Below are 144,179 nucleotides of genomic sequence, written 5' to 3'. Positions count from 1 at the left end.
CTTTGTCACTTTGTGATTTCCCTGCTGCACCATAATCATTCAGGTGATGGCTGCTTTTCTTTTTTGGTGACCAGGACCACGAAGGACCACTTCATTTTCGTTCGATTGCCATTCACTTGGCTTTTCCAAACCTTTTAAAATGCACGTTTTTACACTGGCTTTTCAGATTTAATGCTCTCGTTTAGGTTTTTGAATTTTGCAGTTACATCTAAACAGCGCAAGGATGTCCTAATATGAAAACATATCCTCCACTCTAATAAGGTTTCAGAGGAAGCACGCATACACGGACTAATACACAAATGAGGACATCAGCAAGACAAGTCAGTCAAGTGTTGCCACCATAAACACATGGGTTATACACAAATAAATGAGCATTACATTTCCATGCTTTCACCCATGGACTGAATTAGTTATTAGGACAAAGAAAAACGCACAAATTAAGAAGCCAAAACCAGGTAATTGACAGCAGCACCCAAAGTTTCCAGGTTTGCAGTATTTTACAAGTGTTAAGAGACACTGTCACTGAAAACGTGATTAACTCAGATTGAGTAGGTATGCCAAACAACTGAACCTCCAATTAATTGTAGCAGCCAAAGCAAACAGGAGTGAACTCTTTGCTATGCCTGAAGGAGGGGGATGTCCAAAAATAAACCAGTTAATATCAAGAGTTTCTCTTGCAATTCTTTGGATTAATCTTACCCAAACAGAGAACAAGCATTGACTACTAAGGGTCAGTGCTAACGATTCCACCACACTTTGGTGGGGTTTAATTAAATTGCAGAGAAAAAAAAAATATATTGGTATTAGGGAGATGCAAAGTTTAGAAAGATATCTCCCAAAGCCACTACGTCCCCAAAGGCATAAACATATTTCATTCTGGTGCAATGGTCAATTTCTGTTGCGAATATCTGGTGTAGGTACGAGTGGGTGGAGAAGGGAATCTGCTGGGGTGGAGACGTATGGAACTCTAGACAGGTTAAGACATCTGAGTCTTCACAGAAGGAGTATGGACTTCATCCAGGATGATGTTTATTTTAAATATTTGCAGACAGTTTTCCAAGGCCTGGGAGGCCAAAGGAGATCAAATAAATTATTTATTTCCCATGCAATTAAGATTATATCTGAGATAAAACCTTTTCATAATAGTTTGAATCTAGATAAGTCTAAAGCATGTTTAAATGAAAAAAAAAACATCTAGAATACTGTTGGATTTGGTCAAAAGTTCTGCAGTGCTGAGTAGGTTCTTAACAGATTTCTATCTAAATTTGTATGCAATTTTATTTTTTCAAATGTGTTATTTGTATTGATTTAAATGCAGAAGTTCAGTTAATTTTTCTGCACATTGTTCTCAAAAGATTCATATGTTTAGTTTTACAAGTGCTTCGTCGCTGCCCACTTAATCCTACCTATGAATACCCAAGTGGACCATATGGACACCTCTGTAAGGCCAAGTGGATCTCTGGGAATAACCTCCAAGCCTTGAGCCACTTATCTCCCCGGGCACCCGTTCCACACAGCCTTGGCTGGGGCGTGGCTCCAGAGACTCTCCTTCTAGGTGGTTGATGGGTCTTGCTCTATCTGGTTGGGAGGTGCAGTCTTGTGCAAACACAGGACCTTCCAGTTTGCACAAATACCCCAACTCTACCTTGACTTCTCTGGATCCTTCCCTCAAGATCTCTTCCCACCCTCAATCAGTGACTCTGGACACTCTCCTGAAGGTGATCACTGACTCCAGAGTTGCACTGGAAGCCAAAGTAGATGCTCTAACCATAGACTTTACTTCCAGAGAACATGAGACGTTCAAGGAGAAGGTAGCTTTGACCACTATGGCCAGAGACACACTTAACCCTCGTACCCAAGACCAAGCACAACTGACTCAACATGTGCTGGAACACCTCAAAACTTTGAAAGACAGACATAAGGATACACGAGGGTGACCCAGGACAACCATATTCGTCTTTTTGGACTCCCAGAGGGGACGGAGAGATGACGCACCTTGCTTTATGGAAGATTGTCTGACCAAACTGGTGGCCCCAGCATCCTTCTACTCCTGTTTTGTAGTATTTGTAAGACCTTTCTTTTTCGATTTCATCAAACACAATACAGCAGTTATTGAGTATGCAGTACATTGCACAGTAGGTCAAACATGAGACGGTGCACCTCCAACCATCCATCACCCAGTTGTGTCATCTGAGTCCATCCAAGGCACAACACATTCCACGTTCGTAACATGTTCTCTTCGCTGGTGTTGTGTAAGGTCCCCTCCCCCGTCGAATCAGTGTCATCAACTTCATTGTTATCAGAGTTATCACTATCTATTGTCTTTGTATCAGCATCCAGGTCTAGAAGGTTTTCAAACAGATTTTGACAGGCTGCGAGGTCCTCTTTTACTTTTTCATCCTGTCTACTGAACTTCCTATGGGCCTCCTCTGCTAGTACCCACTCCTGAATGTCCCTATGCCAGTGCTTTATTTCAGGAGCCATCTGACCCATCCAAGTGATGATGGCGATTCTACGTCCCACCAGTTGCAAAAATGTATATGCCATTTTGCAACCTTTCTGCCTTTTAATGTTACCCAGTAGGCAGCTCTGAGGCATGTATTCTATTCTAAGGTGCGTAGTCTGCTTTAAATCCACCATCCCTTGGCGCTGAAGGTCTCTGGGAGTTAAATAGGTCCTATGCAGGAAATTATAGTGCACCAGGTTAAAGCAGGCATTGCAAGCGACTATATGGGTAAATACAGACATGGGCCCAGTCTCCATCTTTCAGCAGAGTTTCTAGGTCAGCACCCCATACGTGCCAACAGCAGTTGACCCGCTGAATCAGCTTGCATAGCTTTATGTATCAGGGCAGTAGTATCCCCAGGGTGTGGGTGGGCTTGAGCATGGCTATCTTAGCCCAGCCAGCTTGATGTAAGAGGTGCCCTGGTCCAAGGGTAAATTCTTTGCAAGTCTCCTCAAACGTGATAAAAGTCTCTCCAGGGTACAGGTCTCCAAGTAGGCACACCCACCCTTCCTCCATGCTTGGAAGGACATACTGTCCACCATTTGGCCAAACTGCATCAGCATGCAAACTTGGATTTCTCTGGGAGATGGGGCCTGTTTCATCACCGCCTCAAAAAAGTGTTGTCATATTCTCGCAGTCTGTCAAACTATGTATGGGATGTCTTTCGCAATCTCTGCACCCTCCATTAATAATTCTGCCAGTCTGTCTGCTTCCACCATCCCAGCCAGCAAATGCTTTTCCCAATTGTCTCTTGCGTCAAGACATCAGGCCACATGTTATAGGTGTGAGTCATAATAATACAAGTCCAGTAGTGGCACCTCCAGCCCACTCTCTTCATATAGTCTGGCCAGTGGGGCCAGGACCCCATGCTACGCCAGCCTTCCCACATCGGGGAGATGAGGATTGAGTCCAGTTGTCTGAACACCCTCGCCAGAAGGGGGTATAGTGAATTCTGATGGAGATACAGACATCGCAGTAGTAGCACCATCTTAGAGATGTCCAGTCTGTCCATTAAAGAGAGGGGGAGTGTATTCCAGAAAGTCACTGAAGTCTTTAGCATGTCCAGCACCCTATGTTAAGGCGTAGTTGTTGTGTTCTGGTGTGAACAGCCTTGATTCCAAAGTATCTAAATGGTGCCAGCTCCCAGAGCAAGCGAATGTCCGAGAGATGCTCCACCGGCGTATCAACCAGGAACGAGAGTGGGAACAATAGCGAAATTGTGCGGTTAACCCAGAGACCAGAGAGGTCTCCAACCCCACCTATTAGTTGCAGCACATTAGTCAACGTGACAAAGGGGGAGAAGAGATAAAATAGGGCATCGTCCACGTATAGCAATATGTTGTGATGAACACATCTCAGGCGTATGCTCCAGTTCTGCAGCTCAAAGGGTGCCCACATAGCCAGGGCCTCCCTCCCAAGCGCGAACCGGAGCGGAGAAAGTGGGCAGCCCCATCACAACATACGACCCACTTATCTGAGGGACTTTGTCCCATGCGCACTCTGCCACTGGGCTCCGTATACAGCAGCCGGACCCACTCACGAAACTGGGATCCAAAGCCAATGGCCCTTAGTACCTCCAGTAAGTAACTCCAGACCACTGCGTTCAAGTTAACGGCTTTTTCTTGGTCAATAGAGACCAACGCTATATCCTCATTGCGACGCTCAACTTTGTGGAGAACATGGGCTAAATGCCTGCGATTCGTTCCAGTGTTCCGGCCCAGGATGAACCTGCACTGGTCTTTGTGTACCAGTACTGTCACGTGGGCTGTCAGTCGGTTAGCAAATTTTGAGGAACATGCACCTCTCTCCCTCCCCCCACATCTTTCCTTCACCTGCCCTCCCTGTCAACAGCAGTATCCCATCATCACACACCTTGAGAAAGACCCCCAGGAAACTCTGTGATCGGCACTGAGAACACCTGATAGAATCCAGATGGGGAGCCATCTCCACCCAGCACCTTATCCTATGGGAGCGTGCTCAATGCGGTCCTTAGGACCCCAAGTTCTATGGTGGCAACCAGGGCCTCGGCAACTGCTGGCCCAAGCCTAAGGATGTTCAGGCTCTTCAAGAATGGTGTGTATCGCTTGAGGTCCACGTCTGGGTCCACTCGCTATAGGTGCTTCTGGAACGCCCCACTATGTCTTCCTGGAGGTGACCCTAGTGCCCTCTGGCATCATCAGGTGTGTCGCAAGAGGTGGTGGTAGTGTTCCCTATGGAGAATCCAGCCTAAAGGCCTACCCGCTTTGTCACCCTCTTTATGTAGCCTTGGTCTATATTGTTTCAGCTGGAACTTGCTTAGACGATCCCAGATATCTGCTATGACCCTGCCCACTCCATTCTCTCTTGCTTGTCTCTGGGTGGGTCGGCCCCCTGCCTGTATCGAGGCCTGTGCCATTTCCTCCCTGTTTAACTCTGCCTGCAGCTGTTGATTCACCCTTCAAGATTGCCCTAGGCAGGTTCCCCCTCAGCACTGCTTTGAGGGCCTCCCATTCCGGATCCCTACGAGCCATGGAGCCCCAATAGCCTCCATGTAGTCTATTAGTATCTGTGATAGCACCTCCCGCCCAGCTGAGTCCACTAGGATATCCACCGACATCCGCCATGACCTCTCATCTCGTGCTGGGCCTCCTGACTGGAGAGTGATCTGATAGAAGTGCACTAGGTGTGTTACCTTGATGTCCTCTAGTCGCAGGAACCCTACTACAAATACCCTATTTAACCTGATGAAGGTATTGTGCATCGTAGAATGGCCTGTGTATACCCTTAGGGTGGGGTGGCTCATCCACCAGAGATCCTCTAAGCCCGGGTTTTACATTACCCCGTCGAGTGCTGCAGTCACAAGCGGTTTAGTACCTGCTCTGGCGGGTGTTTGTCTAAACTGGGGTCAAGGATGCTGTTGAAGTCACCTAGCCATATCAGGGGCAACCAAACATCCTGCATTATCAGGTCCTGCATGGCCTGGAAGAAGGGAGGGTTGTCGGTATTTGGTCCACAAGTGTTCAGTACAGTTAATTTCTTTCCATCCAAGGTCTCCTGTAACAAGACATAGTGCCCTCCCACATCAGCCTCCATGTAGGCACTCCTGGGGCCACCCGGATTAATGTTCCCCTGGCATATGTAGAATAGGAGGAGTGAAAGACCTATCCTTGCCACTTTGCTGCTAGTCTTGTGGCACCTACATCATCCAAGTGAGTTTCTTGCAAGCATCCTATACTACATATATGCAGTTTCAAGAAGGTGAGTACCCTGTACCTCCTAAAGTATGTCCCTAATCCCCTGACATTCCAGGTTGGAATTCTGAAGTCATCCTCATCATCCTGATTTCTGGTGTGAACCTTCCCTCCCACGCCGTGCCATCACTGCTCTCAACTGCTGTTTAACTAACACAAATAAACAATTCAAACCAAACACCTCCCACCCACACAGACAAACAGTAAAACTGTGTGACTATCTATGCCCACCCAGTGCTTGTGCCAGGACTTGCCAGCATCCCAGCCTGTCCAATGGGGATCGGCTAACACACTCTGTCACTCACACTGGCATACAATATACCTGCTTCATCCCAGTTGCAATTGTTATGTCTTGCCGAGTCTGTGTGCTCTATCTGATGATCCATAAGGCACACCATCATGTCCTATCAGTTCAGCATTATCCAGTGGTCCAGTGTAACACCAAGTACCACTGAAGTTAAGCAAGAATCATTAACTGCCAGCAGCATTTGGACTCTCCCAAGCATGATTCGTACAAACCACTAGGTTACTATTTCACTGATTCAAACAGCAGACTTCTCCAGTCAGAAATCTCCAATCACCACCTCTGGGGCAACCATGGTATCTGGTACAAAGTCCAATGTAGGGCTTGGGGCCTCAGTCTCGACTCCCTCAACAAGCTGTTGTGTGCCATTGTCCAGTTCCACGTCTTGTGTTTCCAGGGTGCATAGCTGTATGGTCCCATTCTCATTGATTGTCACCCCTCCGAAAACCCAGAGTGTTTGGGGGGGGGGGGGGGGGTTGGGGGGGTGGTCAGGTCTTCCCACACCAAGCCACAGGGGGAGGGGGGCAGGGGGATGGAACCCCCGGCTCCATTTCTGGCTGCTCCCCAGTTGGGGTCTGGCTGCCTTGTCCGAGTACCAGCCATTCCCACACCTTCTGTGGGTGGTCAAAGAAATTTGCCTTTCCGTCAGCCCGGTACTCCATTGCACTTCACTTGCTCCTGTGCATCTTGGATGTTGGGTTCCCCCAGGTGATAGGGTGCCTCTAATACTGCTGTAGCTGGGACCCATTTATTTGTTTGTTGACTGGGACTGGTTGGGGACGAAGCAAGCGCCAGCCAATGCTATGTAGCCCTCGCATTCAGTCTAGGGCGACAACTTACTTATAAGTTGCATATTAATGGAGATCTGATAGTAGACCAGGTTCTGGCCCAGTTGGAGTCCTCAACACCACTCCCACGACATGTCATTTCCTGCCACTGGGTAGTCAGGATTTTACTGTGGTTCAGGCCTTCACCACCTCCAACGGTGACTCCTTGCAGTCAGACCCAGGGAGATCACCGATAGGCCCTGGGCAAGTGGGGGCCCAGCCAAGACCCCCCCACAGGCAGGGCCAACTTCCAAGCAGGCAGCACAAGTCCAGTTTATGCACTGGGGGTGGGGGGGCACCAAAGGTTCACAGAGTGCCGCGGGGTATACCATGCTTTTCTATCAAGCTGGCTGAGGTCATCGCAGCTGCCTGCACCCCCCCCCCCCCAGGCTACCACACTGCATGGCCCTGGCCCTGATAAGGCCCCAAGCACGACCTCCACTGCTCGTCTTACTCAGGCATGCAGGACTCAGATTGCAGCAGGCATTGTGCATACCAGAGGGTTTTCACATGTGAATGGCCATTTAATGAGGCAATGAGCTGGGTATAAAAGCAGGATTAATCAGGATCTTTAGGCTGGCTGGCCCACCAGGAGCCCACGTCCTGTTAGCCATGTTGCTAGGCCGCACACCCCTCCTCTTTCGTAACAGAGCACACATAATCCTGACTTGACATCTGCCATATTGACTACCCCTGAGGCATATGATAGCACTGCTGCTCGATTTCAAAGACTGATCTGATATTGATTGAAGCATAAAAAAGAGAAAAAAAAAAAGACCAAATCCGAGTTGACAATGGCAAAGTTATGGTCTTCCCTGACTATGCTCCTTCTATGTAAAGTAAGCATTTCTCTTTTATGTAGGTCAAATTAAGGCTGCACACCTTGGGATGCTCCGTCTTACTCCTTCCCGCCCACCTAACAATCCCGCCCGATGAGCATACTAATTTCTTCACAGATCTGAAATCACCTTGTGACTGGTTGGAATCTTAAGAGGGACCAGTACCGCCCTCTTCGCCAACTCCACCACCTCCAGACCCCTCATGACTAGTGCCTCAGTGACAGCATTTCAGGAGCCAACTTTGCAGGGGCCTGTACCCCTCCCAGTCCTGCTCGGAACAACAAGTGGTTGAAGCCCTGAAGTCACTACAAGACCTATCTGCCACCGCTGATTGTGTGTATGTGGCTCCAGTACCTCTGGTGATGATGCTTCCTCAGGAGTGCTTGACTTGGACACGATGAACACATCAGTGGTCACAGTACAAAGGACAACATACTCTAGTTTCCCCTGATGTGGCCCATTAGATCCCACTTTCCTCAGTTTTATTACTAGATTTATGAGTTCCTGCCCCCCTCCCCCTTGAGGCTGCAAACTGTATGCTGCTATCCCCTGAATGCTGTCTCATGGGACCTTAACGTACTTCACTCTTCCATGTCTGCCTGCTTGGATCTTACCCTGCAAACACAACCAATGAAAAGATGAAGCCCCCTCTGCTTCCTCACCTGCCTGTGATGCGGGCCCGTTGCTCTCTGTAATGTCTTCCGCTTATTTCAGCCAAAGAACTAGGTTCTATGGGATTATGTGATGGGCCTTGGCTATTGGTTTTGTTGTTGGGTATTTTACACAAATAGTTTACATTTCTAGGGCACCAGACTTTATCTAGAGCAACCTCCCTGCCTTGACAGACTCCACTTCCATTTGCTTGACACCCATCAAGTTGCCTCCTAGCCCCCTCACACATGCCACTAGCTTGTCAGCATAAACTGCAGATGCCGAACGTCAGTGGGATGAATTCCCCTCACAAATGTCACAAAGTCCATTCCACTTTGACCCGTTGGAAAGTACGTATCGCCACACTAAAAGAAACTCATTTGCTAGTCCCTGGGGTCTCCAAAATCTGTAATACAAGGCAAGGTAAAATATGGGGACCAGTTTCTCTGCCTATGCTAAGGGAGTGATATCGAGATCAGAGCCGGGGTCCCCTTCGAAGGTGAAGTCACCAAAATCGATGTGGATGGTCATTATGTTTTAGTGGGGGGCTGTAGGAAGTTGGCTCTGTATGTGCTATTTCAAAGTAAGGAATAGCATGCACAGAGTCCAAGGGTTCCCCTTAGAGGTAAAATAGTGGTAAAAATAGATAATACTAATGCTCTATTTTGTGGTAGTGTGGTCGAGCAGTAGGCTTATCCAAGGAGTAGTGTTAAGCATTTGTTGTACATACACATAGACAATAAATGAGGTACACACACTCAGAGACAAATCCAGCCAATAGGTTTTGTATAGAAAAATATCTTTTCTTAGTTTATTTTAAGAACCACAGGTTCAAATTCTACATGTAATATCTTATTCGAAAGGTATTGCAGGTAAGTACTTTAGGAACTTCAAATCATAAAAATTGCATGTATACTTTTCAAGTTATTCACAAATAGCTGTTTTAAAAGTGGACACTTAGTGCAATTTTCACAGTTCCTAGGGGAGGTAAGTATTTGTTAGTTTTACCAGGTAAGTAAGACACTTACAGGGTTCAGTTCTTGGTCCAAGGTAGCCCACCGTTGGGGGTTCAGAGCAACCCCAAAGTCACCACACCAGCAGCTCAGGGCCGGTCAGGTGCAGAGTTCAAAGTGGTGCCCAAAACACATAGGCTAGAATGGAGGGAAGGGGGTGCCCCGGTTCCGGTCTGCTTGCAGGTAAGTACCCGCGTCTTCGGAGGGCAGACCAGGGGGGTTTTGTAGGGCACCGGGGGGGACACAAGTCCACACAGAAATTTCACCCTCAGCGGCGCGGGGGCGGCCGGGTGCAGTGTAGAAACAAGCGTCGGGTTTTCAATGTTAGTCTATGAGAGATCTCGGGATCTCTTCAGCGCTGCAGGCAGGCAAGGGGGGGATTCCTCGGGGAAACCTCCACTTGGGCAAGGGAGAGGGACTCCTGGGGGTCACTTCTCCAGTGAAAGTCCGGTCCTTCAGGTCCTGGGGGCTGCGGGTGCAGGGTCTCTCCCAGGCGTCGGGACTTGGGATTCCAAGAGTCGCGGTCAGGGGAAGCCTCGGGATTCCCTCTGCAGGCGGCGCTGTGGGGGCTCAGGGGGGACAGGTTTTGGTACTCACAGTATCAGAGTAGTCCTGGGGTCCCTCCTGAGGTGTTGGCTCGCCACCAGCCGAGTCGGGGTCGCCGGGTGCAGGGTTGCAAGTCTCACGCTTCTTGCGGGGAGCTTGCAGGGTTCTTTAAAGCTGCTGGAAACAAAGTTGCAGCTTTTCTTGGAGCAGGTCCGCTGTCCTCGGGAGTTTCTTGTCTTTTCGAAGCAGGGGCAGTCCTCAGAGGATGTCGAGGTCGCTGGTCCCTTCGGAAGGCGTCGCTGGAGCAGGGTCTTTGGAAGGCAGGAGACAGGCCGGTGAGTTTCTGGAGCCAAGGCAGTTGTCGTCTTCTGGTCTTCCGCTGCAGGGGTTTTCAGCTGGGCAGTCCTTCTTCTTGTTGCAGGAATCTAATTTTCTAGGGTTCAGGGTAGCCCTTAAATACTAAATTTAAGGGCGTGTTTAGGTCTGGGGGGTTAGTAGCCAATGGCTACTAGCCCTGAGGGTGGGTACACCCTCTTTGTGCCTCCTCCCAAGGGGAGGGGGTCACAATCCTAACCCTATTGGGGGAATCCTCCATCTGCAAGATGGAGGATTTCTAAAAGTTAGAGTCACCTCAGCTCAGGACACCTTAGGGGCTGTCCTGACTGGCCAGTGACTCCTCCTTGTTATTCTCATTATTTTCTCCGGCCTTGCCGCCAAAAGTGGGGCCTGGCCGGAGGGGGCGGGCAACTCCACTAGCTGGAGTGTCCTGCTGGGTTGGCACAAAGGAGGTGAGCCTTTGAGGCTCACCGCCAGGTGTGACAATTCCTGCCTGGGAGAGGTGTTAGCATCTCCACCCAGTGCAGGCTTTGTTACTGGCCTCAGAGTGACAAAGGCACTCTCCCCATGGGGCCAGCAACATGTCTCGGTTTGTGGCAGGCTGCTAAAACTAGTCAGCCTACACAGATAGTCGGTTAAGTTTCAGGGGGCACCTCTAAGGTGCCCTCTGTGGTGTATTTTACAATAAAATGTACACTGGCATCAGTGTGCATTTATTGTGCTGAGAAGTTTGATACCAAACTTCCCAGTTTTCAGTGTAGCCATTATGGTGCTGTGGAGTTCGTGTAAAACAGACTCCCAGACCATATACTCTTATGGCTACCCTGCACTTACACTGTCTAAGGTTTTGTTTAGACACTGTAGGGGCACAGTGCTCATGCACTGGTACCCTCACCTATGGTATAGTGCACCCTGCCTTAGGGCTGTAAGGCCTGCTAGAGGGGTGTCTTACCTATACTGCCTAGGCAGTGAGAGGCTGGCATGGCACCCTGAGGGGAGTGCCATGTCGACTTACTCATTTTGTTCTCACTAGCACACACAGGCTTGTAAGCAGTGTGTCTGTGCTGAGTGAGGGGTCTCTAGGGTGGCATAAGACATGCTGCAGCCCTTAGAGACCTTTCTTGGCATCAGGGCCCTTGGTACTAGAAGTACCAGTTACAAGGGACTTATCTGAATGCCAGGGTGTGCCAATTGTGGATACAATGGTACATTTTAGGTGAAGGAACACTGGTGCTGGGGCCTGGTTAGCAGGGTCCCAGCACACTTCTCAGTCAAGTCAGCATCAGTATCAGGCAAAAAGTGGGGGGTAACTGCAACAGGGAGCCATTTCTTTACACAAGCCCCCCCCAGCCCACAGGCCAGGAGACTCAGCCAACGCTGGAAGAGTCTTCCTAGTCTGTCAGGCGAGGAAGAGTAGAGGAAATGGCTGGTTTGTTGCAGGGCCTACTCTGCCTTACATCCTCCTGTTCAGGTCATTCCCTCTGGGGAACCGACCCACTTCCACAGTGATAGGACCTAGTCTGAACTGCCTCTTGTCTGTGCTTTTTATGTCTTCACCCATTCTCTCTATTTTGAGGTCAGAGGTATCCACCTCTGCCAATCTTATCTTAGCCAGGGTCACCCCTAGCTTACCCAAAGAGGTTACCCAGAGCTGGAGTAACCCCACCATGACCAACAGGGTCAGGGGGCCTAACTTGTTATTTGGCAGGGGGTCAGACCACCATGCCAAGGATAGTGCAGCCATAAAGGCTAACACCCAGCAGAGGCCACTGACAGCTGTCAGTGCCCAGAACCACACCCTTAGCTCTTCACCTACAAGGGAAGGGGCTAAGTTACAGGCTTCTTTGGGTTCAGGGTGCCTGTCTGCTGTATTAGAGTGGGGGGTTACCACATCTTGTAGTAAACACCCTTCTTCCACTCTTTCTTCTGTTAGCTGAGGAGCCACCCACTCAGGCTTAACAGTTGCCTGACTAGCCAGGACTTCTTGTGGGTCAGGTTGGACTTTATCAGAGCCATTTTTGGAGTTCTCCCCTACTGGAGCAGAATCTCCTTGGCTTGCTGTAACCTTGGCTAAAGGTTGTCCACCCTTCCTACTCTGTTTTCTTTTTTTCTTCTTCTGGGGCCTGCTTGCATTTACTGCAGAGGCAGGACTTCCAGAATCCTTGGGAGAGGACTGGCACTGGACCAGTTCCTCTCTTGGGCTCTGACTAACCTCTGGGTAGTCATTTCCAAGGAGACAATCAAGGGGGAGGTCTGTACTGACTACTACCCTTCTCCAGCTAAGAGTGCCACCCACTTCTATGGGTACTAAAGCCACAGGCCTCTTAGTGACCCTGTCTAGGCTAACTCTTACCCTGGCAGTCTCACCTGGGATGTACTGGTTTGAGAGCACCAGCCTGTCGTGCACAATAGTGTGACTGGCACAAGTGTCTCTCAGGGCAGTGGTTGGGATTCCATTCACCAGTAGGTGGTGGAAGTGTCTACTTCCCTCTGGAATCTCCAACTCACCTGTTGGGCCCTGTTTCCAGTTGAAGGCTATGAAGACCTCCTCATCTGAGGAGTCATCTCCCATGGCTACACTGGTTACCCCTGGAATTTTGTTCTGGGGTTTGTTTTTGGGACAAGAAGTGTCCTTGGTGTGGTGCCCAGACTGTTTACAGTTGTGGCACCATGCCTTAGTGGCATCCCAGTTCTTACCCTGGTACCCACCTTTGTTTTGGGTTGTGTCTTGGGGCCCACCCACCTGTTCTGGTTTTTGGGGGCCTACAGAGGACTCTTTTTCTTTGTTTCTAGTGTCACCCACTTTCTCCTGGGGAGTTTTTGTAACCCCTTTCTTTTGGTCACCCCCAGTGGAAGTTTTGGTTACCCTAGTCTTGACCCAGTGGTCTGCCTTCTTTCCCAATTCTTGGGGAGAAATTGGACCTAGGTCTACCAGATACTGATGCAACTTTTCATTGAAGCAGTTACTTAAAATGTGTTCTTTCATAAACAAATTATAAAGCCCAACATAGTCACACACTTCATTTCCAGTTAACCAACCATCTAGTGTTTTTACTGAGTAGTCTACAAAATCAACCCAGGTCTGGCTCGAGGATTTTTGAGCCCCCCTGAACCTAATTCTATACTCCTCAGTGGAGAATCCAAAGCCCTCAATCAGGGTACCCTTCATGAGGTCATAAGATTCTGCATCTTTTCCAGAGAGTGTGAGGAGTCTATCCCTACACTTTCCAGTGAACATTTCCCAAAGGAGAGCACCCCAGTGAGATCTGTTTACTTTTCTGGTTACACAAGCCCTCTCAAAAGCTGTGAACCATTTGGTGATGTCATCACCATCTTCATATTTTGTTACAATCCCTTTGGGGATTTTTAGGATGTCAGGAGAATCTCTGACCCTATTTAAGTTGCTGCCACCATTGATGGGACCTAGGCCCATCTCTTTTCTTTCCCTTTCTATGGCTAGGAGCTGCTTTTCCAAAGCCAATCTTTTGGCCATCCTGGCTAACTGGATGTCCTCTTCACTGGGGTTATCCTCAGTGATTTCAGAGGTGTTGGTCTCTCCTGTGAGGGAACCAGCATCTCTGACTATTATTTTTGGAGTCAGGGTTTGAGGGACCCTGTTCTCCCTAGATAGGACTGGTAGGGGGGAATTGTCCTCCAAGTCACTATCCTCTTCCTCTGAGTTGCCACCCTCAGAGGGGTTGGCCTTTTCAAACTCTGCCAAAAGCTCCTGGAGCTGTATTTTGGTAGGTTTGGGGCCCATTGTTATTTTCTTTATTTTACAGAGTGACCTTAGCTCCCTCATCTTAAGATGGAGGTAAGGTGTGGTGTCGAGTTCCACCACAGTCACATCTGTGCTAGACATTTTGCTTCTAAAAGTTGGAATACTTTTTAAGAATCTACAACTGGTTCTAGAATCTAATTCAAACTTTTAACAAACTTTTAAACTCTAAAAGAAATGCTAAACAGGATCTAACACAAGGCCCTAGCAGGTCTTTTAAGAATTTAGAAAACTTTTCAAATTGCAAAAATCAATTTCTAATGACAATTTTGGAATTTGTCGTGTGATCAGGTATTGGCTGAGTAGTCCAGCAAATGCAAAGTCTTGTACCCCACCGCTGATCCACCAATGTAGGAAGTTGGCTCTGTATGTGCTATTTCAAAGTAAGGAATAGCATGCACAGAGTCCAAGGGTTCCCCTTAGAGGTAAAATAGTGGTAAAAATAGATAATACTAATGCTCTATTTTGTGGTAGTGTGGTCGAGCAGTAGGCTTATCCAAGGAGTAGTGTTAAGCATTTGTTGTACATACACATAGACAATAAATGAGGTACACACACTCAGAGACAAATCCAGCCAATAGGTTTTGTATAGAAAAATATCTTTTCTTAGTTTATTTTAAGAACCACAGGTTCAAATTCTACATGTAATATCTTATTCGAAAGGTATTGCAGGTAAGTACTTTAGGAACTTCAAATCATAAAAATTGCATGTATACTTTTCAAGTTATTCACAAATAGCTGTTTTAAAAGTGGACACTTAGTGCAATTTTCACAGTTCCTAGGGGAGGTAAGTATTTGTTAGTTTTACCAGGTAAGTAAGACACTTACAGGGTTCAGTTCTTGGTCCAAGGTAGCCCACCGTTGGGGGTTCAGAGCAACCCCAAAGTCACCACACCAGCAGCTCAGGGCCGGTCAGGTGCAGAGTTCAAAGTGGTGCCCAAAACACATAGGCTAGAATGGAGGGAAGGGGGTGCCCCGGTTCCGGTCTGCTTGCAGGTAAGTACCCGCGTCTTCGGAGGGCAGACCAGGGGGGTTTTGTAGGGCACCGGGGGGGACACAAGTCCACACAGAAATTTCACCCTCAGCGGCGCGGGGGCGGCCGGGTGCAGTGTAGAAACAAGCGTCGGGTTTTCAATGTTAGTCTATGAGAGATCTCGGGATCTCTTCAGCGCTGCAGGCAGGCAAGGGGGGGATTCCTCGGGGAAACCTCCACTTGGGCAAGGGAGAGGGACTCCTGGGGGTCACTTCTCCAGTGAAAGTCCGGTCCTTCAGGTCCTGGGGGCTGCGGGTGCAGGGTCTCTCCCAGGCGTCGGGACTTGGGATTCCAAGAGTCGCGGTCAGGGGAAGCCTCGGGATTCCCTCTGCAGGCGGCGCTGTGGGGGCTCAGGGGGGACAGGTTTTGGTACTCACAGTATCAGAGTAGTCCTGGGGTCCCTCCTGAGGTGTTGGCTCGCCACCAGCCGAGTCGGGGTCGCCGGGTGCAGGGTTGCAAGTCTCACGCTTCTTGCGGGGAGCTTGCAGGGTTCTTTAAAGCTGCTGGAAACAAAGTTGCAGCTTTTCTTGGAGCAGGTCCGCTGTCCTCGGGAGTTTCTTGTCTTTTCGAAGCAGGGGCAGTCCTCAGAGGATGTCGAGGTCGCTGGTCCCTTCGGAAGGCGTCGCTGGAGCAGGGTCTTTGGAAGGCAGGAGACAGGCCGGTGAGTTTCTGGAGCCAAGGCAGTTGTCGTCTTCTGGTCTTCCGCTGCAGGGGTTTTCAGCTGGGCAGTCCTTCTTCTTGTTGCAGGAATCTAATTTTCTAGGGTTCAGGGTAGCCCTTAAATACTAAATTTAAGGGCGTGTTTAGGTCTGGGGGGTTAGTAGCCAATGGCTACTAGCCCTGAGGGTGGGTACACCCTCTTTGTGCCTCCTCCCAAGGGGAGGGGGTCACAATCCTAACCCTATTGGGGGAATCCTCCATCTGCAAGATGGAGGATTTCTAAAAGTTAGAGTCACCTCAGCTCAGGACACCTTAGGGGCTGTCCTGACTGGCCAGTGACTCCTCCTTGTTATTCTCATTATTTTCTCCGGCCTTGCCGCCAAAAGTGGGGCCTGGCCGGAGGGGGCGGGCAACTCCACTAGCTGGAGTGTCCTGCTGGGTTGGCACAAAGGAGGTGAGCCTTTGAGGCTCACCGCCAGGTGTGACAATTCCTGCCTGGGAGAGGTGTTAGCATCTCCACCCAGTGCAGGCTTTGTTACTGGCCTCAGAGTGACAAAGGCACTCTCCCCATGGGGCCAGCAACATGTCTCGGTTTGTGGCAGGCTGCTAAAACTAGTCAGCCTACACAGATAGTCGGTTAAGTTTCAGGGGGCACCTCTAAGGTGCCCTCTGTGGTGTATTTTACAATAAAATGTACACTGGCATCAGTGTGCATTTATTGTGCTGAGAAGTTTGATACCAAACTTCCCAGTTTTCAGTGTAGCCATTATGGTGCTGTGGAGTTCGTGTAAAACAGACTCCCAGACCATATACTCTTATGGCTACCCTGCACTTACACTGTCTAAGGTTTTGTTTAGACACTGTAGGGGCACAGTGCTCATGCACTGGTACCCTCACCTATGGTATAGTGCACCCTGCCTTAGGGCTGTAAGGCCTGCTAGAGGGGTGTCTTACCTATACTGCCTAGGCAGTGAGAGGCTGGCATGGCACCCTGAGGGGAGTGCCATGTCGACTTACTCATTTTGTTCTCACTAGCACACACAGGCTTGTAAGCAGTGTGTCTGTGCTGAGTGAGGGGTCTCTAGGGTGGCATAAGACATGCTGCAGCCCTTAGAGACCTTTCTTGGCATCAGGGCCCTTGGTACTAGAAGTACCAGTTACAAGGGACTTATCTGAATGCCAGGGTGTGCCAATTGTGGATACAATGGTACATTTTAGGTGAAGGAACACTGGTGCTGGGGCCTGGTTAGCAGGGTCCCAGCACACTTCTCAGTCAAGTCAGCATCAGTATCAGGCAAAAAGTGGGGGGTAACTGCAACAGGGAGCCATTTCTTTACAGGGGCCAACTGGATGGCTTCCCCCTTGGCAGCTGGTATTTACACCTCACATGTAGGACAGGCTAGCTTTTGTGCAGCCCTGTCAGATTGTCTAATTGATTGGGCTGGGATCCCTTGGGTGCTGGGAGAAGACTAACAGTGTGATGGACACTCTCTTGACTGCGCTATGCCCCCAGTCCCACAATCTATGGCAATCCCAGCATCGCAAGCCCCCTGAACATGGCTTGAGGGATGGCAGCTAACAGGTATTTGGCACTTAAAATTTGCTTTTAGTAATTCACTCCCGAATAATGACTCCCTCTTACGATGCCAAGACGCTGTCAGACCATAACCCTCTATATAGCAATCTAACTTTGGGACAGTGCCCGACTCCAATCTCAACCTGGCGTTTACAGACATCTTCACTAGACAATGGATCAGGGCACTACTTCACCTCAGTTAACAGAAGGGGAATACTTTAAGGTGGTTACTCAAGGGTTTTGTATTGCATGGGTAGAGTGTGGAGAGTTTTAGCAGCAGAGCTCACCCACCTAGACACCACCACTAGGAACTCACAAGCAACTGTTACTGACCAACCCAGGCAGAGGCGGAGCTGTACCCCATTAAAAACGGTCCCTCTTGGATACCCTAAAAGGTTATGCTGTTTTGATTATAATACCAACTGAAACAGGTTACACAATGAAAGCAACAGAGCTGGTCGGCTTTTGGCATGTTTAGCCAACCCGAAACTACCAAATCCTGCCCCCCTCAGATTGACCCTCCCTTAGGTGTGACACTGACTTCCCAACAGACCATCATCAATGCATTTTGCGCCTATTATGAGACTATTTACCACCGAATGTATCTGCCTCCTCAGCGCTAATTGTATTCTTTAACTTGCATCCCCTACCTCCACTGTCTGATGTCCTAGATTTAGAGAGGGCCTTCACTCTCTGCTGGGACTAAATGCTGGAGGGTCTGAAGGGGATAAGAGATTGCCCTAATTAGAGCAAATGGATCCACTACATATATGAGATTTCCCCCCATGGGCAGGTCATTGCATCTCATGCTCCTTTTCCATAGGCAAAGACACCTGCCAAAGATGTCCTCCCGCCACTACTTTTGGAAACAGCAATGGAGTCACTGGAGAACTGATTGAGACATTAGGGTGTGCACAGGGGTATGCCTCTTAGAATCACCTTCCATGCAACAGAATTACATGCAGACAACATACTTCTTTAATTCTGGAATGCCCAACCTAGACCTTACCCCAACAGCCCATCTCCTAAATGATTTCAAAGAAATTGTTTGACTCAGAGTCAACTGGCCCAACTCCTGCATCTACCTACACAGCGTTGGTTATGCACTTCCAGCTTCTCTCCAATTAGATTCTCGACTTCATCGAGAAAAGGTCACATGTAAATACCTCAGGATCAATGTGTACCATATTCAGAAAGACTTACGGGGTGGTAAAGTAAGCAGAGCAATATGGTAATTGAAGTCACAATTCACTTTTTGTACAATCCTGCTTCATCAGTCATCTGTCTGATAACCTTGATAAAGGTGAGTGGCACTGGCCACCCTTAAACTCCCAACTGAAATGGAAGGCATGGGAATACCAGGTTTTGAGTAATACTATCTCACAGCTCAACTTCAATGGCCACCTCGTTGGTTAGCGGGGCACTCCCTCGTGGAGACTGGCCTCCCTACTGAAGAATGTAGTCCAGCTCTGATACAGACACCATAACTGTCTTGAAAGCCTCCTAAGAGGCCCCCTCTGCTTCCTGGCATTGCACTGTCTCAGGCACTCATGAACATTACACAGACCTAGATCCCACAGTGCCCCTCAATTTCTCTCTTGGACTTGTGTAATGTTTTGAATATTGACCACTGATTTCGTGTCACACTGCTTTGTACCTGGTTTAGCTACCTATTGGCTTTAACGTGGCATTAGACATTACATTTCGTATTCAGGTTAGCTGACTATTGGCTTTATCGTGGCATTAGACATTGCAGTTGAGACATTGCAGATGAGCTGTTTTTCCACATGGTAAACCAAACTGTGTTTGTTTCTGTATTTTGTTCTCAAAGAACCCTAGCATAAGGGAGTGCATATTTTGTGTTTTTCTCTAGTCAGCCTTGGGAAAAGAACAGGCCTTGGAGACTTGGCCAACCTTCGACGCTTGTTTTTTTTTTTCCAACTCTGACCTACAGGAGCCAGCATTTTTTTATTTTTTATTATTCTCCTCTAAGGGGGAGGGCTTTCTAGAAAGTTCTCTATTCAAAGATATAAAAAAAAGATGACTGTTCAGTAGCGTGGAATTCCGAGACTTCAGTCAGGAGCGGGCGCCAGCTGCCTGATGTGTCCCATGGGGATGGAAAATCTCTTTCTCGCAGTTGAACAGGAGTTGTTCTTCTTGCTGGCATGAGAAGGATCAAGCATTTGGTGGGCCCTACTACGGTGATGACTTTTTATTAATTATTTGCTTTGCATTGCATATGAATATATATATCAATATATCAATATATAAGTGTTTGTATCCTTGCAAGTATATATTTGCTGTTTTTAGATTGGAGACTTTTTATACATAGTCTCACGTTGTGGCTACACATTTTGGAAGTACACTTTTTACTAATCAAACCTTCCTTCACGAACCTTGCAAAAAGCTATAATAAATGTCTTCTTCAGATTAAGAAGTGCATTCCAGAGAATCTTTTTGACTCCTTTCAGTGTACATATCTTGGCTCAGTCAAAAGTAAAGCAAAACAGCTTGATAGCCTTTAATACCACCATACCCCAATCACACAAAGAGACATGGGCCGAACAGGAAATAGCCACTATATCCGATTTATATGTTCAGAACACAGCATATCTTACCCCTTGTCATATTGCCAAGATTTACTAGGAGAACCTGTCACTCTACCCTTGTCGCCGTTCCACAGAGGCAGCCCTTACCCAAACCTTAGTCATGTGGGGCATTGCACAGTTATTGGACTGGAATTATTGCTATACTCCACCAAGTCACTGGGTGTTAGGTGTTAATGGCAATTCAAGCTAACTCTTCTATGCCCTATACTATTCTTGTATATGAACCTCCTACTAATGTAAACTGTATTCGTGAGATAATTGTCAATAAATATACATTTGAAAAAGGAAATAAACTCAAGACAGTCTTTGGTTTAATTTATTTTCTTGGTGTGCTCTTACTTTCCTAGCTATATACGGCCAGTGACAAACGTGGAGGCTCCTGCCTTCCTTCTAAGCAGGCAACTGAGTATCCAGAACAGATTACAGACTCAGCCTGCACCATCAAACACAGAATCACATCACAAGGGCACGTTAGACAGTTAATTGTTCATTTGTGGCCATAAACATCAATTCAAGACCCCTTATTTTGCACACCAAGTAACCCATGATGTAGATTCCAACTTCATGACATACAAATTTCAAATTTATTCAAGGAGGCACAACAGGTCACAGGTTGCCCTTTTAATGACTATTCCCAAGAAATGAAAGTTTTGCTTGGACAGTGCAGTCTTCTTGGCACACAGCACCAAACAAGGGAACATCACACCAACATGATTAAGAAAGACCTCAACTTATCTAGAATTCTGAAAAGCAAAACATGGCTGTTCCGCATTCGTCATTGAAGCACACGTACAATCAATCAAGAACTTGTACTTATCAACAGTCTCTAAAGTGAGCCTCAGACAGAGAGAACCAATATTAAACTGATAACTGGCCAGCCTGATAGAGGTACATTTAATAAAGCACAACACTGTTAACCGTATACTCTCCTGCAATTCAGAAAAGTCTATGGACACCAATTATGCAGGTGAATAGCAAGACTGTGCATTTGCAACAACACTGGTTGTAACTCTGGTATTCCACCCCTGCACGGAAGTGGCCTAAATTGTTGCCACGGAAATGTTTTTTTTTTTTTGGTCACGTTAAGTATTTCCTTTGTTTCTTAAAGTAGCATCTAGGCTGCATTTCAAGAATTTTAATGTATTTTCGAAAAAGAAAATTAAGCTGGACTATTTTCAGGACTAACTGTTGATGCAAGGTGCATGACACTGATTTCATTTCCATGGTGCTGCCTACAAATGCCACCTTGTCTATCTACCAACGAGCAAATAGATGTAACCATATTTTATACTTGTCTGTCTAAATGATCTCTGGACTCCAATCTTTGTGTTTTTACCACCACCCAACAAAAAATGCTGCTCACAAACACTTTGAAACATTCTTTAACTCGTTATTATTGCAATTTCCTCTATTAAACGCAACATTTCGAAATCCACTTATTCCAGCTATTCTGGGTTCAAAACTAGCTGCTGTGGATCTACATTTGTCCTCAGGATACCAACAATTTCCAAACTACTCAACTTCTGCTGCGCCACAGAGATTCAAATTAATATATGGGTTTGTGCGTTGACAGTATCTTCGCTTGCCTCTTTACCTGCCATGTTCACGAACTCCAGACTTATTTTCATAAGAATTGCCTTTCTTCTTTTTGAAATTAGGCTAGCATTAGCATTGCCTAAGGATCAAAACTGCTCCATTACTCCAACCTCTAAACAAGCTTATGCCTACTGGTATATTTCTTACATGTGCCTTCTCTGCCATATCTAGAATTTGTGCAGTTGCCCAAGAACATTCCATAATTTATCTTGGAACTGCTTTAGTGACCTTTCTAGGCCCTCTTCCCAATTTAAACAAAAAAGATCTTAACTCAGGATCTAAATTTGATGTGTAGCAATCTTTGTCCTCTGTTCCAGATCTTCAGCACTCTACCTCTAATACGGCTCATACATCCTTGTCCAAAGGCTTCCTAATCCGCTCTTTAATGAACTTCCCTACTTGTTTCTAAGGCCATCAATCCGCATTAACTAGACGTCTCAAATTATAAGGTGAAAACATTTCTTCACCTAAAGGACTTTTTAATTACACTTTTAGATGTGGAAGGTGCCTACAAGCCATCATCTAACTTTGCTAACATTTCTTCTTCATTCTGAAGATCAAGAACATACTCTTCAACAAATTGATCTTTCTCATTCACATAAATCCATTAGAATTTCTTTTCCACTTTTCCATCTTTGACATCTCCTTGCGTACCACCAAGGACACCTCTCACATGTGCCCTACTAAAGGAACCCTCTCCTGAGAGACCTTAATAACCACTGTCTCCGAGTTAGCATTGAGACTATCCTTCTGTTTTTTTACTTAAAGGTATGTTATCTAAATGTTTTAACTATCTGAGGCCTTTCCCACTCCTGCCAGCCTCTTCATCCAATACTATTCAGTATTCATGCCCTGATAAACCATCCTTATTTTTCTGGACCATGATAGATTTAATTGTATCCATCATAGCAGTCCTCATTTCATTCTGAATAAATTTCCTCAATATCTGCTGACTAAATCTGCCCTCTAGCAGCTCCACTGAATTCGGTCACGCCTTGCTGGACATGTTGACAATTCACACTTCAACTTTCAACACTATTTTTCTCAATCAAACTAATAAATTCTCCAAAATATTAGAAAATACACCTAGCCCTACCTCTTTGTTCGATGTGCCATTAGAAATTCAATAGATAACGCGTCCCAACTGCGTCCCAAATCATCCCATCAGTTATTGGTGTGTAAGAACCAGCCTTGTGCTATCATGCCTTCCTTTTGCCATTTACTATTAACAAACAGCTCAAAGAGGACTGCCAAGACACATTACACATGAAAAGCAGTGACCCATGAAAATGAGCCAGGCTGCTAAATGAGGGTCTCAGTAAACAAGTGCGATTCACTCCACCATGGAACGTACAAACCAAAACAGGGTGCATTTCTGACTCTAAATTGAGCACGACTCGGAGGACCATTATTGTAAGTTAATTAGCTACTAATCAATACTTGAAATTTTTTTTTAATATACCAACTCAACCCACAAATACTCAAAATAACTACCTGTAAAACATCTACTTCTAAAAATAAGCATCTCCGATTCACTCACCAAAATAATTCATACCGAAATTATCTTTGCAGGAGCAGCATTTAGAAGAGGCAGATGATTCTAGGATATGGACTTCTATTGCTTGTTTAGTTCTAATTTTGGAATGGCTGTTTTGGAAATGTTTACTCTTTACAGGAGCTGCTGCAGGAGTAGCACTTAAGATCGTAATACATAATGTTAGCCTGTGAACCTAATGAAAGAGGTAAATGCCTTATTTGTATCTTTTGCTACTGCTGACTGTAATATTCTATTGTATAATCTCACAACAATATCCAAATTTGAAGGAAGAACTAACAAGATAAGGGTAAAGGCTTAATGCGCCATACCCACACTTCAACAGCATTTTATTTCAGCTATTTACAAATCGCAATGGCTCAAGCTGCTCTTGAATTTCTTTTTTTAAGTCTGAACAATCTGAACACTTAACTGTGCAAGTTGTTAATGGTGTGTTGATGTAGAAAGCAAGTATCAAAAAGCACATTTGATCGTAAAGATCATTATACCTAGAAAAAAAAGGCATTCAAAAAATAAGAATTTAACTATCTAGCACCCAAATAGGAGGATCAAAATGGGTGTATTTAAAAGGGGTAGTAAAATCTCCTGATGTAGAAATCATTTTAGGAAAAGTCTGAGTAGCTTTTCTGTTGACCAGAATCAAGCTGCAGGCAGGACGGTATTAGCAGTGGATTCCCTGAATTGAGAAACCATCACACTCTGAAACGTTTCTAGAGCTTAGTTCACACAAACGGGAACAGGTTACAGGATGTGTCTAATGACAGATGAAGGCTCGAGGTGACTGAAAAGCTTGTGGCCAGAGCAGTGGTTGCTGAGGGTCAAACTAGGATGAGAATACCTTGGATGGATTAATTTGCCTCTCAAGCTGTTTGCTTAAAGATAGCTCTTCAAATCAAAATGATCTTACACAGAAGCCAATGGCAGAAGGAATTAAATAAAAACGTTGTCTCTGAAGCAAATTGATGGATTCACTTATTATCTAAGCTTGCCAAAAATGCTGAAGAATACTTTTCCTATTTCTGCTTTTGGAGAACTTCATGAAGCATTCCAATTAGACTGAGCTATAGAGAGAGTGTAAAGATGCATCTAAGTCTAAGAAACAAAAACTCGCCAGGCCTTGTTAAATCACTCAATGTAGTTTTACACTGACATTTTAGGTAACACTACCTGGTAGTATAGATTTCATCACAGAGTTGCTAGAAACTATTCCTAATCAAAAATGGAGGAAAGTTGCTGTCCTTTACCAGGGAAAAGGACACACAGATCTGGGCTGCAGTTTACAGGCAGGCTAGGTGAAAACAAAATTGTATTAACAATGTGTGATCGGGAGCAGAGGGAAATGTGAACCCACTATAAAGCTACCTAATGACACTTCACATTGGTCAGCTTCCCTTCCGCACAACCACTGATAAGTCAATCTAAAACTAGTTATTTACAGGCTCATCCACTGTCCTTTTCAGATCTCGCAATGCCCCCTACCCCCACACTCGTTCTCGCCTAGTATCGTGTACTTAAATCCCCCCCCCCCACTTCAATATAGTAGTCTTGCTGAATACGACTTTATAACTACAAAGGCAACTTTCAAATCCAGTTACCAAATTGCCAATTCCTCGGGCACCGTGCACAGCCTTTCTAGTTGTCAGAAAAATATTCGAGAAGATATGGATCAAAGCTTTCTAAAACTCTGTGCCAGATAAGCCTTAAAAGAATACAAAAACAATAAACCAATCTCCCTCCTGCAGAGACATCAACAAAACAATAACCTCTAGCCACTCCCATAATAAAGAAATTGGAATTATATTTCAGGCCAAAACAAAAACAAGCGTTGATAATGCCAAAAGAACTGGTGCTTGCCACCAGCCTTTCGGTCTCTGCAACTTGTGGTTTATCCAAAACTTGTTGAGTTGCCTGGTGGGCCCTCAATCTAAAAAGAAAACCGGTTGAAGGGAAAAATATTTTTTTATGCTGAAAAAAAGCACACATTACTGTAGTAATCCCTGGCACCGAAGATAACTACTTTGTGCGTGCACACACATTGGGAAGGGACAGCATGCCTTAACTCACAGTGAAGTCAGACAATGACTGAAGGAGACCGACTCATGCCCCATGATGCATGCTTGAGAGCGTGGAAAAAAAGTGTTAATGACAGAGTAATTGATGAAGTCTGGCAGAAAAACCCTAAAACGGACTATGTCACACACAATATTTTACAAAAATAAAAAGGTCTTTGATAACAGGAGACCCTAAAAAGGGTGATTTGCCGTTCCAGCCTCTTTGCTAACCCTTTTTTGTAATGTTTTGATGAATCCTTATTACAAATAGATGAGCAGTACTGAAACGATGGGTAAAAGAGGCTGCAAAGCCAGATAGAAGGTTGTAGAGATAGATAGCTAGACAGACAAATAGAACTGACAGACATGTAGACAGGCAGAAAGACTGACTGGTAGATAGGCAAATAGATAAACAAATAGGGTTGCATAGATAAATGGACAGATAAATAGGATTGCATGGATACTGAAAAGGCAAACAACTAGGGTTGGATACATAAATAGACTAATACGGTTGCATAGATAAACAGACGGACACATAGGGTTGCATAGACAGACAAATGGGGTTGCATGGATAGCCAGTTAGGTAATTAGATAGACAGCCATGTATTTAGATAGTCAGGTATTTAGATAGTCAGGTATTTAGATAGACAGCAACACTGACAGATAGGTAGACAGATAGGTATACAGACATGTAATTAGGCAGACAGACATGTAATTAAATAGACAGGTAATTAAGTAGAAAGGGTTGCAAAGATAGACAAGTAAGGTTGGTTAGACAGACAACAAGAAAATGGAATAAACGGCAGGGATAAAATTAGTAATATAAAAGTTGAATGTCTATATAAAGCACGACATAAAAGAGTAATGAAAGCAATCTAGAAAGTCATACAAACACGAGATACTGACTAAATTGGTTTACAAATATAACACTCGTCCTCAATTAAAATATATACTAGTATGCCATAGGAGTGCATTTATAAATGTGCTTCATTGCGCCGATACAATGAAACAAATGACAAACTAATCATCAAGTGGCGCAGTACAAGACGCAGTAGTGTGAGGACTGAGCTCCTGTAATGTGATTTATTCAGGGGTATCAAAGAAAAACTGTATTCAGCCGCCGGAAGGTTATCAACCAAAAGACCTCCAAATTCCAGAATCATTTAACCAGATGTCATAGCATCAAGGGCCCCTGGCTTTGTAACTGGCTCAAGGGCATCGCTGGTTCATATAACTGAGGAGGAGGCTCACAAGACAGAACTCTTTAGGCTGCTATTCCAAGTTTCTTTCTGCAGCGGTCTATAGTGAGCACAAAGTGACATGGAAATTCTTTATAAAATACCATAATTCAAAATTAATAAGAAAAACACCACTTAGAAATTGCAATAAATAATAAATCATCCAGACTTGGGACTCTGGGAGCAACAATGTACAACAAAAAAAAAAAAATATATATATATATATATATATATATATGGAAAATGTCACTTACCCAGTGTACATCTGTTTGTGGCATGATACGCTGCAGATTCACACGCTTTGCACATCCCACCATCTAGTGTTGGGTTCGGAGTGTTACAAGTTGTTTTTCTTTGAAGAAGTCTTTTCGAGTCACGAGATCGAGGGACTCCTCCCCTTTTGGCTCCATTGCGCATGGGCGTCGACTCCATCTTAGATTGTTTTCCCCGCAGAGGGTGAGGTAGGAGTTGTGTATTATAGTAATAGTGCCCATGCAATGGAGTAAAAATGTATGTACATAATGTGGTTTAAAGCGATATATTTACAAATTTACAAATGTTCAAGATCAACTTCAAACGGCTACAGGCTCCCGGGGAGGTGGGTGGGCGCATGTGAATCTTCAGCGTATCATGCCACGAACAGATGTACACTGGGTAAGTGACATTTTCCGTTTGATGGCATGTGTAGCTGCAGATACACATGCTTTGCATAGACTAGTAAGCAGTTATCTCCCCAAAAGCGGTGGCTCAGCCTGTAGGAGTTGGAGTTGTTTGAAATAAAGTTCATAGCACTGATTGTCCTACTGTGGCTTGTTGTGTTGTTAACACATCCACACAGTAATGCTTGGTGAACGTATGAGGCGCAGACCATGTGGCAGCCTTACATATTTCAGTCATTGGAATATTTCCTAGAAAGGCCATGGTAGTACCTTTCTTCCTAGTGGAGTGTGCCTTTGGTGTGATAGGCAGTTCTCTTTTTGCTTTGAGATAACAGGTTTGAATGTATTTAACTATCCATCTGGCAATGCCTTGTTTGGATATTGGATTCCCTGTATGAGGTTTTTGGAAAGCAACGAATAGTTGTTTTGTTTTTCGAATATGTTTTGTTCTGTCAAAGTAGTACATTAATGCTCTTTTGATTCTAATGTATGTAGTGCTCTTTCAGCTACAGAATCTTGTTCAGGAAAGAACACTAGTAGTTCTACTGTTTGATTTAAGTGGAACGGTGATATGACTTTTGGTAAGAACTTTGGATTTGTTCGTAAGACTACTTTAGTCTGGTGTATCTGAATAAAGGGTTCTTGTATGGTAAATGCCTGTATTTCACTTACTCTTCTTAGAGATGCGATGGCAATTAGAAATGCTACTTTCCATGTTAAATATTGGATCTCACATGAGTGCATGGGTTCAAACGGTGGACCCATGAGCCGTGTTAAGACAATGTTGAGGTTCCACGAAGGAACTGGTGGTGTTCTTGGTGGGATAATTCTTTTCAGTCCCTCCATAAAAGCCTTTATGACTGGTATCCTAAATAGTGAAGTTGAATGCGTAATTTGCAGATAAGCTGAAATTGCTTTGAGATGTATTTTAATGGATGAGAAAGCTAGATTTGACTTTTGTAAGTGCAGTAGGTAGCTGACTATTTCTTTAGCAGATGCATGTAAGGGTTGAATTTGTGTGTTATGGCAGTAATAAACAAATCTTTTCCACTTATTTGCATAGCAATGTCTTGTGGTTGGTTTTCTAGCTTGTTTTATGACCTCCATACATTCCTGTGTAAGGTCTAGATGTCCGAATTCTAAGACTTCAGGAGCCAAATTGCTAGATTCAGCGATGCTGGATTTGGGTGTCTGATCTGTTTGTGTTGAGTTAACAGATCTGGTTTGTTTGGTAGTTTGACATGAGGCACTACTGAAAGGTCTAGTAGTGTTGTGTACCAAGGTTGTCTCGTCCAAGTTGGTGCTATTAGTATGAGTTTGTTTTGACTCAATTTGTTTACTAGATATGGAAGGAGTGGGAGAGGGGGAAAAGCGTATGCAAATATCCCTGACCAACTCATCCATAACGCATTGCCCGGAGACGGATCCTGTGGGTACCTGGATGCGAAGTTTTGGCATTTTGCGTTTTCTTTTGTTGCAAATAGATCTATTTGTGGTGTTCCCCATCTTTGGAAGTTAGTGTTTAGTATTTGGGGTTGAATCTCCCATTCGTGGATCTTTTTGGTGATCCCGAGAGAGATTGTCTGTTAACTGGTTCTGAATTCCTGGAATGAACTGCACTATTAGGCGAATGTGGTTGTGAATCGCCCAATGCCAAATTGTTTGTGCCAGGAGACACAACTGTGTTGAGTGTGTTCATCCCTGTTTGTTCAGATAATACATCGTTGTCATGTTGTCTGTTTTGACAAGAATGTGTTTGTGGATTATTATAGGTTGAAAAGCTTTTAACGCTAGAAATACTGCCAGTAATTCTAAGTGATTTATGTGAAACTGTCTCTGTTGAGTGTCCCATTGTCCTTGGATGCTGTGTTGGTTGAGGTGCGCTCCCCACCCTATCATGGAGGCATCTGTTGTTATTACGTATTGAGGCACTGGGTCTTGGAAAGGCCGCCCTTTGTTTAAATTTATAGTGTTCCACCATTGAAGCGAGGTGTATGTTTGGCGGTCTATCAACGCTAGATCTTGAAGTTGACCCTGTGCCTGTGACCATTGTGATGCTAGGCACTGTAAGGGCCGCATGTGCAATCTTGCGTTTGGGACAAATGCTATGCATGAGGACATCATGCCTAGTAGTTTCATCACTATTTTAACTTGTATCTTTTGTTTTGGGTGCATGGCCTGTATTACATTGTGAAATGCCTGTACCCTTTGTGGACTTGGAGTGGCAATTCCTTTTGTTGTGTTGATTGTGGCTCCTAAGTATTGTTGTATTTGACACGGTTGAAGGTGTGACTTGTTGTAGTGGAGTGAGAAGCCTAGTTTGTGAAGGGTTTCTATGACATACTTTGTGTGTTGTGAGCACCGTTCCTGCGTGTTTTTTTTTTTTAACCAATCGTTTAGGTACGGGATCACATGTATTTGCTGTCTTCTGATATGAGCAGCCACTACTGCCAGGCATTTTGTAAAAACTCTTGGCGCAGTTGTTATCCCGAATGGCAACACTTTGAATTGGTAATGTACCCCTTGGAATACAAACCTTAAGTACTTTCTGTGTGAAGGATGTATCGGTATATGGAAGTACGCATCCTTTAGGTCTAGTGTTGTCATGTAGTCTTGTTGTTTGAGCAATGGGATTACGTCCTGCAGTGTCACCATGTGAAAGTGATCCGATTTGATGTAGATATTTAATGTTCTGAGATCTAATATAGGTCTTAGAGAGTTTTGTCTTTTTTGGGTATGAGAAAGTACAGTGAGTAAACTCCTCTTCCTCTTTGATGAATTGGTACCAACTCTATTGCATCTTTTTGCAACAATGCTTGAACTTCTAGTTGTAGAAGATCTATGTGTTGTTTTGACATGTTGTGTGTTTTCGGTGGGACATTTGGAGGGAATTCTAGAAATTCTATGCAATAACCATGCTGGATAATGGCTAGGACCCACGTGTCTGTTGTTATTTCCTCCCAGTTTCTGTCGAACTGGTTTAGTCTCCCCCCCACTGGTGTTATGTGTTGGGGATTTGTGACATGGAAGTCACTGTTTATTTTGTTGAGTTTTGGGACTTTGGAACTTCCCTCTACTCTTTGGGAACTGTCCCCCTCTATATTGTCCCCGAAAAGGTCCCCGCTGGTATTGGCTCTGATAAGTGGGCCTTGTTTGTGAGGTTGTGGGTTCGGTGCTTTGTCCTCGAAACTGTGATTTTCGAAATGTGCCTCTGCTCTGTGGGGAGTAGAGTGCGCCCATGGCTTTGGCCGTATCAGTGTCTTTTTTAAGTTTTTCAATAGCAGTGTCCACCTCCGGCCCAAACAACTGCTGTCCGTTAAATGGCATATTCAGCACGGCTTGTTGTATTTCCGGCTTGAATCCAGATGTACACAGCCATGCATGTCTCCGTATAGTTACTGCTGTATTGACAGTCTTAGCAGCTGTGTCTGCTGCATCCATTGCTGACCGTATCTGATTGTTCGAGATACTCTGTCCTTCCTCCACCACTTGCTGCGCTCGTTTTTGGAACTCTTTGGGCAAATGTTCTATAAAATGTTGCATTTCCTCCCAATGAGCCCTGTCATATCTTGCCAACAATGCTTGTGAGTTGGCAATGCGCCATTGGTTGGCTGCTTGTGCCGCCACTCTTTTCCCGGCCGCGTCGAACTTACGACTCTCTTTGTCTGGAGGTGGTGCATCTCCAGAGGTGTGTGAGTTCGCCCTCTTGCGTGCTGCACCTACCACCACTGAGTCTGGTGTTAACTGTTGTGTGATGTACACAGGGTCTGTTGGTGGCGGTTTATATTTTTTCTCCACCCTTGGAGTTATGGCCCTTCCTTTGACAGGCTCTTCAAACACTTGTTTGGAGTGTTTTAGCATTCCAGGTAGCATGTGGAGGCTCTGGTACTGGCTATGTGTGGACGACAGTGTGTTAAATAGAAAGTCGTCTTCAATTGGCTCTGCATGCAGGTTGACATTATGAAACGCCGCTGCTCTTGACACCACCTGTGTGTAGGCGGTAGAGTCCTCAGGTGGTGACGGTCTAGCTGGATAACAGTCGGGACTGTTATCCGACACTGGTGCATCATAAAGATCCCACGCGTCTGGATCATCCTGACTCATCCCTGTATGAGTTGGGGACTGCATCATTGGTGGAGTGGCTACCGGTGATGGTTGTGGTGAGCGTTGTGGAGATAGTGGTGGGGTTACTTCTCTTGCCACTTTTGCCTGTGGCTGCTTGTCTTTTTCTTGGAAGGCAAGTTTCCGTTTCATTCTTATTGGAGGAAGAGTACTGATCTTCCCTGTCTCCTTTTGAATGTGGAGCCTTCTTTGTGTGTAATCTGGCTCCACTGTCTCTAGCTCCTGTCCAAATCTATGTGTTTGCATTTGGGAGGACAGGCCTTGTTCCTCTGTGTAGGAACTTGTTTTCGGTTCAGAGGCCGGATGTTTCGGTACCGAAACCTTTTCGGCTGCCTTTTTCGGTTCCGACGACACTTTTTTTGCTCTTCGGCGTAGTGATCTCTCGGTGCCGACTTGTTTCGGTGCCGCTCTCTCGGTGCCGAGATTGCTCTGCTCTGACCCGGTGTCTCGGGGTCGAGTCTGCTCTGTGCCGGTATCTCGACCGGAGTCGGATGACTTCGACACATGCATGCCCTTTTTCGGTGCCGATGCTCGGTCACCTATTTTTCGGGTTAAGCCATGGCCTGTCGGCGGTGGCGTCCCCTGGGCTTTTGTGGTCTTTGCATGAGTTTTGTGTATCAACGTCTTATTCACGGTTTCAGGATCGACCTCTTCAGAGTCAGATTCCTCGATGGAGAAGGCTTCCTCCTCTTCCTCCATGTGTTTTTGTCCTGTCGGCACCGACGCCATCTGTAGTCTTCTTGCTCTTCTGTCCCTTAAGGTCTTTCTGGACCGAAACACTCGACAGGCCTCACAAGTATCCTCCTTGTGTTCTGGAGACAAACACAAATTACAGACCAGATGCTGATCTGTATAAGGATACTTGTTGTGACATTCGGGGCAGAAGCGGAATGGGGTCCGTTCCATTAGCCTTGAAGACGCACGTGCTCGGGCCGACCAGGCCCCGCCGGGGAAATCGAAAACCCCAAAGGGCCGCCAGAGCTCTTCAAAATTCGGTCTCGATGTGTTGTAACTAACCCGATACCGAACGTAAACAATACCGTCGAAGTTTCCGAGATTTTCACTAACTTTCCAAACCGAAACGCGGAGCGAAAAGGAACACGTCCGAACCCGATGGCGGAAAGAAAAACAATCTAAGATGGAGTCGACGCCCATGCGCAATGGAGCCGAAAGGGGAGGAGCCCCTTGATCTCGTGACTCAAAAAGACTTCTTCGAAGAAAAACAACTAGTAACACTCAGAGCCCAACACTAGATGGCGGGATGTGCAAAGCATGTGTATTTGCAGCTACACATGCCATCGAACATATATATACACATACATACACACACGTTTCACATTTAAATAAAAATAAAAAATAAATATATATATATATATAAAAATAAATATGTTTCATTAAAAAAAATGGGTAAAAGTACTAAAACGTGCCTCAGTTCAAAGACACACTGCAGCTGTAGATACAATTAAATCTATAGAATTACTGCATACTTCATCCCAAAACAAAAATAATGTCAAAGCAGTGGATATTTGCTCCCTAAGCTTGGGAAACATTTTTAGAAAACAGCAATTAAATACAATTTTCTCACATTTCCTCTGCTTGCACTATTAACCTTATGGTTTATTTGCATTTATCTGTATCCACTCAATTGCACGTTTGAACTAGATGCAAAGAATGAAGAGACACTTCGATTTTAGCAAATATGCTTTATGTTTTTTTTGTAAAAGAAATGTAAAAAAGTATTTAACAGTTAAAAAAAACATGTAAAGTTAAAGCTTATCACTACAGAGTTATCATATAATAGTTTATGACAGCAGCTTTGAAAAGTGACAAAAAATTGACAGGACAAGTACATCCATTTAATCCGGGTCAAGACGTGGTAATACTGGCAAAATGAGATTTCCAAAGGAGGAGTCTTGTGTGATGAAATAGCCTGACGAATGTGCATGGGCATGCTGAAAAAACAGAAAAGCATCCAGTTAAATATGTCCAAGGCACCAATAAAGTGATTATTATACGATTTAAAATATAAAAATTGTTCTTTGAGAGTTAACTGCAAGCAAATAAAAAAATACATTTAACGACGGATGTAAATATGGCAAGAAAACAAATAGATTAAAAGCTGCTCAAGTGCGAGAAAAATATGTACATAAAAGCAAAATAATTAGGGGCCTGATTACAAGTTTGGCAGTCAAACTTGCGGGGATGAGACCGCCGTCAACCAGGCGGCCTCATTCCCCCAGTCAAATTACGATGATCTTACCAGTCAGCCAGAACAGTGCCAGGGTATTGGTCACAATACCATAGCACAACAGCACTCTCCGAATGTGCACTTTGCAGACAATGTGCATTTCGAGGGTGCTGGGCAGGGGGCCCCAGTACTTCCCACGACATGGTTGTGGGCAGTGTAGAGCCCCTCCCCCCCGCTGCCACCAGCACTTCCTTTCTGCCAGCCTTTTATCCTGGCAATTACACCACCCTGAAAAGGCTGGGGGAAAGGAGACTTGTAATCAGTACGGTGTTGCTGAACTCAGAACCGCTGCGGCTGACCACAAGTTTGACTGCCCCGTCAGGGATGGTGTTCCTGGCGGGGACAGCAGTCCAACCGCCAGGGTTGTAATGCAGCAGTCGGACTGCCAGGAGTGCAGGAGTTCACCTGCCACCACAAGGCTGGTGGTCTCAAGACCGCCAGCCTTGTAATGAGGCCCCAAGTCTGAAATCAATCCAGCCAAACTTTCTGCCTTATAAAGTCTAATCCAAGTTCTAAATAAAATAAGTAAATACATTTTGGGAAGATGAACTCTTGTCAAGACTATGGGAACAAGAGGATTCCTACTCAAAACACATGGTTTACCCGTTTCATTTACTAATTTAAAAGCCATAACACAACACAGAGTTAAAAAAAAAATCTGCTTTTTTCAGGACTGTGTGGACGCAGGCTACTGGTTTTTGTACAGGCGACTGTTCGTGTTTAGCCTCTTTGGGAACAGAAGATAGTTATTGAGTGTGAAAGAGAAAACCTGAAAGCAGAGATAGCACAATTACATAACAATATGAATTGCAACAGCTGTTTTATTCAAGCCCCAAATGCATAGTTCCGAGGGTACAACATAAATACTCACAAAGCTTTCTCAACTCAAATAAAAATAGTAGGATATTTTTTAAAGAGGCAATTGATTGCCACACAGAATAATCAACTACCAATAATACAAATTAGATATTACATTTTTTTACGCACGCTTTTTCGAATTCTACAAATGAACTTCACAAGTAAACTAATTAGGAGTTTGCCTGAAACCTTGTAAAACATTTCACAAAAATTCAGAGGCATTTAATTTTCGGAATTCCCCAGAGAATCAATACAAGAGTGTAAGTCCAGCTTAGGTAACATTTTCACAAAACAGGGGTGCGGATGAGTCCAATTTTAGTGTAGAGCTGAGCGGTACCACAGAACTACAGTCATAGGGGCAGACATGCTGGATGGTGGTAACATTTTTTAGAGATGGTTCATTAAAAAGACAGCCCTCCCTGGGCATCTCAAAGACTACTGGACTTTTATGCAAAGCTGTATCCTCACGATAGTAGAGGCTGGTCACGAGGCAGTGGAAAAGGTCTTTGTGGGCGTTTGGGGGCTAGAGAATCTTACCGATTGCTGCTTCGGAGCAGCCAAGAGTTGGAGGCAAATGATGGGGGGTAACAAGGAGGATTAGAGTGAGTGTCTGGCTGGTGCAGGGGGAACAAATAAGCCGCAAAAACCGAACGTCAGGCTAAAGATGCAAGTAGAACTTATATCTTACTCCCCATCATACCAAGGTGAATCCAGCAGCTTCCCAGGAAGTCCTGTACTCCACCTACATGACCACAACTGCAGCATCACAGCTCATGCAAGTCGGCGCCCACATAAAATCTGACATTAAGTTTGCACCGTTACAGACAGACTTGCATTTATTTTTATTTAGGAACTTATTTGATTCCAAGAGGCTGGTGAGACAGCTAAAGCTATTTCTAGGACATACCTAAATAAACCTTAGGCAACGATTTTAGTGGCATACTGCGAGCATCTGAAAACTTCTTGCAGTCCGAACGAGACAGACAGAGCAGGAGAGAAAGAGAAAAAGGGAAAGGCGCAAGAAAAAAAACCTCACAAAGTTAAAGACTAAGAGAGGAGGAAAAATGGTAAAGGGCAAGAGAGAAAGCTAATAAAAATGGGACAATTAGTGCGATATAGTATGCTATTTAAAGGCGCTTCTGAATACTGGTATCATGACTCATGAAAGGTACCAATTTGAGTGGGGCATCAGGCCCCATCCTCTCTTAATAATGGCAACAAATAGACTATAACTCTCGGTGTAGCTGCATATATCCTATATACCGCAATCGTTTTCATATACAAATGTATTAACAAACGTCATGTAAACACAACCATTGTAGTCTGGTTATAGTCCAAACAGAGAGATAAGACCTAATTAGGAAGGTCTTGCGAGTATGGGAATCAGTATTCTGCTGTAAGGTGAGTAACGGGGAATTCTGAAGTTGTTCTGCATACCAAGATAATACCGAGGAAATTGACTCTTGCCCTGTAGATATACATGTGTTTTTGTAGTTTTATTACATTTGTTGCAAATAACATTTTTTATTGACCACATTATTTTCACTGGCATGACAAACAGTAAATATGCAGATGTGTTGACTAGAATATGCCCCTGGCCACAAGATAACGAATCTGAAGTGAAGCGCCGAATCAGGATGCAGAAACCCGATTAGACGGTCTCTTCTGGCGTTTGCTTAATGCAAAGGGAAAGACTAGTAGAAAGATGCTGAACGCGATTGCCTTGTTCCATAATTCTGCTGTTAACCAGCAGAAATGCGGACACCGAGTGCCATCTTCTTTTTCGACACTGAAAAGGTGCAATCTACTACCAGCAGATCCACTTCCTCACAGACCATATTGAATGGCTGCTCGTTTTATTTTAACCAGATAGTGCCTGCCCGTTTCATATTATTGACATAGGATAACTGAGGCCACAAAACTTTTTATTTTACAGATCTTTGGTATGACGATAAGATGTAGGATTAGCTTACACCAGGGTACTCGCAGCTTCTAGATGAAATTTACAGGCAAGTCGAAGGACTCATCACAATTTGGGAAATATCGCACCTGTCAGAAAATGCCATCCCAAGCTGAAATTGCATATTAGACAGACAACGGTGAACTTGCCCCGGACAAGACTTTATTTAGCCCCTCTGGTGGCTGATCTTTACAAGTTGAAATCATGCTTTTATAGCAAAGCCATGTAACTATGGTCCCCCGAGGACTGCGAGATGGTGGAGCACCTTACGGATAACATATGACAAAGTGGACAATTGTGTGGTATGCTCTCCATGGTCCTTAAGAGAAAACAGGGCGCAGCAAAGCCTGTGCTTTAATACTCGGTCTTACGAGGTAGGTATAATTAATGGGAACTGCCATGTCCCAGATGTCTTGCAATTTGATTGCCCAAGATTTCAGGGCACCGTCATTTTTTACACCAATTTCCTGATGAGTTGTGGTGAGGTTACCAGGGAAAAAGAGTGGCAAGGGCCATCATGAAGTTTTGCCAAAGTCGGTTTGCATCTCAGACCATGAAAACTTCCTAAGTACAGGCAATAAATAGCAATTTTAATCTAACATGCAGTAAACTGCAATGTCTTTACTGCTGTTATGTACCGAATTAGAAAGTTAGAATTAACAGTGTTGAGGAAAATAAGTCTCGATTTGCAACTCCAATATAAATACTGTTAATATTATACAATCCGGCAAGGTAGTGACCACCTTGAGCATCAGGGCCCACTAGGTTTCATGAGCAGCAATTTTCCTTGTGATCATGGTCTAACTTTTTATGGGAATGACAGAAGAACTAGAAAAATACAAATGTAAAGTTAATTGTGGCAATTCCAATTTCCGAAGCATTATCAGAAGGAAAAGAACAGAAATATACATATGGTAGCCAAAACATTCGTTTCACAAATGTTGTATTGATTTTATTTTTTGTTTTTAGATGCAATGGCTTACCTGCAGAGCAGCTTTCTGTTGTGCTGCTATATGCTGCTGTTCCGCATGGTCCCGGAAATCTTTATTCAGACTGGACCGAGAGAGGGCAATGCTGAAACAGAAAATAAGAGTTTAGACTTAGCCACCTAAAATGGTTGGAAAGGATCACCACCTACAGAAGGGTGTTAACTTGTGGATGCGAAAGTAGGCAGTGAGATACACATGACAGACATTTAATCTAGGACTAATATGCCGAGAGGCAATCTGCCCTAGAACACCAACACCTGCTTAACGAATGTCAACTGACCTTTTGCCCAGATTATTGTAGAAAGCAGTTATTTGCCAAAGCAGAAAGGTCTTTTAAATAAAATTAAAAAAACAGACAAGCTTTGGATTTGCAACTGTGCATTTCGATATCTTTCTATGTCCTCCATGACTGTCTGCTGCTGATCCTTCTGAACAGCCATAAGTATCTGAGCTCAAACTCTTAACGCTTACTACATCTTAAAGGAAAATGGAGACTCCTCATCTGACTCCCAGCACCGCATTTGTTATCCAGCAACTCTCCATGCCCCAAAACCTAGAAGTGTTTCCTCCAACCTGCCATATTACAATCAATAACACATTCAAAGGAAATTATGAGCAGCTTTCGTCGGGTGGCCACTAACTGGCTCCCACTTGACCACCTCCGTCTCTTCTGCAGTTTTTTGATTGATTGATTGTTCGGCGGAAGATGGCCTAGTACTAAGGTGCACTGAGGGTAGGGAACTATGGCAGGGTTAGGCTACATAAACGCCGAATGCAAGAATAAGTGTAGTATTCACGCTCTTTTTTAAGCTTGAGTTTGAAGTATGGGGAATCTAAAAAAATCCCTGATCCAGAGTAATTTGGTGACTCGTTGGTAACAGTCCTATTTAACAGATTTACTACTGAGAAAGCAATGGCGACTTGGCCTGGTTTTGGAGACGTCTACAACAGGTTGAGAGGACAGACATACATGAGAGAAAAAACAGCAACAAGAACTACTATAGAACGAACGTTAGCTTAGCTTCAAACATAGATTTTCAAAAACATTTTGTGAGTGGCAAGAGAAAAATCCTTATAGGCTCTGGATGACTATGGAAGAGGCCCAGGAGCATCCTTACATAAAATATGCGACTCCAATGTACACCGGTAGGGTCACGCTCTAAGCTTTTCTGAACTTCACAATTATGTCCAGTAGGAGCTCCGAAAACCAGAGGCTGTGCATATACAGCTCTGAATAGTCTGGCATCCTGCAGATCCAACTGTCAAGATGAAAACTCCAGAATCTTAGCAAATAAATTAGAAGTGTCTGACTGAAAGGTCAATTTTGCAAAATATGTCATGCCAAAGGCATCTTCGAATGGAAACTCTTTCCTATGCTCAGCTCTTTTTAAACCAGATGTCTGGAGTTGACCAAGGGCTCCTACAAAAAATAGCTGTGGTCCCGGAACCTTACTGCAATTTTGAGATGTAGGTGGTGCAATTACAGAAATTACCTGCAAAAGTTGTTTGAAGTCAGGATGTAGAAGCCCGGACCAATCACCTCAACTTACTTTACACCATGTGCTGGTTGGCATGACATGGCCCAACAATATCAGTAAGATTTAACTGGTAAGATTTCAAATTCAAAAGTTTTCTCATGTCCTACAGGCTTTTGTTTGCATGTCACCCCCATCAATTCAAATCGGGTGAGTTTTCCACGTCTTCTAACTTATCAAATTATATGTGTATTTGTTAATTTCTGAGTTCCAAATTATTTATTTCTTTAACCATCTTTTTATTTAAATTGTTTCTTATAAGAAACAGCAGTCAAAATCACTACGTATTGTTATCAAACACCACCACGACTTCAACAATGCTATCACACTCGATCAGCTGAATGTTGGAGATTGCGTAGGGAACATGGTATACTGCTCCATATTACATGGGAATGCCCTGGGATCTCTCAGTTCTGGAGTCAGGTCCTACAGGACACAGACATTCACCTCAACAACCAGCTACCTAAGTTCCTGGTGTATACTATATTTGGCCTCTCCAACCCACTTACAATTTCCACTCAAATCACATGTGGGAGTGGGAGGGGGGAGGGGTTCGCCAGATAGGCCTGGGGGTGCTCACCAAACAATACTTGCACCCTGGGGTACCTCTATGCTACCCACCCATCGCAAATGGCTTCATAGGCTCTGGTATATCTTGGGAATGGAGAAACTCTCCCTGACATTGCCGTCCCAATGAGAATTCTAGATCGACCTCTGGAGCACATTTATTAAGATACTATCCAACGAATTCAGAGAACTGACATGCCGTAGATACCTAAAGTTGCTGAGACTTTTGGAATGCTCATAGCGTGTCCAACCTTATAGAATGTAACACTCACTGACAACTCCCCCTCCTTCAGTATTTTGCTTGAGCTCCCATTAGAAGAGTGGGCTTGGGTCGGGGAGTGGGTCTAGGGAATAAAAAAAACTCATCCTGACACCGGTGTCCTAAGGAGTACTCTATGACAAGTCCTCGAAATCTACAATTGTTGCAACATTTAGAACGCCCATAGACAGACTTGCCTCTTAGAATTTAACACACTTACCATCGGCTCATCCTACTTCTGTGATTACGCCTGAACGCCCACCAAGGGGGTGGGATTTTATAGTGCTTTGAATGTTTAAGGATGTTACATTTCTATGTTTATGTCCATCAATGCTTATGTTATGTGGCTGATGTTCTTTCATACCACGAAATAATAATAAACAGATATAAACCATAAATTGTTTCTTATAAAGAAACACGTGCCTAATGTTTTATGGTTCAGGTAAAGCAACCAAAGAAGAGTTAAAATCAACTCCTGCAAAAAGTAGTCTACTTTCTGGGTATTTCCATCTATCCACTGTGGTCTCTCAGTTAAATCAAGACCATAACTTACTACTCTCTATGTGCCACACACCCCTATTTCGATTAGACCACCACTCAGACCCAATTTACAACTTTGTTATATGACTGCGGCTCTGCTCATTGACACGGGGGTGGGAGGTTGGGCTAAACCACACCTCCCAGGAGACCAGAGGGAGGAGGCCTCCCACAACGCTCCGACACGCCCAAGGCGCCTTAATTGAGACTCAAGCTTCTGCTGCATTGGACGCGCCCGGGCACGTGCCCGGGCCAAGAGAGGGAAAAAGAGCAGGCCAACGGAGGCTGGTCTGGGCCAGGCCTACCCTCTTGTTTTTTTGTACTTTTTCTCCTTCTATGCATTATACTCCTTTGGCTTTCTGAAAACTTCCCATTAATATAGCTGGAAATGTGGCGAGTATAAGCCTACAACTTGGGGAGATCTGGCCTCATAGACCCAGGCTATTGGGCAATTCTCCCCCCGCCCCCACCCCCGATTGAAGTGCCTACTTAAGAAGGTGGTAACTCTAAAATCCTAATTATGGCCAAGAGGAAGGTGGGGGGACAGAAGGTAAATATGCAACCATGCCGTACCACGATCAATTCCTTTTTAGTTAGAGCGGTAGGGGTCATTTCAAAGGAAATTGACCTCGCCGAAAGGCGTTTATCCCTGCGGGCAGCAGGATTGGGAGAAGGATTAGAGGGAACCCCCATACCCCCTGAATATGTACCAGATATTCATCCCACAACTGATACAGTGGTCATGTGGAATGGGGACGCCCAGATAGAGCCTAGAACTCCACCCAGCATAAACCTTACACTAGTAAGCCAGTCACCCATCACAACAAGGAAAAAACAATGCAGAAGGGGGGCTAATGGTAACCTTCACCCTTCCCCCCCCCCCCCATGTTTGAAAATATGGTATCTACAGATTGGAATGATTTCACATCCATTCTTGATAACTCGCTTAAACCTATTAATGCAAAATTGGTCAAATTGGAGGGGGGAGGTGAAAAAAAATATTAGAAATTTGCCAAAACCCTCTGCCAGTGACGTATCCCAAACACCAGAACCCTGTGCACAAAATACTACTCCTAGTGAGTCAGGTCATACACATATCACAGGGTACACACACTGCCAGGAACTGCACTGAATCTAGGGCCCTTACACAAGAGCAAGAAAGAGGCCCAAAATATAGACCATCCCAGGAAAGTAAGGGAGGCCCAAAATATAGATCAACCTACTGGGTGGCATATAGCCTGAAAGAAGAGACCACCTGGTCTCGTTTCAGATGGCTTACGACCTATACAAAATCCTGAAGCATCTGAGCAATTTCCCTTGAACCCCCAGAAGAGCGGGCCTGTCCCCCCACTTCTGAGAGAAGAACTGCCTACCATCTATCTGCCCCCAGAGCCCTTATGTTATTATTATGGCCAATGTACCCCCTCTACAGCCTGATCAGAGTGAGTAACAGGGGGACCTCAAGAACAAGGTCATGCACTGGCTAGTGCAGAACAATCTATTTTCAATGGACTATGCCCACCATATAATACTAACTCGGACAGCAGGGTGGGTGGGCCTGTTAGGGAAAGACCGTCGGGGTGACTGCATAATTATCAATTTTAGAAATCCTTGGCTGGTGAGGGATATCCTGTCCAGGGCCTCTTTTCGCCCCAAACCTAGAAACACCCCAGAATTGCTCCTGCTAGGTGTATTCTATAGACATTTGCAAACTGGTCGGCCAGGACACAAACACTTCCCCCATATGCAGCCATGGTTTACGACAACACACCCTGACCCCGCACATCCAGATAATTTACATTCTACCTCCCCGTTATCACGAAGTAATAAATACCAGGCATTAAGTTCATTGACAGATATTGACTGACTGCTACACAAGGGGCCTGTAGACAGTGAAAGGATAAGGTCAGAGGGAACAGCCAAACGAAGATGGTCACGAGCCCCAATAAGTTATTCATAGCCACCAGGGAACAGATGGTATGGTTGCTGGGGATTCTATTTACAATGGGGAACCGACCGAAGTAGTACCAAAGGCAGCCACCCACGGTTAGGAAGAACCACAGATGCAGGTGCTTGTCGAGAACACTAATGGGCGCCACTACTTTGCAACATGGAATGTGCAGGGCCTAAGTGGTAAAACTGAGACTGATGAGGGGGGTTCAATAATTAGCAAGCTTGATGTGCTTTGCATCCAAGAAACTTGGTGTGCTTCACCTGTCTATGTACATGGTTTTACCTCACACCCCTGTCAGCTACACCATCACAATCTGGGAGGATCAGGGGGAAAGGGCCTCCCGGTGCTGGTTTGTAATAAACTCCCGTAGTGGTTAAAATAAATCTTATATGGAGAACTCACACTTCCAATTGATATGGCTTAAGTATAAGAATATGGCGGATGTGGGCATAATTAATTACTATAACAACATTTTTGATGCCACTCGTAGGGTCGCCCATACCCTGGAACAAAGTTTAAATACGTTTTTTACGACTTAACAGCCCTAATCCCATTATTTTCTGAGCTGGGGTCTTTAATATCCAGCCTTGTCCCTGCACCCCCTCAGGGTCCTGTGGGCTCACCACCCCTGATGGGACAGGGTTTGACCATTTTTACCACAATGAGTATTGAGAGGCCCTTAATTTGATGCTGTCTACATTTGATTTAACGCTTATGGAACGTAAGCATTGAGATAACGGTGAGATAATTCCAACTCATAGGGGCCCCAACTTATCCTCGGTCATAGACCATATTATTTTATCATCCTTTGCTCTAAATGGCTGTAACACGCTATACGGAGCTCAGCGATCATGATCGATCATTCTTTCAACCCTTTTTTGGGGGCGAAGGGATGTGTTTTATACCACCCCCAATCAGGTGGAAGCACATAGAACCACTGGTGTGAGACGGAAATGGGAAGATATCAAGCCTGTTGAATTTCTGAGGAATGTCATACGTGGCTGCCCGCAAGAAATTGGTTACTGCTTACAAGAGGATACCGAAGCACCTAGGCTACTAAGATGTTTTAGTGTAATTGCAGCTTGTATACTGGGGCTCCTGACCCATAACCCACAACGCAGACGGCCTATGTATAATAAGGGGTGGTTCAACCATGCCTGTACAAAAGCCAGGGGGAATCTTAAATTAGCTCTGCAGACAACTCCTAGAGACTCAATAGTAATTAAGTCACTCCGAGTAGAATACAAGAAGGCACAGGAACAAAGGAAAAAAAGAACTAAGGGAAGAGGCATGGTCTAAACTAGCCCTGCCAACAGATACCAACAACGTTAAATTGTTTTGTGAAACAATTAATGCCCCCTCCCATCAAAATGGGTGCCATCAAATTTGGGTTCCAGTGTAGACTGTGCAACATGGATGGCCCACTACTCAGAGGTCTTTAAGGAAGTGACTGGTCGGCAGATCTAATCGGGCAGATTGAGCTGGGGCAAGCCAATTATCCACAGATTACTATGGATAAGGTTTATTCTGCCATTCTAGCTAGCACTGAAGGTAAGGCCCCAGGACCTGATGGGGCACCAGTGGATGTTTTTAAACATAATACCAATTTTTGGGTACCAATTCTGACTATTCAATTTGGCCATATCTGGTGACATACCATTGTCCTGGTACACCTCTATTATTATACCAATATATAAGAAGGGAGATAAGGCTGACCCTAAAAATTATCGACCCATATCATTGTTGGATTCTTCTCTGAAAGCATTTAGTAGAATCTTTCTGGAAAGATTAAACCATTGGGTTTTGGAAAACAACATCCTATCCCCAGTACAGTTTGGTTTTAGGAAAGGATTAGGTACCATACAGCAATTTGTTAACCTAGACCTAATTATAGGGAAGCACACCAAGGCTAAGAAAGGTGCCTTATATTCATGTTTTGCAGACCTCAGTAGCGCTTTCGATCTTGTGGAACATGCACTCCTATGGCCTACATTATTAGAGATGGGCGCCCCAAGGTATATCGTCAATTTTGTGGCTCTCCTACATAGAGATTTGACATGCAAAGTTCATTTCGGCCAACTAGGAAATGCACCACCTCTTTCAAGATAGGGTGAGGTATTTGCCAAGGTTGCGTCCTTGCCCAGTTATTATTCTCCCTATTTATTAATGGGGTAGACAAGCATTTGCAGGGACTACAGGCTGATCACCCGTCTTTGGCCGGACACCCTGTGCCTGCCTTACTCTATGCAGATGACGTTTTCCTGATCTCGATAACACCCTTGGGGCTCCAGAAGCCAATGTGCGGATCTGAACATCAAGGGGTATGATAATTAACAAATCCAAAACATTTACTATGGCTTGTGGCAAGAAAGTAAGGAAATGCAGAAGTTTTTACATTGAGAACATGGAAATCAGTACTGTCAATTGCTTTAATTATCTGGGGGTATTGTTCTCTAGTAACAGGCAGTGGGACCAGCTGGTTTATTCAGGCAGGAACAAACTAAGGAGAAATTCAGGTGCTATATTCAGATTTGCTAGTAAAATATGGAGATGCCCCATAAGCATTATGATGAACATTTACAGGGCCAGAGTTTTATCTACGGTAGCATATGGTGCAGGCATGTGGGGTTACAATAAGAGCACTCTTCTACAAATAGAGGAGAACTGTTTTCTAAAACGCATGCTATGTTTACCCACCTCAGCCTCTAACAGGATCACACATCAAGAAATGGGCATACAATATTTGGAAGATGTGCTACAGGTGAGGCCTCTGCTCTTATGGCACAGCATATGGTCTAAGGAAGCCACTGGTTTTACAAAAGATCTCATATTAGGATGCATGAAATGTGATAATGCCATGTGTATACCGTGGCAGGCTTTTATTGACTCCTCTTTTAAATCTGTTAACAGATCTATAAAACCTAAACCAGAGAACGTGCTGTCACTATCTAGGAAATGTATAAAGGACACTTTTATGCAATACAAGGCGGACAATAGGAAGCTAATTGAATCCACTAAAACCACTGTCGGCATCTACCGGTCTTACTCATTAGATGCAAGTAGGTTCAGCTATCTCTCCATAGTCGCCAACATGCAGCACCGGTTTGTTTTAACTAGACTAAGATTGGGCATTGCGCACCACCTAGTAGCATTTCCTCAAACTAGGCATTGCCCACAAGAGTCTGTTAGATGCCCTTGTGATGCAGTTAGTAAACAATGCACATTGAATTTTGTCTTATTCTGTAAATTCTATGAACATCTTAGAATCTTCTACCTCAAACTGCTTTTATTGAATTCAATATAAGAACTTACCAGAACGCAATTAATTCTTGTTAGCTTTATACTCTCCGAATGTGTGCTATAGGGTGGCAAATTATATTTTAAAAGCAATTCACGTTAGGAAAAGCCTTATTGCACTTTAAAAATGTGTTTACAGTTTCTATTGTATTTTTTGTAAATGGTGACAGAATGTGGCTCGATAAGTTATTTATGTCATGACCTTAAATATTTATGAGTCTTATTGATTTATTGTCCTTTTTTTTTTTTTAATTGTATTTTATTTTTTATGTGCTTTTATGGCTTGCCATTGGTATAGCGGAATAAAGCTTATGAACTGAACGGAACTGACTGCAGCTTTTTAAGTGTCAACATTTAGCACCATCACCTTTATCATGACTTTGTCAGGGATTCTCACTGTAAACCTCTAGAGGTTTGTGGCAGGGAGGAGATAGTTCGGGCTGAACTGTTTCCACTGGAGAAGAGTCAAAACTGATTTGAATATAGTTAGATCCAAACTAAGGTAGCATGCAAGGTGCAAAATAAATATGAATTAGGATATGGCCTGAGGAACTACCAGTGGCTGAGATTATTTCAAGCATCCCATCCATCACTTTTTTGTATACTTTAATGTGTCATCCTAAGTGGTACAGGAATGCCCAGACATGGGCCCTGTGCACACTGTCATTGGAACTATGCTTTATCTCACTGATGAGCCTTAAGTAGGGTGTAACCAGTCCTGGGTTGCTAGATTTCCAGCTCAGGGAGAGCCTGGCTTGGCAGTTTGGGCTGGACTGTTCCCACTGGAGCAGGGTCAAGACTAATTTACATATAGCTAGGTCCAAACTGATGTGGCATGGTGTGCAAAAGAACAATGGATTGGGATGTGGCCCGAGTAATTACCAGTGGCTGTTATTAATTCAAGCAATCCATTAAGCATTTTTTTTGTATACAGACGGGAGGTGATGGCACACCAATTGAATGGATAAGGGCCTGCGATCATATTTTATCACAGATTGGGAGGTCACCTTCCAATGTTTGGTGTTAGATTGCAAGCTAGAACATTAACCGAACTACTCACGTTAGTAGCACTTCACATAAATTAAGGAAAAAATTATACTGGAAAGGAGTGGTTGCCTGGAACCGGTGCTGGAAAGTAAAAGGGGGGTGGAGGGAGTGGTGGCGGGTGGGAGTGTGGAAGGTTGCAGTAGATCTCAGATCTGACACTTATGTCTAGGCTACATCTGAGATCAAGCCAAACCAGGGAATCATGCTGAGTTTTTCCTTGTGTCATTCCCCGACACCGGGACACAATTCTGCGTGCCCGTATGTTGCCTGCATTCCGTTTACTGCAGCAACCCGCAGGCAGCAAGGGGGCTTTCTTATTTTCATTTCCAGCCAGGAAAAACAAAGGGCTGGTTTAAAAGCACCACCAGCCCATCTTCTGTTCAAGTATCATCCTGACTGGAACCCATCTGGAGCTTAACTCCTAGATACCAATACAATGCAATGGAAGGAAACAAAGACACACAGCTTATCATTTCACACATACTTTTGGGAAACTCCGACTTGGAAGCAGGTTTTTGACTTTGTTAACACCCTCCCCCATGCAAGAGATGTACATGCAATGTAAACATGCAAGATTTAGCTGTATGCATGGTGGAACATATTGATTTTTTTTTAACACTTATTTTATTGGCATTGCATCAATTACATTTCAGTTGTACCACACATTTTCCAACTGTCACAGAAGTGCTTGGGATACATACATAATGAAAATGTCACTTACCCAGTGTACATCTGTTCGTGGCATTAGTCGCTGCAGATTCACATGTTTTGCACAGTCCGCTGCCTGGTGTTGGGCTCGGAGTATTACAAGTTGTTTTTCTTCGAAGAAGTCTTTTTTGGTCACGGGACCGAAGGACTCCTCCCTCTTCGGCTCCATTGCGCATGGGCGTCGACTCCATCTTAGATTGTTTTCCCCGCAGAGGGTGAGGATGGAGTTGTTTGCTATAAATAGTGCCCATGCAATGGAGTGAATACGTATGTACATAAAAAGTTTATAATAATTATTTACAAATGTACAAATGTTTAAGATTTAAGATCTACTTCTAAACGGCTACAGGCTTCCCGGGGAGGCGGGAGGGCACATGTGAATCTGCAGCGACTAATGCCACGAACAGATGTACACTGGGTAAGTGACATTTTCAGTTCGATGGCATATGTTGCTGCAGATACACATGTTTTGCATAGACTATAAAGCAGTTACCTCCCCTAAAAGCGGTGGTTTAGCCTGTAGGAGTTGAAGTAGTTTGGAATAATGTTCTTAGTACAGCTTGGCCCACTGTAGCTTGTTGTGCATTTAGTACGTCTACACAGTAGTGTTTAGTAAATGTATGAGGCGTAGACCAGGTTGCAGCCTTACATATTTCGCTCATAGGAATGTTTCCTAGAAAGGCCATTGTAGCCCCTTTCTTTCTGGTTGAGTGTGCCTTTGGTGTAATAGGCAATTCTCTTTTGGCTTTAAGATAGCATGTTTGAATACATCTGACTATCCATCTAGCAATGCCTTGTTTAGAGATTGGATTTCCTATGTGTGGTTTTTGAAAAGCTATGAACAGTTGTTTTGTTTTCCTGATTAGCTTTGTTCTGTCAATGTAGTACATTAGTGCTCTTTTGATGTCTAATGTATGTAGTGCCCTTTCAGCCACGGAATCTGGTTGTGGGAAGAACACTGGCAATTCTACGGTTTGATTTAAATGGAATGGTGAGATTACTTTTGGTAGAAATTTTGGATTTGTTCTTAGAACTATTTTATTTTTGTGTATTTGAATAAAAGGTTCTTGTATGGTAAATGCCTGTATTTCACTTACTCTTCTGAGGGATGTGATTGCAATGAGAAATGCGACTTTCCAGGTTAGATATTGCATTTCACAGGAATGCATGGGTTCGAAAGGTGGACCCATGAGTCTTGTTAAGACGATGTTAAGGTTCCATGAAGGAACTGGTGGTGTTCTTGGTGGTATAATTCTTTTTAGCCCTTCCATGAATGGTTTAATAACTGGTATTCTAAATAGAGACGATGAATGAGTAGTTTGTAGGTAAGCAGATATTGCTGCGAGGTGTATTTTTATAGATGAAAAAGCGAGATTCGCTTTTTGCAAATGTAGTAAGTATCCCACTATGTCCTTTGTAGAGGCATGCAATGGTTGGATTTGATTGGTATGGCAGTAGCAAACAAATCTTTTCCACTTAGATGCATAGCAGTGTCTAGTGTAAGCTTTTCTAGCTTGTTTTATGACCTCCATGCATTCTTGTGTGAGGTCTAAGTGTCCGAATTCTAGGATTTCAGGAGCCAAATTGCCAGATTCAATGATGCTGGGTTTGGATGCCTGATCTGTTGTTTGTGTTGTGTTAACAGATCTGGTCTGTTGGGTAGTTTGACATGCGGTACTAATGAAAGGTCTAGTAGAGTTGTATACCAAGGTTGTCTTGCCCATGTGGGTGCTATCAGTATGAGTTTGAGTTGGTTTTGACTCAACTTGTTTACTAGATATGGAAGGAGAGGGAGAGGGGGACAAGCGTATGCAAATATCCCTGACCAACTCATCCATAGAGCATTGCCTTGTGATTCGCGGTGTGGGTACCTGGATGCGAAGTTTTGGCATTTTGCGTTTTCTTTTGTTGCGAACAAATCTATCTGGGGTGTTCCCCAAATTTGAAAGTACTTGTTCAGAACTTGGGGGTGAATTTCCCATTCGTGGACTTGTTGGTGGTCTCGCGAAAGGTTGTCTGCTAGTTGGTTTTGGATCCCTGGAATAAATTGTGCTATTAGGCGAATGTTGTTGTGAATCGCCCACTGCCATATTTTTTGTGTTAGGAGGCACAATTGTGTTGAGTGTGTTCCTCCTTGTTTGTTTAAATAATACATTGTTGTCATGTTGTCTGTTTTGACAAGAATGTATTTGTGTGTTATTATGGGTTGAAAGGCTTTTAACGCTAGAAATACTGCTAACAGTTCTAGGTAATTGATATGAAATTTTGTTTGGTGTACATCCCATTGTCCTTGAATGCTGTGGTGATTGAGGTGTGCTCCCCACCCTGTCATGGAAGCATCTGTTGTTATAACGTATTGAGGCACTGGGTCCTGAAATGTCCGCCCTTTGTTTAAATTGTTGCTGTTCCACCATAGAAGCGAGAGGTATGTTTGGCGGTCTACCAACACCAGATTTTGAAGTTGACCCTGTGCCTGTGACCATTGTGATGCTAGGCACTGTTGTAAGGGTCGCATGTGTAGTCTTGCGTTTGGGACAATGGCTATGCATGATGACATCATGCCTAGACGTTTTAGCACAAATTTTGCTTGTATCTTTTGGTTTGGAAACATAGCACTTATTACCTTGTGGAATGCTTGCACTGTTTGTGGACTTGGAGTGGCAATTCCCTTTGATGTGTTGATGGTTGCTCCTAGATATTGTTGTGTCTGACACGGTTCGAGGTGTGATTTTGTATAGTTGATGGAGAAACCCAGTTTGTGAAGGGTTTGTATGACATATGTGGTGTCGTTTGTGCACTTTTTTACTGTGTTGGTTTTGATTAGCCAGTCGTCCAGGTAAGGAAACACATGTATCTGTTGTCTCCTGATATGTGCTGCTACTACTGCTAGACATTTTGTGAACACTCTTGGTGCAGTTGTTATTCCGAATGGCAACACTTTGAATTGGTAATGTATTCCTTTGAATACGAACCTTAGGTACTTTCTGTGAGAAGGGTGTATCGGTATATGAAAGTACGCATCTTTTAGGTCTAATGTGGTCATGTAATCTTGCTGTTTGAGCAGTGGGATGATGTCTTGGAGTGTGACCATGTGAAAGTGGTCCGATATGATGTAGGTATTTAGTGTCCTGAGATCTAATATTGGTCTTAATGTTTTGTCTTTTTTGGGAATTAGAAAGTACAGGGAGTAAACTCCTGTGTTTTTTTGTTGTACTGGTACTAACTCTATTGCATCCTTTTGCAGTAGTGCTTGAACTTCTAGTCCTAAAAGTTCTAAATGTTGTGGTGACATTTTGCGTGTTTTTGGAGGGATGTTTGGTGGGAATTTGTGGAATTCTATGCAATAGCCATGTTGGATTATTGCTAATACCCAATTGTCTGTTGTAATCTGCTGCCAAGATTGGTAGAATTGGCTTAGTCTCCCCCCCCCACTGGTGTTGAGTGAAGGGGTTGTGTGACTTGAAAGTCACTGTTTTGGTGGAGGTGTTTTTGGAGTCTGGAATCTTCCCCTACTCCTTGGGAATTGACCCCCTCTATATCCCCTGAAACCTCCCCTTTGGAATGAACCCTGATATGGTGTGGTTCTTGTTTGTTGGCTGGTGGTGTCTGTGGGTTGGCCACGAAACCCCCCTCTAAATGGAGTTTTTCTAAAAGAGCCTCTGGTCTGCGGGGAGTAGAGTGCGCCCATGGCTTTGGCCGTGTCTGTGTCCTTTTTAAGTTTTTCAATGGCTGTGTCCACTTCAGGGCCAAAAAGTTGTTTCTCGTTGAAGGGCATATTAAGGACAGCCTGCTGGATTTCAGGTTTGAAGCCTGAAGTGCGGAGCCAAGCGTGTCTCCTTATGGTGACAGCAGTGTTGACTGTTCTCGCTGCAGTATCGGCTGCGTCCAGTGAAGAGCGGATTTGATTGTTTGAGATCGTTTGTCCCTCTTCAACTATTTGCTGCGCCCTTTTTTGGTATTCCTGGGGAAGATGGTCTACGAGAAGTTGCATCTCATCCCAGTGTGCGCGGTCATATCTGGCCAGCAGCGCTTGAGAATTTGCGATGCGCCACTGGTTGGCTGCCTGTGATGCTACTCTTTTTCCTGCCGCATCAAATTTTCTGCTTTCTTTGTCCGGAGGTGGGGCGTCGCCAGATGTATGGGAATTTGCTCTCTTGCGAGCTGCCCCTACTACTACGGAGTCAGGTGGTAACTGCGAAGTAATAAACACTGGGTCTGTGGGTGGTGGTTTGTATTTCTTATCCACCCTTGGGGTGATGGCTCTTGATTTTACGGGCTCTTCAAAAATTTGTTTTGCGTGCCGTAACATTCCTGGTAGCATTGGGAGACATTGATATTGGCTATGTGTAGCCGAGAGGGTGTTAAATAAAAAATCATCCTCTATAGGATCGGAATGCAGTTGGACATTGTGGAATTCTGCAGCCCTAGCCACCAGTTGCGAGTATGAGGTACTGTCCTCTGGCGGTGACGGCTTTGTGGGGTATGAATCGGGATCATTGTCCGGCACTGGGGTGTCATATAGGTCCCAAGCGTCTTGATCCTGATTATCTTGACTTATGGTAGTTTGCGCTGGTGAGTGCATTTGTGGCGGTGTTTGTGCCGGCGATGCCTGTTGTGGTGGAGAGGGCGGAGGCGTGACTTTTTTAACCACTTTGGCTTGTGGTTGTGCGTCATCCTTGAGAAGTCCGATCCTTCTTTTCCTCATTATTGGGGGAAGGGTTGATATCTTCCCTGTGTCTTGCTGGAGGTACAGTCTCTTTTGTGTGTAGTCTGATTCTACACTTTGGAGCTCTTGTCCAAATCTGTGCATCTGGCCACTTATTCCTTGTTCCTCTGTGTAGGATGAAGGTGTGGAACTTTTCGGCGCCGAGAGAGAATCTTTTTTCGGCTTCGGCACCGACAGAATTTTTGTGGCTTTCGGCAGTGTGTCTCGGTGCCGACGTTTTTCGGTGCCGGCATCTTGTTTTTGCCTCTTGGAGCCGCTCTCTCGGCTCCGAGGTTGCTCCATGGCGGTCCCTCGACCGGAGTCGGGTGTCTTCGCTATGGGCGTGCCCTTTTTCGGCGCCTTCGACGGGTCGCCGGTTTTATGGGTCGAGCCATGGCCTGTTGGCAGTGGCGTCCCCTGGGCTTTTGTCTTCTCGATGGTTTTAATTTTCGACGTCTTACTCACTGTTTGTTGCTGTTGTTCGACGTCGGAGTCTCCGGATTCTGATTCCGGAACCGAGAATGTTTCTTCTTCGTCGTCGAAACGTTGTTTTGTTGGCGTGGACGCCATTTGTAGACGCCTGGTTCTTCGGTCCCGGAGTGTTTTTCTGGACCGGAAGGCTCGACAGGCCTCACAGGTATCCTCCTTGTGCTCGGGGGACAAGCACAAGTTACAGACCAAGTGCTGATCTGTATAAGGATACTTACTGTGACATTTTGGGCAGAAACGAAACGGGGTCCGTTCCATCGGCTTCGATGTCGCACGCGGTCGGGCCGACCAGGCCCCGATGGGGGAATCGAAGCTACCCCAAAGTCTTCCGATGATCGGTGTCGATGTACCCACCTATCCCGATACCGAACGGAACAATACCGACGCTTTCTTCCGAGATTCTGACTAACTTTCCGAACCGAAACACGGAGCGAAAAGGAATACGTCCGAACCCGACAGCGGAAAAAAACAATCTAAGATGGAGTCGACGCCCATGCGCAATGGAGCCGAAGAGGGAGGAGTCCTTCGGTCCCGTGACCAAAAAAGACTTCTTCGAAGAAAAACAACTTGTAATACTCCGAGCCCAACACCAGGCAGCGGACTGTGCAAAACATGTGTATCTGCAGCAACATATGCCATCGAACATATATATATATATATACATATATGTCTCATTTATATGCACAAGTACAGCATAATGTCTTGTACATCAGGTTTATTGTTCAGTAGGTATCATGTGTATCCACTGTATGCTGGGTATACTTTTTGTTAATCTGCTTCAGGTTGGTTTATTGGTTTCTATGGTTCGGGTAGAGTTGGGATGCTCCTACCCTCTGGGAGAATATTCCGTGTTGTGGTCTAGGTTAGATGAGTTGTGCCCAGTGTATGGAACTAAACAAACATAAAAGTTAAAAACTGAGAACTGGAAACTGACCCGTGGTGGAGGCACTACTATGTGTTGTAAGTATCCATGTCTAAGCACATTATGTCAACTACGTATTATTGATTGTAATAGCGGTGTGGGGAGGCCAGAGGGTGGGGAGGGGGATGTCCATGGGACACCAGGCACCCAGAGCAACTGTCCTGTATGTCCCTAGTGGGTACACTAGCTCCATCCACGCCCTTCTCACATCCTGACCCAGTCTTCATTCTCTGAGGTGTCACTGAAGCCGGAGTTCTCCTCCGAACCCAACGCTTCCCACTCATCTATTACTTCAGACCACTGAGGGGCTATTGGCTTGCGTCTGATCCCTTTACTCTCCTCCCGTCCCAGGGCTCTCTCTTCTGCTCTTGCCCAGCGTATCACATCTCTATCCCAGGTGGTGAGTTTTGGACCTCTACTCTGCTTCCAAGTTGAAGATATCCTGTGTTTAGCCAGGATCAAGGCAGGTCCATAAACCTGTTACCAACCTTCTGGGGCAGGGCCTGCTGTACAATCCCCAAAAGCAGGACGCCATGGAGTTTTCAAAGCTTCCATGTAGTACCCGATTAAGTTTGTGTATGACCCCATCCCAAAACTCTTGAAGAGTCGGATATCCCCAGGTCGTATGACTAAAGTCTGCGTCCTGTAGTCCACACCGGGGACAGTTCACCCCCCCCATATATAAGCCTAATCCGATGTGGGGTTAGATAGGTCCTATGGGTATAATTATACTGGATATATATATTTAAGTCGTTTCTTTCTGGATACTGTGGGAGTATAAGCTAACATCTTTTTCCACTCTGTGTCAGTGAGGGTCCTGTTCAGATCAGTCTTCCATTTAGTCAGGAGGCTAACTAATGGACTGTGCATCGGTCCGAGCAATGCTTTATATAACCAGGAGACAAGATGAGAACCATTTCCGATGGACAGCACAGTCTGACGGACCACATGAAAGTCTGTTTCACTGGCGCTACTCCCCAGAGGTCCCCAATAGCCCTCGCTACTGCTTCATATGTCACAAATTGCCTTAAGTAAGCCAGTCCGTTCCACCAGGTCGCCAAATGGGATCAAAATTCCCTGGCAGTGCATCTCGCCCAACGTTTGTATCCTTGCCGCCAACTAGTGATGTAGCTGTCTCCGTGTATGGAGCCCTGGTCTTTGTTGTCTCAAGTGTCCTCCGCCAGCAAGCCAGCCAGGGCTGATGCCTGTAGCACCCCCTGTCGGGGGCACCGAAGGCTAGGTTTCAGTATTATGGACAGAAGACTACTCTGATCCGTGTCCTTTGGCGGGTGCGATCTCAGCAAGGTCCACCTTGCCTAGCCATTGTGTAGGCCATTGCAGTTGTGCTGCCAAAAGTAGAGGTCAAAATCGGGTAACCCAAGACCCCTGCCTCCGGTGGCAGACGAAGAGTGGCCAGGGCCACTCACTGACGTCCACCATCCCGCAACAATTCCCGAACCAGTATGTCCAGCAACCTGAACACGCCATAATAGGTCAGCGAAGGGAGCACCAAAAGGCGACAACAGACCATAGCGCCCAAAGCGCCTTCCTCACATGGCCCTCCCGGAGATCCCGATGGTCATGGTAGACCTGAATACCCAGATATCGGAACGCATGGGGTGCCCAGGTGACATCCACCGGGCAGGAGACTGGGCAGGCTATGCTGTGGCTCATCAGAAATATGCTAGTCTTCCTGCGGTTCAAGCAGAGGCCTGAGCAAACGTCAAAATCATCCAGCAGGTCAAACACCTGTGCCAGCGTTCTCGTCCCGCCTCCGAGCTATATTAGGAGTTCGTCTGCATATAAGGAGATTATATGAAACTTCCCATTCCTGTATATTACCCAGTCCTGTCCCATTGCTCTGAGTTTCCCTGCCAAGGGTTCAATAGCTATAGCAAAGAGTAGTGGCGACAGCGGGCATCCCTGCTAGGTCTATGTATCTCATAGCTACTGAAGATCACTGTCCCGTCTTAACCCTTGCAGTATGGTGCGAGTACAGTAACTTGACCCACTCTCCCCAGGCATACCCCAGTCCCATCTGTATCATGGTGCCCCCCAAGAAACTTCCAGCTCACGGTGTCGAAGGCCTTCTCCGGGTCTTCTGAGACAATCATGTCTGTCGGGCTCGGGGAATGCATGGAGTCATAGAGGAGGGAGTAGAGCCTACGGAAGTTATGAGAAGTGCCGCCCCATGAGGATATAAATCCATTCTGGTCACTATGTATCAGAGTGCACATGTGGGGCACCAGTCTAGAAGCAAGGGCTTTCCTTAGTATCTTGAAATCTGTATTCAGCATGGACAGCGGCTTTTACATCCGCGCTTGCGTAGATTTAGGCAGCTGTACCACAATGGCTTCCTGGGTTAAGGCTGGTAACACCTTAGCCATGTAGGCCTCAGTATACATCTCCACAAGCTGTGGTGCCAGAGTTCCTTTGCATAATTTATAGAACTCTGGGGGTAAGCAGTCTGAGCCTGGGATCTTAACTGACGCCAGGGTCGTTATGGCTGCCTTGACCTCCTCTACTGTCAGTACTGTCCCCAGCGTATCCCTGTCAGTCTCTGCAAGCACACTCTGAGGGAGGACAGCCAAGAAGCCCTCTGAACCATCAGGCACGGCTAGTTGTAAGGGGCAGTACAGTGACATGTAGTAGGTCATAAATTCTGTGTTTATTTGTATAGGTGAGTAGAGCGTGGTACCCTCTGCAGTGACCAATCTGGTAATCAGAGCCCCCCACCCCTGTCCCCGGGCAAATCAACCAGGCCAGTAACTTTCCCGCCCGCCCCTACTCCTCCTCATGTACCCTACCAATATACTTCTTCTAATCAGGGCATCGGAGGTGCTCCAGTGCAATTTTATAGAATTCCCTGTTCTCTAATAATCTCATGTGTGCCCCAGGAGTGCCGTCAAGGTCACAGTCACACTGATGTAGAGTGGACTCCAGACGTAAGATGTCCAGCTCAAGGTCCCGTCTAATGCCGGCCTTTTGTCCCAAGCAATGTACCCTCAATACCACTTTTAAGGTTTCCCACTCAATGCCCCGGCTAGATGTTGTTCCTGGGTTTGTCAACAGGTATTCAGACAGGCTGGTCAGCAGTGCCTCCTGCAACACTTCGTCCTCTATAATGCAGCCACCAGCTCCGGACCAGCAGACGGGCCTCTGTTTGTAAGGAGAGGAGCAGGGGGCTGTGATCAGAAATGGTCCGACCAAGGTATTCCATCTGTTTTACCATACCATTAAGGGAGGAAGAACGGTCTATTCTTGTCTGCACGTGGTAGAGGTGGGAATAATATGAATAATCTGTCCAAGGGGTGTTGGAGACGCCATATATCCACCATGTGCCACTGAGTTATCCAGTTTGTCAAGCCCGCTGCTACCCTCACAGTCGCTGCACCCTGCAGTGGCGCAGTTGAGACGTTTATGAGGGGGTCCAGTACCCTGTTAAAATCTTCCCCTATAAGGAACAGGATGTCAATGAATCTTGTCAGGTGGGCAGACACAGAGTGTAGAAGGGGAATCTGCTCTTGGTTTGGTGCATATATACTACCCAACACTACAGGCTTGCCAAAGAGGCGCCTGCCCCCCCCCACCAGTACACAACAACCTTTTTTCTCCACCTCCACAGAGGGCCTCGAAGGGCACCCCTGCTCTTACCCAGATTGCCACCCACTTGCATATGCAAAGTATATGGTTCCGAATATCTGCCCCCGCCAGCGCCTTTGGAGGTGTTCTACTTCTACCTGGGTGAGGTGCGATTACTGCAGCATGGTAATATGCTCCCCCTTGCTATGCTACGTTTCATGTACGAGAGAATTTTATGACATTTGGCCACCGAGCCCAATCCCCTGATATTTCAGGATATTATTTTAAGATGAAAATGTGTGTCCGCCATACCCATGAACAGGCGTGGCCTGTATCATGATCCCCCAACACCCCATGTCCTCCCATAGGACCCCCCAGCATCACAGTGTCTTTCCAATAACCACGGGTTAAAACAGTTAAAATAAAAGCATCCCATAGAACAGTCGAGCAACCGCTGAACATCCAAACGATATAAACCAGTGTGTAACGATTCATTACCATTTTCCAGCTGAAGAAGCCAGCAGGTGATCGGGGGCGGTCGTCAAAAGCATCAGGGTCGTCTCCCACGGAGCAGGTGAGCTCATGACCTCAGTCCAAGGGCAGGGCCCCATCTCATCAAGTAATGTCATCTGGGATGTCACTCGGGGAAGCCCTTCCATGTTGCTAGTCACAATCATCATCTGTGGATTCTCCCTTCACCGGGGAGCCCCGGTCAGGCCCAAGGCTCACCTTCTGAAAGGCCCCCCTATGACAGGGAGGCCACCGCCCGCAGGACTGCTTTCTTCCCTTGGCTTGTCTGCCGCAGAGTCTGTTTCGTCACTCAGGTAATTCCTACTAAATCTTGTGTACACCGCTCCTTACCTCAGCACCGGGATGGGCCAGGGTCCTCGTTCTTTGCTCTGTCTGGTACGTCTCCAGCCAGGCCCAAGCTTTTTCCAGGTCTTGGCAACACTGGGTTCGGCCTTCTAGCATGATCTTCGGTTTTGATGGAATCATCAACAAGTATCGGATTCCCTCATCACGCAGTACTGGTTTCACCACAGTGAAGGTGGTACGTTTGGCCTGGACAACCACTGTGAAATCAGGGAACAGGGTGACCCTGGCACCCCCCACTTCCAACGGTCCCTCCTCTCTTGCCTTTTGCTGCAGGAGGTCACGGTCCCTGTAGTGTAGGAGTTTGACCACTATCTGCCTTGGCAGCCTCCCTGGTGGACAGGCCGGCACGTGGTGCGCCCTTTCCAGTGCAAAGAAACGGCGAAAGGGGTCAGTTTTTCATGATCGATCACAGCCATTGTTCCATGTAATTCACTGCGACCGGCCCTTCTGTATTTTCGGGAAGCCCCACAATACGCATGTTATTACGTCTGCTGCAGCCCTCAGCATTTTCAACTCTGTATTAAAGTTTTTGAATCCGCTCTGTGAGCTGGGCAAGTTGGGATTTCATTGCTTGGTGAGCAGGTCGCAGATCCTCCAGCACCTCTTCTGCATCCTTCACCCTATCAGTCAACTAACGATGGTCAGTGCGTAGGTGCTTAGTTCGGCCGACACTTTGCCTATCTCTCAGCTGAAGGTTGATTTAGTGTCCTCGATGGTCCTAGGATCTTTTTCAGGGTACCTTGCATGTTTGGGGTGGGGGGGGGGGATTTTGCAGGCCCTTCCCTTGTTTCTCTGTCCGGCCATAGGTGGCCCGGGTCAGCGGTAGCCAGGCCTTGACCCTGTGATTTAAGCCGGGCCTTCTCCATGATGAACGCGTGCCAGCCGCTAAGTGTGGGGTCAGGATTACCTTGTACAAAGGCAGGTTCCAGGACAAAAAGAGGCCCTGTCACGGGCTCCAGCTCCCACTGGGTCGAGGCAGCACACAGGGCACTTGGCGCAGCAGGTCTAACAGTGGCCTGATTAATACAAATGTCAGAGCCTCCACCCCCCGGGTACACGGCCACCGCAGAGTGCGTGCCACCAGACTTCTCCAGTGACACCACAGGGAATGGAGGGTCCATCTCAGCAAAAGCACTCCACTCTGCGGACCCCCCTCATCAGCCACCTCTCCACAGTCTGGTAGGCCAGAGTTCCAGTGCAGGAGAATATTCCGCTTTGGTGGGTTCAAGCCCGCACTCCTCAATCCTGCGACAGGACTCCAAGGCCTCCCGCCCGCCACGACCAGGGTGAGGCCCACACCCCCGGGGTACCCCAGCACCCCCTCGGCATTCCAGTCAATGGCAGGCTCAGCTCCACAGTAGTTCAGTCCAAGCCTGGGCCACCAGCTGGGGCCACCCCCCACTTAGGCATTGCTCCCCCTCCTACCCCCTCCCAAGTGGCAGCAGTCGGCTCAGAACCAGCCAGGCCCCAAGCCCCCTCAGCTCAAGCCCTCCACCCGCACAACCTGTGGCGACTGTGGGGCCCACGAGTGTGCTCCACTCCATGATCATGTTCTCCTCCTACTTTGCGGCCCAGCGTGGCCCCGCCGCACCCCTCGGGAGGAGGGGGCAGCACAGTCTTCTTGTCCGTGGTCTGCCTCCTCCTGCTGCCGGCAGGCAGGTCCAGCACCTGAGCAGCCAAAGATGGGCAGAGGTCAGATCCTGTCTGCTCCCGAACAGGCCGCTCCAGCTGCACCAGTCACCCAGGCGGTCCTCTGGTGCTCGGGTTACACCGCCCCTCGTGGTCTCATGTCAGCAGGCCCCCAACCCCTCCTCCAGTTGGCAGGGGCCCTCTTCAGCCAGTGCAGGGTCAGGATTTTTGGCAGGCCGAACCGGAGCTCTCATTTCAGGCAGCCACCATATTCACTCACCCAGCTCCGGCCTCTGAGGGATTATATTAATAATGATTTAAATTACACCCTTTTCATTTTTATTAAGGCTTTTTATAGGGCTATTCATCCCATTGTAGGCTACCAGAGCGCTTTACATTACCTACAGGTCCCTTCTGTCCTCGTCCCATTCATTACAAGTGAAATACACCTATCTCACTGAGATAGAGAGGAGAAAAAGAGAACAAGGAATACTGGGGACACTACCCTCCCTCTGGGAGCACATTAGGCGTACCTACCCAGCATTCGGTCTGTTCTTTTTATCTGTCTGCCGACAGGATGATGAGGACAAGGAATAGGAGGTTGCTCCTACGTGGCTTGGGCACTCTGTGGGAGTCTTCCCTGGCTGCCATCTCAGCCGGGCAGAGGTGGCGGCTGGAGGATTTGGTGCCGCCCTGCCTGCTGGGCTTGTGGGGTGACGCTTGGAAGCCAGTGATCATGCAGTGGCTTTTTTGCTCTGCCATGGATCGGCATTGCTGCAGGACTGCATTGGAGCACCGATTTCTTTGTGCTCATGCGCATCTGGTGGATGAGGTGGGGTGCTCCCTCGGCTGATTTTTGCCTCCCACCCCTTCAGTTCCAAGATCTTTGCGGTGAGGTGGGTGTGTGTCGGCTCCTTATTCTGGGCCATTTCAAGCAGGTTTTTGCTGGTTTTGGCATGTACCACATAGCAGAGGTTTCCCATGTTGTGGAGATGTTGCAGCCCATTTGATTTCTAGTTTCAATTGACCATGAGCGTCCTAGGGACTGTGCATGCGATCTCTGCATTCCTGTTGTTCTTTGTGGATCACATCGGCCTGCCTGTTGGAGCTTTAGGGATATATGTAGAGTATATTTGTTTCCGCTTTTCGAGGTACGGGCAGCCTGGCTTCTCTTTTTTGGCAAGTGGCTCTGGTCCAATGGCAACTTTTCACACATAAGTCTAGTTTATCACCATTCACCTTTCACGCTCGGCACATATACTGATGGACGTACTTTTTCAGTCTAGGTCGAGAGCTTTGGGTGCCATGCCACGATAGCTGTTCCACTGCTTTGGGTTCCCTCTGACCATTTGTGGTCGACCATCATGTGCAGCAGCCCCACATCCTCGGGTTGCCTTACACCCTTGAGGCACAGAGTACGCATACATCCCGGAGGAAGCACCACAGGTCTGGGAAGGTCCAGCCCGTCTGGTCCCGCCAGCACTTCAGGCTCCCTGCTCTCCTGGGCCTGGCTTGGTATGGAGGTGCTGGGGGCTTGCTTTGGTCATGCAGGTGAGATGTGCCTTCTTTCTATATTCAGGGTCCGTGCAGGGTTGGCTGCTCGTCTTTGCTATCTATGACCCTGTTTCACTGAGTCGGTGTGCTTCCCCTTTCTCCTTCCAGATCCCAGTCTGCCTGGAGGCTTACAGGGGGTATCAGGGGCACCTGTGTTTTTGGCCCTGTCTGTTTAAGGCTCTGATCAGCTGCTCATCTTTCTGAGGGGCTGCCATGGCATGGTGTCCCGAATCCTGGTCAGTGGGTAAGACTAGGGTCTACCCGGTGTTTGAGCCCCCTAAGGTGCGTTGTGGACACTTGGTTCCTCCGGCCTGATGGGGTCCCTCTGGATACTTCCTCTACTTGGTGTGCGACCAGCCTAGTTAACCTCAGCAGGTTCAGTATTTTCAGGGGTTGGGGGGCGGTGGAGGAGGAGTGGTGCTGCCTTCCCTCTGCCTGGGGTGGGGGCTCAGGTGTGTGCATGGGTTTTCTGGTGTCATGGTAGCTTCCTGTCTTCCTTATCAATTCCCTCTTTTCGCGCTTGGGTGCCCATGAGTGTAATGCTCTCCGTCATTACGTTTCCTTGAATCCCTGGGTTGAATGCGGACTGGCGGTCGCTAGGTTTCTTCTCGGTCTGCGGACATTTGATGCCCTCGTCTTGTCCTTTGTTTTTTGGCAGCTGTGGTTTTTTGTGTGTGGGTCCTGTGGCCCATTTGCCTCACTGGGGACTCCTTTGTGGGGAGCCTTACAATACTGGGGCTGGGTAGGGCCGGCCTTGGCCTTTGGTGACCTGGGAAGGGGTGGGCTCACTGGCTCGGTGTCCCCCCTGCTTCCCCTTCTTGGGTCCTCCTTTTCTAGTACGCTCCTTTCCATGTTAGTCCTGGATTGCAGCTGCTTTTGGGTGCTGGGGTCCGGTGGGAGTGTGGATGGCCGCCGGAGTGTTGCTTCTCCCTGCCTGGTGAGTGACAGCTGTCAGCCTTTGGCTATTTTTTTTTTTTCAGAGGTATGCCTCTGTGTTCCTCAAATCTGGTTCTGCTGCACTTTTCCCTCCTGGGGTTGGAGTTTGTGTCTATGGTCTCATTCCTGTGAGGGTGTATCCTGTGAGGTGGCTCGCTGATTGCTCCACCTTCCTGCTGTCCCCGCTCATCTCTGGTCAGGGGGTTCTCCTGCAGTTGTGGAGGTCTCCGACAAAATTAATCATACCGCCATTGCTGTTAAGCATTTGGAGGCAGGAATGTGGGTAGAGGGTTCCATCACCCAAAGCCAACATGCAGTATGAAGGCAGCTGCTGAGAAAAGCACACACGATGTGTGCAGGCGCCAGTGAGACACTGACAGGTATGTGGTGTAACAATGTGCAGGACACCGGGCGGATGATTCCCTGTAAACAGGTGGAAACCCATTTCTGGAATAAAACTGCTCGAATGCAGCTTGTTTGCACTCTACAGCAGAACAGATTGCATTTGCATTTTTTTTTTTACTGAACAAACACATGAGAAACGTAACTATGGAGTCTACATTGGAAGTTATCACCCCTTAAAGGCAGTTAAATAGCAAACTGCTGTCAGATCATCCTGACCACAATGTGGTCAAATTCCATTTTCTGGATGCGATTAATGATTCCCTAACTACACTACTACAGACTATACAGGAAAAGCGCATAGTTCCAAAACTTTTTAGTACAACTATCTATTTACTGGCCCCGAGAAAAGCTGTTCCATACCTGGCTCCAGGGCTGTTGGATGATGACTGGTTCTGCATCAGCAACTTTTTCTTCTCCTTGTCTAGTTCAGCCAAGATGGCAACCCGATTTTTGTTCTGAAAGCCTGGAGAGAATGAAAAAACAATGCATAAACCTCAAACACGTATACCTACTCAAGCACAGCCTCATAGATCAATCCATTGCACCATTAGCTGCTCTTGTGGTAGAAGTGCAAAGCGTGTTACATTGTACTGTGTGGCACAACGGACATGGACAACCCAGTTTACCAAGTGCTTGGAAAAGTCAGGTGCTGTCTTCCAACAACTTCTTGATAAAATTACGTTCTCTTAATTGGTGCACCATCCCTCGTCAGACAACTTAAGTCTCAATCAAAGTAAAGGCATCACTCACTTTGCAATGCTGTCTTGCCCCTTCCCTGATCTCAAACATTATTCGAATCTCCTGCATAGGATTTACCACTTGGTTAAAAAGTCTTTTAGCTGTGATCCTCAACTATCACACAACAAAGTTTCTTTCAGTGTTCTGACAAGCTACACTTGGATGCAGTACATCTGTCCAAACCATGGCAGCAGTCGGGCTTCTGATACTTCTGCACGTACTGTTTGAGGACGTGACCACATGGGGCTTTCCATCTGTGTAGTAGTTAAAGTTTTCAATACCTATTTAGATTCTGCAATGGTGCAGTTAACCTGGAAGCCGACGAAAGAGGTCCCTCTGTTCACACACACACACCAAAAAAAAAAAAAAAAACTGTAGACCCTCACCTATTATCCAATTATAGCCAGGTGCCTCTCCTCCCGGAAGCAACCAAAATGCTCGAGAAGCTGATCAACACTCAGCTTTCAGATTTTCTTGAGCAATACAGGCTGCTGCATACTAGTCCATCTGGTTTTTGCCCCAAAACAGAACTGAGAGGGCCCTACTGGAAGCATCTGACTACATAAAATTGACAATGGACCAAAGTATAAAAAAAACAGATATTAATAGACTAATCAGCAACCTTTGATACCATCTCCAATCATATTCTCCTGCAACGCCTCAGGAATATTGGTTGAGTGCCAGGCTTTAGGGTGGATCATTTTTTAATTTTTTTTGGGGGAAAATAGAGAGCTGCCGTTCGGATGACATCTTTCTCCTCTGCTACCAAATCACTGATGTTTGGGGTGACACAGGCTCATCTAAGCCCAACTTATTCAATATCTATGCTATCCTGCTCGGTCCCTTAGTTGAGTAGTCTGGATTTAAAGTGGTTTCCTATGTGGACGAAAAACAGCTGCTCCTTTCGTTTGAGAAAGAGTCTGTTGCAGATCAAGAACATTTAAAGCCTAGTTAAGGGCACTTCCTGATAGAATGATCATAAGTAATTTGAAACTCAATTCAGATAAAAACCGAAATTCTTCGGTTAGGGTCCTTCCAAACTAAATGGTGGGGCAGCTGTGAGCTTCCCCCAGTTTGCTGCAGTTGGAAAGAATCTGGGGGTTAAATTTGGCAATAAGTTATCTTTTCAAGCAGAGGTGTTCTAAGTGTTGGGTTCCTGGTTTGTTTTGCTTGGTGCCCTAAGAAAGTTCCTTCTTCTTCCATTGTATTGTTGGAAGACAGTGGTCCATGCCACATATCACCTTGAGACTGGACTATGTTAAAGTGTTGTACTTGTATCTACCTAGACGCTTTATTAAACTTCTGCAAGTTGTTCAGAATGCAGCAGTGTATCTAATCCTGAAAATCTCTTGGTGCGCTTCGGTCTCGTTCCACCTCAAGACTCTACATTGGCTGCTGGTCAAGAAGAGGATTCTGTTCAAGGTCTTGGTTTAGGCTAATAGGCCATTCTACTCTGGGGCCTCCAGTATCTTTCTGATGGGCTTCGTGCCAGAGCCCTTCAATCATCCCATGCTCATTAGGCTTTGGTCCCGAAACGTAGGCACACGAGAAAATAAAGGTTGCTCCTTCTCTTATCTGTTCACTTAAGCCTGAAACTAGCTACCAGCCAAGCTCCATACCATTAACAATGAGCTGCATTTCTGGAATTTGCTGAAAACCTGTTAGTGGTCTATAGCTCTGAGTTCTGTGACTCCACTTCAGGACTGGAAGGCTGCCGGGATGCACTGTGTACTCCATGAAACCTTTTCATTCATAAGCTAACAGTCAAAATGCATCCACTCAAACACCACTCAACATTTATATAACTACATTTCTCAGGAATTACTGATCGGATTTACACCAATCCAAGAAAAGTCACTCCTCAGAGTAATGATCGGTTTTCATATCAAGTTCGGTGAAATTCAATTTTTGCTGTAGCAGAAAGTAAAGGTTGTTATTGAAGCTAAAATGGAAAACACTCAATTTTGTTTGAATCCTGCATGGATATGCGCAAAAACTTACAAATGCAGACACATAGCCAGTTTTGCAATTTGATTGCAAAGTTTTGTGCTGGTTCATCAAAAATGCTTTGGAGGTACAAGTAAAGCAAAAACACATTTTAAAACTAAAGTCAGACCCAATCCTAACTAAAGAGTTCCTACTGCCAAGTTCAAGACATACAACAATCGCTCCATAATAATAGCAGTCTGCATGAGCTCAAGCAAGTGCTTCCCCTGCCAACAACTTACCCTCACTCAGGTGTATAAATACAAAAAAAAAAAAAAAAAAAAAAAACTGTCAGCACTCTCAATTATGTGCCCTATGATATTACTATGTTGTTATGATACATGCCAAGGACACAAAGTGGGAGGAGGCCTAATCTTTTTACATACTTCAGGTTGGCAGTTCCCCTTCTTCCAGAAGGTGATGGCCTTCCTGATTCAAAGACAATGCTGATGAAAATCAAGCTGAGACTTGAGAAATATGTATTTTTATTGGTACTTTACTGAATAACATTGTGTCCTTGCATGGCAGTGACCATGCTAATGGACATAAATGTATAATCAAATCTCTTTAGGAGCTTCAAGTTGAAAACATGTTTCATCACTAACCTAGACTTTAAGATTTTAAAAACAAACATATCACAAAGGATTATATACCAATAAATCAGATTACTGTGTTGAGTAGCTTGGGTGATGAACCCTGTGATTTCGGAGACACACACCACAACAGTGTGCGGATGCTTGAATATTACAGCTGGGGCTTTAACAGACATTCTGCTCTCTTCCTAAATAAATTCCAGTCAGACGCTCAAGGGCAGTGAGCCTCATTGCACCACTGCTAGGACCTGTTAAGATACTAGCTTTTTCAGGAAGGTAACATGATACTAAAGGTTCCACCCTCATTTTTCCCCCTCAACATTTTTTCTGCTCTTTTTCCCCACCCTCACCATACACAGTTTTGTCATCAAAGATGTAATTTCAGTTTTCATAAGTAATATTATAAATAATGTCACAGAACGTCATAAGTGTGGTAATATGTGAGGCCATAAGCAGTGCATGGCAAGGGCGTGCGTTATGGTTACTTGAAATACCTATAACTGGGGAATTTGAGTGTTATTATTATTATTATTTTTTTTAATGTTACATTTAAACTGAGATTTTCACCTCACTAGAACGTCACTTCACCCTTTGTTTTTTCCCTGAATTGTTCCAATCTTGTTCCACATTTCAGGTCGTTATATTTGCTTCACTGGAACCATATGCATAATTGCTCCAGCTACACTTAATGGCAGACTAATCTAAGCACAAACGGGTACTCACTCTACTTGTTTTTCTTCCTTTGCATTACTTCTAAAACGCATCACTCCCTATCGCCCCTCTCTCACCACGGTGACAGAAACTACCCCCACGTTTTGAGCCATATCCATCACAGCAATTGTACCTAGTGCAGTACGTGCTTGCCTTTGAGTCTTCCGCCTGGCTTTTTTTTTTTTTTTTTGAGCCAGCAAACCATAGCATGAATCACCTTCACAAAACGTCCTTTCACGTTCTATCCCCTTTCATTCCACCCACTGCCTACTACTTCCATAGACCATCTCTTGTAAACACCACTCCCTAAGGTCTAGCTACAAAACACATTAATATTCTGCACTTCCCAATCGCCTGCTACACTCTAATTCGAGAGACACGTGCAAAATCGTTTTCCTCTTGCGAGTCCGACTGTGTCACTTTTTCCAGTGCACCTTCTGCTTGCACGAATCATTCGTTCAACAGACTATACATCCCCATTCACATACAAAACACTTTACCAAAGAAACGTCTCTTAGACAGCCACATGCTCCAATTTCAGAACTTTCGACTTCTGGCCTGCTCCCTTGCCTACAATAATGCAGCGTCCAGCTAGCCGATCCTCGGCAACTAGAATTGCCTCTGCAGGGTTTACGTGACAAGTGTCTACGTTAGAATCATTTCCTCGACTTTTTTTGCACTGCACTAAAATAGGACCCAAAGGCATGTATATAGGGGAAAACCTCCACATGGCAGCTATGTGCTCACAGCCTAAAGAGGAGGAACATTTATTTATTCAAATAGCCATGTCTTTAGCATCTTGAAATAAGAGCTGACCCCGTCGTCGCAGGTCTCCTAGCAAGTCCGCCATTTGCCGGCAACATCCCCAAATTGCCCTTTTTGTATAAAGTACCAGTTCCACCTATACAACGTTATATTACAACAAATCCGAACAACTCGGAAACACAGACTAGAACTCTCAGTACGTTCATCCTACTCGCTAACCTTTGCTGCTTCTAACACAGACTTTCTAAGAGAAAGCATTCTTGGAATAACAGGCACGCGGCCACAAATTACTTTCATGGATCTCGGACAGCTAATGGATTTCCATTTTTAACCAGAGAACTATTTTGCAACTTTATGGTTATAATAAGTACCAATAGGTTTGGGTGAGGTATAACGAGCAGATGCGTTTGCTGCTCTGTGCGCCATCATTCAAGTGCACTTATCATTGTATGCACCGTGTACAATGTTAGCAATAACGTAATGTAATATCGGTTTTCCTCCCTTCCGCTAAAAAGACACATGGCATTACACATTAAATATTGTACTTTCAGCAGTAGAGGAGAGATATACTGCAAATCAAGGAAGGAATTCGTGGCCATACAGAGACATTAGACTAAAAGCTGAGCTCATTCAAAAAGACACAGAACTTCAAGGTGATTTGCAAAATTTATTTTTAATGTATGATTGAGGAGGTGTTTTATTCCTTATACAAAGTAGGCTTTCAAGCTGCCTCATTAAGGCATGAATAGCTCATTTAGTCTCAGATTTTTCTCAGCGTGCGGCTTTCTTTTTCCGATTATAAACTCTCAAGTAGTCTGTAAATGAAAAGAAAAACCAGCACTGGCAATGCCAACAGGTCTGGCTTATAATCAAGACTACTGGAATTACGTGGCAGGAGAGGGCCAAATTATGCGGAAGGGCTGTCAGAATTATGCAGCAAGAAAAGGCAAGTTATATAGTATAATAATAATGTGGCATCATTCTGGTATAGTACTGTTTCATTATTTTGTCATTTATACTTTTAATTAACACTCTTTTGGCATTGTTTGTATCTCACTGGCACCAGTTTAACACCCAAGTATAGAAATAAGCAACAGAAAGGTGGCCAGTCGACCTTTTCAAAGAGCCTCTCACTGCAAGGCACCATGTGCCACTGCATTTTTATCAACTTTTGAACCGTTTGGGCTATAAACAATTTTTATTTTTGTTAAAATCTGCATAAAAAGATGGATTATGTGGTAAATGCAGCAAATCTATAACTATGTGGAAAATGCTGCAACCCATAGTCCCAATCTGTATGCCATCATGGATGGAAGCAGAGGGTAAATGGCACTCTTTCAGACCCAAAAGTAAGAGTTGATTCAAAGCTCTATATATATTTTGGAAGAGTTACTCAGTACAACAAGAAGTAGGGCGAATAAATGTATGAGGAAAGAGGCCCTATTTAGGGCCAACAGGAGAAACAAGAAGAATAAATGTAGATTCTTCAATACTTTCCACAATCAACATGAGAAACTTAGATCTATTTTGAAGAAGCACTGCCACTTTATTAAGAATTTTTCCATAATCGGGAAAGAGTACCTAGGAGACCCCAGATTACAGTCGGGAAGGAGTATTCAATGAGAGATCAATAGGTGAAGAGAGAGGTTAAGGAAGAGAAAGGAATATGGCTGAAACCCAAAGAAGGTTTTACCAAGTGTAAGGCATTTTGAATTGGAGTAAGTAAAAAAAAAAAAAAAAAAAAAAAAAAAAAAACCACACAACTCCTTTCAACAAGAAAATTAAGATTAAAAAAAGTCCTGAACAGCAAAACTGAATTTGCAGTCTACATGCTGACGTGTCCCTGACTCAAAACACATATAGGAAGCACAATCCTGCCTGTACACATATTAATCCTACAATATTTGAAGGCTGTAAGAAATAACAACACTAGCTTCCCAGTGGCCTGGCACTTTCAGAACTTCCACAAAAGAGACAAGATACTGGTAAGGAACGGTGTGATTGACAGTGTACCAAAACGTGCAAAAGGACGACCTAGGGAAAATAAAAAAAGAGCTTATAAAACCTCAGTGTCTCAATACTGATGAGGAAATATATGTTCATTTGTGAACGGTCACTGTTATAGCCGATTTTAAATTGTATTGTTGCTGTACATTTTTTGAAATATGTTATTTTTAAATATATTTTTAAATACGTGTCTTTCAAAACAATACTGGGCGGCTAGGATTATGGACTGAACAATCACATTTTTTAAATTAGTTTGGAAGATTTTTCATTTGAATCAAATGAGTGAAAATATGACTTGGTCGCAGAGCCTACTGGGGCAGTATTGAGTGGAAAGAGGGATCATTTCTGCCAGCGACAGCCATGACAAACTTGTAACATTTCCTATGACAACTTGCTAGAGACTTTCTAATCATCGGTAGCTGAGCCTAACGGATCAGTGTTATGGAATATGGAGATGTTTGCTGCTAGCTGTAGCCCTTTGGGTCATATGAATGAGTAAAAAATATTTCCGCTAGCCGTATACCAAAGAATCCAGCAATCACCTTTGAATCATGTTGATTGTGATAATTTAAGGAAATTGTACTATTTTAGTATGAAATTGTAACGGTGCACATATTTTTTACAGATTGATATTGTGGGTATGACGTGTTTATAAATGACAAAACATTGCACCTGTTATTGTATCTTATGGCAATGAGTTTACTATGTTCATGTCTTTCCAACTTAAAGTATTTAAGTAAACAATATGGTGGGCAGCTTTGTGATGAAGGCTGAAAAGCCAAAACGCATTGATGTGATTTACTCAGCAAAAGTGCAGTGGTGCTTATTAACATTTGCTCTAGCAAACTGCTGAGACCTGAGTGGAAAAGATATATAAAATTACTAAAAAAACAAAAGGTTAGAGTAACATTACAGGTAGGAATTGGAAAATTATCTTACTTTATACTGAGAAAAAAAAATGATAAAGTCACTGAAAAAATGTTAAAGGGGCGTACAGTTAGGTGAAAATATCAGTTAAAACATAACGAACTAACAAAATTACTGAAATTCACCAGCTACGGTAATGTCAAGTAGCTATAACTCATGCCCTAAACTAACAGATTCTTGCCCTGCAGAGTGCTATCAATGATGTCACTTGGGATGTCGTTAGGGATGTTAATGCAGTCATTGAACAGGTCATGAGTGATGTAATATGTGAGAGTACAAGCAATACACTGCGAGAGGGCATATGTTAATACAAAGAAAAAAAAACATATTCCAAGCAACAAAAACATGGTGTATCTTGCAACATTCAGCTCCAACACGAACCTAAAGATGCAGCTGAGAGGACTGTTGGGCTCAAGGACATACCTAAATATACTAGCAGTTAATCTCCATTACAGAGAGTCCTCCCGCACGCGACAGCCTTGTGTTGTGATGTGACCTTCTGCAACGAACACTCATCTACAATAAAAGGTATTTTTAAAAATCTCAGTTAAGACCTTCCTCTTCAGTGTTTGCCAAACTAGACTCTGAAAATGAAGATTAACCAGCCCAATCGAATATCTTTTGTGCCAGAAAGAGAAGGAGTCGGGCAGAAGAACACTACAGTCTACAAACCAAGTTTAACTGACCCATTCCTGAACATTATTTGCCAACACTAGCAAGTACTTAGGTTTCAGCTGTTTAATAAAAGCTTGAAACTAAATCTTGATGCTACAGAACGCACTACATGAATAACTGGTACCTATAAAAGTGCAAGTTGAGGGCCAAAGTTCTTCTGTGTTCTTCTGTGTTCTTCTGGTCTCCTGTTCTTCCGGTCTTCTATCTTCTGCCTTCGGCTCTTCTGCCTCCTCCGTCTTCTTCTCCCCGCGCCTGCCCTCCTGCTCCTGCCTCATCCCCCTCCCTCACTCGCCTCCCCCCTCTCTATCACCCCTATCTAACCCGTTCGCTATCTATCTCCCTCACTCCTCCTATATACCTATCTCTCTATCCCACTATCTAACTCTCTCACTCTCCACCTCCTCCTATCTACCTATCTCTCTATCTCTCTATCGATTTTCTCTATCTATTTCTCTATCTCTCCCCCCCTTCCCGCCACTATTACCTATCTTCCTATCCTCTCACTCTACCTCTCACCCACCTCTACAACCCCCCCTCCCCTATCTTCACAACCCTACTCCTATCTTTCTCCCTAATCTCCTAAACCTCCTAACACTCACCCCCCTCCACCCTTAAACCCCCCTCCTGCAGCTCTTCTCACTCTACCTGTCCCCCCCTCCCTCGCGCTTTCCCGCCGCGACCTCCTGCACGCCCCCGCCCCCCAGCTCCCATTCGCCCCCAGCTGACCCCTCCCCCCCTCCTACCTCATATGGCGGCCGCTGCGCGACAGTGGTAGCGACCCTTGACCCAAGGGTAGGTCGCTCCCCCTGCCGCTGCAGCTCCTCCAGCTCCTCCAGGTTCCTGAGTTCCTGAGACCCACCTCACAGTAAGTACCCCTCACCTCCCAGCCCCTCGCTCTGCCCCGCGCTACTCACCCTCTCTCCTGCTCCTTTTCTTCTTCTCTGTTCTTCCTCCTCGCTCCTCGTCTGTAATCTTCTTCTGTACTCTTCTTTTCCCAGTCTTCTCCCTTCTTCTCCCTCATCTTCTTCTGTGGTCTTCTCCCTTCTTCTCCCTCATCTTCTTCTGTGGTCTTCTCCCTTCTTCTCCCTCATCTTCTTCTGTGGTCTTCTCCCTTATCTTCTTCTGTGGTCTTCTGCCTTCTGTTCTTCGTTTTCTGTATCTTCTTCTGTGGTCTTCTGCCTTCTGTTCTTCGTTTTCTGTATCTTCTTCTGTGGTCTTCTGCCTTCTGTTCTTCGTTTTCTGTATCTTCTTCTGTGGTCTTCTGCCTTCTGCTCTTCGTTTTCTGTATCTTCTTCTGTGGTCTTCTGTGGTCTTCTGCCTTCGTTTTCTGTATCTTCTTCTGTTCTTCGTTTTCTGTATCTTCTTCTGTGTTCTTCTGTGGTCTTCTGCCTTCTGTTCTTCGTTTTCTGTATCTTCTTCTGTGGTCTTCTGCCTTCTGTTCTTCGTTTTCTGTATCTTCTTCTGTGTTCTTCTGTGTTCTTCGTTTTCTGTATCTTCTTCTGTGTTCTTCTGCCTTCTGTTCTTCGTTTTCTGTATCTTCTTCTGTGGTCTTCTGCCTTCTGTTCTTTGTTTTCTGTATCTTCTTCTGTGTTCTTCCGGGTCTCCTGGTCTTCCGGGTCTTCTGCCTTCGGCTCTTCTGCCTCCTCTGTCTTCTTCTCCCCGCGCCTGCCCTCCTGCTCCTGCCTCATCCCCCTCCCTCACTCGCCTCCCCCCTCTCTATCACCCCTATCTAACCCGTTCGCTATCTACCTCCCTCACTCCTCCTATCTATCTATCTCTCTATCTCACTATCTAACTCCCTCACTCTCCACCTCCTCCTATCTCCCTATCTCCCTATCTCCCTATCTCCCTATCTCCCTATCTCCCTATCTCCCTATCTCCCTATCTCCCTATCTCCCTATCTCCCTATCTCCCTATCTCCCTATCTCCCTATCTCCCTATCTCTCTATCTCTCTATCTCTCTATCTCCCTATCTCTCTATCTCCCTATCTCTCTATCTCCCTATCTCTCTATCTCTCTATCTACCTATCTCTCTATCTCTCTATCTACCTATCTACCTATCTACCTATCTCTCTATCTACCTATCTCTCTATCTAACTCCCTCACTCTCCACCTCCTCCTATCTACCTATCTCTCTATCTACCTATCTCTCTATCTACCTATCTCTCTATCTACCTATCTCTCTATCTCTCTATCTATCGATCTCTCTATCTATCGATCTTCTCTATCTATCGATCTTCTCTATCTATCGATCTTCTCTATCTATCGATCTTCTCTATCTATCGATCTTCTCTATCTATCGATTTTCTCTATCTATTTCTCTATCTCTCCCCCCTTCCCACCACTATTACCTATCTTCCTATCCTCTCACTCTACCTCTCACCCTCACCCACCTCTACAACCCCCCCCCCTATCTTCACAACCCTACTCCTATCCTTCTCCCTAATCTCCTAAACCTCCTAACACTCACCCCCCTCCACCCTTAAACCCCCCTCCCCCAGCTCTTCTCACTCTACCTGTCCCCCCCTTCCTCGCGCTTTCCCGCCGCGACCTCCTGCACGCCCCCGCCCCCCAGCTCCCATTCGCCCCCAGCTGACCCTCCTACCTCATATGGCGGCCGCTGCGTGATTGCGCGCCAGAGGCAAGCCCGTCTGCGCCCAGACCCCTGGTCCCCAGCTCTCCCAAGCCCCGCTGATCCGCTACGACCCCACCACCCTCCACGCCCTCAACCCAGGATGCTCCAACACCTGCTTCCAAGCTCACCCCAAACGCACCCATGGACCCTTCGCCTGCAACTCCTGAAAAACGCATCTTCCACCACGCAACTACCACGACCACAAGCCCACGCGCCATCAACCACCTCAAGTGCATCCTGGTCAACGCTCGTTCCGTCCACAAGCACGCCGTTGAACTCTGGGACCTCCTAGACTACACAGCCCCGGACGTCGCCTTCATCACGGAGACCTGGATGAACGCCTCCTCTGCTCCAGACATCGCCACCGCCATCCCCGAAGGCTACAAGATCTCCAGAAAAGACCGCTCCAAACAAGTAGGAGGCGGTATCGCCATCGTCTTCAAAGACTCCATCAGCGTCACCACCTCCACCGAAGACACCCCTCTCGCCGCTGAACACCTGCATTTTCAGATTCGCACCGACCCGAGGGCCACCCTCAGAGGATCCCTCGTCTACCGTCCTCCCGGACCGCACTCCCCATTCAGCGTCACCATCGCCGACTTCATCTCCCCGCACGCCCTCGCCTCACCGGACTACATCCTCCTAGGCGACCTCAACTTTCATCTGGAACAAAACAACGACCCCAACACCACCACCCTGCTCGACAACCTCGGCCTCAAACAACTGGTGAACACCGCCACCCACATCGCCGGACACACGCTCGACCCTATCTTCTCCGCCAGCAAACACATCTTCTTCAGCCACACCTCCGCTCTACACTGGACCGACCACAGCTGTGTCCACTTCACATTCCGACGCGAGACCCGCCACCTCCGCACTCAACCCATCCCTCGTCGACAGTGGAACAAGATCCCCGAAGAGCAACTCTTCTCCGCACTCGCCACCAACCAACCCACCCTCACCACCGACCCAGCCCTCAGCCTCACAAACTGGATCTCCAACTGCGCAGACAACCTTGCTCCCCTCAAACGCACGCATCGACAGACCAACACCAAAAAACCTCTCTGGTTCCCTGACACCCTCAAAGAATCAAAGAAAACTTGTCGCGCTCTCGAGAAGGCCTGGCGCAAGGACCACACCGCTGACAACATGACCGCCCTCAAGAACGCTACCCGCGAACACCACCAGCTGATCCGCGCTGCTAAAAGGAACTTTTTCACCGACAGACTGGACAAAAACAGCCACAACAGCAGAGAACTCTTCAGCATCGTCAAGAATTCTCCAACCCCGTCACGCCCTCACAGGATTTGTGCGAATCCCTCGCCACCTTCTTCCACCGCAAGATCAGCGACCTCCACGACAGCTTCGGACACCAGACCCAACCAAACACCACCGAACCCCCGACCATCACCCTCAACAACTGGACCCACATCAACACTGAAGAAACCAAATCCACCATGAACTCTATCCACTCCGGCGCCCCTTCGGACCCCTGCCCTCACTTCATCTTTAACAAAGCCGACGACATCATCGCCCCGCACCTCCAGGCCGTCATCAACTCTTCTTTTTCTTCTGCTACCTTCCCCGAATGCTGGAAACACGCTGAAGTCAACGCCATACTAAAGAAACCTACGGCTGACCCGAGCGACCTGAAAAACTTCGGCCCCATCTCTCTCCTGCCTTTCCCAGCCAAGGTAATAGAGAAGACCGTCAACAAACAGCTGACCACCTTCCTGGAAAACAACAACCTGCTCGACCCTTCCCAAACCGGATTCCGAACCAACCACAGCACGGAAACCGCCCTCATCTCAGTCACAGACGACATCAGAACCCTGATGGACAACGGTGAAACAGTCGCCCTCATTCTCCTCGACCTTTCGGCTGCCTTTGACACCGTCTGTCACCGCACCCTAATCACCCGCCTCCGCTCCACCGGGATCCAAGGCCAGGCCCTGGACTGGATCGCCTCCTTCCTCTTAAACCGTTCCCAAAGAGTTTACCTCCCTCCGTTTCGCTCAGTACCCACCGAGATCATCTGCGGCGTACCCCAAGGATCATCACTCAGCCCGACACTCTTCAATGTCTACATGAGCCCCCTCGCCAACATCGTACGCAAGCACGACATCATCATCACCTCCTATGCCGACGACACCCAACTTATACTCTCCCTCACTAAGGACCCCGCCAGCGCCAAGACCAACCTACAAGAGGGTATGAAGGACGTCGCAGATTGGATGAGGATCAGCCGCCTAAAGCTGAACTCTGAAAAAACGGAAGTCCTCGGCAACACCCCATCCGCCTGGGACGACTCCTGGTGGCCCTCGGCACCGCAACGGCCCCCGCAGACCACGCCCGCAACCTCGTCTTCATCTTGGACCCTCTTCTCACCATGACCAAGCAAGTCAACGCCGTGTCCTCCGCCTGCTTCCTCAACCTCCGCAAGATCTTCCGCTGGATCCCCGCCGACACTAGAAAAACCGTGACCCACGCCCTCGTCATGAGCCGCCTGGACTACAGCAACACCCTCTACGCTGGAACCACAGCCAAACTCCAAAATCGCCTGCAACGCATTCAAAACGCCTCAGCCCGCCTCATCCTCGACGTACCCTGCAACAGCCACATCTCCGCACACCTGAGACACCTGCATTGGCTCCCAGTCAGCAAAAGGATCACCTTTCGACTTCTCACCCACGCACACAAAGCCCTCCACGACAAGGGACCGGAATACCTCAACCGACGCCTCAGCTTCTACGTCCCCACCCGCCTCCTCCGTTCCTCTGGCCTCGCACTCGCTTCCGTCCCTCGCATCCGCCGCTCCACGGCGGGTGGGAGATCTTTCTCCTTCCTGGCGGCCAGGACCTGGAACTCCCTCCCCACCAGCCTCAGGACCACCCAGGACCACTCCGCTTTCCGGAGACTCCTAAAGACCTGGCTTTTCGAGCAGCAGTAACCCCCTCTTTCCCCTAGCGCCTTGAGACCCGCACGGGTGAGTAGCGCGCTTTATAAATGTTAATGATTTGATTTGAAAGAAAGGCTTTATAAACATTTAGCTGTGGAATGCTGTCATATTCTGCCTAAGATGTACCCATGAGGCTAGTAGATCTCTCACTTCTCTGCAACACAACGGGCCACACCACACCACATAAAACCACTCAAGCCAACCCTGTCTTTAGTCCATATTTGACACCCCAATAAGTCTTCTCTACACAGCCGCCTAGAGGGACATAATCTACAACTGTGTTACAACAGTGCCCTTCATGGATAATGCAGATGTGCTGTTCACAGATTTCCCTAGCTAGAGTGAAACATAAACTAGGGTACCTTCTATGAAATAAAAAACCCAAAAAAGTGACTAATACAAGATTTGGGCTTCTACATTAGAGGGCCCCACTAATTAAACTGAATTGAATTATAGGTGGAAATTATGCATATTCATATTTAAAATATTTTTGGTGTTTAAGCAATGTATTAAAAATGGTATGGAAACCAAAGCTTTGTTTGTAATGAAATGCATCCGTTTTAATAAACTGGAGCTTATACATAAAATTCTCCACAACACTGTCATACTCCACTACACTCAAGCACTGCAAGTACTATGACCCTCAATCAGCATGGTATACTGAGGAATCTGTAAAGCTAGTTCTGTATAGCATAAAATCCAATACACCACAAGCTACTTTACTCTAACCCCTCCCTATTTAATGGCCAACTCTGAAATCTGGATTGACTCAAAAGATACCAACTAACCAGTTGCATTCCACATGGAACTATCCCAACTTCATCCACTAAGCCAGACATTCAAGCAGTAGCAGTGGTTTTGGATTACTACTAGACAAACCACTCACATTGCCACCATCACTAATCCTTGACTCTCCGTCACCTCTATGAACATAATGTTCAATAGAATCGCTTCTTTGCTTCACATTGATGAATCATCACCCATCTGGCTTCATCTGATGACCTGGATCATGGCTCTAGCTCTTCTTGCCAATCCTCCTTAATTTTAACAATTCTACTCTAGATCTGAAACACCACCAAAAGGTCCTTCATTTCAAACCTAGCAAAAGCAATCATCTGAACTTACATCCTAATGCAAGGGTGTAAACTTCCATTTGGGGTCATTAGACAAACACAGCTAATTAACCACACCCCTCACCACCATCAGAATTCCATTATCCTAGAGAAAAGCACTGAATCCCAAGCAGCACATAGGCTACCTATGAAAATGTCGCACTTTAAAGATTTTTGGAGAGATGTCCTGTGACTCGTTGAAATGAAAGGAGGAGTTCCATCTAGATGAGGGAGAATCAACTGCCAATCATTAGAATGAAAGTGGCAGTTTTGCAAGTGAGTCAGACCACTCACCACCGCTATGATTTTTTTTTTTTTTTTTTTTTTAATGCCTAGCTACCAACTACAAATGGGCAAAAAATAGTACTTCCTTTCTGGGCAACAAGGTAGCACAACTCTCATTAGGTGCAATTAGTATGCCAATACTTGTTTTCAGGTCGAGCACGCAGGCACTTTAACCTGTTGTAAGTATGGTGGGCTTTTAACCACGCCCATCACTTTCACTCATTCGTGGGCTTGTCGTTCAGAAATTCTTTATCATCATTGGTCAATGCTTTACGTTTGTCACTCTTTGGGGCAGTTTTGTTACCGCCTTGTACACCGACTCTGTTACATGGATAATTGCTTGTTTGCCGATATGGTTGAGTGTAAGCAAACTTTTTTCCTTTTGTGTCTCTCCTGCGCACACTCATGCTCATTGCGGCCAGGACGCTTTGATTCGGCTTGTTTATGTCAACTATTTTACTTTTCATTTTCAATTTATGTGGCAAGAAAAGTTCAGTTAGGAATTTACAATGCTAATAGCTCTAACGTGAGAAAATGCGAGACCAATTGCATTATAAATGCTTGTTTCCAAATCCATCTTCAAAGGATGCTCTGAAAGTTTCAGAACTAAGTGCCAATAGACATAGAGCTGAGCAGTCAAAGCCATCCCAATCCTGGAAAGGAGCCAACATGCCACACCAGGACCAACAAAAACACAGCCTTCCAGAGTGCAGGCAAAAATCAATTAAAAGTCTTCTGTTCAATGTGCTAAGATGCTTTTCGCCAATATTCTTCTACTAGATGTTAAAGACGGAAGAGAGTACATTTTGTGAAACCAAGAGAGCCTAAAAAGTAGAACTGGGACGATACACTGCCTGCAAATATACTATGTTCTGAAATAAGGAATCAATCATTTAAGAGACAATCATCTTGAGTACAAGACATTTTTTAAAGTGGGCTTTTCCAATAAGCCTTAGGGTAACGGTCAGAACACTCAACTGAATTAGAATAGGACCAGTTAAAAACTACTCATGCCTGCGAGCTGAATTAGCATCCAAGATTCACACTGCACTGCATACCTTAGAACTTTAATAAAACCTAAATAAACAACAAAGAGCGGCAGACATGATGGAAATGTTTACTCCAGATGACACAGGAATTCAAATAACCACCTGTGAGAGAAATAGTATGCCATGCGAGCTCGCAAGTCAAAATAACATTTTAGGGATGTGCGCTAATTTGGAAAAATCTTCCCAATCACTGCGAAAGTGGATAATCAGAGTTGTGCTTTAATAGATGGTAAAATAGTATTTGTGTATTTAGCGGAACAGCTTTTCACAGAGCTGATGTAACGAAGATGTAGGAGAGCCAGGAGTCTCCAATTTTCTGTAATCGTCCCAAACATGTAATAGCACTCATGAGCCTTAAGCAATACGCATCTTTTTGACCACATGTGCCAACTAATAATTGTGTTTAAGAGAGCGGTAGGAGTTCGATATTGTGATATATGACATTCTAGGACTTAAGTGGCTGCTGTGATGTAAGCTATTTTAGATATTCTTCAAGACTTTGATGACACAGGTAGCAATTACAATCCATACCAACCAACTAACTAAACATCATCTCTCTTAAACATCCATGGGGTGTAATTGAATACAAACTTACAATCTTCAAATTCGAAGAGGTAATGTCATTAAGAACTGAGACACAATAGTCAGTGATTAGCTATACATCAATCTCCATCCAAGCTGAAGAACAAAAACAATGCCTGTTTGAGCACAACTGAAGATTGAACTTTGAAAATCGTGTAATCTGGATGCTACAACGTTTGTTGAACAGATTCATTTAGACTTCCGACAGGTAACATGGTGCAGCCAAAACATGGTCATCATGTCTCAAATAGAAAGGGTAAATCCATATTAAAATAAATTTTGATTAAAAATAAAAAGTCTAGGGTAGGAAGGGGAAGCACAGAATGCTATATAGATTGGGGGCCCTGGTGAGTATATTTTATGGCGATTGTGCTCGTTTGTACAATGGACATGGCTAGCGGGCCTGTGTCCACACGGGCATGTCTCTGGCCTGCCCACTATATTTATGTACTATGGCAAGGGTCTCAAACCTTTTCTATAATAAGAGCTACTTATGTTCAATGAAATTCAAAGAGAGCTACTAACGTTATTAGTGACTACAACAGAAAAGATTACATTACTGGCCACCATGTCCAAGATTACTGTCAGTAATCATTACATTGCCAGGAGTAATGCAAAAAAGCCTTTGCAAATATGTTATGCCTCTACATAATTAATATATCTATACTAGCTGTAGCTGCAGTGCCTCCTCCTCAATGCCACATGATTTATCACTCAAATATCAGCTTGAAATATATTTTAGAAATTCAGCCATTTTCTTCAAATATCAGCCTATGTGCTCTGAAAATAAACAAGTCTTGAATATACACTCTCAATATTGGTGTATGTATATGAATTCAACCAAGCAGACGCTTCTGATTTAGTAGGCAGGCCTGCACAAAGAAGAGCTACTTACAGCGAGCTGGAGAACTACCAGTAGCTCACAAGCTACTTGTTGTAGAAGCCTGAACTATTGACTTTATGATGTAGCAGGAGAACACTTGTTCCCAGTTGAAGTCATGGTCCCAAAAACCTGTCAATCCACAGTCTTCCATAATGAAACATGACAAAACAATGGCGTTGTTTGCTGATAAACAGAGGAGGACCAGGAGGTAAAAGGGCTGAAGTCACCATTACAAAATAAAATATCAGTCACTCTGTTTTATTCAACTAAACACACACTTTCCTGCAGAAATAACTGTGACACAAGTAAGAGAAAGTTTAATAAATCCTAAAAATCCCTCTAGTCTTAGATCAGTGGTTTCCCAACCTGTGACCGGGGACCCAAGGAGGTCCGTGAAGCCTCCTCAGGAGGTCCGTCACTGCTTATAAAAGTAACTAATATTAACAGATTAATAAAGTGTATATAAATAAAGTACCTAAATGTACAATTGAACATTTTAAAATGTACTGTAAATGTCAAGGATTTTTTAACTGGAGGATAAAAATTAAATTTGTATTCTCAGATGGATTTGTGGGTGCAATGGAGGTGCATCAAATAGAATGTGGAAATGGACGATGTGTGGCTTCAATTGAATTTAGAAAAGCTCCAACCTTCCTATTTTTTTTATTTTTTTTAAATTGTATTTGTTTGGAAGTTAAACAAAATGTGTGATCATTTCTGTACGTGTTTGAAGGAATGCATGTTTCTGTATGTTTTGTGTATTGTTTTGCATTTCAAATCATCAACAATGTTTAGGCCTGGGTCCCTGACTTCCAGTAATGACTCAGTGGGGGTCCCCAGCCTCCAATAATGATTCAGTGGGGGTCCACAGAAGTCAGAAGGTTGGGAACCACTGTCTTAGATCACTTCGCCTGGCAATTAACCTTTGTTATTATGGCAGCTGAGAACATGTGTCATTAGCAGAGGCGCGGCTTGGAATCCTGAAAGCTATAAAGTGGGTATGTGCACACGATGCAGTGCACACCAACAGTTTGTGTCTGTATGAAATGTGAATGAATCCCTCAACCAGCTGAGAAGAGCTGAATGGTCCTGACTGGCGTGTCGACAGTAAAACTGCTAGTGTTTGTTTCATGCCAAGTAAACAAGTGTGAGACACGGAAAAAAGAGAAAGTTATCTTGTTAGTGAAAGGGATTTTTTTTCAGGATCAGCATCAAGAATTTACATTTAAATTACCTGCCCTATATGTGCAGAACAGCTGAACTCTTTGCATATGTTTTTCAAACAAGATTCATATCAATATACACATAATATATACCTACACACATACACACATAAAAAAAAAAAAAAAAAAGTAAACTTGACCATTTACTGTAACATACACATGTTCCTGTTAAAGTGAGGGGAATGATACGGCTGCAATGTCACTTCAGGTGACAATTGTCTGTGACATTCATTACACGTCATCTACACTCATTAATTTGGCAGAATCTTCTATTACTGACAATGGCATAGGATATGTCTTTTGAGCTTTTAATGAAAAGGAATATATAAATGTTTCCCCTAACACTTCTGCATGAATGTGTTATTAATATCATACAGCTGTTACCCTTACAAAAACATGTCTGCGAGCGAAACCCAAACACTCAGCTGATTACACAGACACCAGAAATAGTCACGCTTAAAGGGAGTGACTGAGGTGTACCAACAAAAGCATTCGGAGCAAGGAAAGATTGTTTTTTAATGAATGGAGGAAGTGGCTTTTTCTTTCAGCCTAATATAAAAATACAAATAAACTAACTGCATGCAAAGACATGAGCCTAAATCACTCTAAACTTAAAAAGCCCATATGTACTCCGTGAAAATTGATTTTCAACACTGGATTGACAAAACAATTGTCTACAAGACCTTTTTTTTAAATAATTGAGTGGGCTTTGGTTTCACCCAGAGGAGTACTTCTTTCTCACCTTATGCTACTGACTGTTTGGTGCATCACACGTCTCCCATAAGGAGCTTAAACTGCTTAGGGGATTTTTTCATCTAAAAAGGTACAACTCGTCATATGTTGTATTCTTTACATCATAGATGCAGTTTCATCTTTTGTGTAGGTGTTTTTTTGACTTGCAGGCATTTTTAAGGGGCCATCTAGTGAAAGATTTAAAAATAGGTTTCACAAACCAGCCAGGCATTCCAAAGCCCACAGGGATGTGGAGTTCCTATCACCCAAAACATGTTATTTGGTGTCAAAGACAACAAGTTTCCATGTTTATTTTGTCCTTGGGATAAGTAGGCCCAACCTCCTGCAGCACAAACCCTTTGGCTGTCAGTTTACAGAGAAGGCAACTGTCTGCACTATAGGTAATATGTGTTTCCATAAGTTAATGCGGTTTGAACTTGTATTTATGGTTCATTAATGAAAAGCCTTCATTATTAGGGTGAGCACTGTAAATAAACGTTTTAAGGTCACACTGCACTACAAGAGTCATCCAAATAAAAAAAATAAAAAAATAAAACAGGTACACACGTTTGAAAATAAATTAACAATATGAGGCTAATGCTCCCGGAATACTCTCTGATAAGATGCAAATGTTTGCAGAAGCTTGTAAGCAAAAGTGATTATTCTTTGCTTTCAACAAACCATGTTGATAAAAAAAAAAAAAAAAAAATGCAAGTGGGATTTTTTTTCTTTTCGCTACTATGAAATTTTAGGTGCTATTTCTTTGAAGCTTCATTTAGTAAAATATGTTGATGCATGCTAATAGAATTTCAGTGTAGCCATTTTCAACAAGATTATGGAAGCATTAAAATAAACAAGCACTGGCAAATCCAACCAGTCCAACATTTTTTGTTTTCGTCAATGCTTGTCTTGTTTTGACATGGATGTGGGAGCTGCCAGGCCCTCACTGTTGTAACAAACACTGGCAAAGAGGAAAAAAAAAGTTTGGGGTCTCAAAAAGCACACACTCACCAGTGGCGTAACAGACCCCGCAGTCCCGGGACATCTTGTTTGGGGTCAAGGGCAACAAGTTTTTATGTTTACTTTGTCCTTGGGACAAGTAGGCCCAACCCCCTGCAGCACAAACCCTTTGGCTGCCTGTTTACACAGAGTTGAACTCTCTGCAGTTGAGGTAATGCGTTTCCTAAAGATAATGCTGTTCGAACTTGTATTTATGGTTCATTATTTGAAAGCCTTCATTATTAGGGTGCGTGCTGTAAATAAATGTTTTAAGGTCACACTTCACTACTGACATTGGTTCCAGTACAAAAAAAAAAAACGTGTACACACATGTTTGAAAAGTTTAGGCTAAGAGGCTAAGTATAATGCTCCCAGAATGCTCTCTGATTATATGCAAATGAAGTGTCATTTAGTCAAATGTGTTGATGCATGCTAGTATTTCCCAAAAATATTTCTAATGGAAAATCAGTGTAACCATTTTCAACACGATTATGGGAAGCATGAAAATAAACAAACACAGCCAACTGATCTGACATATTTTTAGAAGTCTTTTAGTTTCATCAATGCGTGTCTTGTTTTGACATGGCTTTTGTAACACTTTATTGTTGTGGGAGCTACCAGGCCCTCAACATTGTAACAAACATTGGCAAACCCCCCCCAAAAAGTTTTTGAACTCTTAAAGCACACGTTGCCACCAGCGGCATAACAAAGGCCCCGCAGCCACCCTCCAGGGGGCCCCGTCAGCACAGCACCTGCCCTGAGTGAGTCTGGAGAGGGGGCTCCTCCATGTTCTTTTCAAAGGGGCACCCTCCAGTTTCGTTACGTCACTGATTGCCACTGTAGTTCCTGACACTGAACAAAACTACTTTGTGTGGCAATATGCTCCTTGTGGAAGAGCAGAATGCGATCACTCACAGTAAAGCCAGCCGAAAGAGAGAGAAATAGAAGTTTAATAAAAACAAAATGTCTTTGTTAACACCAGACCTAATTAGGGACCAAGACCCACATGTAGGTAGCTTTTTGCATGTCGCAAATAGCGACTTTCACTGTTTGCGACGTGCAAAAAGCACATTGCGATGCACAAACCCAGTTTTGCGATTCAGTAACCTGGTTACCGAATCACAAAACGGGTTTGCGACTCGCAATTAGTAAGGGGTGTTCCCTTCCTAATTGCAACTCGCAGTGCAATGTAGGATTGTTTTGTGACCGCGAACGCGGGCGCAAACCAATCGCAGTTTGCACCCATTTCAAATGGGTGCTAACACTTTCGCAAAAGGGAAGGGATCCCCATGGGACCCCTTTCCCATTGTGAATGTCACTGTAAACATTTTTTCAGAGCAAGCAGTGGTCCTGTGGACCACTGCCTGCTTGAAAAAATGAAACGAAAACGTTTCATTTTTCGTTTTTGTTATGCATCTCGTTTTCCTTTAAGGAAAACGGGCTGCATTACAAAAAAATAAAGCAGTCACAGACATGGTGGTCTGCTGTCTCCAGCAGGCCACCATTCGTGAGGGGGTAGCAAATTCCGACCCACCTCATGATTATTCATGATGTGGGCATTTGCGAAGCCCTTGCGAATCACAGATGGTGTCAAGGACACCATCCTACATTCGGATTTGCGACTCGCAATTTGCAGGTCACAAATCTGAACCTACCTACTTGTGGCCCCAAATTCTTAAAGAAAGTCACAAAAGTGCACCCGTGGTATATGTCGTACCCCTATAAAATATTTGTGAACTGTATTTTAGGGTGGGTAAATACGATGTGTAGATTTGCTCATGTGAAAATCTATTGAGAATTTGCAAGTTCATTTTCCCTCCAGCCACTTTCTTCCCAACCCTGGAAGAAGTTCTAATTCTGCCATTGTCAGGAGTAAATGTCCAACCTTTCTTATTATGGGAAAATATTAGAGAGAAGCTGGTAAAAATCTTTAAAACATGCAGGTTAGTAGCTTTGCAGACTCAAGGGCATTCCAGCCCTGGAACTATTGCTTACTGCTTCCTCCAGCCCCAGTATGCAGATCTGCAGAAAGGTGGCAAAATAAGGAAATTGCTACAGTAGGGATTGAAACTCCAAGTATTCACGCCCTACTATGGTTATAGCCCTGGCATAATCAGAGAGGCTATTAATTGCTGCCATAATTTGTCGCCACACTACATGGCACCAAAGGGACAAGTAGATCTTTTTACAGGACAAGTAGATTTGAGAAGCAACCTGTCCCCTGGACAAGTAGATATTTTAATAAATTCCACACCCCTGGTGGCGCCATCCAAATTCATTGTCCCACCGATTGCCACAGTGGTTCCTGGCACTGAACAAAACTACTTTGTGTGCCAATATGCTCCTTGTGGAAGAGCAGAATGTGATCACGCACAGTAAAGTCAGCCAATAGAGAGAGAAATCGAAGTTTATAAAAAACAAAATGTCTTTGTTAATTCCAGACCTAATTAGGAACCAACTCTTAAAGAACACCATAAAAGTGCACCCATGGTATATGTCTTTGAATTAGTGGCTTTCATGAATTCATAAAGAACTTACAGAAGTAGACCAGGAAATCGTAATCCTAAAAAATTATTTGTAAACAGTTTTTTAGCACGAGCAAATATGCATGTGTAAATTTGCTTATGTGTAAATCTATTGAGCGTTTACAAATTCACTTTCCCTCTAATCACTCCCCCCTCCCCCCCCCCCCCCAACCCCCACAACCCTGGTAGAACTTCTACTTCTACCCTAGTCAGGAGTACATTTCCAACCTTTCTCATTAAGGGAGAAGAGATGGTGAAAATCCTTTAAACATGCAAGTTAGTATATTTGCAGACTCAAAGGTATTCCAGCCCTGGAACTATTGCTTACTATTTCCTCCAGCCCCAGTATGTACATCTGCAGAAAGGTGGCAAAATAAGGAAATTGCTATTGTAGTGATTTAAATTGCAAGTATTCAAGCCCTACTAATGTAGTGGCCCTGGCATAATCAGAGAGGCTATTATCAGAGCTCCTACATAATGAGATTGCTGCCATAATTTGTCGTCGCACTACATGGCACCAAAGGGACAAGTAATTTTTTTATTAAAGTACACACCCCTGAAAGTCCATATTGCTGATGTAAGATTGGGCATAAGAAAAAGCTTTTCTTGAATGGCTGTTTCATATGTTTTAGTCAGGACTCCAAACGCAAGCAAGACCCTTTGCCAATTCTTGTTAAATGTAATTAGCATGTACATGTTTAAATGGGACTTTGAAATGGGGCCTTACATCGATTTGTATATATAATCTTCACTTTACACACACAAACACAGATTGATTTATTTACTACTGTAACAATCCATAAAAACAATCCATGTCAGTGATGTAATCCCTGTTTACATTTCAAAGTTTTACTTCATCTTGCATTCCTCAGAGAATTTTGTTTTTCCAGATGCGTGTAGTTTTTTCAAGCAACACAGGACTGTTTATAGTGCATACTGTGAAGTGACTTGCCTCCAGGTGTTTGGGTGATTTGTGGGTTGGTGTTCATGAGAGGGCATGATTGAGAGCCCTGGAATTAAGTCTGCAGGCAGTACAGGTTTCTCACCTTCCCAGAGTCATGCAGATGTTAATACTACATGCTCATCCTGTCTTTGGCCTCTCGTCAGAGCACAGTGAACAACAGTCAAATGTGTAACACTTGTAATTATCATTTCATGTGAAAGTGTGTGATGGAAGAATATACAGCTCATCTGCTAAAATAGTGCAAGGCCCAAAGGTTGGAAAGAAAGATAGAAAGAAGTGATACAAGGAAGTACAAGAAGGAAAGTATGACAGTGATGAAGAGGAAAGATGTCAGGAAAAAGAAGCACTTGCAATGCAATAGGTCTCACATTTGCTTGAGTTAGAGCTATTGGCATTGTAAATTGATAACTGGACATTTCTTGCCACATAAAGTGGTCAACCCTGCCTCATAATTGTCTTTTCCTGCCACATAATTCCAGTGGCCCTGCAAATAACTAAAGCACTTCCATTCACCTTATTTCTCTATCTGTAGCCAAAAATGAAAATGTTGCCACTTAGCACCCTGATTTAAATCTGCCATGCTAATTCCAATAGAATATCACTTTCACCACTCCACCACCAGAGTTGATGGCTGGCTAACACTTCCCAAAATAAGACAGCCATGGAGGAGTAACAAGAGAAATAAACTAGAAGGGTCACCCAAACATATCAAGAGTGTTGTAACAGTCATAGTGTAATAATGATGTTAACTTGGCCTGAATCATGGTCATATTTGCAATAAGGAGAGATTTATAAAACAAATACAATTATCATATAAACCAAATAAAATCCTTTATCAGAAATTAACGTTTGACATTACACTGTAATGCTCAGAACAGCCCCCAGAGGACCCTACAATGAAAATAGCATTTATAAGAAACATGGTCATGTAACCATATAGTTAGCCCCTAGAGGGCATGCCCACATGAAAAGAAAATGTCAGAATGTAATACACTGTAACCATATATTTAGCTCCTACAGGGTATAGCGCCTTATGCATTTTCTGAGCTAACAGGTGTACTGCAATGATATTACAAACAAGGCCCTTAAAACACAAACTACTCCAAGCGGTAAAACAAACGTTTCAGCAGTGAGAGAGAGCTTAGAAAAAGACAATGTTGGAGGGGGTTATTATTTTGAGGTCCCCACTAACCTAGTGTAGGGACCCAGAGAGGATATGGACAGAAAGAGCATGTTGTGAATGTTTTGGCAGTGGTCTCTTTGTCCTAGGACCACCACAGGCTGAGTTATGACCAAAATGTTTTGTGAAAGTAATGCCCTGCAAAGCATTATGAGGTGAGTTGTTGTGTCTGTGAATACTGTAGTATTTTGACTGTAATGCTCAGAACAGCACTTAGAGGGCACCACAAAAAAAGCACTTGTAATAAACCTGGTCATGTGACCATATAGTTAGCCCCTAGAGGGCATAATCACATGAAAAGTGAATGGCAGGACGTAATGCAGTGTAACCATATATTTAGCCCCTAGAGGGTGTACTGCATTACACGTCGAAGGCTAGAAGGTCTAATGCAATGATATAACAAACAAGGCCCTTAAAACAAAATTACTGCCAGCTACAAAACAAATGTTTCAGCCATGAGAGAACTTAAAAAGGCAATGAATGATGGGAGCGGTTATTATTTTGGGGTCCCCAATAACCTAGTGTGGGGACCCAGAGATGATGTAAACAGAAAGAGCACACTGTGGTGAATGTTTTGAAGGTGGTCCAATTGTCCCAGGACCACCACAGGCTGAGTTATGATCCAAAACATTTTGTAAAAGTAATGCCCTGCAAATCATAATGGGGCAAGTTTCCGGGCCACGAATATTGTACTATGTCGATATGCTGACTGTAATGCTTAGAAAATCCCCTAGACAACAACACAATAAAAACAGCATTTGTAAGAAACAGTCATGTAACCATATAATTAGCCCCTGGAGGGCATACCCACATGAAAAGAGAATGGCAGAAAGTAATGCACTGTAACCATATATTTACCCCCTAAATGGCGTAGTGTCTTACACATTTTGCGAGCTAACAGGTCTACTGCAATGATATTACATACAAGGCCCTTAAAACACAAACTACTCCCAGCTGTAAAACAAAAGTACCAGCCATGAGGGAGCTTAAAAAGACACAGAAGTGGGAGGGGTCATTATTTTGGGGTTCCCACTAACCGAGTGTGGGGACCCAGAGATGATGCAGACACAAAGAGCATGTTGTTATGAATGTTTTAGTGGTGGGCACATTGTCCTAGGACTACCTCAGGCTCAGTTATAAGCAAAAATGTTTTCTCAAAGTAATGGCCAGTATAGCATTATGGGGCAAGTTTCGAAAGTGCAGTGAATATTGAATTATTGGCTCTCCTGCTTTGTCTGGAGAGCCGCTTTGAGGGTTTCTGTGTTTTTTATACAAAGCAATGTAGGAAGTTGGCTCTGTATGTGCTATTTCAAAGTAAGGAATAGCATGCACAGAGTCCAAGGGTTCCCCTTAGAGGTAAGATAGTGGCAAAAAGAGATAATACTAATGCTCTATTTTGTGGTAGTGTGGTCGAGCAGTAGGCTTATCCAAGGAGTAGTGTTAAGCATTTGTTGTACATACACATAGACAATAAATGAGGTACACACACTCAGAGACAAATCCAGCCAATAGGTTTTTATATAGAAAAATATCTTTTCTTAGTTTATTTTAAGAACCACAGGTTCAAATTCTACATGTAATATCTCATTCGAAAGGTATTGCAGGTAAGTACTTTAGGAACTTCAAATCATCAAAATTGCATGTATACTTTTCAAGTTATTCACAAATAGCTGTTTTAAAAGTGGACACTTAGTGCAATTTTCACAGTTCCTAGGGGAGGTAAGTATTTGTTAGGTTAACCAGGTAAGTAAGACACTTACAGGGCTTAGTTCTTGGTCCAAGGTAGCCCACCGTTGGGGGTTCAGAGCAACCCCAAAGTCACCACATCAGCAGCTCAGGGCCGGTCAGGTGCAGAGTTCAAAGTGGTGCCCAAAACACATAGGCTAGAATGGAGAGAAGGGGGTGCCCCGGTTCCGGTCTGCTTGCAGGTAAGTACCCGCGTCTTCGGAGGGCAGACCAGGGGGGTTTTGTAGGGCACCGGGGGGGACACAAGCCCACACAGAAATTTCACCCTCAGCAGCGCGGGGGCGGCCGGGTGCAGTGTAGAAACAAGCGTCGGGTTTGTAATGGAAGTCAATGGGAGATCTAGGGATCTCTTCAGCGCTGCAGGCAGGCAAGGGGGGGGTTCCTCGGGGAAACCTCCACTTGGTCAAGGGAGAGGGACTCCTGGGGGTCACTCCTCCAGTGAAAGTCCGGTCCTTCAGGTCCTGGGGGCTGCGGGTGCAGGGTCTCTCCCAGGTGTCGGGACTTAGGATTCAAAGAGTCGCGGTCAGGGGAAGCCTCGGGATTCCCTCTGCAGGCGGCGCTGTGGGGGCTCAGGGGGGACAGGTTTTTGTACTCACAGTCTCAGAGTAGTCCTGGGGTCCCTCCTGAGGTGTTGGATCGCCACCAGCCGAGTCGGGGTCGCCGGGTGCAGTGTTGCAAGTCTCACGCTTCTTGCGGGGAGCTTGCAGGGTTCTTTAAAGCTGCTGGAAACAAAGTTGCAGCTTTTCTTGGAGCAGGTCCGCTGTCCTCGGGAGTTTCTTGTCTTTTCGAAGCAGGGGCAGTCCTCAGAGGATGTCGAGGTCGCTGGTCCCTTTGGAAGGCGTCGCTGGAGCAGGATCTTTGGAAGGCAGGAGACAGGCCGGTGAGTTTCTGGAGCCAAGGCAGTTGTCGTCTTCTGGTCTTCCTCTGCAGGGGTTTTTCAGCTAGGCAGTCCTTCTTCTTGTAGTTGCAGGAATCTGATTTTCTAGGGTTCAGGGTAGCCCCTAAATACTAAATTTAAGGGCGTGTTTAGGTCTGGGGGGTTAGTAGCCAATGGCTACTAGCCCTGAGGGTGGGTACACCCTCTTTGTGCCTCCTCCCAAGGGGAGGGGGTCACAATCCTAACCCTATTGGGGGAATCCTCCATCTGTAAGATGGAGGATTTCTAAAAGTTAGAGTCACTTCAGCTCAGGACACCTTAGGGGCTGTCCTGACTGGCCAGTGACTCCTCCTTGTTGCTTTCTTTGTTCCCTCCAGCCTTGCCGCCAAAAGTGGGGGCCGTGGCCGGAGGGGGCGGGCAACTCCACTAAGCTGGAGTGCCCTGCTGGGCTGTGACAAAGGGGTGAGCCTTTGAGGCTCACCGCCAGGTGTCACAGCTCCTGCCTGGGGGAGGTGTTAGCATCTCCACCCAGTGCAGGCTTTGTTACTGGCCTCAGAGTGACAAAGGCACTCTCCCCATGGGGCCAGCAACATGTCTCTGGTGTGGCAGGCTGCTGGAACTAGTCAGCCTACACAGACAGTCGGTTAAGTTTCAGGGGGCACCTCTAAGGTGCCCTCTGTGGTGTATTTTACAATAAAATGTACACTGGCATCAGTGTGCATTTATTGTGCTGAGAAGTTTGATACCAAACTTCCCAGTTTTCAGTGTAGCCATTATGGTGCTGTGGAGTTCGTGTTTGACAGACTCCCAGACCATATACTCTTATGGCTACCCTGCACTTACAATGTCTAAGGTTTTGTTTAGACACTGTAGGGGTACCATGCTCATGCACTGGTACCCTCACCTATGGTATAGTGCACCCTGCCTTAGGGCTGTAAGGCCTGCTAGAGGGGTGTCTTACCTATACTGCATAGGCAGTGAGAGGCTGGCATGGCACCCTGAGGGGAGTGCCATGTCGACTTACTCGTTTTGTCCTCACTAGCACACACAAGCTGGCAAGCAGAGTGTCTGTGCTGAGTGAGAGGTCTCCAGGGTGGCATAAGACATGCTGCAGCCCTTAGAGACCTTCCTTGGCATCAGGGCCCTTGGTACTAGAAGTACCAGGTACAAGGGACTTATCTGGATGCCAGGGTCTGCCAATTGTGGATACAAAAGTACAGGTTAGGGAAAGAACACTGGTGCTGGGGCCTGGTTAGCAGGCCTCAGCACACTTTCAATTGTAAACATAGCATCAGCAAAGGCAAAAAGTCAGGGGGCAACCATGCCAAGGAGGCATTTCCTTACACAAGTGTTTTTGTGAAAGCTATGGAGAGTGAAAAGGAGAGCCAAAAGAAATGACTGATTAGGTAACAGTGTGAATAATGTCACCAGCATTTCAATACCGCCCGTGGAGTTTGCGGTGTTCTGCACTGTGAGCACTTTGGCACACGAAGGGGAGAGAGAAAAGAAAAAAATAGTTTGCCCACGCTGAAGTTTATCAGCAATCGTGCAATAAACCACGTAACAAGGTCAATCTGCAAGGGGGTAATAAAACTGCCCCAAGGCGGGACAAACTTGAAGCATTTACCAATGACATCAAGGGATTTTTGAAAGGCAAGCCCACGAACAAGTGAATGTGATGGGCATGGTTAAAAGACCACAGAATACTTACAACAGGTTGAAAAGCACTTGCACGCTAGAACTAAAAACGGAATACATGTAACAACGGAAACTGAAGCAAAGGGGAGTGCAGGATTGATAGGACACTCAAAAGACCTCTCCACCTCTTCCATATACCGTAGTAATGTTTAATTCACAGTCTCATCTCCATAACTGAAACATTTTAATTTCCCATGATCATTGTCATTGTTTTTACTCCTTTATTCAATGCTGCTAGCAAGCACAGGCAAAGCCAGTATAACTCGTTTGTGTTAAGTATGTTAATTATTGTATGACATGTCTGGTGCTATTACAAAACTCACACTGTGGCCCTTAATTACATAGGCCAAGTCGCTAAAAAAGGATTCCTGGTTGCGCATCTTGGTCAACGGCCCGCTTGAACACATTATACTTCATATGAACTTTCACATTCCTTCCCAATCGCGTAAGTACTCAACTCCCAACAGGAATGCATACAGCATTTCCACTCACCCTAGGATTAGACCTAATATTAGAATTTCCACCAACATTCCCTGCAATACAACTTTTTTCAATTACATCCTCCCACAACCAATCATTAATATGAACACTATTCAACTTCTCAGATACTTCCTTCCCCCAATCTAAAATCGTGTTACACCATCCAGCTTTTTCATATGTAGTGTGTAATACTTCTTTAATGGAGTGCTTGCTTTGCTGACCTAGGGAGATTCCACGTTCTATTACGTGCAGTCTCCTGGCGTCAGTTGAGCCTGGTGTTTTCCCTGAACGGACCTGTTCTTATGTTATGTACTTACAATAAAGGTTGCTCCTTGTTTCACCTTCAACGCTCAGCGGATTACTACAATTTGGCGACGAGGGAGCCGGCTTCTTCGAACCTTCGTTTGTTTTTGTTGTTCCAGTCCGGATCGTCTTTTTTTTTTTTTTTTCACCATGTAGTGCTGCCTTACTGCGACTGCCTCCGTGGAACATTCCGTAGGTGTATTTTTCCTGGTTCAGTTATTTTTTTTGTTCTTAAGCCTACGGCCTTTTTTTTTATTTTCATAACACCGACCGTTGGTGTCAGGCGCTTACTAGGCGCGAGTTCAGCACGAGCGTCTGTTATCAACAGACGCGGCTCGTGCATTTCCCTGGACTGACGCCGCTTCAGCTGTGCGTCTCCTTGGCAACCATCACGCTAAGGAGATCGACGCAGCGTTTGCTAGCGTCTCCCTGGTGACGGAGACGCTAGCCTTTCAATTAAAGAAAAAAAAAAAGGAGGATACGCGGAGCGTCGACGCAGCGTTTGCTAGCGTCTCCCTGGTGACGGAGACGCTAGCCTTTCAATTAAAGAAAAAAAAAAGAAGGAGGATACGTGGAGCACGGTTACAGATTCCACATATTTTTTTTTTAGTGACAATAGAAACGTGGCGGAATGGATGTTACTTCTATGGTGTTATTTTTTATCTTAAAGTAAAGGATAGAAGTATAATTGAAGCTGGACTTGATTTATATAAAAAAAAAAAAAATAGAAGATAATATACCTACTGTGAAGAAGGAATAATAACAGGTCCGGGAAGGGAAGAGCAATTAATAAACATACAAATTTGTGTTCCTTATATTTGCCTCGGATATGGCTCAAGCTAACTTTACAATCGTTCCCCCACAAGCATTTTGGGCCATGGGTAATTCTCCACCCATTAAGTGGCAAGAGTGGAAGGACTATTTTCTAAATTATTTAGGAGCTATCGACGTGGATAACAAGATGTCTGCAGAACAGAAAAAGAGAATTCTTTTGCATTCTTTGGGTCCTATGGGCCTGAAGACCTATAGTAAAATGTCTAAAAATCCTGTAAGTGGCGACATTTGTGTTTTTAATGCTGCGATGCTCGATCTCGACAAGTATTTTGCTCCAAAAGTCTGTATGGGAATCGTTCGTTATAAGTTTTTCCAAAGGAAACAAGAAAAAAATGAACAGGTGGATGATTATGTTGCAGACTTAAAGAAATTGGCCCTAGACTGTAAATTTGGGACAATTCATGATGAGCTTATTAGAGATCAAATTGTCATGCACTGCATCAATCAATCTATTCAAGAGAGACTTTGGATAAATGGCGATTCTCCTCTGGAAGAAATTTTAGCCATTGTAAGGAAAGCAGAGATCTCTGAAAGATGCTTATCTGAATTAAAGTCTACTGGAAAAAATGAGGATGGTGTTTATAATGTGATCAATCGGAAACCTGGAAAAACCTTACAGAGTGGGGATACTGAAAGAAGGTGTTACAGATGTGATAATAAAGATCACTTAGCTCACTCCAAGTCATGTCCAGCGTTAAAAGTTAAGTGCAACAAATGTGGAGTGGTGGGCCATTTTGCAAAAGTCTGTAAATCTAAAAAGAAAATAGTCAAATATATATATATGAAGGTGAAAACGTTGTAAAATGTGACACAGTGGAAACGGATCCCAGAGGGATGGACGAGGATAAGAATTTCATCCTTAATATAATGGAGGTTAACACTAAGGAAAAACCCATATGTGACATGGAAATTGGTGGAGTACCTGTTACAATGTATGCAGATTCTGGTTCTCCATTCACAATCGTGAATGAAGATGTGTGGAACAAGTCTTTCGTGGATAAAATTGGCAAACAGCTTTCCCCACCTGACATTCAGCCGGAAAGTTATACAGGAGAAAAAATAAACTTGTTAGGTTTCAGGTGGTTGGTATTCTCATTCAGGAATAGGAGTGCAAGAGGCAAATTATATGTGGCAAAAAAAGGACCGTCTGTTCTAGGTTGGAAAGATCAAGGACAGTTACAGATGATTCTGAATCCAAATGGTAAAGACAAGGTTTTAATGGTGAACGACGAAGACTACTCTTTGAACTCCTTGATGGAAACCAAATTTTCAAAAGTATTTAATAAATGCTTGGGGAAACTTACCGGTTTCGAACATAGAATCATATTAAAGAGAGAAGCTGTACCAAAAATTCATAAAGTCAGAATTGTACCAATTATGATCAGAGAAGAAGTTTCCAAGGAGTTGGACAAATTAATGTCAATGGATGTGATCGAACCCATTGAGAGTTCGGAATGGATTTCGCCTGTAGTTCTAGCTCGGCGTAGTAATGGAAAAATCTGTTTATGTGTGGACTTAAGGTATTTAAATAATAATATTCTGATTGATCGTTTTCCTCTACCCAAAATCACGGAAATGGTTTCTAGTCTGGAGGGTGCTAGTTGGTTTTCCACTATCGACTTGTCTTCTGCATATCATCAGATTTCCTTATCTGAGGACTCCAAAAGACTAACAGCCTTCATCACACCCTTTGGATGCCTCCAGTACAAGAGGATGCCCTTCGGTCTTGCGTCTGCAGCAGCTGTTTTTCAACGTCTTATGCACAAACTTTTTGGGAAAATCAAAGGAGTTATGCGTTTCCAAGACGACATTTTAATTTTTGGAAAGGATAAGGGCATACATGATGAGCGTTTGGAACATGTACTGGATGTGTTGGGTAATAAGGGGTTGACTGTTGAGTTGAGTAAGTGTAAATTTGCAAAGAGGAGTGTGGAATATTTGGGACATGAGATAAGTGGTGAGGGTGTTAGACCTAAAGCCTCTTTGGTGAATGCTATAATTGGGGTGTCTCCTCCTGTGTCTAAGGACGAAGTAAGATCTTTTTTGGGCATGGCGGAGTTTTGTGCCAAATTTATTCCGAACTTTGCCAGTAAGGTCTACAATTTAAGATCTTTGCTTAAGAAGAACTCTTCATTCATGTGGAATGAAGCATGCAACCATGAGTTTGAGTGTGTAAAAAGGGAATTAAGTAAAGCTGCATGTTTAGGAAGTTTTGACCCTAAGTTGGATACTTTTGTTACCACGGATGCAAGTAATAAAGGCTTAGGTGCTGTGTTGTCTCAAAAAGATTGTAATGGTAAGGAAAAGATTATACTTTTTGCTTCCAGGTCGTTGTCTCCTCCAGAAAAGAAATACTCAGTTATAGAGAAGGAGGCCTTAGCTTGTGCTTGGGCTTTAGAGCACTTCCGAGCATTTGTGTGGGGAAAAGACATAACCATTTGCTGTGACAAAAAACCTTTGATTAAACTGCTTACAAGTGAAGGAAGTGTACTGGCTTCAGCTAGAATCTCAAGGTTGTCTATGCGTCTAAAGGATTATGTTTATCGCATTGTGTATGTACCTGGCAAGAGTAATGTAATGGCTGATTGCCTTTCTAGATTACCTAATTTGTTGGAGAGGTGTGTTGATGACCCGTGGTATGAATGGAATGTGGCTCTTATACATGATTCTGGTAATCCTGCACTTAACGAAGATAGTTGGAGGAAGGAAATGGAGGTGGACACCAATTTACAGTTGATTTTCAAATATGTGTTAGAGGGATGGCCTAAGAAGGATCTGTTACCTAAACAATGCAGAAGTTTTTGGGAGGTCAGGAACGAACTCACAGTGGTAAACAATGTTCTTTGGAGAGGTGATAGAATAATTCCTCCATCAGGTTTAAGAGAAGTAGTCTTAGATTTGTGTCATGAGGGACATTTCGGCATTGTTAGAACTAAGTCGGTGGTTAAAGAGTTGTTTTGGTGGCCTGGAGTTGACAAGTCGGTGGAAAGATTTGTCAGAACTTGTCATGTATGTTCCTCTGCTGACAAGAGTTTATGTAACCTTAGACCACCTATGCAGCAAGCGTTTGTTCCCAGGCAACCATGGGAATATGTCGCCATCGATCTCTTAGGTCCAGTTGGTAGCTCTCAAGAGTTTGTAATAGTCCTTATTGATTTGTTCTCCAAATGGCCAGAAATTGGTATTTTAGAAAAAGCAGATACGGTAAGCGTACTGGAGTTTTTGGATAAGATTTTCCTCACAGAAGGCATTCCTTCTAAGTTGTTAAGTGATAACGGTGTGCAGTTTATGTCTGATGCTGCAAAGAAGTATTTTTGGAGGGTGGGAATTGAACATAAAACCACATCTCTGTATAATCCCAGTGGAAATGGCACTGTGGAAAGGTTCAATAGAGTCATTAAAGGAATAATTCAGAGTGCTATGAATGTGGGAGAGGATTGGCACATTGCCATTTTTAAAGGGGTGTGGGCGTATAGGATTACTGAGAACGTGACTACTGGTCTCAGCCCATTCGTTATTATGAGGGGAAGGAGTCCGAGAGGCAAACCTAACCCTGCTTGGTTGGTTGAGACAGGCATCCAACATTGGTCAGTGGAGAGCGTAAGGGATTGTTTGGATAGGTCTCTTGAGAAATCAAAGTCTTATTATGACAAGCTCCATCATGTCAAGCCTGTGGAAATCAATGTTGGTGATTGGGTTAGAGTAAAAAAACCTTATAAAGTTAAGAAGGGGGAAAGCCAGTATTTTGAGCCTGAACGTGTTATGGAAGTTTTGCACAATGCCGTTAAACTAAGTGATGGTAAGGTGTGGAATCTTAAGCGCATTGTTTTACTTAGAAATATACAGGGACCTGGGTGGAATGAAGTCCACATTAACAGTAAGAGAGGTGAGAAGGGAAGGCCTGTACGGGCTGAATGGTTGGAGGATGAGGTTACGGGTCATAATGCCGCCCCGTCTCCACAAATTCTTCATGATAGTGTTTTGTGTGAGGAGGTGGGTGTGAGTGACTCGACTGCAGGGTCAGAGAATGTGAATGTGTCTGAGTGCGCACTTCAGTGTGACTCTGTAGAAAGGAAAAGTGACTCTGTAGAAAGGAAAAGGAAACTGATGCCTCCTGGTTGGTTGAAGGATTACGTCTTAGGATACTTAGCTGACGTCTCTGATTCTCATGTTTAATTATTTTCTCTTTTATTTTATTTTCCTTGTTTTTTCTTTCGCATTTTATTCTCTTGTTATTGGAAAAGAAGGGGGATGTGTAGTGTGTAATACTTCTTTAATGGAGTGCTTGCTTTGCTGACCTAGGGAGATTCCACGTTCTATTACGTGCAGTCTCCTGGCGTCAGTTGAGCCTGGTGTTTTCCCTGAACGGACCTGTTCTTATGTTATGTACTTACAATAAAGGTTGCTCCTTGTTTCACCTTCAACGCTCAGCAGATTACTACATCATATTACTTAAAGCACTGCAAATACCATTCGTTTATAGATTTTCTCCACCAAACCATTTCTAATTAACCCTATTGTGAGTGCTGAACAGACGTGATTTACAAGAAGTAACAAGCCGTAGCTGCTTTAGAATCTATGCGCGTCAAACTGGGCCACGCATAAAGCTTTTGCAAAGCACTGTGGATACTGCACTTTTCTACGTCTTTGGGTCAATGAAGTGAGAGCATTTAAATGTATAAAGAGCAATGGACCCTTCTCTTAAAGACAAGTGAACAACGACGATATACGAACAGAATCTAAAGAAATGTTGGCTCAGAAGCCAGGGCTCGCTGAAGTGTCACTTAATTAGCAGAAGGAGGACCCGTTGGAAATATTAACTGCATGTGCCAGGCCAGAAAGTGCAGTTTGCACGTTTATCTAAGGAACACCCAAGGTGTTCCCTTGGTTTGTTGACTGCGACATTTTAAGTGCGCTTACCTGACCCTGCAGGGGCTGTAGCCATCGTTCAGCCTGTAACCAGTCACCTCACGGTCGCTCGTTTTCACAGCAGCACTAGCTGGTGAGCAATGCAGACATCTTTAAGGCGTACATGAAGAACCACCGCTTTCTCTCGGGACGTGATCATGTCACGTTTGTAGCAGTGGCCTATGATAAAACGGCAGTGAGCTAGAGATAGTCCGGTCTACTCTTCTCATTGGCCACGAGTCCTGTCTATTCTTTTCATTGGACACGGGTGCTCGGCGACTACCTCTAATATGGCGGTCGTGAAATGAGCTCGCTCTGTCTAGAGTTTGACATCACAATCACCAAGTGTCGGAATCTAAATAGAAAACAGGCCAGTGATTGGCTCTAGTTCTAGCAAATAGGAGTTCCCGATATGTTGCATTCACTTGCGCATGCTGGGCAATGCAGCCTTCGATTGGTCCACATTTTCTCGGCTCCCATTGGACGCTTCTCGGGTAGGTTTTACATTGAGAAAGCGGGCTCTTGACTGGCTGTAGTTCTGACAGCTCGAACTGCTTGCCTTATCAAAGCGTGAATAGGTTTGTGTTTCTGGCGCCTTTTTCATTTTCAGAAAGTGCTTCCATCGAGCCAGTGACTGCTAATAGAACAAGCATAGTCAAAGCCAATAGATCTCGGCAATCCGAGAGCTGTTGGCGTGGTCAATGTTAATGTCTTTTAGCCAGCGGTCGAAGTCCGTTAAAAGAAGTATGTGAACTGTGATGCTGCATGCAATGGGGACGGGATCAATGGTGTGGCTAAAAAAATATTTTGTACGTTTTTTTGGTCTTTCACCTTCGGGTACCTACTTTTCAAATATCTTACCATTTAAATGAAAAATACATTTTTAAAAAGTTAACTTAATCAGTGTTCAGGGCACTATTGAACAGTATGAAATCTCTAAAATGCAGAGGTCTGTGTGTATCCTGAAAGCGAAAGAATAAAATCTTGGTTGGTGCAGTGGAGAATGGTGACTTGTACATTGCTAGTGCTTAGAGGGCCCAGCATGTGACAGGAAGCACTGAGAACGTGTAAATCATTATGTTAAACTTTTATTACAGTCAGTATAAGATAAGCTGCTACCACATGTGCAAAAAGGTTTCAGATGAAATAGTGTTTTCAAATATAGGTTTCAGTAAAACCCTGACTGTACATAATCATTTATTTTGATGTAACTGTGCTGAAAAGCACACTCTTCACAGTTCAGCTGGTAACTAAGTTGCACTACCACTAGAAAAGACTAAATCTTTGTCATCACAAAGCAAGATGTGATTTGATCACTTAAACCAGCTCCCAAGCCACCTTTACACTTGTAGATTAACCAGTTATGCTCATTTGCATTTCTTTCAGGCAAGCAAGCACCCTGGCCAGAAGGCCTGCTTATTGTTAAACTGTCTGCCACTCCCTTGGTTTCACAGCACAGGAGGCTCGCAGAATGACGCTTCCGCTGAAAACTTTGCACTATTGAAATTTACCGTGCCGGGGCAGTTGTCTTTTCATAAAAAGTAGGGGGACAGTTTTTCATAAATTGAAAAGTATAGGCACATCAACATTTTTGATGCTGGTGCAGCAAAGGACCATAATAACATCAAGAATTTTGATGCTATTAGCCTAACGTGCTCAATGGTGCGGTGTATTGTAAATATGGCGCACTCATGGTGTCGTTAGGAGGGGCAGGGGCGTCGCAAGAAAACTGGCGCATCAGCATTGATGCACCAGTTTCTTGTAAATATGCCCCTAAGCACTTCTAGTAAAAGAATTCAAAGAAAAAACTTGGACTAGACCAGCTTTTAAGCAAGGGCTTTAGACACCTGGAAGCTCTGGATGCCCTCCTGGGGAATGAGATTATGAGGTCCCTGGGAACACAGGGAATGTGACAAATGCTATTTTGAAATTGCTCTTTACTGTTCTTAAGGAGGAATGAGGGAACAAGGGCAAAAGGATGTTCCCTTTGATAAAAGGACTCCACGGATATAAGGGCAATTAGAACACAATCGGAAAGCATACTACCCCTATCATGAGAGGGTCATCAGGCAACCTGGGGGGAAGAGGTTTCCAAGCAAAGGGAAGGATCACTCATAGGAAAAGAAGGTCCCCAGGAGAAATTGGTGATAAGGGCTCCCAGTAGGCTCCCATTTGAAGGCATTGATGAAGTAAGGAGAGCAGCTTGCTCCGATCTCTTGATAGAAGTTCAAAGCAGAAAGGTAGGTGAACCCAGTGCTTTGAGTGTGCCATGTGCAGCACCAGCAAAGCCAAAAGGACAGTGTCAAGACTGGTCTCTACTGGGACTTCTTTTTCTGATTGCAACACCTCCGTTTAGCATACAGCATGTAAGCTGGATAAAGAAACATTTGCAAGACTGTCTGATAGGTCATGAGTAGCTGACCTCCACGTGAGAAGTGGGAGTGTGCGGAGTGGTGGTAGAGAACTAAAACACCAGGAGATCCAAGAGAGTACCAACAGCAGCAGGTCGAGGGCCAGTGAGATGATGGAAAGTACCAGAAGGACCATTGCAGCCTGGTCCAGATGAAGAACCAGGAAGAGAAGGAGGATCAGGCACAGTAAGAGACTGGTACCTAGAGATGGATGATCAGGAGGAGAACCCTAAGGGTACCAGGAACAGAAAGAATATCAGGAAGAGGTGCAGGGCCCTGTCCAGGAAGGGGGAGGACATGGCCCAGGAAGGCTAGCACAAGAACAACAACTTGCACAAAGAGTAGGAGTAGAGCAAATAGGAGCACAAGGATGGACAGGAGGCGGGTCAGTAGGAATATGAGGGTAACCAGTAGGAGAAGTAATAAGAGAAGGAGGACCACTAGGATGAGATCTAGAGTAGGACCAACATTGATATAATGATGTATGGTAACAAGAGCCAGAATTATAGATATTGTGGATACTGGAGCTCTGTGCCCTGTGGCATACGATTAATACAGCTGCACCTCTCAGAGGAACAGCATTTAGCAGGTATGAGCAGCTTTGTGTATGACCTGCCTTGACACATCATTCACTAGTACTTGTGAAAGGGGCACAAGGACCAGGTAGGCATTGTACCTGTGTGAGCCTTACATCTGACTGGTGGGCAGAGAGGTCCATGCTCTTTGGTAGTGAGGTCTAGCTGGTGGATGATGAGGTCTTGTTAATGTGCCTCCCATTGCTTCTCTGATAGGCTACAAGGGTTGGCTGCTGGATGGCAAAGTCTAGCTCATGGATGCAAAGTCTGGCTACTGTTCGATCTCCAACCCATTCATCTCACATCGTCACCAAAGACTTTGGAATATAACAGCAATGGAAATATATCTATCAATATAAAAACTTTGAAGCAACATGGGACCACTATTATCTTGCCTGTCCATGGGCCTACTGGTTCTCTTGTGTCCTCTACAATTAAAAATTACAGCCGGTTTCAGTTTGTAGACTTTATTTGGCATATACAAAATAGCCATAAAAGTACATAAATAAATCATTATAAACAAGCCTAGTAGCAATATCAACATTCATAAATAATTAAAAAAAATAAACACAGAACATATCACATGCATTTTTTCGTATCAAATCTATACATATCTAAAAAGTAAGACTTTTCCTTACATAACTAGCATTTTAAATATAAAGCTTCACATTATAACACAGGTGAGGGTTATTTAAATCAGATAAACATTTCATTGCAACCTGATGTGTTCTTATCTTTCTGGGCAATTTAAAAGGTTTAAGATAAAAGATCCTAAGTTGCATATAACATTTGCAGAACAGCATAAAGTGCAAGGTGCTCTGATTGCTGGACCCATCACAGGGACATTGAGCCATTTCAGATGAACAAGACCTCATTTTAGGGAACGCCACTAGGTGACGCACCATTCCCAGTCTAAATTTTATCAAGACAAATCAATGCTGCATATTGCTGACACTAGATAAGTAACCTTTGCAACTTTCCTCGAGAAAAAGGGACATGTATACACCAACTGTAGATTTCATCATTTTAGCAGCTCTTCTGTTGTCCAACCTATGTTGCAGGAAAGTATCCTTAATTAAGTATTTTGAAAGTGTCAGCACTTTTTCCTATGGGATTCCACAGGTACCCATAGTTTGTGGGTTCCCCGAAGGAGGCCAAGAAATTAGCCAAAATACAGCAATTTTTTTTTAATGGCAAAAAAGGGCTGCAGAAGAAGGCTTGTGGTTTTTTCCCTGAAACTGGCACCAACAAAGGGTTTGTGGTGCTAAAATCACCAGCTTCCCAGATTTCAGAAACAGGCAGACTTGAATCCGAAAACCACATTTTTCAACACAATTTCGGCATTTTACTGGGACATACCCCATTTTTACTATTTTGTGTCTATTAGCCTCCTTCCAGTTAGTGACAGAAATGGGTGTGAAACCAATGCTGGATCCCGGAAATCTAAATATTTCTGAAAAGTAGACAAAATTCTGAATTCAGCAAGGGGTCATTTGTGTAGATCCTACAAGATCTTCCTACAGAACATAACAGCTGAAATAAAAAAATATTGAAATTGAGGTGAAAAAAACAGCCAATTTTCTTCACGTTTTACTCTGTAACTTTTTACTGTGATGTCAGATTTTTGAAAGCAATATACCGTTACGTCTGCTGGACTCTTCTGGTTGTGGGGATATATAGGGCTTGTAGGTTCATCAAGAACCCTAGGTACCCAGAGCCAACAAATGAGCTGCACCTTGCAATGGGTTTTCATTCTATACCGGGTATACAGCAATTCATTTGGTGAAATATAAAGACTGAAAAATAGGTATCAAGAAAACGTTTGTATTTCCAAAATGGGCACAAGATAAGGTGTTGAGAAGCAGTGGTTATTTACACATCTCTGAATTCTGGGGTCCACATACTAGCATGTGAATTACAGGGCATTTCTCAAATAGACATCTTTTTTACACACTGTCTTGCATTTGGAAGGAAAAATTGTTGAGAAACACAAGGGGCAATAACACTTGTTCTGCTATTCTGTGTTCCCCCAAGTCTCCCGATAAAAATGGTACCTCACGTGCGTGGGTAGGCCTAATGCCTACAACAGGAAAGGCAACATGGACACACCACATTTTCCTAAAGAAAACTGATGTGTTTTTTGGAAAGTGCCTAGCTATGGATTTTGGCCTCTAGCTCAGCCGGCACCTAGAAAAACCTACGAAACCTGTGCATTTTTTAAAACTAGACAACCAGGGGAATACAAGATTGGGTGACTTGTGGTGCTCTGACCAGGTTCTGTTACCCAGAATCCTTTGCAAACCTCAACATTTTCCCCCCAAAAAACTTTTTCCTCACATTTCGGTGACAGAAAGTTCTGGAATCTGAGAGGATCCACAAATTTCCTTCCACCCGGCGTTCTCCCAAGTCTCCCTATAAAAATGGTACCTCACTTGTGTGGGTAGGCATAGCGCCCGCAACAGGAAATGCCCCAAAACACAATGTGGACACATCACATTCTCCTAAAGAAAACAGATCTGTTTTTTGCAAAGTTCCTAGCTGTGGATTTTGCCCTCTAGCTCAGCCGGCACCTAGGGAAACCTACGAAACCTGTGCATTTTTTAAAACTAGACACCTAGGGGAATACAAGATTGGGTGACTTGTGGTGCTCTCACCAGGTTCTGTTACCCAGAATCCTTTGCAAACCTCAACATTTGGCAATAAAAACACTTTTTCCTCACATTTCGGTGACAGAAAGTTCTGGAATCTGAGAGGATCCACAAATTTCCTTCCACCCAGCCTTCCCCCAAGTCTCCCGATAAAAATGGTACCTCACTTGTGTGGGTAGGCCTAGTGCCCGCGAAAGGAAATGCCCCAAAACACTATGTGGACACATCAAAATGATCAAATACTAAACTACCTGTTTTTGCGGGGGTGGAGAGGACCTGCGTTTTTGGTCCTGAGCTCAGCAGCCATATAGGGAAACCTACCAAACCCAAACATTTCTGAAAACTAGATACCCGAGGGAATCCAGGGTGGTGTGACTTGCGTGGATCCCCCAATGTTTTCTTATCCAGAATCCTTAGCAAACCTAAAATTTAACTAAAAAAGAAAATTGTTCCCACATTTCTGTGTAGGATCACCGCACCAGGACAAGTTTCCTACTACCCAACATTCCCCTCAGTCTCCCGGTAAAAATTATACCTCACTTGTGTAGGTGGGCCAAGTGCCTGTGACAGGAAAGAGCTACAAATATGTCGAAATTGAGGGGGAACCAAAGCGGGTCCAAAAGGGCAGTTTGAAAAAAGAAATGTTTAGGCCGACAAGTGCGGCAGAATTTTCATCGGTATAGATGAGACAATGCTGGGTGGTAGGAATTTTTATGGATTCCTGCAGATTCTGGAAGGTTCCATCACAAAAATGTGAGAAAAATGTGTGATTTCCAGTAACGTTGGAGGTTTGCAGGGCATTGTGGGAAAGAAAATTGTGCGGGTGCATGTGAAGCACACCACCCTGGAATCACCCAAATGTTTAGTTTTCAGATGTGTCTAGGTCTTGTGGATTTTTCTACATGGCAGCATCCCAAAGTCCAAAAAGTGCAGCCCTCACCATTCCAAGTGGGAGGATTTTGAGAGTTAGCCAAGCTCTCATGGCCCAAATGTAAAACCAAAACCCAAAGTAATCAAATGTCCTCTTGCTTGCCGTGGGATAAGATGTTTTAGTGTGCAGGGGGAGAACTGAAAGACTGTCACCCCCTTCAGTTGGGGTGGGGGCATAACTAGGCCCATACTGGTTGGTAGCCACCAACCCACAATTTTTTTAAAATTCCCTGGCATCTAGTAGACTTTCTGCCCCCCCAGGGTGTGGATCGGGGGTAATTGTTGGGGTGGGGGTATAGCTATACCCCCACCCTCTTATTTTGGAAAAAAAAAATCTTCCTTGTTCTCTGGTGGGCTTTCTGCCCCCCATGGGGGCTGATGGGCCTTCCAAAAATAAACCGATCTGCCCCCAAGGGGGCAGATATAGCCAACAGTATTGTGCCCCCATGGGGAGCGACCTGTGCCCAAGGGGCTGCCCCCCCAAACAAAACACACACATACATACATACCAATCCCTGGTGCATAAGTGGTTTCTGCCCCCCCAGGGGCAGATCGGCCTAATAGAAATAGGCCATTCTGCCCCCAAGGGTGGGCAGAAATGGCCGGAATTTTTTTTGCCCCCGAGGAAAATGACCCTTGCCTCAGGGGTTGCTCCCTTTCGTGAAATTGACACAAAAAATAAAAATCCCTGGTGGCCTAATAAAAATAGGCCGATCTGCTCCCAAGGGGGCCAGAAATGGCCTAAAGACAATTTGCCCCCTAGGGGAGCGACCCTTGCCTAAGGGGTCACTCCCCACATATAAAAAAATTTTTTTAAAAAAAAAAGCCCCTAGGGCAGATCAGGCTAATTGCAATAGGCTGACCTGCCCCCCAAGGGGGGCAGAAATGGCCTACAATAAATGTGCCCCCCCCCGGGGAGCGACCCTTGCCTAAGGGGTTGCTCCCCTCACGTGAAACAGACAAAAAAAAATCCTTGGTGTCTAGTGGTTTCTGCCCCCCTTGGGGGCAGATTGGCCTGATAAAAATAGGCCGATCTGCCCCCAAGCGGGGCAGAAATTGCCTAAATACAATTTGCCCCCCAGGGGAGCAACCCTTGCTTAAAAAAAAGAGAAACAAAAAAAAATGTATCCCTGGTGTCTAGCGGTTTCTGCCTTCCCTCCTGAGGGCAGATCGGCCTAATTATAATAGGCTGATCTGCCCCCGGGGGGGCAGAAATGGCCTAAAAATAGATTGCCCCCTGGGGAGCGGCACTTGCCCAAGGGGCCGCTCCCCTTATTCAATAATAAAAAATTCCCTGGTGTCTAGTGTCATTTCTGCTGCCCAATCGCATCGGGCAGCAGAAATGCAGTGAGAGACATCAAAGGAAAGGTCTTTCCTTTCCTTTGATGCCTCTCTCTCGGCCCCTCCATGTGATCGGAGAAGAAATGCTCCGCGGGAGGGTAGGCCTCTGTTGAGTGGCTGACGTCATCAAATGCTACTGGGTGGGGGGGTTGGAAGGGGAAGCGATTCCCCTTCCTTCCCTGACCAGGGGAAGAGGGTGCGAGGCCCCTGGGGGGGGGGTGGCGGAGAGCGCTAGCGCTTCCCCCGAGGGCTCCTACTTGGACATAACGGTTATGTCCTGGGCACCCAAGCGGTGCTGCCCAGCACGTAACCGTTACGTCCGAGGCACCCGAGGGGTTAAAAGTGGAATCAATATAAGCGAGCTGAGGGATACAAGAGGCACTATCCAATTTTAAACAATGTAAAATAAGTTGTTTATTAAAAGCAGTTTCATCTTTGGCCCACATGCTGTCCCATAGTAACAGGGGCCTCATCAGCAGCACATCCCCCCAATGTTGTGTAATGAATTTAGATGCTGAGATAGGTAAACATAGCAACTGTATTATGAAAGACTTTTCCTCTGTTAGACCTGGCATCTTTTGGCATGTTTCCCCAGTCTTTTTTACTTCTGACCTCCTGGTATTATGGTATGCTGGACTCTGTTTTTGCTGGTTTATTGTCTCTGCGCACTTCACCACTGCTGATCAGTACTAAAGTGCAAGTGCTCCCTATGTAAATTGTATTGGTGATTGGTTTATCCATGATAACATATTTGATTCACTCATAAGTCCCTAGTAAAGTGCACTATGCGTGCCCTTGGCCTGTAAATCAAAAGTTACTAGTGGCCTGCAGCCCTGATTGTGCCACCCACATGAGTAGCCCTGTGAAAATGTCTCAGACTTGCCACTGCAGTGTCTATGTATACAGGTTTAAACTTCCAATTCAACCCGGAAAGTGTACCCACTTGCCAGGCCCAAACTTTCCCTTTTACTAAATGTAAGTCACCCCTTTGGTGGCCCTAGGTAGCCCCATGGGCAGGATGCAGTGTATTTAAAAGGTAGGACATGTACTGGTGTGTTGTACATGTCCTGATAGTGAAAAACAAATTTGGCAGTATTTCACTATCGCAAGGCCTAACTCTCCCATAGGTTAACATGGTAACTGCCTTTAAATATCTTTAACGTGTAGTTTTCCACTGGGAGCAGGTAGAGATTTGGAGTTTGGGGTCTCTGAACTCACAATTTTAAAATAAATCTTTTGGTAAAGTTGGTTTTTAGATTGTCGGTTTGAAAATGCCACTTTTAGAAAGTGGTCATTTTCTTGCTTAAATCATTCTGTGCCTCTGCCTGCTTGTGTATTCCACATCTGGGTCAGACTGACAGTTGGGCTGTTGTGAATTCCCTCTAGACAGTGACACAAAAGGAGCTGGGGTGTAGCCTGCATATCCTGATGAGTCTCCTGGGCTAGAGTAGAGAGGGAGGAGCTGACGCTTACAGCTGAAAGGGCTGTGCCTGTCCTCACACAGTGAAGTCTTCGGCCCCCTGGTATGTGTCTGGGGCCAGGCCTGGGCAAGGCAGGATCTTGGGACCAACGGCGAATTTCCTTTGAAATTTGCCTACATCAAAGGCAGAAAGTGGTATTAGTAGTGGACCCAAAACCCCAGACTTTTAGAACACTTCTGGATCAAGAGGAATCTCTGCCAAGGAGAAGAGCTGAATTGCTGGAGGAGGAGTACTGCCCCTTTGCCTTGTGTGCTTTGCTGGGTTGGCCTGCAGTTGCTGCTTCTGCATTAACGAGGGCAAAGACTGGACTTTGCTGTGTATCCTGCTTGTGAAGTTTCTCCAAGGGATTGGAGTAGAGCTTGCCTCCTGTTGGAAGTCTGAGGGTTATCAAAGACTTCAGTTTCATTTGCCTACAACACTGGAAACTGTATGTTTTGTGCTGCAACAGAAGAAAAACCACAGCGATGCTGTCAACAACGCCGCTAACTGCACTGTGCCGTGACGACGCCACGCGGAGTTGTGCCCCACGTCGCACTGCAACTCTGGTCTCACAGCCACCTGACGCCCTCACCGAGCCACTGTTTGCACTGTATCCTGTGGGTCCACACTCTGCATCGCCTTGCTCACACCGCAGCCTTGGCATCCCCTACGACGACACTCCACGCTAACACCGACTCCGCTGCCTGCACCGATGCCTGTGGACACCGCTCGTGAGGTGCACAAAGCACCATCCCATACTGCAGCCCCGGTCCACCGACTCCAGTGTCATCAATAGATGCCTTTGTCTGCACCTCGACCCTTGGGTGCCGCACAGAGCCCGTCCTGCGCCGAACTGCCACCTTGGGCCTAGCGACAACAGCACTTCCGCAACAATGACGACGCTGCCTGCACCGTGACCTGGAGACACCGCACGTCACAATGCCCTGCTTCACACCGCAGCTCTGGTCTCACCGATGCCGCAGGATGCCATCACTGAGCCGCTGCCTGCACCGTTTACTGTGGGCACCGCACTTCGCACTGTCCCGCTTTGCCCCGCAGCCCAGACGTCATCAACGCCAGCGCTCCTGACTTCATCATCAGCCCGGAGTTCGATCTGCAATGCGTGTGACTTTAAGGGAACGACAACCCCCGCACTGACCTCCGGACCTTATGCCTGCGACGCCAGTGACGCTGCACTCCAGATCTCATCACGAGGATCATGACGCCCTACATTTCCAAGGTACTGTTTGCGGTCTTCCATACACCATAGCTGGCCCGCGTTGGTGCGGCCGGCCTGAACTGTTGCATTCATTGTTCACGATGCTGTGATAGCCCCAGACGGAGCTATCGACTTCAAGGAATTTTATTTTTTAGTTAATTCTTGTGAAATTCATATCTTTATTACTGTATGTTGGATTTTTCTAATTTTTGTCTTGTTTTACACAGATAAATATTGGCTATTTTTCTAAAACTAGTGTGGTGTCCTTTTTCAGTGTTTTCACTGTAATATTGTGTGTTATGTGCAAATGCTTTACACATTGCTTCTGAGATAAGCCTGATTGCTTGTGCCAAGCTACCAAGGAGATGAGTATGGATTATTTCACCTGGGTATCTTCCTTATCCTGACTAGCGTGAGGTCCCTACTTGGACAGGGTGCAAACAGACTGCCAACGAGAGACCCCATTTCTAACGTCCTCCATTTGCTGAGGAGTGCTCTTAGTGTAGCCCCATATACCAGCGCCATAAGTGGCCATAGGCAAGACTCTGTCCCTATAAATATCCACCATTACTCTTATATGGCGAGTATTTAATTTGCTAGCAAATTCAAAGATGCCACACAAGCTTCTACACGTTTTGTTTCTACCCGTAGAAATATGCTGTTCCCAGGACCCTTTACTTGAAAATAGGACCCCCAAATAACTAAAGGAATTAATAGTGGTAATTAGCATATTCTGTATAAAAAAAGCTTCTACATTTGTGAGCCTTTTGTAAAAGTGTTTGATTTATTAATCACCATACTCTTTAAAGTCATGAATTCCTCAAAGGCATTCATTAGTTTCTAAAGTCCCAACAGAGTCCATGGAAATCAGGACGGCATCACCTGCGTATTGGAACACAGGTATAGGGTGCCCTGCCACACATGGTGGATCTGCTTGAATAGTCTGCAAGGAGTTATCCACCCCATTAATAAATAAATAAAATAGCAACCGGGCGAGGACACAACCTTGTTGGATTCTTCTCCCAACCTTAAATGGAGGAATAAATGCTGTCCTTAGACCAAAACTGGCTTTGCATGTTAGATTTTCATACAGACAAGCCAGAAACCAAATAAGTTTCCTTGAAGTACCCAATCCCAGCAATGTAGATCACAAAATAACATGCTCTAGGAGGTAAAAGGCACTGCTGAGATCAGCAGAGCAGAGGTACAAAGACCCTGGTTTGGCCCTCGTATATTTCCCAATAAGCAAGTTTAAGCTTACACATTGCTCGATGGTTCCAAGTCCTTTTCTGAAACTGAATCAGGAAAGTGATAGAATGTCATTGTCCTGTATCCACTCCTCAAGCCTTGCAAAAAAATCCTACTTAATATTTTCATAGACGAGTCCAATAGTGATATTGACTGGAAATGTTTAGGGTCTGATTTATTCCCTTTTTGTATTTTAGTACAATGATAGAGGAGGTCCATGATAATTTAATCTCTCCAGCCACAACTTTGTTAAACACCCTAGTAAGGATTGGGCCCCAAAGGTTAACAGTTGTTTTAAAAACATCCACAGGTACCCCGTCGGGACCGGGGACCCTACACCCAGCACTAGCATGAAGTGCCAGGAGGACCTCATCAATGGAAATATTTAAATGAATGGGGTTCCCATACCTTAGCTCATCATACGCAGCTGTGTCAGCAACCCCACTATGATGTTTAAAAATGTCTGAGAAATGGGCCACACATGCCGAGCAGGGGACACTGAAACCTATCTCAGGAGGCGCCTCATTGGACAAAAACGGTGCATTCACTGTTTACCAGAACAGCTTATTATCATTCATTTCCGCAGCCAGGGCTAATTTTGACTATGCTTCCTCCCACAACAACTTCTTCCTTCTCTCCAGGGCATCCCTATACTTACTGTGCTAGGTCCTAAAAGCCACAGGGACTCTGGGAGAGTTATGGAGAGCTGACTTGAGTCCCCAAAAGCTTTTGAACATGCATGATCAAACTATTGTCTTTTCTTCTCAGACTTCATGGCTTTTGATTGACATGTCAAAAGAACCTTAATACAGGAAATAACATGTTCAAAACAGCTAAGCAACTTTTTAGGGTACATTTCATCTTGTAAACAATAATTAAGCTCGTACAGACATCCATGCACAATATTCTGTAAAAGACCATTGGGATCAATATCTCTCCATTTTAATCTCACCCTATAAGCGTCAACCTGGTTCATTGTAATGTAAGACACTTACCTTGGGCTCCAGAATAAGAACAGGAGGATAATGGGGTCACAGTCACTCAATACAGATTGAATAATATAAGGGGGGCCAGACACACTATTGGCGGCTGAAGACACTAAGACGTGATCTATAACAGATGAGGAGTTATTACCCCTGAAGGATGGAATCACTTCCCCATTAACACCATGTTTGCATCTCAATAGCAATAAATCATGTTTTGATATAATTGAATTGAAAACATCTCCAGAGTCGTTGTGGCAAAAGTGATCATGGCCTACCCCATCCTGATTTGTGAGCCCAAAGACCTGAGTCACCTGCGGCAAAACAAGGCTGAATATTAAAGTCTCCAGCCCATTAAATGACAAAGGTTGAATGGATTAAGTGCACACATTTATGCAGGCTATTATCCAATGCATGGGCTACTCTGGAATCAAAGACAATATTATAAAAATTGATTAGCACCATGTCCACCATACTCCTAGAAGTTAGCCACAGCAATTGAGAATTAGAACCCACCCAAAAGGACATTTTAACTACTACAGAAAGCTTGTTAGAAATAAGTACCTTGAGCCCACCCTCAGCCCTCCCTGACTGGGAAGGCATGACACACAGGAAGTGTGAGGTAAATCCTTGTACTTATATGAGGGTAACGCGCCACCTCTCCTGGGTACAGATGATATCAAGATCGTTAACAATATTATACCACTCCTCTGTCCTTGTCTTATTGTGGAGACTTCCCACATTCCACGTGACAAATTTATAGCTCCTATTCTCACATTTCCTATGGTCGCTGCCCCCAGATATCACCTCAGGCAAGCTAGTGGAGAACAAGTTCCCCTCTGTTGCCTCCCAAGAAATGCTGGTATTACATGATGTACTAACAGCCTCGACTAATCCCGAAAAGACTCTGGTGTCCCTTCCATGACCACTATTCATTATACCCCTGTTGAGCCCCTCAGGATTAAACCCCTCCACTTCATTAGCCTCCTGACCACTATGGCTTGGTCAGTCATTAGCTGATAGTGAACTCAAAACCTGAGACTGATTACTTATAGGCACAGAAGGAAAGGTGAAATCTACTGATCCCTTCTTAGTCAACCCCCTCATTGACTCAATGCGGGGATGGACCAGGGATTGCAGGTGTTGGTAAAAGAAACCCAAGGGGAACAGCGACAGAGAAGTGCCACATGGTGGGCATGGAACTGCACTGGATAGAATTTCCCTCACAAGTCTACGGCTCTGAAAATGAACAATTACACAGTCACCTCCAAAGTTTTTTTGCTAAAGGGCAACCCCCCCACTCTCCTGGTTAAAAGAATTTGATGTGCTGTATCAGGTGAAAACAAATTATTTGAAGCCAAACAATGCATAACTTTATTCTTCAGAGTCTCAGGGGATTCGATCTGACCTGGCTGCAAAGGTGGAACATTTACTATAACAGTTACGTAAGGGCAACAAGCTGGTGATAAATCAATGGTAGTAGGTTCACCTGGAGTGGGCACAGCAAAAGGCTCAACAGTGTCATTATTATGAGGCTGCAGTGAGGTGCTCTTTGTAGGAATTATACTGTGTCTTGAATAACCCACTGCTGGGACACGCAGCTGTTCATAAGGAGTCGTACACCACCCTAGGGTTTGTCCTACTCCACACACCTCACTTAGTTGCCCGATGTCTAAGGCCCTCTGGCTGGCCCCCAGACCAAAGTAGGCAAAGATAGTTTCTGACACAAAACAATGACCTTCCCAACCTCCCCTTCTAATTTGTCCAACTTGTCTTTAAGTGGCTTGGGCAACTCACTAATAGCAGTTTGAAGTGTATTCCAGGATGACCCTCCTGGTAGCCCATCCCAGTGGGAGACTTTATCTGCAAAGCTGGCTAGGGCAGGGGGATCCAAATCTCAAGTGGCCCACTTTTTCCGACGTATCTTCCTTTTGGCAGCAGGTGAATGAGCGGCTGATATAGAAGCAACAACACCAGGATCCATAAGGCCTAAAGTCTCTTTACCACATCTCCCTACATCGGTGTCCACAGCATGGTCTGTGTCGGTAGCTAAATCCACTGGGCTAGATTGCATCCCTGCGGCATCACTAAGCCCTGCCACCCCCAGGGCACCTTTTTGCCAGGTCTCTCTCCTTAGTGATAAACCCAACTGCCCGTACCATATCCACAGTGGACGCTGGCACAAGTTCCCACAAGTAAAAATTCATGCCTATAAGATACTACCTTCACCCCAGAAGAAAAAAGGAAGATGTTATCGGAAGTGGCAATTGACGACAATATCACTTACTTCACACCCCTTAGTACATCCTCCTATGGTATCAACCCATACAATAGTATTTAGAGCCTGGGGCCAAGAGAGTAGGCCCAGCCTCGAACGGCCGTGGACGGGCCCGCTCTTGGCCTGGTCTTTGCCCAGGCACGTGCCCGGGCATGTCCTATGCAGCAGGAGTCGCATTGGATTAAATGCTGCACTGGGCCTACTGCTACAGGTCTCTGGCGCTTTCTGGCAGTTCTCACCCACCGGCCCTTTTGTTTAGTCTGTCCTTTCTCTCTCAGCCAGGAGCACATTATTTGCCAATGTGCTTTCATTTATGTGGCAGTATTATCTGCCCCTTTCTGACTACACTGGATTTTTCCTGGCCTGTTCTGAACCAGCCTTTTCTTTTTTCTTTTTTTCTTTTTTCTTTTTTTCTCTCTTCGCCATAGGAATGAGACTTACCACGGTCTTGGTCAGCAGAGTTTACCCTTCACCCTGTTCATTTTACTACTGAATGACTTTACTTACTTCCCTACTTACTGTGTCGTCTCATAGGTGAGTTCCCGATGCATGGTTTGATCTCTTTTACACTCAACTTACCTCTTATTATGTGGGGCTTTTGAGTTAAAAAAAAGAAAATTGTCAATTCCCTTCTTTTAACAGAAGTTTAATTTCTTCTGAGCATGTCTACTTAAGGAGGCACTACTGTCCTACTACTACCCCCTCATACGCCTTCATTTTGTTTTTCTGTTAATACGTGGTCTCTCACTAATTGGTCTAATCATGTTTGGGCTTTGTGAGCCCATAATTCCCAATTCACAGTTGATGGTGTTATGGTTTACTCACTTTGTGACAGAAATCAGGACACTGCTGTGAGGTGGGCACACTCTATGAGGTGGCTCCTGCCAACTTACACAGGTTTATATGGTTAGATTGCCTTATTTCAAAGCCACTTTGTGCGGATATGCACGGGCACGTCAACACCCGTCTTTCACTTAATTATCGATGCATGCCTTATCAAGTGTACTCACACGTGCAACCACTATGCTACCATCCTCTATTTTGATATATTTATACTGGGCAACTACATATCTATGTATATTTTACAGCCTTGAAAAAGTCACCTGTTGTAACGAAACACGTGTTGGCTGTGTATATGGAACTATGCTTAACTGACTACTTGGCTGTATTTATGGATCAATGCTCAACCGATCTCTTTTGATGTCCTTGGCTTTGTAGATGGAAATTACACTCGCTATTTATAATGAGACAGGTTTCATTAATCAAAATATCCATCCTTCCACTTTTCATCTTTTTTTTAATTCTCTGGTCTTTCAATAGTCCTTGATGCCAATTTTTTCATGCAGTGACAAAGTATTTACAGGATACGCCAGTGTTCTTAATTTTTCAATATTTAGTAGTTCCAATTTTCATGCTACCCACTCCTACAGTAAATAGTTGCTATATTTAACACCCATTTTCGTTCACAGAGTTGACACAAGCAAACACTCAATTATCCAAGATGTGCTAATGGGGTATCTGGTGATTGGTTACATATGTTCAAGCTTTGCACAGTTCTGAATCATTATTGAGGACAGATTTTTAATTTCATCAGCTAATGACCGAGAGATGTCATTATCCTGGAGCCAGTGACAGCTCTCTTAGGGAGTCCCTACTCCAAAGGGGTTCTGACCATTATCCAACTAAAGCAAACTTTTTATTATTATGATACTTTCCATATGTCTGATTAACTCTTTGTGAACTTAAATATTTTAACCCATGATAATCCTTTCTTTATATTATTCCATCACAAAATATTTTTCTTCGGCTGCATCATGGAATATGTCATTTGTTTTTACAATTCATCCTAATAAAAATAAAAAAGGTCTGGTTTTAATATGCTACGGCATGTATACGCATGCATACACATAAGAACATGCCTGTGTTAAAAGGTGTTAGCCGATACTGTTGGCTTTGTCGATGCTTGTTTAAATTCAGGGATTGCCAGTGAGAATGTGCAGGGTTGGATAACAAAAACTGCAAACACTGCACATAGTGATCAAGGAAAAATGCACAGAGAGTTTCCACAAATTTATCAAGAGAGGGCACAAGGTTATTGGCGAATGGTTGCCTTAATCCATGCATGGATAGTACCTTGGTATCTCTAGTTATGTGCCTTTATAAGCAAAGCCATCTTGTTTTAATGCTTTAATGCAGGTATGTGCTTTCTATCCCATGAAGTGAATAGCGGGTAGTTGTGTGGTTTGCACTGTTGGCCCAGATATCAGTTATTAAACAAAGGCAAAGTATGAGCAGTAAAATTATTGATGTGTGAAAGAAACACATGAATCCGAACACAATGCAAGATGTACGCACCACTGCACATGCTCCCGACACTTGGTCAGTGTGATTAGGATCCAACGGTATGCCCAAATCTCTTTGTTGCAACCATCTCAAAAGACAAATTCCCTCTTTGCTAAATATATACCTTGGACAGAAGCACCACCCCTTGAAATTCAAATTGAGCTTCAATATACTACTGCAAATCAATGGGTTTGCTCCCATAGATCACTAACCTTACATCCTGTGGTCTGAGGGTATGACTGGGAAATCTACACAAATATTCTGTCCTAATAAGCATGTACCGAGCATGTGAATCAGTCATCACTCTCACACTTTCACCGTCGATTTTAACTGTAAAAAATGGCCCATCCTCATTGATACTTCCTACATGCTGTACCTGTAAAATCACATGGCAATTCCCTTCTTCATCTTCACACTCTTCCACAGAACTGACAGAACCTTTAATTTTCCTCATTCCGCTCACCCTTACACAACACACTCTTTAAGTTTGCTCTTCCTGCAAACTTGGCCCATCGCAGGACATGAATTGTCAGTTGCCACATGATCTTTCAACCCACACTTATAGCAACTCACATGACTTCTATCCTCAAACTTGGTGGATGGTTTGCAATTGGCTTTGGGCAGTGGGGTTGGTTGGCGAAGGGCTCTGAAGGATTTAATATGGTCATATCACACTACCCCACATGGAGTGATAGGGAAGTCGCCTCTCGAAGTAGAGGCCGCAAATCCCAGGGACTGTTGTCACAGGCGTGGAGAAAAAGAGTTATGTATCAAAGTAAGTGGTTGCGGATGGTGAATATGGAAGTGTGAAACTAGGTACTCGGAGCCATTACAAGTCAGAAAGGTGAACAAGTTCACTGTGTTGCTCAGCGGTGGGGATGTTTGGAACCCCAAGGAAGTGGTGAGGATACCAAGTTACATTGGGCAGGGTAATCCTGATTCCAGGGAGAAGTGGTGAGGAGGTAATGATCAATCTCTAGTGCTTCGCTTTCGGACGAAGCTTAAATTTCCCAAAAATTGGAGGATTGTGAATTGTATTGATGTCTTGGCATGATAAAATAAGCACTTTATTTAGGCTGCGAGCGACCGGGAAGGAGTCTTCCCGACATTGCAGCACATAACCTTCTACACTAGAGTATTAACCACCCCAACCTTCCAATGCAGAAGATACAACAGAGGTGCTATTACAATGTTTAGTATCAGTGAGAAACTTTGTTGTGTTTTTGTCGCTCTGCATCTGAATTCAGTTTTTAAAAAAACCAGTTTATTTAAGCAGCAACTTTCTTTTGCTCTGCTAACTTCAGGTGGGATTCCGCCTCGACAAGCAGCGTTATATTTCTGACTAATGTAAAGCTAACACAGAGTCCAGCACTTGCATGCATTCTTTGAAATCTGTCATTGAGATAAATCGGTTATTCAGACTGATTACATGGATTATCAGTGAAAGGGAGTGGGGTCACTAAACATGAGAGGAGCAGTTCAGATACGGAGATGGGAATATAGCCCATGGAGAATCTTTTAATATATAAATCAAATGCGCTTTGTGCGGACAGGTAGAGATGATGTAAATGATACATTCAACATACTATATAATTTGTTTTAAACTGAGAAAACCTACATTCTGAAATTCATTCGAAATTATGCCAGCCTGTTTTCTTCTGTTAAATAGTCTTAATAAAGTATTTTTTAAATTACATTAAATTAAAGTTAATTTGAAAGAGCCCGTGCCTTCACAGCAGCACCAGAATCAGAAGCCTAGAACGGGACTACTGATGAGATCACAGGCCCCACAATGTGATGTCTCAAGGCCCCGGTAAATTCAGTGGGGGGGGGGTGGGGGGCTCCACTTTAGCAGAGAGAAATGGAGAGACCATTGTTGGAGGTCATTGTGCCGAGTAACGTGGGGTCTTCTTTCAGGTTCACGGCTGATCATTTTTCATAAAACAGACGAATCTCGCCAAGGAACTAAATGTTGAACTTGCCTTGTCCTTATCCCCCCGTTAGCATGAATAACGTGGTATCACCCGGAGTGGTGATGTATGATGACATGTTGAAAGGCCTCCTTTGTGACGCGTCCTTGGTATAAAATGCAGATAACCAGAGACCAGCGGCAGTGTACACAAGGATACCAGAAAGGGAGGACCCCTCTGAATGACTGAAACTGAGGACCCTGAGAAGCCGGAAGCTGCAGGTGCTGAGCAGGCTCCAAAAATGACGGTGGCGAGGGTGTGGACGGGGGCAAGGTGAGTAAATGAACCAAATGAAAACTGAACTGAAAACCGAACTGAGCTCGAAACTAAGCTGAACTCGAAACCAACCCGAAAACTAACTGGAAACTGAATTGAAATTCCCATTTACCTTCATTTATTCACCTCTACCTATTCTTTAAACTCGCAGCCCGTTCTACCCAATTCTTAATTTCTCAACCTAATATTTTCTTTAATTAATTCTCTTCCTTCCTTTCTCATTCTGTTTTCCCTCCCCTCCACGTTCTCCATCTCTGATTCCATTTTTTCTCCAGTCCTACCATTATCCTGTTCTCCTCAAGTACCCTTCTCCTCCCTCCACCCTCCTAATTCCTCTAATTCTCAACCACATTCTTCTCATATTTTTTTCTTCTCGGCTCCCTTTTCTTCATTTAACCTTTCTCCCCTTCCATTCACTTTCCAGCACCCAGCCCTTCCCTCCCTTTCCACGTCCCTTCCATTCCCCCCTCACATACCTGCATCTCCCCTTATCCTTTCCACTTTCCTACCCCTTCCCATTCCTTTCTCTCTTCCCTTGCACTGGACCACTCCCAACCCCACATCCCCCCTTCTTTCATTTAATCTTCTTGCCTGTTCTCCCCCTCTTTTCCTCCCAGTTCCCTCCCCTCCAGTTCACTCTTCCCTTCTACTTCCTCTCATCCCCTCATCTCCCCTCCCCATTTCCCTTCCACTTTCCTCACCTTCTACTTCCACTCCCTCCTCTCCTCCCTTCCACTCCCCTCCACTTCTGTCCCACCGCCATCCTCTCATCCCCTCCCGTCTTCCCTTACTCTTCCTCCCGCTCCCTTGCACTCCACTCCCCATCCACCCCTCCCTCTGCCACCCCCAACCTCTCACCTAACCTCTTCCCTTACCACCCCAACCTCTTCTCTCTCCACTACTTCTCGACCCCCTTCATCCCCTCCTCTTCTCTCCCCTCCCGCCTTCCCAACCCCTCCTCCACCCTCCCATCCCCTCTCCTCCCCTCCCCTCTTCTACTTCCCCCTCCCATCACCACCCCTACTTATCAATTCCACTCCTCCCCCTCTTTTCTCATCCCCACTCGTCTCTTCCATCTTCAGCTCCCCTGTCCCATCTCCCCTCTTCCCTTGCTCTTCCCTCTACCCTTGCTCTTCCCTCCTGCGTACCATCCTCCAGGGGTGTGGAATTTATTAAAATATCTACTTGCCCACGGGACAGGCTGCTTCTCAAATCTACTTGTCCTGTAAAAAGATCTACTTGTCCCTTTAGTGCCATGTAGTGTGGCGCCAAATTATGGCAGCAATCCCATTATGTAAGAGCTCTGATAATAGCCTCTCTGATTATGCCAGGGCTACTACCATAGTAGGGCTTGAATACTTGCAGTTTCAATCCCTACTGTAGCAATTTCCTTATTTTTCCACCTTTCTGCAGATCTGCATACTGGGGCTGGAGGAAGCAGTAAGCAATAGTTCCAGGGCTGGAATGCCTTTGAGTCTGCAAACCTACTAACCTGCACGTTTTAAAGATTTTCACCAGCTTCTCTCTAATATTTTCCCATAATAAGAAAGGTTGGACATTTTCTCCTGACAGTGGCAGAATTAGAACTTCTTCCAGGGTTGGGAAGAAAGTGGCTGGAGGGAAAATGAACTTGCAAACGCTCAATAGATTTTCACATGAGAAAATCTACACATGCGTATTTACCCATGCTAAAATACAGTTCACAAATATTTTATAGGGGTACGACATATACCATGGGTGCACTTTTGTGACTTTCTTTAAGAATTTGGGGCCACATGTAGGTAGGTTCAGATTTGCGACCTGCAAATTGCGAGTCCCAAATCCGAATGTAGGATGGTGTCCCTGACACCATCTGTGATTCACAAGGGCTTCGCAAATGCACACCTCATGAATAATCATGAGGTGGGTCGCAATTTGCGACCCCCTTGCGAATGGCGGCTTCACAGGGATGGTGGCCTGCTGGAGACAGCAGACCACCATGTCTGTGACTGCTTTTCAATAAAGCTGTTTTTTTTTTTTTTTGTAATGCAGCCCGTTTTCCTTAAAGGAAAACGAGATGCATTACAAAAACGAAAAATGAAACGTTTTCGTTTCATTTTTTCATAGCAGGCAGTGGTCCGCAGGACCACTGCCTGCTCTGAAAAAATGTTTACAGTGACATTCATAATGGGGAAGGGGTCCCTTTTGTGAAAGTGTTAGCACCCATTTGAAATGGGTGCAAACTGCGATTGGTTTGCGCCTGCATTCGCAAAACAATCCTACATTGCACTACAAGTCGCAATTAGGAAGGGAACACCCCTTCCTAATTGCGAGTCGCAAACCCGTTTTGCCATTCGGTAACCAGGTTACCGAATCGCAAAACTGGGTTTGTGCATCGCAATGTGCTTTTTGCACGCCGCAAACAACGAAAGTCGCTGTTTGCGACATGCAAAAAGCTACCTACATGTGGGTCTTGGTCCCTAATTAGGTCTGGTGTTAACAAAGACATTTTGTTTTTATTAAACTTCTATTTCTCTCTCTTTTGGCTGGCTTTACTGTGAGTGATCGCATTCTTCTCTTCCACAAGGAGCATATTGGCACACAAAGTAGTTTTGTTCAGTGTCAGGAACAACAGTGGCAATCAGTGACGTAACGAAACTGGAGGGTGCCCCTTTGCAAAGACCATGGAGGAGCCCCCTCTCCAGACTCACTCAGGGCAGGTGCTGTGCTGAAGGGGCCCCCTGGAGGGCGGCTGCGGGGCCTTTGTTATGCCACTGGTGGCAACGTGTGCTTTTAGAGTTCAAAAACGTTTTTTTTTTTTTTTGCCAATGTTTGTTACAATGTTGAGGGCCTGGTAGCTCCCACAACAATAAAGTGTTACAAAAGCCATGTCAAAACAAGACACGCATTGATGAAACTAAAAGACTTATAAAAATATGTCAGATCAGTTGGCTTTGTCAGTGTTTGTTTATTTTCATGCTTCCCATAATCGTGTTGAAAATGGTTACACTGATTTTCCATTAGAAATATTTTTGGGAAATACTAGCATGCATCAAAACATTTTACTACATGACACTTCATTTGCATCTAATCAGAGAGCATTCTGGGAGCATTATACTTAGCCTCATAGCCTAAACGTTTCAAACATGTGTATAAACGTTTTTTTTTTTTGTATTGGAACCAACGTCTGTAGAGAAGTGTGACCTTAAAATATTTATTTACAGCACTCACCCTAATAATGAAGGTTTTCAAATAATGAACCATAAATACAAGTTCGAACAGCATTATCTTTTGGAAACACATTACCTCAACTGCAGAGAGTTCTACTCTCTGTAAACAGGCAGCCAAAGGGTTTGTGCTGCAGAGGGTTGGGCCTACTTGTCCCAAGGACAAAGTGAACATAAAAACTTGTTGCCCTTGACCCCAAACAAGATGTCCCGGGCGTCGGGCGATAGGAATTCCACATCCCTGATCCTCTCTTTTCTCCCATACCCTGCTCCCATTTCCCTTTCACTTCCTTCATACACTCTCCTCTTGTCTTCCACTTCCCTCTTCACTTCCTCTTTTCCCTCTCTCTCCCTTCTCATCCTCTTCCATCCAATTCTCTACCTTCAGTTTCGACCTTTCATACCCTCATTTACCCAACCCTCTCCACTCTCATTTCCTTCCTCTCACCTCCCCTTCCCCATCCAATCCCATCCTCTCCTTACCCCCTCCTCCCATTCACTCACCTCCCTTTTCCCCTTCGACTTTCCTCTCCCTTCCCTGCCCTCCCCTCTATTCTACTTCCCTTATTCTCCCCATCCCTTTAATTTCTACTTTCCTTCTACTTCCTCCTCTTGCTACCTTCCACTTCCCTCCTCTCTCCATTCCTCTCCTTTACTCCCCACTACCCTTCCATCTCCTTCCCCTCATCTCCCCTTGTCCCTTCCATTTCCATCCTCTCCATTCCCCTTATCTCTTCCGCTTCCCTCCTCCCACCCTTTCTCCTTCCACTTTCCCCATCCCTTCATCTTACCTCTTCCTTTCCACGTCCATTCCCTCCCTATCCTTCTCCTCCTTTCTTCCCTTCCACCATCCTTCCCCTTCCTCGCCCCACTTCCCTTCATCCTTCCCTCACCACTCCATCCCCTCCTCTCTTCCCTTGCACTTCCCTGCCATGCCCCTTTCCACCTCTTACATACCCCTCTCATCATTTTCTCTATCCTCTATATTCCTCCTCTCCTTCCATTTTCTCTCTCCCCTCCCCATTTGCCCTCCACGTCCCTTCTCTCCCGTAACCTCTCCTCTTCCTTTCCACTTCCCATCCAACTTCCTCCTCCCATACTCACTTCTCCGCGCCTCTTATCTTCAACTTCCCTCCCATTTCCTCTTTTAGTTCCACCTCTCCGTCCCATCCATGTCTCTCTCTTCTCGTCCTCCCTCTCCTTCCCTTCTCTCCATCCAACCTCCCAACCACTTTCACTTCAACTCTGCTCTTTGGTCTTCCCCATTCCTATTTCTCTCCTCCCATCTCCCTGTTCCCCTCTCATTCCCAATCCTCTACTGCCTGCTTTCCTTCCACTTCTCCCCTCACTATCCCCTTTCTCTTGTCTCATATCTCCCAACCCGTCTTGCCTTCCACTTCACCCTCCTCCCCACTCCTTTTGTCCAGTCCACTTCCTTCCCCCATCCCTTCCACTTCCCTCTCCTCCCCATGCCCATCCACTCCCTTCTCCTTCCATCCCCTCTTCACCTTCTCTCCCCAGTCCATCCCCTCCTCCTACCATTTCATCCTCTCCCCTTCCTCCCTATCCCCTCTCCCCTTCCACTCAACTCCCATCCCCTCAAATACCCTCCCTCCCCTCCTCTTCCCTCTTCTCTCTGATCTCCCCATCTCCTCCACGCTTCTCCACTCCCCTGTTTACTTTAATTTCCCTGTGCTTCTCTCCACACCACTCTTCCCTTCTACTTACCTCTTATCCCCTCTCATCGCCTCCTCTCCACTCCTCTCCTTCCACTTTCCACCCATCCCTTCCTCTCCCATCCCTATCCCATTATCACCCCTTCCCTCTTCCCTTTCACTTCACTTCACTCCACCATTCCCTCCCCTCTCATCCTCTCCTCATCCCCTTCCCTCGTCCTCCCATGCTCTCAATTTCCCTTTTCCCTTCCACTTCCCTCCCCTTTCATCCTCCTCTCTTTCATTTCTATCCCCTTCATTTCTTCCTTTTTTGCTTCCCTCCCACCGCCTATCCCCTCTGCATCCCTCCTCTTCCATCCCCTCCTTCCCATTACCTTCTTCCCTTCCACTCCATCCACTCCATTTCCCACCTATCCACTACTACCCCTAACTTCTACATCCCCACTCCCCTCTTCCCTTCCTTTCCCCTCCCATTCTTGACTCTCCAGTCCCCTTTTCCCTACCACTTCCCTCCTCCCAGCCCTCCTGTTTTACCGTCACCTTCCCTTCCATCCTCTTATCTCTTCTTCCTCCTCTCCCCTCTTTCCTTCCACTTCCCTCTCCATTTCATCCTGTCCTCTCTTCCCTTCTACTCCCCTTCCCCTCCCCTCTCCCACGCCTCCTCTCCCCTCTTCCCTTCTACATTGCACCCCTCCATCCTCCCACCTCTCACCCCTTCTCTCTTCCCTTGCACTTCCCTCCCATCTCTTTCACTTCCCTTCCACCTCCTCATCCCCACATTTTCCCAACCCCGTTTCCTTCCACTTTCCTCTCGCTCCAAAAACTCTGCTGGCAATATGCAATGTCCCCCCATCTCCCCCTTCTTCCCCTTCCATTTCTCCTCTTCTCTCCATTCCCCTTCCACATTACCCTCCCTTCCCTCTCACTTCCCTCCCCCTCCCATCCCCTCTTCTTCCCTCCCATCCCACCACCACCTTCCTATGCCCTCCTCTCCCATCCCTTCTCTTCTAATTCCCTCCATGCTACTCCCATCACTCCACTCCCCTTCCCCTTTTCTCCCATCCACACCACTCCTCTTCCCACCCTTTTTCCCTTTCTCTTCTCTCCCCTCTGCCCCACTCTCCTCTTCCTTCCTCCCCACTCCACTCTTTCCTTAAACTCCCCGCCCCCACTTCCCCTCATATATCCCCTCTTCCATTCCCTTCCCACTCTCATTTTCCCTTCCCTCTCCCTCTCAACCCCTTCTCTCACTTCCCCTCTTCCCTTCCACTTCCTCCTCCTCCTCTCATACCATCATCTCCCATCCCTTTCTCTCCCATTCCCCCTCCACATTCCCCTCCTCTTCTCATCCCCCTCACCTCTTCCCTTCCCTTCCGCTTCCGGGTCACTACACGCTGCATTCGGCGTGTTTGGTGGTTCTTTGCAGGCCTTCTCCTTTGCTTCATGGCATCCTCAGTATCCTGCGTGGCCGTTCCTCCTCAGCTCCCAAAATATTCCTGCAGAGGCATAGAAAGAAAACAAGGACATTTATAGAATCACATTCTTCAAGCCTGTGGTTGGCAACAGGTACTGCGCTTATAGATAATTTTACTGCATGAAACTATACTGATCTGATCACAGCACTCAGCCCCGGAGTCCGCTATTCTGACACATGGAGAGATCAACCTATGGACAAAAGTGATAGATGTAAGTACTTGCTCCTGTTCGCTAAAGAAATAAGTACAAAGAACTCTTATCAAGGCTCCATAGATTTCTGTAGTTTTGAGCCTTCTATTTTCACCCAGAATAGAAAATTACAAAGTATGCTTAACCCTCACACAAGTGTTCTTAATTCCTGTTACCACATAAATCTTTACTCTCTATTATGTTTTCGTAGATTGCATAATACTTCACTATACGCAGCCATTTGCCTACATAACGGAAGAGGAGATTCACTCATGTATTCTTACACCAGTAATAAGCAATATCTACACATGCTGTACAGTTCCTATCTTCCTAGCAGATTTGCTGATTCCCACTTTCTTTTCTATTTTACCCTGGAAGGAATACAGAACAAACATGGGTAACATGTACATCTCTGCAGTGACTCAGTGGGACCTGTGTTTCTTTCTCTTCCATCTCCTCTTCCCCCATTAAACCTAGATCAGCTTTGACTAGTGTTGGGCTGCCTCGGTGGTGGGTGAAGTTGGGAGCTTACCTCATGAAATTCCAATTGCTCCTGCACAAGCTAAGGTGATATCTGACATCCCGCCTCTCTTCTCTTGCACGTCCCTGTCATACCTCCTCCCATCTCTTCCACTTCCCTTTCACCTCTCCTATTCCCACCTCTTCTTTCCCCTGACCCTCCCATTAACTCCTCTCCCCTCCTATTCCCCTATGCTCTCCTCCCCTCTTTCCTTCCCTTCCATCCCTTCTGTCTTCCCCATTTCCTTCCACCTCCCCCTCTCCCATACTCTCTTCTCTTCCTTTTCACTTCCCTCCCCATCCGTCCCATCCCCTCCATTCCTCCAATCTTCCCTTCCACTTTCCGTCCACCTTCCCCCACCCATACACTCTTCTCCCCTCTTTCCTCCCGCTTCCCTCCCACTCTCCCCTTTCCTCCTCCGCACCCCTTCTCTTTCACTCTCCTCTTCCGTTCTTCCCCCTTTTCTCTTCCAAACTTCCCTCTTCCCATTTCCCAACTCCCCTCTCTTGTCTCCCATCCCCAAACTCCCCACTCTTCTTCTATCCCATCCCCGAATCCCGTCTTCCTTTCCACTTTCCTCCTCCACACTCCTCTCTTCCTTTCTACTTCCCTCCCATACCTTCCTGTTCCGTCCTCTCCCCTTGGCCATGCACTCTTCCCTTCGATTTCTCTTGCCAATCCCCCTCTATGTCCCATCTCCTCCTCTACTTTCTCTTCCTTTGAATCACTTCATTACCTTCTCCAACTCCCTGCTCTCTACTCACCTCCCTTCCATTTCTATCTCCTCCTCTTCCTTCCCATCATCTCTCCACTTCTCTTCCACTTCCCTTCCCCTTCCAGCCCTTCCTTTTCTACGTCCCTTCTACCTAACCCTCCTGTCACCTCTCCTCTGCCCACTTCCCTTCAATCTCCTCTACTCTTCTCCACTTCCCTCTTACCTTCCACTTCCCTCCACTACTCTCCACGCCCATTTTCCATTCCACTTGCCTCTTATCCTCATCCCCTTCTCTGGACACCCCATTTCTTTCCACTACCCTCCTCTACTCTCATCTCACCACTTCCCTCCCACTTCACTCTCCCTTCCTCTCACCACTCCTCGTCACTCCTCCTCTCTTCCCTTTCACTTTCCCTACTCCTCCCCACTCCCCTATTTCCTTCCCTCCCATCTCCCTCTCATTCCCTTCTCTCCCTTCACATCGTCCCTTCCACTTCCTTCCCATCCTTTCCAATCCCCTTCCCTCTCATCCCTCCTCTTGCATCCCCTACCCCTCACATTCCTTTCCCTTCTCCTCCCCTTATAACCTGTCCTCTCCCTTGTTTCCTTCCACTTATCTTCCCTCCACCATTCCATCCCTCCCCTCTCCCGTCCTCTCTTAATCCCCTCTTCCCTTCCCTCTTCCATTCCTATCCCTTCCCTTTTTGCTTCCCCCTCCTATCCCCTCCTCTTCACTTCTCCCTCTCATCTCCTCCCCAATTCCTTACTCCCTTTTACTTCCCCCCTTCCTCAGCAATCCACTCTTCTTTTCCACATGCCTCCTCTTAATCCCTCCCCTCTTCCCTTCCACTTCCTTCCATCTCTTCATCTCCTCTCTCTTCTCTCCCGCCCTACCCCCCTTCCATTTCTCTCCCCAATCCATCTCCTCCATTCTTCACTTATACTCCCTTTCCCTTCCACCCTTCTCTCCCCCTCCCCTTCTACAATCCTCCCCTCCCACACCCATCCCCTCCCCTTCACTTCCATCTTTTCCAATTCCCTTCCACCTTCCCATCCCCACCTCTTCCCTACCCTCATCCTTTTCACTTTCATCCTCCTCCGAACACCTCTCCCCATTCTTTCCCCTCCCATACCATCTTCTCTTCTCTTTCACATCCCTCCCACATTCCCTGCTTCACCCATCTCCTCCTATCCTCTCCTATACCTTCTACTTCCCACCCCTCCTCTCCTCTCCCCTCTTCCCCCCTTCTCTCCCCTCTTTCCTCCTCCCCACTCCCCACTCCCCTTCCCCCCAGTCCTCTCTACCATTTACTATCTTCTTCCTTTATGCCCACTCCCCTCTTCCCTTCTCCCTTCCTCCTCTTCCCCACTTCCCTTCCACTTCTCCTTTCCTTGCATTTCTATTTCCTTTCCTTCTCCTCCTCCCAGCATGTCCTCTTCTGTATCATATTCCCTTCCATCTCCCCATCTCCTCTACGCTTTTCCACTAGCCTCTTCCCTTCTACTTCCTTTTGCACTTCTACACCCCCTTCTCTCATTCCACTTCGATCCTCTACTCTCCACTCACCTCTTCTCCTCTATTTCACTCTCACCCACTCCTCTCCACTCCTCTCTTCCCTTCTACTTCCCTGCTTGCCACTCCACCCTATTCGTTTCCCTCCCATCTCCCTCTCGTCTCCTTTTCTCCCTTACCATCTTCCCTTCCACTTTCTCCCCTCCCATCCTATCTTCTCCCTGCAATTCCCTCCCATCCCTCCTCTTGCATCTCATACCCCTCCTGCTTCCCTTCTATTTCGCTCCCCTCCTCTCCCCTCCCCTCTTCGCCTCCACTTCCCGCTCCTGCCATCCTCTACTGTCTTCCATTCCTCCCTTCCTTTTTTTGCTTCCCTGTCATCACCTCCTCTTCCCTTCCACTTCACTCCTCTCTCCCATCCTCTCCTTTCCCCTCTTCCCTTTATATTCCACCACATCCCCATCTCCCTCGTCTCAACTCCCCTTGCTCTTTCCTCCTCTCCCCTTTCCTTCCACTCACCTCCCTTCCTAAACACTTCACTCCTGCCTTCTCATCCACGTCCCTCCCCTCTTCCCTCCTCCCCACCCCTCTACCATCCACTCTCCTCACCCTTTGTCCCCACTCCTCTTTCATCCACTTCCCTCCGCCCCTTCCACTCTTTCCTTCTCCGATCTCCCCTCTTCCACTTCCCTCCTCCCTATTACTGTCTCAGCTCTCCTATCCCCCACCCTCCTTCCTCTTCCCTCCTCCCTTCCACCCTTCTCTCATTCTCTCCTACTCTCTTGCTTTCCTTCCACTTTCCTCCTCCACACTCTTCTCTTTCCTTCCACAACCCTCTCATGCCCTCCTATCCACTCTTCTCATCTCTTTTCTTGTTTTCCACCTCCCCTCATCTCTCCTCTTTCCCCCTTTCCTCTCCTGTTGTCTATTCGTGTCTTTAGTTGTCTCATCTCTTCTTCACTCATCTCATCTTCCCTCTCTTCCCCTCCTATCCCCACTTCTCCTCTATCGCCTCCCTTTGTCTCCTCCTCTCACCCCTTTGCCTCTTCTCTTGTCTTCCCTCCACCATTAAAATCCCCTCCTCTACTCTTGCCTCCTCCCTTCCTTTCATCTCATGTCCCTTCCCCACTCCTTCCCCCCTCTTATCTCCTGCTACCTACTTTGCTACCTTTCCATCTCCTCGCTTCCCTTCTCTCTCATCTTTTCTTTTCAGCTTACTCTCAACTCTCCTCTTGTCCTGTGCCTTCTCCCTCCGCTTCCCTCCCCTCTACTCCTCTCCTGTCTTGTTTCCACTCCTACATCATCTACCCTTGCATTGTCTCCCCTCCTCTCTCCCTTGTCCACTCATCTTTTCTCTACTCCACCCCTTCTCTCTTTCCCCTTCCCTTCACTTCTCCCCTCCTCACTTCCACTCCCTACCTCTCATCTCCCCTCCCTACTTCTCACCCCCTACTCTCCCCTCTGTTGCCTTACCTCCCTTCTCCATGTCTCTCATCTTCTGCCTCCCGTTATCTTCTCCTCTTCCCCTGCCCTCCTTTTCACTTGTCACCTCTCATCTCTGTTCACGTTCTCCCCTCCCATTCCATGCTCTCCTGTCCATTTCCCCCCCTCTGCTCTCTATTCCCCACTCCTCCCGTCTCCTCTCCCTTCCTCTTACCCCTTTTCTTCTCTTCTTCCTCTTCTCATCTCTTTTCCTGTTCTCACCTCTCCTCTCATCTCTCCTCTATTCCTCTCCACTCTTGTCTCCCACCTCTCTCTTCTCCCTCATATCTCCTACTGACTTCTAATCACATCTTCTCTCAATTCTATTCCTCTCTCCTTTTCGAGCATCTCATCTCCTTGTCTTTCATCTCATCTCGACTCTTCTTTCTCCTGTCCCTCTTTTCTCCTCGCTATGCTCCTCTCCTCTCTCCCTATCCCATTCCAACTTTTTCCCTACCCAAAATTCCTTTCCTTATCTTCTATTCTCCTGCCCTCCCTACTCCTCTCCTTTGTCTCCTCTACCTTGCTCTCACCTCCCGTCCTCTCTTCCCTTTCACTCCACCACTCTCCTCCCCTTTCCGCTCCTCTGCTCTGTTTTCCTCTCCTATCCATTCTCCTTTCACCCCTTTCCTCCCATTCCCTTACCATCACGTTCTCTTCCTTTTCTTTTCCCATCCACACCAACTTTCCTTTCCCTTCCACTTTCTTGCTCTCGCAGCTCAATTTCTCTTTACTTACCTTACCCCATCCATTTCCTTTTAGCTTCTCTCCTATCTGATCCTCCTCTTCTTGTACTTCCCTTCTGCTCTTGTCAGCCCTGTCCCATCTGCTTCTCTTCTCTTCTTGTCTGCTCCCTGGTTTCACCTACTCCTCTCCCCTCCTCTCTGCTTTTCAGCCCTCTTCCCTCCTACCATTCCCTCCCCCCTCTTATTTGCTTTCTTTTCCTTTGCTTTCCTTTCCTTTTCCAACTTTCCTTTCTCTACCATTTTGCATCCATTTCTTCACACTCTTCTCTCTTGGATGCATGACTGAACCACGCATCCTTTACTATGCATTACCTTTACTGATATCCTATTATATATATATTACCTAGTGGCACTCGCCACTATGTAGTTATAGTTAGGACCTAGTTTCTATAGAAAAAGCATTTTTTGTTTTGCTAATAAGTTTGGTGCCGTTTGATAAATCTTCACGAAAAGTCCCCCAAAAATACGATGGCCACTTCAGTGTCTGTCTGGAAAGTTTCAGGGTGATTTGTCAAGCAGGGTCAAAGAAAAAAGTGGGGTCCCAAAATTCTTTTTCTCCCATGCATTTTTCTGTAGCAATTTTGTATAGGAATAGCCCCCAACCACTCAACAGAATTACACCAAATTTGGCAAAAAGGTAGCTCTTAGTCCAGAAAGCGACCTTTTTGTTATTTGGTGTATATCCGTTCAGTAGTGTTTCAGTAATGAGAAGAAAAACACATTTGTATATGTAGGGACGCAAAGGCTACGCAAACCCTCCCAATTTCGTGCTGAGATCTGATTGGCTGTCAAAACTTCAAAAAGAAATTGTTTGCAGCCATGTTGGGACTTGGCTTCAGCTGAGTCTCAGAAAAAAAGATTAAAAATAAAAGAAAAGGCGCCAGGGTAGGGAAGCCATGACCCCTTAGCTCTGGGGCTGGGGTCCCAGAGGGAGTCCCGCAAAGCAACAACCGTCCCGCCAAAAATTAAAAAACAAAAAAAACAAACACAGGCTCCTTGCAGCCCTTGGGTGGGCCAGGTCCCAGGGGTACTAAACAAATTAAATGCCGGGGGGCCACCCAGACCTCCCGCAGCCCCAAGGACCACCACCTCCCCAGTGGTCTTTTGTTTATGAAATGCAGGGGTGCACTCTGCTCCCCTGCATCCCCGGGGACCGCCACCTCCCCAGGGCACATATATCTAATTGAGTATGGGATGGCCATCCAGCCCTCCACAGCCCAGGGACCTCCACCTCCCAGGTGGCACATATTTGTAATTCAGTGCAGTGGAGTACTTGCCCCTGCAGCCCCGGGGACTACCACCACCGTGGGACACATATACAAAATCAGTGCGGGGAGCTGCCCGGAGTACCCGCAGCTCTGGGGACCGCCACCGCCTTGGGGCACATATTTTTAAACAAATGTGTGGGGGGGCAAATAGCCCCCCGCAGCCCTGGAAACAGCCACCTTTTAAAACAGGGGGTCTGTTGCAGACCACCACTTCCCCAGGGCTATTTACGTTAGAGGGAGGCTGCGTGGCCCCCCTCGTGGAGCCACTGATGGCTGTGGAGACTGCCACCCCCCTCCCCCAGGGCCGACTCCTGCTATGTCCTGGGGTGCCCACTCCTGAGGCATGGCTGTTTGCTCTGACTTGGTGGAAGATTTGACAGCTCCCACCAAGTCAGAGCAAACACTACACTCGCAGTGAGGGGGAGCTGTCAAACAGCTCTCCCTCACTGCAAGGAGAGGTTTCCTCTGCTTCCCTGCCCACAGAGATGCAGGCAGGGAAACAGAGGAAACATTGCTCTCGCTGAGAGGGAGCTGCTTTAGCTAAAGCAGCTCCCTCTCTGTGACCTGGCTGGGACCGTGAATGACCCTCAGGCCTTCAGGCTCCCCCCGCTGTCCCCAGCATTGACTGGGTGTCCTGGAGGGCACATGGTCACATGGCCGGGCCCTGGGGAATGGGGTTCCCCAGGGTCAAGATCTGCTGTCCCCCAAAAATATTTGAATATTTAGGCCGGCCCTAGGATTCCCAAAGACTAGATTGGCCTGGGGAGGGGACCACTTGGCCCCTTTCCCTCCAAAAAACAATTAAATATGGGTCGGAAATCGGCTGGGGGGAGGGCATGGAGACCTGCGGCCAATTACCGATGTGCATGACCAGAGGCTGTGTACAGTGCGGGGTTGGGTAGTTAGGGGTGTTGGCTACAGGGTATGGCTGTGGCCAACCCCCAATGCGCACGGCCGAGGCTGGGGTTGGATCGTTATAGGGGTTAGCCCCAGGGTCTGGCCTCACAGCAGAAAGTGGTGCACAGCATGGGCTTGGGTGGTTATAGAGATTGGCCCTACGGCCAATCTTGGCCGTGCACAGCGGTGGTTGAATTAACGTATGGTAATGAAAATTACTTTACATTAAAAAAAACATAGAAATTACTGAAAAAACAAAGATTACAGAGACGTTATAGTTAGGCTCACAATTTACACGTACCAAACTATAGAAATTCACCTGTTAAAGTTATCTCAACTAACTGTAACTTATGCCCTAAGGTACCTATCACTCACGCTCTCACCATGCACTGCTAATTACCTTATAAACTACGGCACTCATGACATCTTTGATAACGTCATTGCTAATATCAATGTAATTATCTATCTATATATACATATATATATAGATAGATAGATAGATAGATAGATAGATAGATAGATAGATAGATATATTACCTACTGGCAGTCACCAGTAGTTATAGTTAGGACAATGTTTTCCTAGAAAAAGTGTTTTTTGAATTGCCTATATCTTTGGCACCGTTACTCACGAGAAGCTTCCAGGTGATCCATCAAACGGGGGCCGAGAAAAAGGGGGGGTCAAAAAACATGTCTTTCCCATGTTAATTCCCATAGGAGTTTTGAACACGACTACAGCCCAAACCACTGGACAGATTTACACCAAATTTGGCAGAAAGGTAGGCTTTGGTATGCAAATTACACTTTTGGATATTTGGTGTAAATCCGTTCAGTAGTTTTGGAGAAATCAAAAGGGAAATAGATTTGTATATCTAGGGACACGGATCCGCTGCAAAGTTTTTGCGGCAATCACAGCATATTTGTAAATGAGCGTGCCAACAGGAAAGCTGTGATTGGCTGGTCGCAACCTGACCAGAAAGTTGCGCCGCCATTTTAGGTAACAGAACATGGTTGCCCGGGCTGAAAAATAAAACCAAAGGTGGTATAAGTGGTCAGGGTGGAGGTTCCCTGATCCCTGGACTGTGATATAGGGGTCTTTAAGGGTCAAATTATAACCTTATAATAAAATATTTTCACAACGTGAGATTTTCGCGAATACGCTCAGCACTCAGCATCCCCCTCCGTGTAACGTCACAAAGAATAAAAAAAAAATGCATTAACAGACTCATTCATACGCTAATTCATTCAGTCATAGATGCACTAAAAAATTCATGCACTCACTCACAGATCCACTCAGACCCTCAGGCACTCATTCACAGACCCACTGAAACCCTTACACACCCACTCACAGACCCACTCAGAGACCCACTCAGATACCGACGCATCCATTCGCAGACCCTCATGCACCCACTCACATATCCATTCAGACACGGTTGCACAGACCCACTCAGACCCTCATGCACCTACTCACAGACCCACTCAGAGAGTCATGCACCCCTGCGGCCAACCCCTGCCGCACACGGTGGTTGGATTAAAGTATAGTAATTAAAATTACTTTACATTAAAAAAAAAAAAATCACTTAAAGAAACAAAGGTTACAGGGAAGATATAGTTAGGTTCTGAATTTACTTGTACAAAATCTTAGAAATTCAGCAGTAAGAGTTAGAGTTATTTCAAGTAACTACAGCTCGCACCCTAAGGTAATGATAACTCATGCCCTCGCCATGCACTGGTGATTACCCCAGATATTACAGCAATCCTAACAACTTTTATAACATCAACATTAGCAGTAAAATTAATGAAGAAAAACCTGTGCATAGCGGGGGCGCTACATTTTAAAAAAAAGTGTGCCGGTGATTCTTGTTGCGCATGGAAAGTTTTGGGGTGATCTGTCAAGCAGGGGCCTAGAAAAAGGAGGGGGAGGTCAAAAAAGTGTGTTTACCATGCTAATTACCATAGGAGTTTTGAACAGGACTGCAGCCCAAACTGCATGATGGAATTACACCAAATTTGTTGGAAAGCTAGATTTAGCTCCGCAGATTGTGCTTTTTTTTTATTTGGTGTAATCCGTTCAGTAGTTCAGGAGAAAATAATGTAAATCCAAATTTGTATATCTGGGTGGAGGCTAAGCAAATATCTCATGGTGAGATCTGATTGGCTGTCAGCACCTCAACCAGAAAGTGCTGGCAGCCATCCTGGGCCCAATAAACATGATAGCACCTATTGAAACGCATTGTAGTGAATGGCAGGTTTTGAGGGTCACAAAAAAAGAGAATGTATAAAGGGTGATAACAAATTTTAGTTACAATATAAATTATTTGTTGATTATACCATGCTAATTTTAGGAATTGTGGTGTGTTTTAAGGTGATTTTGCTGGGATTTCATGAATCATGTTTGAGAGAAAACTGTTTTCTCATGATTTTCTCATAGAGGAGATGAAAGGTGCTCCAGAAGCAAAAATGATAGCATGTTTTCTGTAAATTCACACTATCATTCTCAGCCATATGAGAATGAAGTGTGTTCTAAAGAACAAATAGAGCAGTAACAGTCTTACATATGACAAAAGTGTGGCTCACCTGAGGCCATCTTGATTGAATCAAACTGGTTAAACTTAAAACATTTAGGGCCTTATTTATACTTTTTTTGCACTGCATTTGCGTCATTTTTTGACGCAAAAGCAGTGCAAACAAAAAATATAGTTGCATTTTGTAAGTTTGCACCGCTTTTCCATCAAAAAATGACACAAATGTGGTGCTAAAAAAGTATAAATTAGGCCCTTAATTCAGAAAGGAACAAAATGAGGGGGGGGTAAGAGGTAAGTAAAATGGATTCGCAAGTAGGCAAAAATATGGTTAAGGCTTTTTATTTTCTTATTTAAGGAATGTCTCTCTTAATCCTTCTCTACTTTTGCTGTACATCTGTAAGATGTTTCCTTCCCTCCTTCTTCCCAGTTCCTCCTATATCTTCTCTTTCTGTTCCAGGTTGAGGTATTCCAGAGCTCCAGAAGATCATCCACACCAAGAAAGGGAGAGAAAAATAAGAAGCCCTTTTTGAAAGGTAAGTATAAGTAAAACCAGGTTTTCTATTTCTTCTCTTTCAGGCTATTCTTTTTTTCTCTTTTTCCTACTAGTTTCCTTGTACCTTCTCTGTGCCCCTTCTTTATTCGTGATTTAGGGGGTCATTCTAAGTCTGGCGGGCGGCGGAGGCCGCCCGCCAGACTTCCCCCTCCGAAATACCGCTCCGCGGTCGAAAGACCGCGGAGGGTATTCTAAGTTTTTCCCTGGGCTGGCGGGCAGTCGCCAAAAGACCGCCCGCCAGCCCAGGGAAAAACTCCCTTCCCACGAGGATGCCGGCTCGTAATCGAGCCGGCGGAGTGGGAAGGTGCGACGGGTGCTGTTGCACCCGTCGCGTATTTCACTGTCTGCCAAGCAGACAGTGAAATACTTGTAGGGGCCCTCTTACGGGGGCCCCGTGACCCCCCCTACCGCCATCCGGTTCCCTGCGGGCGGACCGCCGGGAACTGGATGGCGGTAGGGGGGGTCGGAATCCCCTCGGCGGCGCAGCTAGCTGCGCCGCCTTGGAGGAGTCAGAAGGGCGGCGGTACACTGGCGGGAGACCGCCAGTGTTGCCGGTCTGACCGCGGCTTTACCGCCGCGGTCAGAATGCCCTGCGGGGCACCGCCGGCCTGTCGGCGGTGCTCCCGCCGACCCTGGCCCCGGCGGTCTAAGACCGCCGGGGTCAGAATGACCCCCTTAGTGCCTTGGTTGATACCTAGTTTTCCTTCTTTTTACTTTCTCTTCTATTAGTCTTGTCACTCTGTTTAGTCAGTGCTCTTTTACAGTTTCTCCTTTCTAATATACTTTTTCTCTTTTGTTAGTCTTCTCACTCTATTTAATCTGTTCACCACCCGTTTTCCCGTCACTCGGTGCCTTTTCCTTTTATTGGTTTTCAGTGTTCTATAAAGTGCAAGTCTTTGAAAAACAAACAGTCCTCTCCACTTCTGTGATTCTCTTTTCCCTCCCTTTCCCCGGTTCGTTTCACATACCTGGTTGGGCCACGTTCTTCCTGGAATGGGGCCGGCTTCTGCATGTATCACTGTCCCTCGCATTCGTCTTGAGGTGGTGTCTTTGTTGGTGTTCTGCAACGTCCATTTCCGGGTCTCGTCTCCCTGAGTTCGTCGTCCCATGTCTCCTCCTCCTTTGTACTCCTTTGGGTTCTTCCTTCTTCTTCCTGCTCCTCGCGCGTCCTCCTCTGTTTCATCTTCTTCTCATCCCAGTGTCTTCCGGGTATTTCAGGCCCCTCCTCCTGCATCGCAGAGCCATTGTGATGTAGGGGTTTTAATTCCCTTGTGGCACCCTGAGCAGTGCCCCTGAGGTATGGGAGGTCCAGCCCGATCCTCGTGCCCTGTCACATTCACTCTCCCATGCAAGTGGCTGGTGGAGCCACAAATTGGTAGGGTATCCAGACAGAAAGTCGGAATTGGAAAGCAAGGATCCCGGGGAATGTTTCACCTGAAACAGAAAAGGTTGTAACGATAAGAACCACCGGAGCACTCAGGAATTTGTGTCCTTATGTTTAGATAGGCAGGTCAGCGGGGCGTGGTCCGTGAGGAGCGTAAATGACCTCCCTAAGAGGTAATATCGAAGTGATTCGATGGCCCATTTTATAGCGAGACATTCCTTCTCCACCGTAGGGTAATGCTTTTCTCCAGGTAGAAGCTTCCTACTGATGTACACAATTGGATGGTACTGGGCATCTTCCCCTTCCTGAGATAACACTGCTCCCAATTCCTGATCTGAAGCATCGATTTGTAACTGGAAAGGTTTTTGAAAATCAGCACAATGTAAGATTGTTTCGGTGGTTAGTAGAGCCTTTAGAAAGAGAAACCGTTGATGTTCTAGTTCAGACAATTGGGATATATGGTGTGGTCATCGCTTCTCCAGTAGAGCCGTAAGAGGAGCGGCTATGTCAGACAAATGTGGAATGCATCGCCTATAATAACCAACCATACCCAGGAAGGCCATTATATCTTTCTTATTTTTTGGGATGGGTATTTGTGTGATGGCTTCCACTTTCTATACATGTGGTTTGATTTTTCCATTTTCTATCACATAACCCAAATAGTTGATCGTATTCTGAGCTATTTTACATTTCTCTGGATTAGCTGTTAGTCCGGCCTGTTGGAGGGCTTGAAGTATTTCTGAAAAGTGTTTGAAATGTTCCTCCCAGGTGGTACTGTATATTACAATATCATCTAGGTATGCTGCCACATACTCCTGATGAGGGCGTAAGACAATATCGATTAATCTCTGAAAGGTAGCAGGTGCCTCATGTAACCCAGAGGGCAAAACTGTGAACTGATATAACCCGGAGGGGGTTGCAAACGCAGTTTTTTCCCTATCTGATTCTTGTAGGGGAATCTGCCAATAGCCTTTCATTAAATCCAATGTAGTGAGGTACTTTGCGTGTCCTAGTCGCTCTATTAGATCATCTATGCGTGGCATGGGATTGGTGTCAAAGTGTGATACGGAATTAAGTTGTCGAAAGTCTATACAGAAACAAATAGAACCATCGGGATTGGGAACCAATACTATAGGGGAACACCAGGGGCTGGAGGAAGGTTCAATAATACCTGTTTTTATCATTTCCATGACTTCTTTCTCTACAACTTGCTTTCTAGCCTCCAGTATGCGGTATGGTCTTTGTCGGGATACTCTGCCATCTATGGTGCGTATGCGGTGCTTTATGAGGTGTGTTCTACCAGTTTTTTTTTTAAATACCCTATTATGGTTATGTACTATCTCTATTTGATGGCGTTGGGATGTTGTGAGGTCAGTACCAAAATGAGGTTCTCCTACTTGATTGGATTCGGGAGGGGTAGGGAATACCGGAATCTCTGACTCTGGACTTGTAGTAATATAGAGATTCAAATCATTGTCATCATTCTTATGTCTTCAACAAGTTAATGTGGTAAATGTGACTTTTATTAGACCCTGTGGGTATTTCGATCCTATATGTTACCGGGGTTACTTTCTCTAGGACAGTATAGGGTCCCTGCCAGCGGTCTAACAATTTGTTCTCGGTCGTAGGTAGGAGTATTGATACTTTTTGATCTATGGTTAGTTCCCGGCTCTTACTTCCAATGTCATAATGAGTCTTCTGTTTTGTCTGGGTCTCTTTTAGTTGGGTGTGTACGTCCTCCCACACTGAATGTAATGTTTCTTTTAACTCCCTAGTGTAGGTGAGAATGTCTTTTATTTCCTCCTCTGTTTCCCCCCACTGTTCAGCCATCATATCTAATATCGTCCTAGGTTGTCTTCCGAAGAGAAGTTCAAAACGACTATGTCCAGTGGAAGATTGTATATACGGCATACAACACTAAGGGCAGTTTTTTATCCCAGTTCCTACCGGTATCATTTATGGTTTTCCGTAAGAGATTCTTGATGGTTTTGTTGTTACGTTCCACAAGGCCATCTGTTTGTGGATGGTAAACCGACATCCGTATTTTCTGGACACGCAGATTATGACGTATTTCTGATATTAAACAAGACATGAAAGGCATTCCCTGGTCAGTCAGGAGTTCCCTAGGAAATCCGACTCGTGAAAAAAATGATATCATGGCGTGAGCCACACTTTTCGTTTTCATACTCGATAAGGGTATGGCCTCAGGATATCTGGTTGCGTAGTCCACTAGAACTAAGATATATTGGTGACCTTCAGATGATGGCACCAAAGGGCCCACCAAGTCCATACCTACCCAGGTGAACGGGGTCTCTATAATGGGTAAAGGAAGGAGGAGAACCTTGGGTTCCAAGGAGGGATTAATCAATTGACATTTTGGACATTGTTAGCAATGTTTTCGTATGTCCCCATATATACCCAGCCAATAAAACCGCCTTGTTATGTACTCTTCAGTCTTTCCCCTTCCTAGATGTCCTTCCCCCGTCTTCCCATGTGCTAAGTGTAGTACCTGGGCTCGGCAATCTTTTGAAACTAACAATTGTGTTTTTCTGTTACCTTGTTGGGTGACCACTTGATACAGTAAATCATTTCTAATGTTGAAATAAGGAACTACAGAGGTAATACAGACAGGAGGACAGCATTACACATACAATCCAGCCTGTCACACATATGGCCCACAAACCCCGTTTCCAAAATCATTGGCACACACATCGCCCGGTGCACACAATGTACACTACCACCAAACCCCCCCCCACAAATGACACGATGCCTGCACACACATCTCCATGCAACCCTCCCACATGCATGGTGCCCAAGGTGTACTCACCTGTTGGTCTGGAGGCCAATACAGCTGTCCAGACTGGGGCAGGGCCCCATCCAATAAGCGCTCCAACTCCATCAAAGTGAAGGTGGGGGCCCTTTCTCCGGTCACACAGGCCATGGTAGGTTCCAGACACAGGTCATAGCAGCACACACAGTGTAGGTGTTGTCCTGTGGAAAGTCAGGAATCAAGTGAGGTTATAGACAGAAAATCGCGGTCACGTCTGCGGCGGTGTACACCGTCACCTCCGCCGCTGATCCCCATTGGCCACTGTACTCCATAGAGCCCCATATTAGCCCATAAGGAGTTGGACCGCCTTCCACCACGATGCCCACCGTCGGCGGAGTTACCTCACTTCCACCTGTCTCTAGATACAGGACAGGCGTTTGCCATTGTATGGTGGTGGACTACATTCAGATCTTCCTTAACTGCGTAATTGCCGAAAATTGCACATACATTGCCATTCCCACTGTCCCATCCAATTAATGCTGTATGCACACTGATGTGGTGGTTCCATTGTTCAAGTTGTGACAGCCCTCTGACTCTTGTGTCCCTTAGATCCCTACCACTGCGGATGAATAGGAGGAGACAACCCCCGTGTACAGACCCCTTGTGGACTTGGCTATACTCGAGGACAGGCACATAATACTCACCTATAGACTGGACAGGGCCACAATAACAGGGCTGTGTGCCCATTTGGAGCCTGACCTGATATCAGCTATCCGTCATCCCACTGGGATCCCCCTCTTGTGCAGGTTCTATCAGTGCTCCATTTCCTGGCAACTGGTTCTTTCCAAGCGACAGTGGGCTTGGCAGCAGGAATGTGACAGCCAATGTTCTCAATCATGCTTTCAAGGGTATTGTCTGCCTAGGTGAAACACAAGTGCAGCTACATTTCTTTCCCTCAGGTGAAAGATTTGGGCACTGTGAAAGTGGGATTCCATGCAATGGGACATATACCCAATATTATTGGGGTGATTGACGGTACACATATTGCGTTTGTCCCCCCCCCCCACTCTGCCAGAATGAACAGGTGTTCAGGAAAGTGAAGAGTTTCCACTCACTCAATGTGCAAATGGTGTGCCTGGAGGACCAGTACGTCTCCTAGGTCACTGACAAGTATCCTGGGTCGGTGCATGACGCCTTCATTCTGAGGAATAACAGCATCCCAAATGTGATGCCCAACTACAGAGGTACAGGGTGTGGCTAATAGGTGAGCCAGAGTCCCCACCCACTGTATGTCAGTGTATGCCTTCAAGCGTTATCCCCATAACATTGTGTAAGGTAAATTTTTGTCCCTCAATACTTGCAGGTGACTCTGGCTACCCAAACCTATCGTGGCTCCTGACCCCTGTGAGAACCGTTAGAATGATGCACATGGGCGAACCAGGGGAATAATCGAAAGGACCTTTGGCCTCCTGAAGGCCAGGTTCAGATGCCTGCATCTGACAGGTGGATTCCTGTGCTACTCACCGAGAAGGTTTGCCAGATAGCAGTGGCATGCTGCATGATGCACAACCTGGCCCTCAAACGACGTGTGCCTTTTCTGCAGGAGGAGGAAACTGGAGATGGCCCTGTGGCAGCAGTGGACCCTGAGGACAGTGAGGATGAGGAGGCTGAGGATGGGTATGTGGACAACAGAACATCAGTTATACGTCAATACTTCCAATGACACACATGTGAGACAGTGGAACTTACCATTACTCGGACTATTGATTTATCTATGTGGCTGTAGCATGAAGGCATTCACTCCCTTTACATCTCAACTTACTGTCACCCATGGCTTGTCATTTTACAGATGTTGGTGATATGACAACAGTGTCCTGATGTGTTTACTGCAGACAGCTACAGGTCATTATTTGTATGCTATCACAGTATTCAGATCATTTGCACTAGATGTGACTATTCCCATAAATGCACATTTTAACACATAAAACAGTGTCACTCAAGTTGTGTTCAAGGGTGTTTATTGTAGTGCAAATAATTGACTGAAAAGTGCAATGGAATGGGGTGATGGTAGAGGAAAGTCCAGGGTCCTGTTCCAGTCTGTTTGTAGCTCAGGTCCAGTGTCCAAGGGGCCATAGGAAGGGGAGCAAAGGCAGTTCGAAGTGGACAAGGTGACAGGGTGGGACACAAGGGGGACAATCAGGAGAGTCTCATTTCATGGTGGTGGTCTTGGCAAGTGTCTATGGCTTCTCTCTGGGTCGCAGGGAACGTTTGCAGGGTGGTTCACCATCTTCAGGGGAAGGGGTGCTGGTGGCCTGTGGGTCCTGTGGTGGGGCCTCCTGCCCACTATCTGCAGAAGAAGTGGAAGGCTGGTCAATAGACTGGCTAGTGGTAGGGGCCCGCTGGTGTGCTGTCGATTTCCCTCATGATGTTGGCCATGTCTGCCAGCACACCTGCTATGGAGATCATGGTGGTGTTGAGAGACTGCAAGTCCTCCCTGATCTCCCCAGGGTGTTCCTCCTGCAGCCGCTTGTTCTCCTGCATGTTGGTAAGGATCTGGCCCATTGTGTCCTGGAATTGTTGGTAGGCCCCCAGGATCTTGGTGAGTGCCCCCTGGAGAGTCGGTTCCCTGGGCCTGTCCTCCCCCTGGCGCACAGCTGTCTTCCCAGTGTCCCTGTGCCTGTGTCCCCTGAACGGTGTGCCCACTGCCACTGGGCCCAGGCCCCTGATTGTCTTGGGGGCGAGGTGTGGAGTAGGGTCCCTGTAGAGGTGGGCATACTGCGGATTGACGTGTCCTGGGGACAGAGGTGTGGGGACGCTGGGTGGGTGCTGTGGTGTTGGATACTGATGTGGGAGGCTCTGTGGTTGACTGTGAGTGGGCTGGGGTGACCGACTGACCAGTGGTCCCTGATGGGTCAGGTAGCTCGTCCAGATCCAGAAGACAAGAGGTACTGCCATCACTGGGGGCATCTTCTGTTGGGGGACTGGTTTGTCGTGGCACCTCCTCTCCGCTGACATTGGCTGGGGAACCTGTGGGGATGTAAGTGATGTATTATGCTTCATGTCTTTGACATATTGTACATCCCTAGCTTCTCCTCTATCATTGCTATTGTCTTCCCACCTTTGAATGTGTATGGTGATGTATTGTGGGATTGTTAATTCCCCTATGCTGTGCATGCTTTTGTGATGGGTGTCCATGCAGGGCTGGGAGGGCTGTCCATGCATTGGTGTAGCAAGCAGGGATTGGCATTGGTGTCAGTCATTTGTGTAGGTGCAGTGTGTGGGATGGAGTGGAGTGATGGGAGTGAGGGTGAGGGGGTGAGGTGGCATGCAGGTATGGGGGGTGATAAGTAGTAAATGTTGACTCACCAGTGTCCAGTCCTCCTGCAACTCCAGTGAGTCCCTCAAGATGCAGGATTGGCAAGACTTGCTCCTCCCATGCTGTGAGCTGTGGGGGACGAGGTGGGGGTCCACCGGCAGTCCTCTGGATGGCTAAGCTGCCACGGAACGTATCTTACCCCGTAGGTCATTCCACCTCTTTCTGATGTTGTCCCCTGTTCTTGGATGCTGTCTCACAGCGTTCACCCTGTCCACAATTCTCCGCCATAGCTCCATCTTCCTGGCAATGGATATTTGCTGTACCTGTGCTCCAAACAGCTGTGGCTCTACCCTGACTATTTCCTCCACCATGACCCGCAACTCCTGATCTGTGAAACAGGGGTGCCTTTGTGGGGACATGGGTGTTGTGTGGTGTGTGTAAGTGTGTGGGTGTTGGGTACTGTGGTTGGGTGTGTGAAGTCGGATGCGTGACATACGTGGTGTGTGTGTCTAGTTGTCACAGTGGTCTTGGTGTCAGTCTGGTGGCAATAATTTGTATTCGTAAAGGGTTGTGGGTAATGTGGGTGTGTGTTTTATAGTGCTGTGGGTGTGTGGGTGTGTGGGTGTCGTGTGTGTATTAGTGCCAAGTGTGTGTTTTGGGTATTGTCCAATGTTGTGTAGTTTAGTATTTGGGTGTCCATTTTGAGCGCGCCGGTGTGTACTGCCAATGGTTTACCGCCACTGAATAACCGCCGTGGTGATTCGTGGGTCATGATGTGGCAGGCGTTGTTTTGTTGGCATAACGGTATGGGTGTTCGTACCGCCACTTTAGCACTGACCTTTGGGCTGGCGGATTTGTGTATGTGGCAGTATTCTGTCGGATTGGTGTGTGTGTGTCATAATTTGGCAAACGGATGTTCGCCTCCGCTGCGGTATGTTGGCGGGCGTCACCGCGGTGGTGAACGGGATTTACCGCCAATTTCTTAATGAGGGCCAGAGTAATTAAAATTGCTTTACGTTAAAAAAACATACAAAATAACTGAAAACATCCACGATTACTGGGATGTTAGAGTTAGGAAATCAAATAAAAAAAAATATAGAAGTTCACTTAGAAAACCAAAGGTTACAGAGATGTTATGGTTAGGCTCATATAATAAAAATACAACCCATGGAAATTCAGCTATTATAGTTAGTTATTTCAAGTAACTATGACTTGTGCCCTAAGGTAACTATATGTCTCACCCTCGCCATGCACTGCCAAGTGACCCAGATATTACAGCACTCATAACATATTTTAGAACACAATTGATAATGTTACTGTAACATTTGCAGTAAAATTATTGATGAGATACCTGCATGGAAGGGGTGCAAGTTAAAGTTATCTTGGCCCTGGGAACCCCATCCCGTGGGCCCCTGCAGGCAGGGAAACAGAGGAAACCTCCACTTCCAGCAAGCGAGAGCTATTCAACAGCTCTCACTTGCTAGAAACAGGGTGTTTGCTCCGACTTGGCGGGAGCTATCAAAGCTCCCGCCAAGTCAGAGCAAATGTCTCAGGGTGGGCAAGGACACAGCAAGATATGGCCCTGGGGAGTGGCAGTCCCCGAGGCCATTATCGGCTCCAAGGGGGTCCGCGCTGCCCCCCTTCAACATTACAATTTGCCCCCTCAAAAATGACTGAAGGGATTTACACCAAATTGCAAAAA

At 45.5% G+C, this 144,179-nt stretch overlaps 1 protein-coding gene across 1 annotated transcript; it reads right to left on the bottom strand.

Annotated features, from left to right (window-relative positions):
- Positions 1-32,812: 32,812 nt before the first annotated feature.
- Positions 32,813-98,774, bottom strand: INIP (INTS3 and NABP interacting protein). Its single transcript, XM_069238624.1, has 4 exons — positions 98,575-98,774; positions 62,547-62,649; positions 37,179-37,269; positions 32,813-33,081 (listed from the first exon to the last, which is right to left on the bottom strand). The coding sequence occupies exons 1-4, from the start codon at positions 98,597-98,599 to the stop codon at positions 32,986-32,988; spliced, it is 315 nt and encodes a 104-aa protein (XP_069094725.1). The 5' UTR covers positions 98,600-98,774; the 3' UTR covers positions 32,813-32,985.
- Positions 98,775-144,179: the final 45,405 nt, after the last annotated feature.

The sequence above is a fragment of the Pleurodeles waltl genome, chromosome 1_2 (genome assembly GCF_031143425.1).
Source record: "Pleurodeles waltl isolate 20211129_DDA chromosome 1_2, aPleWal1.hap1.20221129, whole genome shotgun sequence".
Lineage (NCBI taxonomy): Eukaryota > Metazoa > Chordata > Amphibia > Caudata > Salamandridae > Pleurodeles > Pleurodeles waltl.
The sequence above is the reverse complement of the archived record's forward strand: the minus strand, read 5'-3'. Positions and strand labels throughout refer to the sequence as shown.

What these genes read in the sequence shown, in the direction of transcription:
- INIP (XM_069238624.1), bottom strand. Translation starts at nt 98,599, where the DNA reads ATGGCTACAGCCCCTGCAGGGTCAG. An exon ending in TACAGCCCCTGCAGGGTCAG is followed by an intron (nt 62,650 to 98,574) that starts GTAAGCGCACTT and finishes CATTCTCTCCAG; the next exon opens with GCTTTCAGAACAAAAATCGG. An exon ending in AACAGAAAGCTGCTCTGCAG is followed by an intron (nt 33,082 to 37,178) that starts GTAAGCCATTGC and finishes CTGTTTTTTCAG; the next exon opens with CATGCCCATGCACATTCGTC.